The sequence below is a fragment of the Chanodichthys erythropterus genome, chromosome 23 (assembly GCF_024489055.1).
Source record: "Chanodichthys erythropterus isolate Z2021 chromosome 23, ASM2448905v1, whole genome shotgun sequence".
Lineage (NCBI taxonomy): Eukaryota > Metazoa > Chordata > Actinopteri > Cypriniformes > Xenocyprididae > Chanodichthys > Chanodichthys erythropterus.
In genome coordinates this window covers 23,132,791-23,276,969 of record NC_090243.1, presented here as the reverse complement: position 1 = coordinate 23,276,969, position 144,179 = coordinate 23,132,791, and the positions used below count along the sequence as shown (strand labels likewise).

Genomic DNA, 144,179 nt, shown 5'->3' with positions numbered 1-144,179 from the left:
TGTATGTGACAGTTGTTACCTAATTATTTACACTTTTATACTAACTAAATAAATGTATACAAGTATAGAGCTACAGAACACTGAAATTATTCAATATATTTATGTGAGTTTTAAATGCAGAGGGATGAAATAAGTATTTTAAGTTCATTTTAAAAAATAAGCAAAGTTTCAAGAACCTTTGCTGCCATGCTGAAAATTTAGTCTTAACCCTATTCCTAGCCCTAAACCTAACCCTACCCATAAGTTATCCCAAAAATCAGAGGGAAATGATAGATGAATAACACTGATGTAGAAGCACCAATTCACGATTTTAAGCCTAAACTTGTGATAATCTGTTAACTTGTCCCTGAAATCTGATTTGAATGTTGTCCCTGAAATCAACAAAGATGTTGACTCAGGAACATGTTGAACTCAGCAATATCAGGTTATCTCAGTCTTCTTTAAGAAGCCGTTTCTCGCTTCTGAATCAATAACTATTATCCATATCATCTTCATAGCTGTGTATCAAATAATTTTTATTAATATACTGATGCTGCAAACAAAAGTTAAAGAGAGCATTTTATTCCTTTACAAATGAACAGGATTCTTCCAAAGACTGAGATTATCCCTCAGCAGCTAATGGATATAGTTGTTGCTTTTATAGGAATTTGTTTCACCGAATTCTCTCGAACACTATGATCACTGTCTTCAGTAATAAGTGTTTTACAGGCTTTAACAAGGACATATTTCATAACCAGATTATGGACACTGTTAAACGACTATTACCACTGTTACCTACTATTAAACGACTCAGACTGGATCAAAAACATGATCGGGACAAATTATATTATGTGTGATTATTAATATTACAGTTTGTTACAGGTTTGCTTACAGGTGCTGTTTGTGTGTCTGCTTCATACACTGAACAAAATTATAAACACAACACTTTTGTTTTTGCCCCCATTTTTCTTCAGACTTTTTCTATGTACACAAAAGGCCTATTTCTCTCAAATATTGTTTAATCTGTCTAAATCTGTGTTAGTGAGCACTTCTCCTTTGCCGAGATCCTAGTTTACTCTTCAATGGCTGTGTGAAGTTGCTGGATATTGGCAGGAACTGGAACACGCTGTCGTATACGCCGATCCACAGGTATCTCTGTGCATTCAAAATGCCATCAGTAAAATGCCATCAGTAAAATGCCATCAGTAAAATGCACCTGTGTTTGTTGTTCATAACATATGCCTGCCCATACCATAACCCCACCGCCACCATTAGCCACTCGATCCACAACGCTGACATCAGCAAACCGCTCACCCACAGGACGCCATACACGCTGTCTGCCGTCTGCCCTGCACAGTGAAAACCGGGATTCATCCGTGCAGAGAACACCTCTCCAAACCCCGATGAGGACGACGAGCTTCCCTGAGACGGTTCCTGACAGTTTGTGCAGAAATTCTTTGGTTGTGCAAACCGATTGTTGCAGCAGCTGTCCGGGTGCTGGTCTCAGACGATCTTGGAGGGGAAGATGCTGGACGTGGAGGTCCTGGGCTGGTGTGGTTACACGGGGTCTGCGGTTGTGAGGCCGGTTGGAAGTACTGCCGAATTCTCTAAAACGCCTTTGGAGAGGGCTTATGGTAGAGAAATGAACATTCAATTCACGGGCCACAGCTCTGGTGGACACTCCTGCAGTCAGCATGACAATTGCACGACATCTGTGGCACTGAGTGTGATAAAACTGCTCATCTTAGAGTGGCCTTTTATTGTGGCACACCTGTGCAGTAATCATGCTGTCTGATCAGCATCTTGATATGCCACACCTGTGAGGTGGATGGATTATCTCGGCAAAGGAGAAGTGCTCACTAACACAGATTTGGACAGATTTGTGAACAATATTTGAGAGAAACAGGCCTTTTGTGCACATAGAAAAAGTCTTAGATATTTGAGTTCAGCTCATGAAAAATGGGGGCAAAAACAAAAGTGTTGCGTTTATAATTTTGTTCAGTGTATGTCTGTATTTGAGCAGATTCATGATCCTGCAGTTTTTGGAGGCTCAAATTGTTCATATGCAGCTGATCTTGGGGAGGATCACGTCACGTTCATCACATCATTTAAGGACTGGTGTTTGTGTAGTGTTCTCTAAAAATATCTAAAAATGGGTAAAATATAAAATATTTAAACAAAAAGTCTCAGAAAACCTGAAGCTGCATGATGGGCCTTTAAAGTTTGGCATGAAGAGGTTTCAAGAGAAAGGAGTGAACGAGTAAGAAATGTTTCAGGACTAATGTGTGGTGTGTAACAGTGTGTAACAGTGACGGCCACTAGAGGGCAGCAGTGTTATTATAGTGAACATCTGTAACACATCTGCATCCTTCACAGTCACTCAGCTCATTAACAATGCAACCATTAACTCATTATTTTCTTTCTTTCCTCTTTTGTTGCTTCTTTTTTTTTTGTAATAACTTATTTTATTGATTGTTATGAAAAATCAAACAAAACGCTCTGCAGCGATTAAACAGCGAGTGTTTGTGGAATAACAGAATGTAATAATCAGACCTAAACAAGGTGAAAATAACATGAGATTTAATTTAAACTGCATGTTTCATCTTTCATATTTTCCCATCTATAGTTCTACACTCCTGTAGTGGAAAAATATTGACTTTATTATTATTATTATTATTTTAGGACATGCAACAGATTTTATGATTTTACAGTGTAAACAATAAGTTTGTGAAATATCTGGATATCTGCATTGATTACTATGATAAAATGGTCTGATCTTAATTAGAGACACACAATCCGACCAAACGAATAACACACTTTTCACATTTTGATGGACTACACTATAGTCAGTACATTCTCTTTCACAGTGTAGTCGTTGAACCCTTGAAATCTGTTTCAGTTTTTCCATATTTCTGGGTCGTATGGATATTGCAGCCCTCTCTAGGATGATGACGTTGACCTTAAAGTCAGGAAAACACAAACTTTCCTCTTCAGCCATTCTGTAGCAGATGTACTCGTGCTGTGGGTCGTTGTCATGTTTCATCACTGCCTCTCTGAAGCTCGACGTCATTCTCCTGTAAAGTGACTTGATACACTTTTGAATTGATTGTTCCTTCAATGATTGTAAAGAGTCCCGAGAGCTCCCAGTACTCACGGTCACTCATCCACGGTGTTCCCTGGATCAGGATCATGAGTGTCTGGAGAATGGATGGATGTTACTTCACTCTGATTGAACTGGAAGATTAAGTTCAGCTCCATCCAGGATTGATCGGTAAAGGCATCTGGAAGCAGCAGCAGTTCAGACTGAAGAGATGATGTTGATCCTGATCAAAACATCGTCTGTGCTTACAAAGGTCATATGGCTATTTAACTCAGCTATTGATTAAGATTAACCTTTATTTAAACCTGAGTTAATAGTTACTTCAACATGAACTCATGATTAGTTAAGATATGAACTAATGATGAGTGATCCTTAACTACGACAGGAGTCATAAGGATTCATGCATGAAAACAGAAGCCTTAACTACGCGTTAATACATGTTTGTTAATTAATGCATTAATTAACATTTAGGGTAAACTAAATCAAACAGTCTCTATAAGAAGGAATAATACATATTTGGACTTTGAAATAAATTTAAACAATTTATTATTGTCAGAATTTAAACTACTGACATCAGCAGCTTCATTATAAACATCACTGAAAGGCACATGATTAGCTTGCCATTATTTTCACTTATCCTCCTTATCAAACATATAAAATACTAAATACACTATTTATCTTAAAAGGTCTTAATCTGTTTTGTGATATTCTTTCCTATCAAACTAAACTACTGTGACTTACATCAGTTCCTGAGGAATCGGTTCCCAAAAAAATAACCAAACAGGCAGGGGCGTAAATCGCGGGGGGGACAGGGGGGTCAGGACCCCCCCCATCTGACCAGGCGAACAGTCACCGCCGAAGACAAAGCATTTCACCTTACATCTGATTCTGAACCATTCAGATGCTAATCAGACAAGAAGATGGTTCTGAGGTTTCTGCAGAAATCATGTAATGAATTATTTGCCCGTGACGTCGATGTCAAGCTGATGTTGAGTTCGGCTGCTGTGATGACTTGTTTTTAGAGGTGGATATGGTTCGATTTCCCACTAAAACCAAAGTTCACCTTCCTGCTAAATGCCAAGGGTAATAAACCTGTGTTGCTTTCACATCCATTGGGATTTAAAATATATGCTCTAATTAAGAGGAAATGCCACCAACACCGAACAGCACAGTCATAGCTAATTAACCACTAAAGGCAATTCTGCCTTATTTATTTTTCACTTGAGTTTCTCAGTAACGGCACGTGAGCTGAACTGGAGTTCAGGACGGGTGTGTGTGGATTATCACCCCAGAGCAGAGCCTCTTAAACCCTGAATCTCTGTACGTCTCCCTCATCAATCACACCCGACTCACATCCTGCAGTCTAATGAGCTGAAGAGTGAATCAGGTGTAGATGAGACGCGCAGGACGGGCTTGAGAAGCACTAAAAATGTTTTTGCAGACGACAACGTTGTCAAAATTGCCATTCAGACGGATCTGCAGAAACGACTAAAAAAGCTGTGTTCTGCTGCCAGGCCAGTAAGTGGCGATGTCATTTTGTAAAGAAACACTATAACAATAACGGTCTGTTTTTCATAAGCTTGCACTTCGAAACTCATTTTCAAAAATTTGTGTTTTTCAGACCCTCAAAACATTGTTTTTGTGTAAATGAACGGCCAAAAGGCATAAAAAGTTTTCAGTACTTCATTGAAAATTGAACAGACATCAAATTCACCATGAAAAACAAAACAGACGAATGTTAGTGGTGGTTAATGGTGACCTCTGAACACAGCAGACACGGGGTTGCTATTTAAATTGGTTCAAGACTTCAAATGATCAAGAGATCTAAACTTTGAACCAAACAACCAGCTGTGAGATATGTGAAAACACGGAAACATGAGATGAAGCAAAAAGGGTATTTGAAACTCATTAAAAACAAGACGAGGTAAAGGTATTTACACAGCTGTGGGCCGTGAAGACGTCTCTGGTTCAGAAAAGTCTACTACAAAATGTCGGGGTCAAACTCCACCCCAAAAATCAAAGAAAAAAAAGTTTCTTGCGTAAAGAAAATGAAGCACTGCATCCTTGAGACCATTAAGTTTTTGTGTGTGATATTTTTCATTACAGTTAAGCACATCGAATGTTAATTATCATTATTTTCAATGGTGATTCTCATTTCTGTACAGTATTTACTGTATTGCAATAAAAATGATTGTGATTTATCTATTGTAGTACAACAACCATGATTTATGAATATTTATAATGTAAATAATCTAACATGCAGAGCACAAACCTCCAGGTCACCAACTTAGTGAAGTTCCTGAACGTAATTTTTAAATAAAGGTTAATAAATTTTCATTTTTAAATAAAGGTTAATAAATTTAGGGAGGAGCGAGCCCATCAACAGCAAGCCATATTAGCTAACCTAATACCCAAACGAACTCATTAAACTAGTTGAACCAGTCTTAACCTCAGAGAATAAGCAGTTTCTATGTCAGAAAATAATTTAGCAAGCTTCTGCTGATATTCATTCATGCTCATTAGCCTTCTAAAAGTACTTTAGCGCCATCAGAAAACTAAACACAATAAGCAGAGACTGAGCCCTGGAACAGCAAACAAACTTTGGCAACTCGTTTGCAAAGCTAGGTTAAGCTTATGCAAAACAGATGCATCTTCAGAGGCTCGGAAACGAACACTTCCCACCTTTTGACAGGCGACTGACAGCTATGTAAATGCGAGCTGTCATTAACAAACACAACCCTGGGCGACACCTGCTTTAATGACAGAAACAAAGGCGCAGGATGGCCGGTCCTCAGCCCTCGTGTCTGTGATGTTCAGATGATGGGAGGAGCAGCAGCGCACAACAACAACATCAAACGAGTCTGAAGCTCACGAGGACGGCAGTGCTCCGCCTGCCACGCGCCTTAATCACCGCAGCGGCCGCAAGATGCTGTCATGAAGGGAAGGATGGATCGCACACCATTGTCATGGAGAGGTGTGCTGAAGGGTCTCAACGCTGAAAGAGCTAAACTAATGTCTTACCGATGTGAAGCATATAATGGTTAAAGATTGTATTTTGTTCATGTAATGCCTGTGTTTGAGATGTGAATGGCTCCTCGGTGATGGGTTCCATTTGTTTAAAATGTTTATAAATGGATGATTCAAGTGATCATTGGAAAGTTTGTAATTAATTATCAAGCATATTTTAGTTATCAAGGAGGGGATATCTTTGGCTATGTAATCATCATCAGTAAAGATAAGTATAGTAGAGCCTTTGTTACAGTTTGCATATTTTCAATTATACACACACCTCTACAGAAATTTCCCTCAGAGACTGTCACTGATAAAGGCCCTGATATTCTCACAGTGAAGTTGTTTATTGTTCTTTGCTTTGGGGTAAATAAGTTTGAAACATCTTTTCAGTGATATACTGTTAGCGAACATCCCAGATGAATATGTAAAAATGTGCTGCACACTTTCCTCTCAGTAACAAAACAAACACAACAAACTAAGAGAAGAATCTGATCGCAGTGATTTGGATGTTTGTTCCAGCTCTGAGATTCAGACTCAGGTTTATTTCTACAACTTTATACAACAGATTGCTTTAAAACAGCAGCTTTACAGTTTTAAACATGAAAATCAGTGTCAGTGTCTCTTTAAATTAGAATTACGGCTTCAGTTTTTTACTATAAAGTGGCTCTCCTGTGTGTGCATGCATTACTCGCGTCTGACCTCGACCGACTGAACAGAAGAAATGAACTGTTAACCGGGAACACACTCTGGGTTGGCTGAACTTACTCCCAGACGCGTTTTTGGAACCAGCATACCTTGAGTAAGCAAGCTTTGGGTTAATCAACCGAGAGTTCAGGGTATATGTGATGGTAAGTTAACCTTGCTTTCTGGAATACCCCCCCAGAAAGATCACTTTGTTTTGAACTCTGTAAACGAACTTTGTTTTGGCCTGATTTTGTTGGAATTTATGTCGCACCAGATCGTTCTTTGATTTCGTATATCAGGGCCTTGAGACAGGGCAGTTCAGCTCTAACCCTAACCAAACACAAGCTGGTCACTGAATCACAGGTAAATCACAGGCAGGTGTGTTACACTGGGACTGAAGCGCCCTGGTCTCGGGTATCTCTGGATATTAATGTCTGAGTGACACAGAATATGAAAGTAAGATCGAAAGCACACCGATTATTGCACCGTGTGCTAATGGTGTTTAGTCAAACTGAACACAACAGTTGAGCCCTGGAAGTGTCATTTTCTAATGATAAAGTCATTAAAAAGGTTTTTAATGATAATATTATAGTACAATTTGAAGAATCTCTTTAATTAATGTGATGCACATTGTATTTGTCATTTAAGATGATATGGTTGTGTCAGTCAGTGTTTCTAGCAGGTTTCAGCCAGCTCCTGATCTCTATACTGGTAGTTACAGGAACACAGTATCTGAGGAGAAAACCTCTCGTCAGTTCTCAGATTGTGAAGCTGTAGCTAGTGTTTATGTGGCTTTATTTTCATACCGTCTCTGTTTTCTCCCGGGATTGATGTCATTAGCAACATTAACCGAACGGGGATTTCAGACACAGGTGGAGGATTACGACAACACTGGGATTCATATAACGGTGATTATGAAACATCTGTCTTGTGCCTCTGCGGAAATAAATCAAAATCCCTCAATAACATCTTTATCCTCTTTAATCACTAGGAGAAAAAAAAAAGATCAAATTCAATATACATCTTTTTGATGATGCATACTATACGCTGGCGAGCAGATGAGCCCAGAATATTAACGCAATGTGATAACTTGCTCGTTAAGCATTTTCAATATCTTCTATGGGAAACTGCTTAACGTGAAACTCTGAACTGCGTTCATATTCTGGTTCATCTTCCCTGTATTCACTGTATCATCAATAAGGTGTTTATTGAATTTGGTCTTATAATATCACTTTCTTACTTACAGTAGTCATTTTTACCAATTCTGGTAAAAAAAGACTGGTGGTCAGCAGAGGAAAGCCTTGTTTTGCCCTCCAGGTGGACATTCTTATGTGACGTCACATGAAAACTTGAATATGTACATGAACTAAAAATCACATTCTTCTTCTCCACAGAGAAACGTTTAAAAGTTCTGAGACCACAAGATCAGAGGTTATTAATCAATGTTATATGCTTCTGTTCAGGTCCACATATACTTTATTCTTGCTTCAAATCAAAAAAGTATAATGTTGTGATTCATCAAACTACCTATGATTTCTTGGTTGAAGAACTTTGAAAACCGAATTGAATGAGAATGAAACCATTAGTAAAGTGTGTTGTGCTGTATAGAGGCTTATTGTGTAACAAGGATCAGAAAAACATTTTCAGATTGACAAAGACAAAATCAGTCCTAAGAAAAACATCTTGCCACAGTCCAATAGAGGAAAAATAAAAGTGATGTATATGTATATATGGCCCAATACTTTTTCCAATATAGTGTGTATATATATATATATATCATCCATCCTCCAAATCATTGAATTCAGGTGCTCCAATCACTGTCATGGCCACAGGTGTATAAATCAATGCATGCAGACTGCTTCTACAAACATCAGTGAATTCAAGCGTGGTACTGTGATAGGTTGCCACCTGTGCAAAAAGTCCATTCGTGAAATTTCCTCACTACTAAATATTCCACAGTCAACTGTTAGTGGTATCATAACAAAGTGGAAGCAATTGAGAACAACAGCAGCTCAGCCATGAAGTGGTAGGACACGTAAAATCACAGTGCGCAGAAATCGCCAACTTTCTGCCCGTCAATTTCTACAGACCTCCAAACTTCATGTGTCCTTCAGATTAGCTCAAGAAGAGTGTGTAGAGATCTTCATGGAATGGGTTTCCATGGCCGAGCAGCTGCATCCAAGCCTTACATCACCAAGTGCAATGCAAAGTGTGGGATGCAGTGGTGTAAAGCACACCGTCACTGGACTCTAGAGCAGTGGAGACGTGTTCTCTGGAGTGACCAATCACGCTTCTCTGTCTGGCGACCGATGGACGAGTCTGGGTTTGGCGGTTCCAGGAGAACGGTACTTGCCTGACTGCATTGTGCCGAGTGTAAAGTTTGGTGGAGGGGGATTATGGTGTGGGGATGTTGTTCAGGGGTTGGGCTTGACCCCTTAGTTCCAGAGAAAGGAAGTCTTAATGCTTCAGCATACCAAGACATTTTGGACAATCTCATGCTCCTAACTTTGTGGGAACAGTTTGGGGATGATCCCTTCCTGCTCCAACATGACTGCGCACCAGTGCACAAACAAGGTCCATAAAGACATGGATGAGCGAGTTTGGTGTGGAGGAACTGGACTGGCCTGCACGGAGTCCTGACCTCAACCCGACAGAACACCTTTAGGATGAATTAGAGCGGAGACTGTGAGCCAGACCTTCACCAACATCACTGCCTGACCTCACAAATGCGCTTCTAGAAGAATGGTCAAAAATTCCCATAAACACACTCCTAAACCTTGTGGAAAGCCTTCCCACACACACACACACACACACACACACACACACATTTCATTCCTTAAGTAAAAAATGCATTAAGGCCTATTCAATCTGTGCGTTTATCACAAACAGAACCAGCTTCACTGTCTCCCGACAGTATGATTTTACTAACAGTTCCAGTGAAACAAGAATCCATCCATGTAAATCTGCTTTCATTTGCTTCATCTATACATCATCATGCGGTTCATACTTTCTTCTGTTTATAATAAGAAGTCTCTATAGCTTTTGTGATTCAGTGCGGTGAGCTGCAGCTTCAACATTCACACAGGTGCTATTATTAAGTTTATCACAAGCGTATGCTGAACAAACGCTTCTGAATTGTGTTTCTCTGTAATAAAAAAGCGAAAAGCGTGATTAAGGCTGAGGAGGCGCACACATTTGTGCCTGTGACGACGCTGCTCTCTTGCTAATTACATGGCAACAAATGAGCTGTCAATCATTTGAATGCATTGTTTGCGCTTATCAGAAGGACCCATCAAGTCGAGCCAATTAAAAGTCTGAAACGAGACAGGCGGTGGCGGGGAACATGTCCTCCCCCTTTTACTTAATTCATGATTGGCAATTAAAAGAAAACAGTTTGTTGTGCTGTAAAATCTACCAGGATGGATGAAATTGCCCTTTTTCATATTAGATCTGAATTGTTTGGTTCCTTTTCTCTTATCCTGTTTACAGTTTTTTAGGATTGCTTACACACTAAAATTTAAAATAACACACAGTTACTGAAACTCTACACTCAAGAAGCAAAACCTCAGCCCAGATCTGCACAACTATAAGCACATTCTCAGCCTCACACTTTTTGCAAAAAACTACACACATTGTTTTGCACAACACTAAACACACTTCTCTACATTAGACACAGAAATTTAACATAATGTCACTTCTTTGCCATTTCAAGATACTGATTTTCAAAATACCACCCCTATAAACCAATTGATCAAACACAGCCATCAGGTGTTCAGACACTAACTGTAAACTCAACAATCAGGTGCAAGTCCTATAAAAAGGCAAAAGGTGAGTTTATGTGTCTTCAACAAAATGGAAGGCAATGTTGCAGTAAGAGGAAGAGGGAGAAACATCATTGGCCACAGAGCAATTTTGAATGTCCCGGGACAACGCGGTGGTAACATCCCAATGTATGTTGCAATCACGTTGAATGTGGTCCTCCACCAGCATGCCAACTTACAACACGGCCCACATATTCACATTTTAGACAGACTACACAAAATCGTCACAGCAGAAGACCAAAGGGATGCAGAGCAGATGAGATACATTGTCATATGGGACAATCAAGCGACAACCTCCCCCTTTCTCTCGTGAAGCCAATACGGAAGTAACTTAAACTGCGATTCATCGACTGGACAGGCTCCAAAAGAGAGCAGAATCTCATAGAGTCCCATGTTAAATTGGCCAAGTTTATAGCAGAAAAAAACATGTTTACAAGTTGGTTCAAATTGTGGTTTTGGTCTATACTGCTATTTTTGCCCTTCGTGACAACTCTGAGGGGGGTGAATTTTTTTATAACTTATCTGTTTAAATTACATTAAGCCTTAAAGCTCTGCATAATTAAGGGCGTGGTCACTTGAGTGACAGGTAGATTGCGCTGCTGTCTGTGAGCCGTCACTTTACCTCAGCTGCCGCTGAATTTGGCATCTCAGCCGTTTTTTTTCTCGATCATTTTATACAGTTATTTAATATGGCTTGCTGCATAATATTCGAGACTGATATGTGTCTGTGTAGATGTGCATGCATGCGGAAGAAACAGAACACACGTTGTTGGATCGTGGCATTGGCTGAAAGTTTTGGTTGTGAGATTTACTACAATGACAATGGCGGGAGGATATCAAAATCCGACAGCACTGCTTGGATATTATAACTAAATCTGCTGCACTATTTTAAAAAAAATATACTTTGGACACGGGCTCATTTGTTTGTTATATACGATCGTATACAGTTTTACAAGATAAAGGCTGTTCAGATTGCATCCTTTCTTGAAGAACGATGACAGAGAGCAGATCATTCAGAAGAAATGTGACATGTTTTTTTGTTTTGCAATGGACACTCATATTTTACCCAAGTGCCACAGATTGGATTCATCTCGCGATCTCTATTTCATTATAAAGATATGAAGTCCCATTTGATTTTTCAATTTGTTATTTGCACACCCAACACAAATTACTGGTGTTGGAGGATCTATATCTTAAAAAACACTGTAGATTGACAGTAAACCTTTAGAACGATGATAAAACTTATCTTCATTAATATTTTATCTAAGATAGATAGATAGCTCCTTTGCCTGCTAACATGGTCACGTCAAGCTAGACGGGCGTGGTTTCAGCAACCAGTCATATCAGCTCAACCACCTCACAAATCAAATTGTGCTTAAGCAATCGTAAAAAACTGTAATTTAGAGGCAGTATGAATGACTAAAACGGTTTGGGATATTTAGTGGCAGCAATGAACCAATCAATGGAATCGATAGATTATTTTATTCTAGCACTTTAATTGTTTGAGCTCTTTTCATTTCTTACATAGAAAACATTTGTTTTCTTTCAGTAAATACGATGAAGAGGAAATATGACCAGCTTCTGACTGTTGATTTCAGCCTGATGTAGATGAAGATGAAATAGCGTCAGATGTGTGCGTTTTATCCGTCCGCCGTCTCTGAGAAACATGAGCTTCATCTTAACTGGGCACTGATGTTGCAGATTATAATTAATAGCTTATAATTGTTTGCATTTAAAGTTGTTTTGGGACCATATATTCTTTACTAAATCTAAAAACCTTAAATCTAAAAGTTTGATTATCATTTCTTGTTCAAATCTGTATGACTTTCTTTCATCTATGAAACATGAGAAAGTACAGTCTAGTGTCTGTGAGGTCGAGTCTCTCGCACCATTAGCTGCTTCTTTCTGCTATTGATGGCCTAATTAAAACAAGCCTGAATTGTGTCTCATTTTAATGGCAGGAAATTGATAGTCCACATTAATTTCCACTGTCGTCTCTGCTCTTTCTGATGTTTTTAGTGCTGTCGTAATCCATCACCAGCACAAATGACTAGCAAACCTGTTGAAAATCATGATGTTATATAGTTTACAGATTTTAAAACCACAGAAATTGTGCTGGATCGATCCGAAATTTGATTCAAAAGCACAAATGCAATATTATTTCACTGTTTTGAAAATGAAATGAAATATAAATTTTCATCTAGTTTGTCTCTGTGTTTATACACCTTGTTTCTTTTCCATTCAATTTTCTCCATCTGTTTTGCTAATCTCAAACAGGTGTTTCAGGCTAAAAAGATAAAAGCCTTTTTCTTCTGAAAGGCACAATGAGACAGTTAATGGATTCTTTAGTCTTAGCTGGACTAACCGTCTCCAGTTCTTCTCCTGGGGAATCAGTGCAGGAGGCCTTTTCAGATGAAATCTGTCACAAACCGAGGAGGACCGGATCAACCTCTTTGACTCTGCTGAACGTGGCCTTGAAGTTCCTGCCGATGGCAGTCCGGGGCGTCAAAGCCGAGCGTGTGCTTTCAGTCACGAGGGCCTTCAGTGTTCTCTCATTTATAAACTGTTCAGTCAGACAGAAGGTGAAGAGTCTGAGAGTATGCAGCGTATTTATTGATTGGCTTCTCCTGCAGATTGTGTGGCTTCTGACAGTGTCATTCATCAAATTTGGCCTCAATGTTCTTTTGTATCCCAAACATGCCTTTAGATGGAAGGGTGTTTGTTGAAGAGTTCCTGATGGCAGAGAGATGGATTGTTAACAGTCATATTCTGAGCCGAACTGCTGAATTATGAGCTCTGCTCCGTATGAGGAAGGATTTGTGTTGTGCGTTTCTCTGAACTCCAACAATGCTGATCTTTCCAATCTCAGTATAATGTTGTGTTAGCAGTCATCTATCAAATGAGTCAGGAAACATCATGCTTCACTAGACTCTCCAAAAATCCTGAGGATATAAAATGTGTTTCAAACCATATCAGTACATATATATGCAATACTTCAAGAAGACCCATCTGAAACTGACAAGCAAGAACATCTAGAAATGGACAAAAATATAGACAAAAGAGAGAAAAATGTATGTGAGAGAAAGTGTTGAAAAGAATGGCAAATGAACAGTTTCACAGCTTTTTTATACAACGAAATTGTATTTTAGAAGTTCAATGAACATTGTTGATTTTAAATGGAATAACTAATGCTCAAGAGCACTTGCGTATTTACAGACAGAGCTTTGTGAAATAGTTTCCATACGGTTTGTGATGCAGCTTCTGTCAGATCCAATACAGTCGGCTGCTTCATCTCTCCTTGTGAACTCTCCGTTACACTGTGCCTCATTCAAGTCAAGTCAAGTCGTGTCACCTTTATTTATATAATGCTTTTTACAATGTAGATGTCAAAGCAGCTTTACAGTGGTAACAGGTTAATGTACAGCAGCTCTTAAAGAAAATGTTGTCATCGAACAGCTCAAATAAATTCAGTACTGATTCATTCCATTGTAAAAATCAATAATTATTAATTCATCTATATATCAGCACTGGAGAAAACAGTGATGTCATCGTCCAGCTCAGTTCAGTTCGCATACTGTGGTGTCAGTGCAGGCCGATCAAAAACATTGTTGAATATCAAGTGTGCCCAACTAAGCAAGCCAAAGGCGACAGCAGCAAGGAACCCAAACTCCAACAGGTGACATCAGGTGACAAACAGGTGATAAAATGGAGAAAAAAACCTATAGGGAGAAACCAGGCTCAGTCTGGGGCCAGTTCTCCTCTGGCCGACAGCGAACAGTGTGTGATTATGATTCAGGCAGCGTCACAGGTCATACGTTTGATGGGATCGCAACAGTCAAAGTATTTATTCCAGTTCCATGTAGTTGAGGATCGTATTCATCACGCCGGTATGGACGGTTTGTTGAGGAGCTGTGCCACTGTCGGTTCGATGAGGCCTTCACAGTGGATGATCTAGTTGATCTCTGCTGATACTTCAGGGCTGCGTTGTGGTCGTGTCAGGGCACCGGTCCTCGGTCTCACCTGAATATGGCCTGGATCCGGTTGACTACGGCAAACCTCGGGATAAACAGAAAGACTAATATTAGCGTAGATGCCATTCTTCATCTGATGTATCAAGTATGTCTGGTGTTATAGGAAGTGTTCTGGGTTTATGTGCCAAATCTGAGATCGCAATAGACATGAAGGACTATAATGGACCTCACATCTCTTGCAAAATGAAGCTCTGCATTCAAAATATCCCAAACACATCTCAAAAGCAAACATTTTCTTACGTTGCAAACACCTTCGCCATAATATTCTATTTTTGGATATATCATATAAACACATTTATTCAAAACTTAAAAGCTCTTCTTTCATGAGCTCCATTTCTGTACAAGATTGAAAGTAAAATTCACGGTAAAACACAAGAGCAAAATTGAAACCGAACTATTTTTTTTATTGTAAGCATTTGTGGTTGTGAATACAGACAAAATGAAAGAAAAGAAATACATCAACCATGTGTAGTTGGACAGAAACAATGGTTGTGTCAAGGAAAAGAAGACTGGATACAAATGCAAGTTAATATCCCTTTAATAGAGCTTCACGCCAGGTAAGTAGACACCAAACACACAGCAGCAACACAGACAGCAGGAGAGGGGTAACACAGGGACTTCGATGGGCGATGAAGTGTCCGTGATGAATGATGGTCCTGAATGGTGAGTCCGTGTGTCCATGTGAGTGTCCGTGAATGAAATCCATAACGAGTAATCCAACGAGACAGACAGGTAACAGGGAACAGCGACGAGAATCCAATCCAGGAACAAGAAACACGAGAAACAACGGGACAACACCAGGATTTCAACAAACGATCTGACAAACATGAGACGAAAGACAAGGCGTTATATAGGCAGGTGTAATGATCCACAGCTGCCGCTGATCAGCAATCAGCAGCAACGCCCACACAGAACAATCAAGTGACACATCCCAAAACCTACACACAGACAACAGTATGAGACAGCGGATTAGTGAACCGTGACAGTACCCTCCCTCCTAGGAACGCCTCACGGCGTTCCCAGAACTCCTTACCTGTTGATTGTAATCATCAATAAGGGAGTGATCCAGAATGTCCCTAGCAGGTACCCAACTTCTCTCCTCCGGACCGTAACCTTCCCAGTCCACCAAGTACTGGAATCCGCGTCCCCTCCGCCTCGAGTCCAGAAAACGATTAAGCGAATAGGTTGGTTCCCCGTCTATGAGTCGCGGCGGAGGAGGAAGCGGAGTAGGCGGATTAAGATGAGAACGGAAAACAGGTTTAATTTTGGACACATGAAAGGCGGGATGAATCCTCCTGTATGCCGGAGGCAATTTGAGGCGGACTGCCACTGGACTAATAATTTTAGTGACAGTAAACGGGCCAATGAATTTGGGAGCAAGCTTATTGGCAACGGAGCGGAGCGGAGGGGACCGCGACCTCGGACTCCAGACTGGGAAACACAGGTGGCTGGTAACCTAGACTACATTCAAATGGAGAAAGGCCCGTAGAAGACACTGGCAGTGAATTGTGAGCGTACTCAATCATAGAGAGTTGTTGACTCCAGGAGGAAGGATTCTTGGACGCCAAACATCGCAACATTCGCTCTAAATCTTGGTTGGCCCTCTCAGTCTGACCATTGGTCTGGGGATGGAACCCAGAGGAAAGACTAACCGTCACCCCCAGTAACTTACAAAACTCCTGCCAGAATTTGGACACAAATTGGGGACCCCTGTCAGAAACCACATCCACCGGGAGGCCATGTAACGGGAAGATGTGATCAATGACCGCAACCGCTGTCTCCTTAGCAGAGGGTAATTTAGCTAAGGGTATAAAATGGGTCGCCTTCGAGAACCGGTCCACTACGGTCAAAACGACCGTGTACCCCTGGGAGGGTGGGAGGGCGGTGACAAAATCTAGCGCGATATGGGACCAGGGTCTCGAAGGGACAGACAGAGGTTGGAGTAACCCATCTGGAGGTCGGTTGGAAGTCTTACCAGTGGCACAAACTGAACAAGCCAAAACAAAACTGTGAATATCACGAGCCATAGCTTGCCACCAGAATCGTTGCTTGACTAAAAACCTAGTTCGATTAACCCCTGGATGGCAAGCCACGTTGGAACAATGACCCCACTTGATAACGCAGGACCTTAGCCCCTCCGGCACAAACAAACGGTTTGGTGGGCATCCGGGCGGAGGCGTTACCCCTTCTAAGGCCACTAGGACCTTCGATTTGACCTCCCATGTAAGAGTGGAGACCACTAACGTCTCGGGAAGAATACACTCGGGAGTGGACGGGCGTTCGGAAGGGTCAAAAATACGAGAAAGAGAATCTGGCTTGATGTTTTTGGAGCCCGGGCGGTACGATAGAGTAAAGTCAAAATGTCTGAAAAAAAGTGCCCACCAGCCTGCCTAGAGTTGAGCCTTTTAGCTGATCGTATATACTCTAAATTCTTGTGATCAGTCCAAACAATAAAGGGAACCCCTGATCCCTCTAACCAGTGACGCCATTCTTCCAACGCTAATTTGACTGCCAACAACTCTCTGTTACCAATGTCGTAATTGCGTTCGGCGGGAGACAAACGATGCGAAAAATACACACATGGATGCATCTTATCGTCTGAGGGAGATCGCTGGGAAAGAACTGCACCTACCCCCACCTCTGACGCATCGACCTCCACCACGAACTGACGCGAAGGATCAGGGGCAATCAAAATAGGAGCCGAAACGAAGCGGCTCTTCAGTTTGGCAAATGCAGCGTGGGCTGCATCTGACCACCTGAAGGTATTTCTGGGGGAGGTCAAGCGGTCAGAGGCGCGGCTAGTTGGCTGAAATTGCGAATAAAACGCCGGTAAAAATTAGCGAAACCCAGAAACCGCTGTAGGGCCTTACGGGAATCTGGGTTTGGCCAATCCACCACAGCCTTAACCTTGTCAGGATCCATGCAAATTCCCTCAGATGAGACGATGTACCCTAGAAAAGAAACAGACTGTGCATTTCTAAGCCTTGACAAAAAGCCCATTCTCTAGCAGACGCTGAAGCACTCGTCTGATGTGTTGAACGTGCTCCTGGAGAGACGATGAAAAAATCAATATGTCGTCCAGGTAGATATATATGAACTGGTCAACCATGTCTCTCAACACGTCATTGACGAGTGCCTGGAAGACCGCGGGCGTGTTGGACAGCCCGAAGGGCATGACCAAGTATTCAAATTGCCCTCTGGGGGTGTTAAAAGCGGTCTTCCACTCATCCCCTTTCCTGATGCGGACCAAATGATAAGCGTTCCTTAAGTCCAATTTAGTGAAAACGGACGCTCCTTGCAACCTCTCGAAGGATGAAGACATCAACGGCAAAGGGTAGGTATTCTTTACCGTGATGTTGTTCAGCCCCCGGTAATCAATACAAGGTCGCAAAGATCCGTCCTTCTTCCCCACAAAAAAGAACCCCGCCCCCGCTGGAGATGAGGAAGGGCGGATGAACTTAGCCGCTAGAGAATCAGAAATATATTTCTCCATGGCCTCCCTCTCGGGAACAGACAGAGAGTAAAGTTTGCCTTTAGGCGGAGACTTACCGGGAACCAAATCTATCGCACAGTCATAGGGATGATGAGGAGGAAGAGAAGCAGCCCAGGACTTACTGAACACTTCCTTCAGATCGATGTACTCCATGGGCACGTTAGACAAATACACCGCCTCCTCCTGCAAAACAGAAACAGACACCGTGGGACAAGCAGACAAAAGACAAGACTTGTGACACTGGGTGCTCCACTCAGTGATGGTTCCTTGTTGCCAGTCGATGCGGGGATTGTGTTTGGTGAGCCAGGGATGTCCAAGAACAACAGGTGCATGAGGTGAGTCCATGAGCAGAAATTGGGACTTGTCAGTGCGATTACCAGATGTGACGAGGGTGATGAAATCAGTAGTATGGGAGACACTGGGAAGAGACTGTCCTTTGAGAGCGTTGACTGATATGGAGTGCGTCAGAGGCGATGTGGGTAAACCGTGTTGTCGTGCGAAAGAAATGTCCATGAAGTTGCCCTCCGCCCCAGAGTCCAGAAGTGCGTCGCAGGTGATGTTATGCGTTGCCCATCTCAGTCTTACCGGGAGGAGGGTGGCTGGCGAGGACTTCTCGGCGGAGATCCCGCCCAATAGTAGCCTCGAGTTTACTATGAGGCTTAGTCTTTTACCGGGCAGGTCTCTCTTCTCCGGTGATGGCGGGGGAACAGGCGGCGGGGCGGGCGCAGTGGGAGCGCGAAGTTGTTGCAGCTGCTGGGAGAGCTCGGACACCTGTGTTACAAACGCCTGAACAGCGCGTCTGGTGGAAGAGATGCTCTCCTGCTGCTGATCCATGCGAGAAATACTGTGGTTGATGAACTCCGTGATAGCTGCTGAACTTGCTGCATCCATGGTTGGTCAGATCGTTCTGTCACGGAAAAGAAGACTGGATACAAATGCAAGTTAATATCTCTTTAATAGAGCTTCACGCCAGGTAAGTAGACACCAAACACACAGCAGCAACACAGACAGCAGGAGAGGGGTAACACAGGGACTTCGATGGGTGATGAAGTGTCCGTGATGAATGATGGTCCTGAATGGTGAGTCCGTGTGTCCATGTGAGTGTGAATGAAATCCATAACGAGTAATCCAACGAGACAGACAGGTAACAGGGAACAGCGACGAGAATCCAATCCAGGAACAAGAAACACGAGAAACAACGGGACAACACCAGGACTTCAACAAACGATCTGACAAACATGAGACGAAAGACAAGGCGTTATATAGGCAGGTGTAATGATCCACAGCTGCCGCTGATCAGCAATCAGCAGCGACGCCCACACAGAACAATCAAGTGACACATCCCAAAACCTACACACAGACAACAGTATGAGACAGCGGATTAGTGAACCGTGACAGGTTGTGCTTGTAAATGGAAATCAAGATACTTTCTGTTAGATTTTTGTGCGTTACATAGAGAATTGAGTGTTGTGTTTTACAAAAAGTGTTTTATGAAATTGCAAACTGAGTTGAAGGCCACAATTAGTGTATGGTTTTGCTTTTGCAGATTTGGTGTGTGTTTCTGGTGTTTGAGTGTCAGGTTTCAGAAATTGTGTGACAAATAAGGATTTTGTGTGTAAGCAGTTGAAAAAAAAACTGTAAATTTGTTTCTCAAAACATTGAGTTTTGATTTCTACTATCAAATAAACAACAGAATCCCATACGATACCAATAAACAGAAATGCATGAAGGTAAAAATAAATAATTCCTTTCTCAAAGCGTGTTTTGATTTCTAAGTGAACAAATTAAGTATAAGTGTTTCACACATGATGGGTGTAATTGGTAAATGAGTGTGCCACTTAAATGTCAGTGTTTCCCAAATGAAACACAAGAGCTGTTAATTTTGAATAATGTGTCTAATGCAGAGAACTGTGTTTAGCATTTTGTAAAATGTTTGTTTTACAGTTGCAAACTGAGTGTAAAGCTGACAGTGTGCTTGCAGTTTTGCAGACTTGGGGAGAGAGAGAGAGAGAGAGAGAGGCGCGTCTCCGCGCGCTCATTCACGCGTCTCGCAGCATCACGCGCACTAGAGGATTTGTCTCTCGTCCCTCTGACGTCTTTCCTTACTTGAGCTCGTTGGGTCGACACGATCATATTGAAGGAACTTCTGCGGATGTTTCTCTACAGTCACATTAGGTGAGTGTTCACGTGTGTCTGTGATGAATGAGTTGTTATAACGGTCCTGCTGACGGACATTTACATCCATAAACAACATAAAGAGAATAAATCACGTCTTCATGTTACACGATCTTTCCATCCACTCTCAAGAGTTTGAGATGCACTTATAGTTCAAAATTACTGTCAGACACTGAAAATATGCTTTATTCAGTATTTATGGGTTGGTTTAATTTCTCTGTTTCTCTGGGTGGGGAATTAATGCAATATTTTATGTGGGACACTTAATAATTAGCGTGTGTTTGTTTCAGAGTATATCACGAGTAATTTTATTCTAATTATATAGTAGCAAAATATAAGGCGTAGATTATTGTCATTTACAAACCCACATGGTCAGTAGTTCATGATATGAATACTAAAATTTGTAAATTGTAACTATATCTGTTATGTATTATACATGTACAGTAGTCTACACTAATCTTACTTTAAGGGACTGTCAATTAAGCTGTAAGGAACATTAATCAGAAGCTATTATATTATTAAATGATATATTTTATGTGAACCTATATCCAGACTGAGGCATGCATTTTGTACTAAATTGACTTTGAATAGAACTTACAAATTATAATTGAATGAATGCTTATCAAAGACTCAAATTTGCATGCAATAATTTCTTAGTCTGTTATAAAAAGTGCTTTCAAGTGTTTTTGTTTGCTAAATGGCACCACTGGTCTGAAACATCTTATATGTGCATAAAGAACTATTATATTGTTTGCTTCAAATCTTTTCTGCCAATAAAAATGCATGATGCCCCTGAAAGGATCTGCATTAGAATTTAGGAATTTTGTTTTATTCATTTAAATTGTAATAATATTTCACAATATTACTGTTTTTTACAGTATTTTTAATTAAATAAATGTAGCCTTGGTGAGCAGACGAAACTTCTTTTAAAAACATTAAAAATCTTAGTGGTTCCAAACTTTTGGACTGTACTGTATATTCAACATGGACAACCAATCCAGTAATGAATACCGACACAATCACTCAATCGACCCACTGCTGTCTGTGGAGTTTTTATGCTTCATATTTCTGTGGAAAACAGTGATTCATTTTATTTTTCATGTTTCTTTGAATATAAAGTTCAAAAGAGCAGCATTTATTTGAAATGTTTATATATATTAGCAATTAAAAACAGAAATCAGAAAAAAAAACTTCTTGAGGAAAATCACAGGCAAACTACTGTGAAATGGTAAAAGTGCTAATTGAATGAGACATCCACAGCTTGAGACGACTGTGACTCTTCAGAAGCATTTCGTGGATTTTAAAGTTTAAAGAATAAAGAAAAACCAAACGAGTGATATGATGATAAAAACAGCTGCAGCTCCACTGTGAAGTATGATGAATGCCCTTTATATCATGCTAGAGACGTCATAAATTGTTTAATTCTTACTTTCATCTTGTCTGTAGAAGTTTTGTTCTTTTATAGTAATTTCAAATGCATTTGCCGTGTCTCTCTCTCTCTCTCTCTGAGGTGATTGTTGTAATACATTTATTCATTTGTAATACCGAAGGCACAGGTGCTGATTCTCCCTTTATTATGCATGTGAAATATTGGAGCGGTGGATCCTATTGATGAAACAGAAGCGATAGAAATGAGTCAACCGAAAACTGAAACAGAAACAGAAAATTCAAGAAAAGACAAAATATTTTATTGGAAAATGAAATTGAGGGACATGTGGTAGAATTAGATTGTGTTTAAAATCAAGAAGGCTAATGACACTCATGGCTCATAAAACATCTGAGCGTGTTTTCTGCATGTGTGACCTGAAAATTAATCACTTTGTATTGAATTCCCCGCATAAATTCAGAAAGAGAAAGCTCAAACAGTTAAATAAATTATGTTTTTCTGTGAGTGTATTTAGCTGTTCTGGTAGGCTGGGTGATATATTATGACATGTTATCTTCTCCGCTAATGAATAGTTACCAAAGAAGCTATCAGGAACAGTATGTCGAGAGACTGCGACAATCACACCTGTCCAAATGTCTCAGTTAGTCTAACTCTTGGATTAAACATTTTGATTTAGAAATAAAGAACCCATTACAGAGCAAGTACATAAATATTGAGATATATCTAATATTGTCAAAAGGTTGAAAAACAGATTTACAATCACAAAGTGAATACTTTTCTACTAGAAAATATATACTAGAAAATATTTATTTCTACTAGAAAGAAGGCAGATATTGGGGATTTAATGGTCACTTCATTCAGACAGTACCTTTGCTTATCAGTGGCTGAACGAGTAAAGGAGGTCGAGTTCGGACACTCGGGAGGTTGTGAGGCTTTGCACATGATAACAGTCAGTTAACCTGATATTAACCTGATAATTGCGTGAAAGCAGCTGGTACACGGCACGACTGTACTGCAAACCGGCGGGACCATATGAGCTTCAACGCTGAACATGGAGACGGGAGCTTTCAGTGTTGCTGCTATAGCTTTGGATAGAAAAAAGAAAATAAAAAGACGAGTGTTCAAATGATTTGATGAAAAACCAGAGAAAAAGAGAAAAAGAAAAGCGTGTGTGTGTGTGTGTGTGTGCGTGTGAAAGATGTAGGCTTTATTTAGACATCGTGAACAACAAACACATAAAGAGCTAAAGGCACTCGCACAGCAGTTTCCTTCAGCATGATTTTATTATGAGGTGATGCAGAATGACACACCATCAGAGCCACTTTGTAACTTATTCTGGCCAAGAGGTTCCCAGCTAGACAGGAAATTACAGGTTCATGAGACGCAAATTATTTGAATTATGAATTTTACCATTTGAATGATGTTTTACCTGTTGGTTAGTGCATGGCCAATGCCGTATATGTAGAAGAACATCCTGCATCACAGTTTTTCAGCATTTTGCCACTATTTTAAGATGTTGTTTCCAGTTAAAATAGCTCAACTTTTAAAGACATCTCAAGAACCCTGTTAAATTCAGTTGCACTCTGTTTAGCTGTTTTTGCATCTACATTTAATCATTTAGCAGATGCTGCAAGTCAATGCGATTACAAACAGGGAATATCACAAGCCCTTTGGCATAGAGGGGTCAACAATTTTCTCAGTATCTCAGTATCTGGCTTGACGGAAGTTCAGCAAGTGATGTTGTTAATTAGACAGAGCACTCCCTGGTGGATTGGAGGTAGAGGTCTTCCAGTCATTATGCCTAAGGAAGGGCAGTTGACAGAGAAGTAGTGGGCTTTACCGCTATTGACGTCCTTTTCTTCACCTTTCCTCTGTCGGCGCTCTGCAGCTTTAGCAGTGGTAGTGTAGACTAGAAACAGCTGCATGTTTCCCCAGTGGTCCACTGGAAGGTTTTTCCCAGCTGGATCTCCTAAAAGTACTGGTACTGTTCTCCTCCAAGGAGGACTGAGAGTAGAACAGACAGTTATTAGAGCAAATGGTCGAACACTAGATGGCATCCCTCGCTCTCTCCTGCGGTCTTCCCAGTTTTTTCACTGGAAGAGTGTTGGGTTGCTTTGAAGGTGTTTTTCAGTTGCTGAGGCCTGGGGATGGCTGATGTGGTGGAACCATGGACCGCCCTCTCCAGAGGGGAAGTTTTAGGTGGACACAGCTGTAGCCTCGAACAGCTCTGTCCCGGTGCTGTTTTTCAGGGGCATTAGAGCTGCGGTAGGTTCCCTGCCTCTAGGTGCTAGAAGCTAGAAGCTCTTGGTGACTTGGTATGCGTCTTGCAACCCATGCAGTCCCTTCAGGTTGTGCTATGCTTGGTTTGCAGCTATTTATTCAAAGTCAACATGGCGAGCAGGCATTTGATCAGTATGGCATAGTTTGTATTAGGCATGCCTGTACGTCTTTCTTCAGACAAACCAGGTTGATGACGTTTCCCTTCTCAGGGAACCAATGTTACATACATAACCCTAAAACCCATTTCCTTTACATCATTTATGTGATAAATGTAGAAATACACATGCAAAAACAATTCTTGTCCCCACAATTCTTGCTTTCATACAGATAACTGGCCTACTCACACTAAACCAAGCAAGACCATTTTGGTCAACCAGCTTCACTAGAAAGACCATCTTCACCAGCTGCGCTTTGCTAAACCATCCTGGAAAAACATTCATACTGGTTTATTGAATTTTTTCTTTTTTTTTTTTCCAGCAGATAGGTTGTGACTGTGATATTCCACATGAGACACCATCATCAGCCTTTGCCAGAGTTGTTATTTCGCAATGGGAATCAGCACTAAGATGCTAAGCAGCTAATTGATATTCCACACACTCAGGTCTTCTGCCCTTTCCAACTCACAAGCAGTGTGTGTGTCCTACGTATCATCATGTTCCTCTCAAATCTAACCACAGTCTATATGTTTTGTCTTGATTGTGAATGTTATTAAAGTCAAGGACACTTTCTGTACTATTGTTTTGCAGTTGGCATCTTACACCTTTTCCAAAATCAAATTCAAGCACTTTTCAAGCATTTTCCAGAACCTTAGAACTGTGGTAAATGACGTTTATATATATAAAAAATATAATATTATATATATATATATATAAATATATATAATGTACTTATACATTCTTCATCACATTAAATTATATGTTACTGAGCTATTTTAATAAAAAAAAGTGTTTGTTATAGCATTCTACAGAAGGGTGACAAATGAAAGGGAAACACCTTTCATGGTTCAGACCTGGCATCCTATTGTAACGAAGCGGGACTCAACGTAAGATCCAAATGCAGCTTTATTAAAAGGTGAGCGTGGTCGTACAGGCAGGGTCAATCAGGAGCAAACAGGAACAGTGAAGGACAGGCAGAGTCGTAGTCAGGAAGCAGGCAAAGATCAGGACAGGCAGATATCACTCACAGGACGGTATACAAAGCACAGGTCAGGACAGGCAGCAACGGGTCAATAACAACAAACAGACAGGATATAAATGCTCAGAATTGTAACGGGAGTTAGCAAGACCTCGCAGTGAAATGGTGTGTGTATGAGTCCTTTATAGTCCAGGTAATGTGTGGCAGTTGGGTATGGTGATTAGTGTCGAGTGATTGTGAAGTGAGTGCAGGTGATAAGCAATGGAGGATCATGGGAAATGTAGTCCGGGATGTGACAGGAACAGACGTGATCGTGACACCTATAATACCTGGATGAGTCTATATAAATCTATCACTCTAATAATCATATAACTTTGCATAACTTTAATACAGTATGGATATAAATATAGTATAGCCTATAAAGTAATAAATAATAAAAATAAAAAAGTAATTCGTTACATGGTAGGGAAACCCTGAATGTGTTCAGCTAATTCAGCCAGCGAATCTCTGTCTGCACTCCCATTGGTACTGTCAGGATTATGTTGTATTTTATGTTAGTTTCATTCCTGTGTATTTGTTTCTCGTGCTTCGGTTTAGTTTAGTCTTGATTGCATTCTAGTTAGTCTCCTTGGCTACTGATTACATTCAGATGTCTGTTATTATGTCTCCCTGTGTATTTATACTCCCTGTCTGATTCGGTTCATTGTCAGTTCTCTTCTGTAATGTGAGTATTTTACGTTACGATTCTCTGTACCTTCTTCTATGTATTCGTGTTTATTAAAGAAAGATAGCATTTGATCCTCATCGTCATGATTCTGTTAACTACCACATCAGTTGTGACAGAAGAACCCACCAACAATATGGATTATGGGTGCTATGTTGTACAAAACAGCTGGTCGCTGGAGGGTTATGTGGAGGCTTACCTGGAACTCTATCATGAGGTGTGCTGGGATGATGAATCACTGAAACATCATTTCTGCAGCGGGATGGACAATTTACTCGGCCAGATGCTGCTGCTCATGCCCGCCACAGAGTCTGAACCCGAGCCAGCACCCGCCGCAGATCCCCCTCCATGCCCGAAGTTAGAGCCAGCCACAGAGTCCACCAGAGCCTGAGCAGGTCGCCATTCTCGTCCCGAGGCTGGAGCCGATCACCAGATCCAGCGAGAAGTCAGGTCCTGTGAGACAGTTCTCAGATGAGCCAGTTGAGGAGCGCTGGCTCATCAATTTCACCATGGAGCTTGTCCCTCTCCAACCCAATACTCTCTCTATCCTGGATGACCCGATCCCACCCAATATCCTGCCCACCCCATTGTCACCATCATCTCCGCTGATTCCTTCAAATTCCCCAGACTTACCTGGCCCACTGGTGTCTCATAGCTCCTCGACTCCGCCCTGGCCGCTGACCCCCCCTCCACCTCGGGCTCTTTCAACACCAGCGCGGTTCTGTGATGCGGATCCTCTGGCTACTCCTTAGGCCTCCAGTCCCAGTTCACCACCTCAAACTCTCAGCCCTTTGGATTCGCCTTGGCTCTGCGCTCCCTCAGCTCCGCAATGGTCCGCCATCACTAAGGCTCCAATGGGCTCCCTCGTCACCCTGGTTTCGGACTTCCGGGCCTCCGGCTGTGCCTCAACCCTCTGCCCATTCAGCTTCACTGGGATCCTCCTTCCCTCCGGTTCCACTGTGGTCCTCGCTCCCTCCGGTGTCACCCCGTTCTGCCCAGCCCCCACCTCCAAATCAGTCACTTGATGATGTCACCTCTCCCTTCCATGTCTGCGATGTCGCCCTGGGCTGTCGTCCTTGTGGCTTCGCTTAGGGTCTCAACCTTGTCCCGCTTCACCGCCATTGGTCGACGCCCAGGCTCAGTAAGAGTTTTAGGACTCCGCCTTGGCTCCTCCCTCCACCAGGTCTGCTGTGGTATTCCTCTCTGCTAACTCCTCCTGTCTCCTGTCCATCTCCAGCCACTCCTCACCTTCCTCCTTTTTGTGCTAACGTTTGGTGAACATTAATAAAGTTTGAACAAACAATTAAGTATTAATGTTACTGAAAGAATGTTTGTTCATAACCTTTGATAGAACCTTGCCTGAATGTTAGCCAAACTTCTGAGAATGTTCCCTGCTAGCTGGTTCATCTCCATTTAAAAACACATTTTTAAAACACTTCATTAAAAATTACTCTCCTCATCTCTCCTTATACAGATGAAGGAGACTAGGAATGTGCCGTAAGTCGTTCACAAAGATTTTGAACACTTGTGTAGTTTTTCTCAGAAGAGTTTGCTATGGCATTAAAGTGTTTAACTCTTTCCTACCATTTTTGCTACAGATATATCACAGTTGTGTAACTTGAACTGAGGTGTGCTATTACTTTTCAAATAAATCAGACTTATCCCATCAATTCACTCTTTTGATAGGTAGATCACCCTCACAATTGCATAGCAAGATGTACCAACTGCTTTTAACAACACCCTGCTATCCACCCAACACACAAGCATCGTAGTGGGGTTTGCTGGGACAACTCTTCTTCAGAAAGTCTACGATAGTTGAAGGCAGATCCTCTAACCCTTGTTTTATCTCTCTTTCTCTGATAGGTATCAGAAACTCCTCATGCAGAAGAACCATAAGAAGACTGTCCTTCAGAATGACATCACTGTAATCACATCAAGGATTTCTGGGTTTTGTGCACCAAAAACTTTGGAAAAACCACAAACTGCAAGGGTTTAATGTTTCATTCTCTGCATTTTTGGTAATATTTCAGAACATTTTCATACTGATCCGTATCTTGTGGTGATCCTTCACGTTGCCCCAGATGAGTTTTTGTGGGAGTCTCGCATGTTGTGCCGTCTGGCTCCTAGCTGTTCATAGCATGAGCTGCTGGGGACTGAAGTCTGCTGACGTGACCCCTGATCGACCCCAGAAAGACCCCAAACATTCACAGGATGCCCTGCAAAGACAGAAACGTAACTGGGTTTGGAATCAGTTCTTTGTGCTTGAGGAATACACTGGGACCGACCCGCTGTATGTGGGCAAGGTAAGAACTCTTCACTCATTTCTCACATAAAAGTCTTGTTTTTTAAAGTAATCACCACAAAAGTTTAGTGTTTAGAATAAGTTCTTTTTGTAAGTTGTTTTTGTTCTTTCTGGGCACGCACTAATGCAACATCAGCTGCGTAATAGTAGTACAGAGTAATGTAGTATTGGTTTTACGGACTAGACTTCACAGCACACAGAACGGGCATAAATCTTAGAATATTATTACGTCCTTTTTGCCCTTTTATTTCTGCTGCGGGGCTCTATATCTGGAACCTTTTGCCCTTTAGTAAACTGCAGCTCTTGAGGAAAGTGTATTAATTCTGGCCTTCTGCTCTTTCTCTGATACCGAGTCTCAGTGTTCAATGACAGCTGTTCACCGCCGTTACCATGATGTCAACCAGTGGCTCCATTAGAAAAGTTAGGGGAAAAAACTTCTCTTGCAGATTCTGAACAGATATCAATCAAATGTTTAGTGGCTTTTGTTTCCAAATATAATTAGTGGATTTTTAAAATGACGAGTCATCACCAGAGCTTCTCAAACCTGTCCTGTTTCCACTGCACATGCTGTGTCTCTCCATCATCAAACGCACCTGATTCAACTCATCAGCTCATCGTAGAGATGGCAGGACATGAACAAGATGTGAAGGATGAGGGGGGCACAGAATGTGCAGCGGTGGGTTTGAGAAGCTCTGCTCTCAATTAATAAATTAGTTCATTTCATTCATAAAGCAGATCTGCAGAAAAACAGTGATGTCATCGTCCAGCTCAGTTCAATTCTAATCCAATATTGTCAGTAGAGTAAAATCAATAATATTGTTGAATATTAGGTGTCCCCAACTAAGCAAGCCAAAGGCGACAGAGGGAAGAACCCTAACTCCATCATGTGACAGAATGGAGGAGACTTGGGAAAAAAAGGCGGCATCACTACTTGTCATTTAGCCTAAAACAAGGAGACCATCTTTAGAAATGCGCAAAAATGGGGTGACCTTTGAGCTTGATGGCAGCATAGTGTTTTAGCTCTGCTTTACCCTACTCATTTTCATTATATATAATGTTTTTTTTTTTTTTTTTGCCAAATACTAGACATTTTGTTTTACGTTTTGACACTGTGCATCGACAGTATGACTCCTCGTCAAGGTAAATCGGCTGCCAAACAAACACAGCACCATCAAGTATTTGAGGCGGACAAGATGGAAGAGCCCCTTGCCATCATGATCGCCCATGCAATGGAAAAACAGCAGCAGTTCATTGAAGCGCAGTTTAAAACTCTGCAAGACAGACTGGATAACATTCAGTCTGAGCTTTCCAGTTGTTCTAATGGGGTGAGAGAACTGCGTGATCGATACTTCAGTCTGAGCAGCCGGGTCGGCAAAGTGGAGAAAAATCAGGACAAATGTGCCGCCACACTCATCTATTTTTATTTATAGGGCTCCTCTTGCTGATTGAATAGATTATCTGAACATGCTCCTCCCAAACTTTGTTAATAAAACATCATTTGAACATTGTCAGGAGGGGTAAACCCAGAAAAAATGTTGTCAAACTTTTACATTTCAAAGAAAAACAGATAATGTCCTCAGCCAAGATGCTGAGGGGGAACAAATGTTCTTAAAGTTTTCTTTGTTTTGTCATTTCCAAGCAATTTGATCTCAGGCAGTATCAGTCGCAGTCTGCTTTAACTAAAAAGACAAAATTGCCCCCAAAAAAGAACTAGGATTGTATTACGTGGGTCATATACAATATTTATTTGTTAATAAAGCAGTAGTCTGGAGCATGTCATGAACTTGATGTAGATAATGCCTTGAAAATGTTTATGGATATAATAATGGACATAATGGATAAATATGCCCCACTTAGGAAAAATTAAGTAAATGTTTAAATGCACCCTGGCCTGATGATGAACTGAAGTCAATAATGATTCAAAGAGACAGTGCAATGTAAGTTACACATAAATCAGGAAATTAGCTGGACAAAATTGACAAAGTTTACAAAATTAAACTACATTAAAAAGCGGCAATATTTTAAGCAAAAAGAAAAGAAATGAAAGAAAAAAGAGGCTTAATTATGTCCATTGGTGGCCAAACGGACATGTGGAGCAAAACGCATGTCTTCAGGAAGAAATAAAAAGGATAATTTTCCAACCCATTCAAGCATTTATTTTAGGAAAAATCAAACAAGAGATCATCATTCCAGATTAACTTGTATAAATGGTTTCTTTGTAAGCCTAGCTAATATTTCATCATCACAAAATATGATAATTTCTGGTGGATTGTATGTTAGAGCTTGTGTTTAGAAGAGGATTGAAGGAAAGGCTGTCTGATAAATGTGTGTAACACACACACACACACACACACACACTCAGAATGCACATCTCATCACTCAGGCTGTCCATTTTACTAAAGGCCACTTTCAACAAATGTCAACTAGTAAACGCAGGTAAACAGTCTGAGCGCAGGCCAAATTTCAGAGAGGTGACATATGTGCAATGGATGCCAGTTCTACTTTTAAACCAGTTTCAAAGCTGGCCCTGTTTCTTCCATTGTAATTTCATTACTGTACATTTGTGCTTTAAAACACAGTAGTATCTGCAGTAATTGGCATTTTGCCACAAATCCTATCAAGCTTAACTTGTGATGTAGAAACGTAGAATCAATGTTGCCAAGTAACTCTTGTATAACATTGTGTATCTGAGGATGTCTGAGTGATTGTACAAAGACTGGATAATTCATTAAACAGTTTTGCCACTTTTGTGACTCATCTTATTACTGCGCAAACACCTGTCTTATACACTAACCACCTGCAAAATACCTGCTTTAAGACAAAATAGCATCATTTTTTTTTTATTAAGTCATTCCACACAAACATGCTTCTTTTCTATGAAAATTAGGCTGTTTAAAGATTGCACTTTACAAAACTTTGTGTTAATTTCCTTACTCAATTTACATTGTGCTATTAGCATCCAATGAAAGCAGGTGCTGAATGAACATTTATTTAAACAGGATGTTGGTGCACACTTGCTGGTGATCATTAGTAAATCAGCCGAAAATAATGGTTTCCACGGTCTGCTGCATCATCCATACTAGCAAGTTCTGAAGTGGGCCATGCAAATTGTGTTCAGCAATGTCCTCATGTTATGTAGCATTTTAATTTATGTATGTGTTGCTTAGTGCTGTGTTGTGCAGGTTTTGTTTTCTTCTCCTGTCTGTCTCTTTTAATAGCGCCTGTTATATCACACAGGTGCAGTGAGTTGCAGTCATTAGAGGAGGAGTGCTGGTGTTTCTGCGGAGCATATTCACTCCATGAGTTATCTGCAAGGATTTCAAGTCAGGATTTAGACGGTATCACAGTACTGAGACGGCTCTCATTAGAGTTACTAGTGATTTGCTCTTAACATCCGATCATGGTTGTATCTCTCTATTAGTGTTACTGGATCTTAGTGCTGCATTTAACACTATCGATCACAAGATTCTTTTGAACAGACTCGAAAATTATGTTGGCATTAGTGGAATTGCATTGTCATGGTTTAAATCAGACTTATCTGACCGTTATCAGATGGTAGTAAATGTAAAAACAAATTTGTTCAGTTTACTTAATTCAATTAAGGCAACTAGTTTTCTAAATTGAATTAAGTAATCTTTACTTAATTGTATTAAGTTGATCTTAATTTAACCATTTAAGTTTTGTCAACTTAATTCTATCTGTGATCTGAGGAAGTGTACTCCCAGAGTGCATTGCGGCACAAATAAAGTAATTGCTTTGTTTTACTGTTTGTGGCTTTATTTTACAATTTTATTTGCTGTCTTGTGTCAGTATTACACAAACAATGACAGCAAATGAAATTGTAATGGTCTTATTAATTAAAAAAAAACAAAAAACAAAAAAACAAAAACTTAACTGTTACCATTGTTGTGTTTTGCATGCTGAATGTTGATGTCTGTGTGTGACTTGAGCAAGGGTGATTGCAAGGCATTGGCTCAACTAGAGAGGAATCAACCCCCTTAAAAGTTTTATGTTTCACAATAGTATGGTGTTTATGACATACAGCTCTGGAAAAAATTAAGATACCACTCCAAGTTCAGAAATCAATGTTAAGTGGTCTCTTAATTTTTTCCAGAGCTGTACATGTAAGTGATATAATCAAATAAACCAAAATTCTACAGAAAGTCTAAATTAGTTATTGGTTTAGTGCCAAATTGTGTCACTTTTTAAAAGTGATCTATTTAATATATCTCTTCCTTTGTAATCTCTCATTTGGAAATAAATTGGAATCAACTGGAAGAGAGTCGTAATTATATAAGTGAAGTTCCAAGTGCACAACCAAAGGAAACGATAATCACTAAAATGGTGAGAAGAATTTTTAGGAAATCAACATGAATTTATGGTTATCCCAATTTTAGTTGTATTGATAATTTAACACTCAAGATCACTTTAAGAAAATGAGTGAATGCAACTAAAGAAAGATAACTGCAGAAATGGAGAAAATGAGTGAAAAGTCTAAGAATTGCCCTGCCATAAAAAACTTTTGCTCTGCCCTTTTTTCTTTTCTTTTTCGTTTTTGTTTTTGTTTTTGCTTGGCGAAATGGTACTCAAACCAGTCAATTAATTTTTACTTGGGTTTTCTGAGTAACAAAGCATAGCATGCAAACAGTAAAGATGACTAAATTGTTTTAAAGTTAGGGACAATACCTCCTACAAAATCCATAAATTCATCAGTATATTCTTTGTTAGTATTGGGACATGCCTGTTCCAGTAAAAAGAATTGCAGTTCAGATCTCCATCTGTATGAGAGAACAGCCAGGTTTAACTTCAGAAAGTGCCTCTCAAACATGTTAGCTCAGTTTCTTGAACAATGCGGTTTGTGTCAAAATATATCTGCGCGCTCTGAAGTTGTCTGTGGGTTGTCATTACATGTGTTTATCCAGGAAGGTATCTATCTGCTGCCTTTCATCTAATCTCAGTCATTGGCATGATGCCATTGCTAACAGGCTAGCCCGAGGGACGCCAGTGCCGAAAAATAATATAAATGCAAATGACACATTGTGCCACTATTCGCCTGTGGAAATATCCACTCTCAAACTGTACTCCCTCACCTTCCTTCTTTTCATGTTCAGTTTTTGTCTCTCGCTCTGCTTCTGTCTGAAGTGTTTCAGTTGTCAACTTTCAGCTCATCGTTTCACAGGAAAACGGGGAAAAAGGTCACAGATATTGCCACTGCAGGAGAGAGAATGGGAAAAGGGTATCAGAATTTTTTGAAGAAGCCTATTCATGTTCTCCATTTGTGATTTCACTTCAACAAACAATGCGCATCCCTGTATATATGACACAATGATGAAATTTGCCAGCTATAGTATGGTTTGTACCGCTGGCAATGGCAAACATTCATGATGCAAAGCGGTTTCAATTGAGTGAAGATGAGAAGAACAGGACAGAGGAATGAATGAGGATAATAAAACTTCCGGCAGGGTGAAACACACCAAATGAAGTGTCTTCAGATCAGTGTCATTCATGAAAGTGATGAAGAATGATGCTTTATACACAACTAGGTTTCCTGCAGCGATTCTTATAAGAGAAGCATGGCAATAATGTTTATCTGTACAATCATTGTGCTGTTTGTTCAACATGAATCTGTCTAGGATGATGGCCCACTGAAGACACCTTAACCTTTTAACTTCCAACTGAAAAAACATCCAACTGTTTATTGGACATAAACAACTCCTCTATACAATGATTGGGCAAGCCAGGAAATAAGTGGGAACATGACTGACAACACCTTCGATTCTTGCAGATAGTTGAAGTCGTAACACATTTAGTTTAGCATGAATAATCTCTTTCTTACTAGCATTTGTAAATAATACATTTCTGAGGTTGGTGAAAGTAATTTCACTGTTTAGTGGCAGCTTAAGAAGCAGCTTTAATACATTAATATCGAGTTCTTTACATACTTTTTGGATGTTAAACATACTGAACATACTGAAAAATAAACAACATAAATTGTGTAATGCTCTAAATACTAATTTTTCCAGTATACCTTTCTCAGGTTTAGAGAAAAGCCATAAACATCCAAACTTTCTAATAATAGCCATAGAAGAGAGCTCACTTCAGAGTCTGATGATATAAAATAAAACATCTTTATGCTAAAACTGAGCTATATTTTTAAAGATGAGCAGATATTCTTTATATTGCAACTGGTACTGAAACTGATAATAAAATTAAACGTGACAGTAACAGTCAGGAGGGAATCCACCAAGAATGAACTGCCATTTTGAATTGCATGCTATCTGTGCTGGTTTAGCCCTGATTCACTAAATGAATTATGTAGATCAGGCAGCGGCACAAACACGCCCACAAAATCTACATCTAGTCAAGTACCCTTAATTTATATAGTGCTTTATACAATACAGATTGATTTCAAAGCAGCTTTACAGCAATAGAGAGGAAAATAATGATTAAGTTCTGCAGAAAACAGTGATGTCAGTCTGGATTGGCTGTATGGTTCATAAGAGCAGGAAGAGCAGTGATAACCCCCTATAGGGTAAATAGAAAACCAACATAAATGTATTGCATATATCATTAATGTTCAATAATTTAATGTACAACATAATTCCAGAAATTACTGTGATTCAAAGGGGACTCAGAAGGCCAAATCCTGACGAGAGCTGCAGCTGGGGATGGAGGAGGGTAATCAGCTCCTGGTCAACACGATAGTTGCTGAAAATGCTGATGGACCTTATATAAGGATGCTGTGATAGGCATCATATTCAATTAGGTAGACGTGGATCAGCTGAGAGTCAGGTGATGCAAGTTTGACTGACTAAAACTAGATTTAGTTCATTTATCTGTACAGCAGCTCTGGAGAAAACAGTAATGTCATCGCTCACCTTAGTTCAGTTCTCATACAATGGTGTCAATGCAGTCAGATCAATAATATCGTTGAATATTAAGTGTTCCCGACTAAGCAAGCCAGAGGCGACAGTGGCAAGGAACCCAAACTCCATCAGGTGACAGTCAAGATATCTTCATCTATATAGTGCTTTTTACAACACAGATTGTTTCAAAGCAGCTTCACAGTGATAATAGCAAAATTAATGGACAGAGATTGTTTTTTCTTTACAGCACCTCTAGGAAAAAGTTGTTATCGAGCTAAAGTAAGTTTTTGATTGAATCACTTCCGTTTTAAAAATTGTTAATTATTAACTTAGGGGCCGCTTAAATTATACCTTTTTAACTGAAAACAGAAGACTTTTAATGCGTTCTTGCCGTTCATTTACGTGTTTATGTGTTAAATGTATGCTTGTATGAATGTGTATGTGTGCAGACGCTTAGTCTTCTTTACAAAATGACATCGCCAAATTATTTGTCTTATTTGTCTTGCATAATACAGAATTATTAATCATTTCTGCGGATGATATCATTTTGATAACGTTTTATCTATACATAGGGAAAAGAAAGGGAAGGAGGCCTTTGCAGGGGATAGTTTAGTTGACACCTCAGGGCTGCGTTTTCGTGGTGTCTAGGCGAAGGTCCTTCATCTCATCTGGATATGGCAAACCTCAGGATAAACAGAGAGACTAATATTAGCGTAGACGCCATTCTTCTGATGATGTAGCGAGTACATCGGGTGTTTGTTATGGGAAGTGTTCCCGGGTCCGGATGACCTAATCTATGCAGCCTAACAATTTAGCCTAACCCTAACCCTAACCCTATAGAAGTAGATAATGTGTTATGTGTATGCCAGGTTAAACGGATGTGTTTTTAGTCTAGATTTAAACTGACAAGAGTGTGTCTGCTTCCCGAACAGTGATAGGAAGACCATTCCAAAGTTTACGTGCTAAATAGGAGAAGGATCTTCCGCCTGCAGTTGATTTTGATATTCTAGGTGTTATCAGGTATTATCAGCTGGCCTAAATGATGAAATCGCAATAGTGTAAAGGATTATAATGTGTTAAAAGCTCACTCAAGTACTGGGGAGTTAAACCATTTAATGCTTTGTAAGTAATTAACAAGATTTTAAAATCTGTACAATGTTTAACAGGAAGCCAATGCAGTGTTGACAGAACCGGGCTAATATGGTTTAGGCATTCAGGGCAATTTAGATGTATTTTTAAGATGGAAGAATGCGGTTTTACAGATGCTAGTAACATGGCCTTCAAATGAAAGATTGGTATCAAAGAGCACACCCAGGTTCCTAGCTGACGACGAAGACGTAACAGAGCAGCCATCAAGTGTTAGACAGTATTCTAGATTATTGCGTGAAGAAGTTTTTGGTCCAACAATTAGAATCTCTGTTTTTTTCTGAATTTAGTAGTAGGAAATTACTAGTCATCCAATTTTTTATATCAGCTATACATCCTGTAAATTTTTTGGTAAGTTTCGTCATTTCCGTTAAATTGGTAAGTTTCGACAGGGCGCGAAGAAATATAGAGCTGAGTATCATCAGCGTAACAGTGAAAACCAACGCCATGCTTCCTAATGATATCTCCCAAGGGTAGCATGTACAGAGTGAAAAGCAACGGTCCTAGTACTGAGCCTTGCGGTACTCCATATTTAACTTGTGACTGATATGACATCTCTACACTGTAAAACCTAACAGTTGTTCTAACAAACCTTTTTCAGTAAACTTTATTTAATGTCCAAGAATTTGTTGAACTTACTTAATATCCACATATACTGTGCAATGCTTAAAGAATTTTAAAATATTAAAGCTTTTGGGTAAACCCAAGTCAGTCCCATGGTTAAATGATATTCGGCACATAAATGGAAGAATGCCGTGTTATGAAATCCTCTTATCAAAGTTTCAAAAATCTGTGTAAGCAGCAAGGGCAAAATATATTATTCAATTTAAAAAAAAAAAAAAGCTCTATTTTTTCAACCAAAACTGGTTGAAAAACAGGTCTCTTGATGCATTGAGAATTCTCAGGTCCAGATCCAATATGAAAAAAACGGTGAGTGTCTCTCCATTATACTTGGCTACTTTATCAGGTTTTCAAGCCATCACTTTTAAGGAGACTGTTTAACATTTGAAACAAACTACTTCACCGCAAGATATTATTCCAATGTGCTTCTTGAGACAAATTATTGACACTGTTGGTCCTGGTTTGTTGTCCATAATAAAAGAGTCTGTTCAGGGTATATTGAACATGCAGTTCCCTTTCGTGGGAACTGTCGACGCAGCGTGGAGACGCATTGGGAACCTTCTGCGTGATGTCGTCACTGATGCACTCATGTATCTAACCAATCGCGTAGCAAGACATCAGAGATGGGTGACGTCATGGACCAGGAAACTATAAAGCATACCCGGATGCTAGCTTCTGTGTCTTCAGCAAGCACTCTATGTTATCTTGTGTGTCTTATTTGGTGTTGTTTGTCTCCCTCAATTATATTAGAAAGACAAGATCTCTTTGTCTGAGGACAAGAGTTTCATTCCACAACGATATATATATATATATATATATATATATATATATATATATATATATATATATATATATATATATATGGCACTGATAATGGCGGAAAAGCGATTCAGAAAGTGTGTTCACCCATGCACCAGATTCATTCCTGATGGTGACACACATGATATGTGTGTTATGTGCCTGGGGGTTGAGCATGCACAGGCGGCTCTCGAGGGAGCTGTCTGTGTACACTGTGAGAAGCTCACCCTCAGGGTTCTGAGATCGTGCTGGGCACTCTTCGAGGAGGGTGCCTCGGCAAGCGTTCCCCGCGGGCCGGGTCCTGCTGCTGCTGAGGCACAGCGCCAACTACTTTCGTGGGGATCGCAGATGGATCAGGCAGAGGGGGTTCAGACGGGCCCAGCCTTATCTCGCCCCTCACCTGCCAGGTCCGGTGCCTCTTCTCAGGCGGTGGAAGCACGCGCTGCGGTTTCTTCCCCCCAGAGAGAGGCACCGGCGCTTCACCTCTCTTCCTCCGAGGAGGTTGATGTGGTGAGCGGCGAGACTGGGGAAGAGGACCCGCCATCCTCCGCCCCAGCATATGAGGAGCTCCTGGAGGTAGTGACCAGGGCTGTGGCCAAATTAAAGATCGATTGGCCAGCAGAGCGGGCAGAGTCAAAACCTAAGAGCAAATTGGATGAGCACTTTCTGCCTGTCGCTACCCCAGCGTCCGGGCTTGCCTTTTGTTCCCGACCTCCACACCGAGGCGACAAGATCGTGGAGGAGGCCCGTGCAGTACAGGGTATTCAGCCCCAGACTTCGGTCTATAGTAACGTCGCGGGGCTGAAACAGCACGGTTATGCGGCGATGCCCCGGGTTGAGGAGACGATTGCGGTCTATCTCTCACCCGAGTCGGCGTCGTCGCTAAAAGCCCCGACATTGCCCACCAAGCCCCTAAGAACAACATCCAGCCTGGTGTGGCAAAGCTTACGCGGCGGCAGGTCTGGCGGCATGTCTTCACACCATGTCGCTGCTACAGGCTTACCAAGCAGACCTGCTGGGCGAAATTGATGAAAGCGGGGATGCCACATTTGACTGTATACAAGAGATTAGAGGGGCATCTGACCTCACTCTCCGGGCCACCAAAGAGGCGGCCAAAGAAATTTGGCCGGTCTATGGCAGCCTTGGTGGCCACGGAGAGGCACCTGTGGCTGAACCTATCTGACATAAGGGAGCAAGATAATGCTTCCCTTATGGATGCGCCGCTGTCTCCTGCGGGCCTCTTCGGCGACGCTGTTACATCAGTCAGAGAGGTTCCAGGAGGCTAAAAAGCAATCTGCGGCGTTTCAGAGGTTCCTCCCCCACCGTTCATAACCCCCCGAGGCTGCTGAGCGGGAGCAGCCTTGGCTGTCTACGAGCTCCTCGGCGCACCACAGAGCACAACAAAAAGTGAGCGTGGCCACCCGTGATCCCCGCAGAGTGCTTGGGGATCGGGTCGGTCCGCTCAAAAGAAGCCTTCTAAGGGTAAGATGGACCTGCGGGGCATAATTATCGCGAGGAAGGCTTCAAAGCGGTCCTGACGTCTGTGGGTCAGGAACCGCTGAGGGCGGCCCCCTCCGAAGGGGGCCGGGGAAAATTATATCTATCCCCCGCTCCCCTTCGGCGCCCTCAGGGGACCGGTCTGTTAACCCTGCCACCCAGTGTGCGTCAGGGCACAGTGGTCTCCGCTGACCCTCCCTGATTCGTCTCTCTGCCGGCGCGCCGCTTCAGAGCAGCGAGTCAAGTGCTCAAAAAACACCAGAGGCCAGTCGCAAGAGACTGGTTCCCTTAGTAGATTTTATGGCAGAATGGAAACTTCTACTGAATATATCGAAGTGGGTGCTGCTCATCATAGAAAAGGTTTACAGAATTCAATTCGGGTCTCGCCCGCCCAAGTTCAACGGGGTCCTCCCCACAGTGGTGACCCCCGAGCAGTCTCTGGTTATGGAACAAGAGGTTATGACACTTTTGCGAAAAGGAGCTATAGAAAGGGTTCCTCCTCCCAGCAAGTGGTCAGGCTTTTACAGCCGCTATTTCATTGTTCCAAAGAAGGATGGAGGTCTACGACCTATCATAGATTTACGTGTACTAAATCGCTCAATTCAAAATCTCAAGTTCAAGATGTTTACACTTAGACAAATTATTCTACAAATCAGGTCCGAGGACTGGTTTGTGGCCATAGATCTGAAAGATGCATACTTTCATGTGTCCATCCATCCTTCACACAGGAAGTTCCTCAGGTTTGCTTTCGGGGGCGAAGCATACCAGTACAAGGATCTTCCGTTTGGCCTATCATTATCACCCCGCACATTCACGAAGTTCATCGACGATTGGTTGATCCTAGCTCAATCAGAGCAATTAGCAGTTCAGCATTGAGATGCTGTTCTGTGTCACATGGAACGGCTTGGGCTGAGGCTCAATGCCAAAAAGAGTGTGCTAGTTCCGGCTCAGACTACCACTTATCTGGGTGTAGTCTGGGACTCCACCACGATGCGGGCACATTGGGGGTGGAATTAGGCCAGTCACTCACTGTAAAACAGTTTCAGAAACTGCTGGGTCTGATGGCAGCTGCGTCCAACGTCATACCTTTTGGCGTTCTGCACATGAGACCCTTACAGTGGTGGCTCAGGACCAGGGGGTTTTCTCCGAGGGGAAATCCCTTTCGCATGATCAAAGTCACGCGGCGATGCCGTCGTGCTCTGGCCATGTGGAAAGATCCCTGGTTCCTGTTCCAGGGACCCGTGTTGGGGACTTCTGTTCGTCGTGTAATGCTTACGACAGATGCTTCCCTCACGGGCTGGGGGGCGATCATGAGTGGTCGTTCGGCTCAGGGTCTATGGGAGGACCATCAGCTCTCCTGGCACATAAATCGGCTGGAGATGATGGCGGTGTTTCTGGCTTTGAAACACTTTCTCCCGGACCTGAGAGATCACCATGTGTTGGTTTGCACGGACAACACAGCGGTGATCGCATATATAAACCATCAGGTGGGTCTGCGGTCTCGCCAACTGTATTACTTGGTCCGTCGGATCCTCCTGTGGTCCCATGGGAAACTGCTCTCTCTGAAGGCAGCATATATCCCAGGGTATCAAAATGTGGGAGCAGACGCCCTGTCGAGGCAGGGGCTGAGGCCTGTGACCTCCTGTGGAAAAATTTCGGTCGTGCAGAAGTCGACCTGTTTGCTTCGGGAGAGTCAACCCAATGTCCGCTCTGGTACTCCCTCACACATCCAGCACCCTTGGGGCTGGATCCCATGGTACAGACGTGGCCGAGGCTCTGAGGGGGCCAGTCTCATAGATGTTGGTCTCCCAACTGAGGTTGTGGAGACCATTCTTAACCCTCTGGAGTCTGAGGCTGATTTGGGGCTTGGAGAAGTTTTGACATGCCCTGACATTTGTGCTTTTTTCAGTTGTTCATACATATTAATAACATATTAATGACAAAAGTGTCATTACACTGTATTCAGCACAAACTAGGCTACAATAATATGTGAGGAACATGTATGTACATGTTTGTGTTTTTGAAGGAATAACATTTATGCGTGGTTATTGAAAAAACAAAAAACTTAAGTCACTGAAATAAGGCCAAAAAAAGTATAGTAAATCTGTGTTCACAAGACTTCTGGGTCTTGGAGGTTGTAGACTAGAGTTTTTGCTTCAAAATTATGTAAACATTATGCTGCCTATTCCTTCATATAAAACAATATATTGATTTAGTTTTTGTAAGACACTTTTTGCCAAGAAACACAGTATGCGAGGAGGCGTGAATCACCACTGAAAATGGGCCATTCTCACCTGAGAAGACAAAAGAATTGGATAGTAATGAGCTGAAATGACTTGCATATCAATGAGGCATTTCAGTCAGGTAGGCTGTGAAAAAAACCTTCTGTGATGTCTCAAGCTCATCATGATATATTAAACATACAGAAAAATATTATTACAATATAAAGTAATGGTTTTATATTGTACTTTAAAATATAATGTATTTCTGTGATGCAAAGAGTCTGAATATAGGCTTTTAGTTTAAAAGCATGCACATTTGGAGAAATATTGGATTCTGATATGTTTATGTCAATTTTCTATACAGAGGAGTTATTTTTATTTAATATTCACATATTACTATGAGCGCTGGTGTTTTCAATTCATCCTTGAAGTCGGAGGGCGCTCTGTGCTTTTTTAGTCCACAAATTCATCTAAAAGAAGAAGAGGCTATTCCATGAATGGAGTTTCCAATTCATACAGCAGCAGGAGGGCGCTAAAGAAACAAAAACTCATCTAAAATTCATCTATAGAAGAAAAGAAAACAGGAACTAACTGCATGTCTTCTAGAGCTCGCTAACCATGACTTTTACATCCAGATAAGCACTTTTCAAGACAATAAATACACGATTGAGACGATGAATGCATGTATTGCCTCTGAATTTGCGTCTGAATAGCGCTGGCTCCGTGGGCGTGGCCGCATTAGCAGAAAATGAGCTCTTTTCATACAGATTACATAAACACAGAAGGTTTGTTTTCGATTTGACTTACATGATTTAAAACCTGACATCTTAACGTTTTTTTAGACATAAGTGTAATTTTTCTGTGATTAGTATTCACTAAGTTACAGTTAATTTTCTGAGAACTATCAGATTGGACTTCGTTCAGAGGGAGAGGAGAAATCACGCATCATGTTAGTTTTCTTTATTTTACAAAAAACACAACATTTTGTTTTTACTCTGAGTGTACACAAATAAAAGAGGATATTCTATAGTTTAAATTGATATATTACTTATGTCTCTATGACAAAAAATGACGGAGTATTTTAAGTCTGTTTTGCTGCAATGTGAAAAAAAACCTGCAAAACGCGTCGGCGCGTTTTCAGACCTCAGAGTGTTAACTCCAGAGCTCCTGCCACGAGGAAGCTATATTCCTATAAATGGAATTTATTTGCTACTTGGAGTAGACAAAATAATGTGGACCCAGTCCATTCCTCTGTTAGCACTGTGCTAAGGTTTCTCCAAGAAAAATTCTCGGAGGGTTTATCTCACTCAACCTTGAAGGTTTATGTGGCGGCCATATCGGCCTATCATGCTCCTCTTGAGGGGGGTTCCTCGGTAGGACGAGACCCCCTTGTTACACGCTTCCTTCGTGGCACACTGAGGTTGAGGCCTCCAGTGCGCACAAGGGTTCTGGCCTGGGACTTGGCCGTGGTTTTACAAGGGTTAGCTGAGGCTCCCTTTGAACCACTGGAGGAGGTTCCTGAGAAGTTCCTCACCTTAAAGCTGTTTTGCTGCTGGCTATCACATCTTTAAAAAGAATAGAAGATCTTCAAGCACTTTCTGTTGCTCCTTCATATCTCGAATTTGCTCCAGGAATGGTAAAAGCATTCCTATATCCTAGACCTGGTTATGTTCTTTCATCCTCCTCCCTTTCAATCCTCGGATCAGGAAAAACTAAATCTGCTTTGCCCAGTAAGGGCCTTGGATGCTTACGTGCACAAAGCTGCCCTGTGGTGTAAGTCAGCTGTTTGTCTGTTATGGGTCCCCTAGGAAAGGGGGCCCAGCATCCAAGCAGAGGATGAGCAAGTAGGTGGTCGAGGCCATCTCACTTGTCTATGAAGCAACCGGTCAGCCTTCTCCATTAAATATCCAGGCGCATTCTACCAGGGGTATGGCTGCATCTAAAGCTTTGATGTCAAGTGTTTCCATCAATGACATCTGTGATGCAGCTGGATGGTCATGCCAGCACACATTTGTCAGGATTTATAACCTTGATGTTGGCCCCACTCCGGGGTCCTCTGTCCTGTAAAGGTAACTTTGACAAGTATTTGAAGCTATGGCACAGTTGGGATAGCGTTCCCAATGCGTCTCCATGCAGAGTCGACAGTTCCCATGAAAGGGAACGTCTCAGGTTACAGATGTAACCCTGGTTCCCTGAGTAGGGAACGAGACGCTGCATCTCTTGTCGTACCCCCTGCATACTTGCGAGTGCTTGCTTCAGACTTTTCCAGAAGCTAGCGTTCTCTGCATCCGGGTATGCTTTATAGTTTCCTGGTCCTTGACATCACCCGTCTCTCACGTCTCGCTACGCGATTGGTTAGATACATGAGTGCTTCAGTGACGACATCACGCAGAAGGTTCCCAATGTGTCTCCACGCAGCGTTTCGTTCCCTACTCAAGGAACCAGGGTTACATCTGTAAACTGAGATGTTATGCAGCCTCTTCTTTAAAAAAATAAAGAAAAATAAATAAATAAAAAACAATCTTGATGGTATTTGCTGTTAGTGGTTCGACGGATCACAAAACTCACGGTTCGGATCACATCACGGTTATGAAGTCACGGATCATTTTTCGGATCAGCAAAAAAAAAAAATAATAATAATAATATTAATTAGGGGTTGGTGGTAACTTAACTTTGCATTTATTACTTAGCTCACTTTAACTACAGCAGAAACTACAAGCCTAACTAATACATTATTAAAGGCAAGTGAACAGACTGTAAAAAGAAAAAACACCAATTACAAGCATAGATAAATACAACATAAAGTTACAAATAAAATATAAGTTCTAACTGTAGTATGAATTTTCGTGTACAGAAATGTAATAATTAAATATAAAAAGAAACTGTTCACTGTGTAAATGTAATATAGGTTAATCTTTGTTAAAGCTGTGTTTTGTTGTGTGATGTACATTATAGACAACAGCAGGTATTTATAGGTTGCTGTCACTTTAAGAATAAGACCCCATGCAGGCGCACATCCGATAGATACACATCCGATTCCGAATTCTTTCCCACCTCGTTCAATTAAGACATAACCGAAAGTGTTTTCGCGAATACATGCCGAGAGGGGTATTTTGACTGAAATAATGCGTGTATGTGACCATCCAAGTGCATTGAGGACGCAAAAGAGAAATGAATTTAGAGTTTAAGAGCTATCTGGAACGCGCCTCTCTCTCGCTCTTTGTGCGCGCGAGCCTTGTATGCGCTTCTGTGCGTACCGATAACAGCGCTGCGTGCGATTAAATCCTCTTTTGCCTCTTCTAGCGCTGGAATGGTTTTATATCTATTTAATGTGTGAAATAGCAAGACAAAACACGTTCAAATTATAACCTGTTCACTCTATTGTGGTGAAACTTGATCCGTGAATCATCATGCGTTCCGAACTGTGGGGCTTGATCCGAACGTATCACGGATCAACAATGATCCGTTAACCACTGTGACGAGCAGGGCGGGCGAGAGCCGTGAGGGAACGGCGCGAGGCGTGCCGGCCTCGAGTCTCTCACGGAGGAGCTCCGGAGGCATAAAAGGAGGAGCGACATCAGTGAAGGACGAGAGAGGACCAGGCCTGGACTTTATTTTATGTTTTGTTATGTTTGTGTGGCCGGCAGACGTCCGCGAGGGTCTGCCGGCATTACTTTCGTTTTGTTCTTTGTTTATTTTATATTAAAGTTTCGTTGAATGTTCGCCGGTTCCCGCCTCCTTCTTCCCATATCTACTAACCTTGTTACATTGGTGCCGAAACCCGGGAGGAAGGAGGGACATGCTGTCGGAGAGCCCTCGCTGCTGAGGGGGATCGCGGTGCTGCGGAGTTCGGGCAGCGCGGAAGTGAAGACCGCGAAAGGCTGCCCGAGGCGGTGGTGCTGGAGCCTTGTGAAAGGTGGGACGGAGACCCGGATGCCGTGCTCCTGGGACGAGGTGGGGTGGCTGCCGTCCTGGACCTGGAGGGAGCGGAGGAGTCGCCGCCGTCTGCCGTGGGCCGGAGCCTGCTGCCGTCCGCCATGAAGGGGAGGAGCAGGGGACGGGGGACTCGCTGCCGGCTGCCCTCAGTCGGAGGAGCCATCGCCGGCCGCCAGGAGGCGGTCGAGGATCGGGCCGTCCACCGAGCGTCCAGTGCCACCGCATGGCACCGCGAAGAAGAGCCTCTTGGCAGGCTGAGGACCGAGCGGCAGTGTGTCTGGGAGCCGGACCCAGCATTTTTTTTTCTTTCTTTTTCCTCTCTCCCCTCTCTCGTCCTGTCGCTCCCCTTGCTTCCGTCTCCTTTCTCTCGTCTCGTCTGTCCTTACCCCCAGGTGCTGCGGCCGCCGAGACAGGCCCCGGGGGGAGTAAAGCGCAGTCTCGGAGGTACCCCCCGGCCTGCGAGGGGCGTTGGGGGTATGTGACGAGCAGGGCGGGCGAGAGCCGTGAGGGAACGGCGCGAGGCCGGTGACGCGAGTGATAATGAGCGTCACCTGCGAGGCGTGCCGGCCTCGAGTCTCTCACGGAGGAGCTCCGGAGGCATAAAAGGAGGAGCGACATCAGTGAAGGACGAGAGAGGACCAGGCCTGGACTTTATTTTATGTTTTGTTATGTTTGTGTGGCCGGCAGACGTCCGCGAGGGTCTGCCGGCATTACTTTCGTTTTGTTCTTTGTTTATTTTACATTAAAAGTTACGTTCAATGTTCGCCGGTTCCCGCCTCCTTCTTCCCATATCTACTAACCTTGTTACAACCACTATTTGCTGTTGTATTTAAAATGGTTTCCCTTAGAAAGTGTGTTTAAGAACTTACCTGAAAACACATGACAGGCATTGGACGCCCCGAGGGCTTGTTTCACGAGTTCGCCTGCCCATTCAGTCTGAATGGTTAATGGTAAAACTAACTTGGCTTGCTGTCCTCGAAGGAAGCTCGAACCCGAGGCTCAGCTTGAGCTCAGAGTTAAACCCCCCTATAACAGTATTGCGTAGAGAGAGAATAAGAGAAATAGAGGAGGAGATGGGGAGGAATACTGACTGCTGCTTATATACGCTTGTAATGATGATTGACAGGAATGAATGTTTAGGCTCCTCCCAAACCTACGTTTGGAACTACATTTAAATAATGTGAAAGCACGAATGACATTTAAGTCTCAATGACATGAAAAAAAATGTGTTTGGTCTTTCTGAGAGAACTGGTTTTGTAAATGTTGACTTGGGATATTTGAACCTCATCCTTAAAACAGTAAAGATCTGGGCTTTGTGACAGTGGACTCAAGTTTGATAAACATATTAAAGAAGTCATTAAAACGAGTTTATTTGATTGAGATTTTATATATCCTTTCCTGTCTGTTAAGGATTCTAAGAAGGTTATCTTGCCTTTATCTCTGCTGAGCTGTAATTCACTCTAAAGATAAATTAAGGGTCTCTTACTAGATTGCATATGTTCTGAACGCTGCAGCTAGACTGTCAGTGCGACCAGATCACTGCTGTTCTTCCTTCCCTTCAGTGGCTGTCAGTTGCTTTCGTAATTATGAAATACTAATTACTTTTTGTTTTTAAATCGTTAAAGCCTCTCGTCCAGTCACAAACTTTTGATAAGTCTCTAGGACTACATTGAAATCAAGGGGTGACCCTAACTTTTGAAAATCACTTTGGTCCGCATCTGCTTTTAATTGGGGCTTTATTAATTTAAAAAAAAAAAAATAGCTTGTTTACACTTGAGGTTTAAATGTTTGCTGGACATTTGCCAGAAACAACACAACGCCTCAGATGTTATACACTCAGCTGGCCTTTCATATCTAAAAATATGCCAAGAACGCTTTCTCTGCATGTGGCAAACTTTTCTGAAAAGAAATCAGAAGGAATATCCTGAAATTATTCTTATACCCATTCCTCCTGCAATAACTAGATATCCCTGGATCACAGTTACATTAGGAAACATCGGTAGGTGACAACTGTCCTTCAAATAAGCAAAGTATTTTTCTATTGAAGTGGGTTCATTGGTTTACATGGCAATTATTTTTCTATTTAACAGATTAGGATCCTTTTTAATTTAGAAATTTAATTCAGATTGTCACACAGATCTGTCATCACAATCATGTCTTTTTTACTCTCTTTTGTAGTTAAATACTAAGTTAAGTTCAATATTTTACATATAAATGTCTAGTTTTATTAGCTGTATTTAGTGTAAATGAATCTATTCACACAAATTAAGATCTTCAGTATCATCTAATCAAATGTATTGCTCTCTACCTTAGAAACTAATCTCTTCAAATGTCAACACATCTTTCTCGCCCCCATATACACTATATGCTGCACTTTTATGTCTTTTTAAATTTAAATGGCTATATTAATGGCTCTTTTTTTACATCACACTTTTAGCTTTTGCTTATACCTCACTTCCTTCTATCCGTATTCTCAGTGATCGGATGCAGATATGAAGTCTTCCCGCGCTCCAGAAAATGTATAATCAGAAATGTAAGAATCACTTGTGACTTTGATGGAAAGCTGATTGGTCTGTGAGCACTGAAGCTTGTCTTATTCTCAGCAAAGCTGTCTGAAGCTCTTTTCACATTTGCATTTGTAAAGGGCCCATCTCTAGATGCTTCAGAGCTGCTGTCAGTCTATGATGCACATGGCTGACTGTGCCGAGCTGACTGATGCTCCCAGAGCTGTTAACCTACCTTAACCTAACTTACCTTCAATTGATTTTAGCACACAGCAAACAAGAGCTTTCACTCAGACCCATGGAAATGGCCATGTATCGTTTACTGACCATCTGATGTATATCGCACACAAAAATTGCAAAAGCTCCAATCTGATTGGCTGATTTTCAACTCCCAAAAGTCAGAGTGCAGTGTTTGTGTTTGTAAATTGTATTTTGGAGATTAATTAAACTCAGATCATCACTACCAATATTTTTCTCTGGACTGTCAGATCGAATCATACTTTTTTTTTCTTTCTCATCATTTCAGTAGCACTGTTTTTCATGTTAGGGTCAGATGCATTTATAATCATAAAAATGACTTGACCTGCTGATTTATTCTTTTTTTTTTTTTGAGCTGCAATATGGATATTGACTTCAAATGATGCTTTTAGAAGTTATATAATGCAATATTTATGTGACGTGATGTGTATGGTGTCCCATACTTGAAATTTGCGCTCTGCATTTCACCCATCCAAGTGTGCGCAACACACACGCACACACACACACACACACACACACACACACACACACACACACACACACACACACACACACACACACACACACACACACACACACACACACACACACACACACACACACCTACACACACACAGCAGTGAGTATTAAACACACACCCACACCGTGAACACACACCCGGAGCAGTGGGCAGCTGTTTTTGCTGCGGCACCCGGGGAATGATTGGCTCAAGGGCACCTCAGTTGTGGGTAATGAGAGAGGAAGAGCGCTGTTCAGTCACTCCCACACCTTCATTTCCTGCCAATACTGAGACTCAAACACGCAAACTTCGGGCTACAATTCCAACTCTCTAACCATTAGGCCACAACTGCCCCCAAACAATTGAGATGACATTGCCTACATGCAGGACTAGAAGAAACAGAAAACATCATTAACCTGTTCTTTTTTTTCTTTTTTTTTTTCTTTTTTTGAAGAGGCTGCAGTGGCATCCATTTTCATTTAGTGCCTTTGTTGTGTTAATTCTTTCCCTGCCAGCATAAAAAAACAAAAAACAAAACAAACAAAAAAAATCATGTTGAACAAAAAGCTGAGAAAATACCGTTTTGTCAAAGACTTTGTCCAGATCAGATTTGAAACGACGATCAAAACACAGTTTGGGTCCATCAACACCACCAACACTTTTCAGTTGTTTGCTCTTCATGGGTTCAACATTTCATTCAGTAACGTTAGGCAGTTTTGATTTATACTGTATGTTGAATGTTTGATCACATTAGTGTGTGTGTGCGTAAGCAATGCTTCCATCCCTCCTTCTGGTTTACACAAATCTACCTTGCTTGTGTTTTGCTTGTGCCAGATTGAACACAGCATCTGGGGTTGTGGTAGGAAGAAATAAGCCAGAGCAGAGGGTAGTGAGACATTTACTTACAAGGTTGATAGCATTGGGATGAGTGAGATTCCTTTTTTGTAGACCTGTTATAAGGAGAGAGATCTGAAGGTTTGTGAGAGCGGGGCACTGATGACCATGGATGAGTTTGCTCCTTGGTAAAGATTAGGATGTAATGTGGAAACAGAAGGGCAAAAAGAGTAGAATGAGGTGAGAGTTTTGTCTTATGCCTGGAAAGTGAATGGAGATGTAGATGAATTACTGAGGGCTGGATTGCTAGTGGCTGCTGTAGTTTGTTGGGAGAAGTCAGGTCACATTTGTTTATTAGGTGCTTTATACAACACAGATTGTTTCAAAGCAGCTTCACATAATTCAAAACAAGTGATAATGTTGTAAAATTCATCAGTTATGAAAAATTCAATTTCAGCTGTAAAGCAGCTCTCCATAAGACAATAGTGTCATTATTCAGCTCAATTTAGTTCAGTGTAGTTTTAATTCACTTCAATAGCTGTGTCAATGCTGGATAATGATGCTTACTTTCATTATCCAGCTCAATTCAGTTCAAATTTTGTTCTCATCAGTGCAGTTAAATCAATAATATTATTAAATATGAATTGTCCTTTCAAACCTGAACTGAGCGAATCACTGGGAGAAACCAGGTTGGAGTAGGTTGGGTGGCCAGTTCTTCTCTTCAGCAGGCTGAAACATGAAAGTAGAGCTGGCAGTTAGCCGACAGTGTGCGAATGGTCATTGACAGACCAATCAACTAATGAACTATAGAGGTCTATGGAAGAAATGGATTCATTTATGCACATCTAAATGCATAAAACAGCTGTAATGTGAGTTTTCGTCATCTATAAGTCTTTGTTGTGTATGTTTTTTCACAGCTGCATTCAGATGTGGATAAAGGTGATGGAAATGTCAGGTATGTGTTGACTGGGGAGGGAGCATCTTCAATCTTCACTATCGATGAGAATACAGGGGACATCCATGCCACCAAACGTCTGGACAGAGAGGAACAGGGTTATTACACTCTGCGTGCTCAAGCGGTGGACCGCGGAACCAACCTTCCGGTGGAGGACGAGTCTGAATTTATTGTGAAGGTCCAGGACATCAATGACAATGAGCCTAAGTTTCTGGATGGGCCGTACGTCTCAGGAGTCCCCGAAATGTCTCCTCTTGGTATGTTAATTGATCTTTGCTCATCTTCAAAATCTTATGATTACTTTCTTAGAAGGCCTCTTATAAAAATACATTTAAAAAATAGCCAAGAACTGCCATTCAAAAGTTTGGGGTCAGTAAGATTTTTTTAATGTTTTTGAAAGAAGTCTCTTCTGCTCACCAAGGCTGCATTTATTTGATAAAAAAAATGCAGTAAAAACAGTAAAAATATTACAGTGTAAATCATCTGTTTTCTGTGTGAATATATAGTAAGGTGTAATTTATTTCTGTGATCAAAGCTGAATTTTCAGCATCATTACTCCAGTCTTCAGTGTCACATGATCCTTCACATGAGAAATATGATGATTTGCTGCTCAACATTTATGATTATTATCAATGTTGAAAACAGTTGTACTGCTTTATATATTTTTGGAAAACGTAATACTTTTTGTCTCTTAAAGAAGACATTTTTATTCTCCATCAAAAATTTCCTCCACAGTAGGGGAAAAAAACAAGGGCTGTACAAAAAACCTTTTGTGTGTGTGAAATCACTTCATAGATTCAGTATCTGCCATTGCTATTTAAAACAATTCTATGCCTTTGTTAATAAATTGAAAACATGTTAGAACTAGTAAAGATGAATTGGGCTGTTTCTTGAAGTAACGTGATAGCCTCCATCATAGCTGTATTTCTCTGCATTGTGTTATTGAAGAATATAATGTCTGAAAACTGACCAGACACCAACTAAAGAAATTGATTCACAGAATGAGACTATTACAAGACTCCTGTGTGTTTAGAAGAGGATAACTTTTGCCTTTTTTAAGGCACAGAATTGTGTGCTTTTTCTCCCAAGATGCACTGTGAGCCACTCAATGTGAGTGTCATCTTAGAATTGGTCTGTCCTACAACTATCCCTCAAACTACCAATTGAAATAATCAAGAGCTTTCAGAAGCACAAGAACATGGCAAGAGAGAAAGGCACAGTCACTAAAATGAAACATGGAGGCAGAGGCTGCCACAAAGCCAAAGGTTCACAGAGCTGATGCCTGAAATCCCAGAAGATCTTCTAAAGGATTCTGAAGCTTAATGCTCCTCGCCTGAGGACGCTGTCAGAAAGGGATTCGTAGATTAAACTTCCAGGTTATGTTGGAGTGACGTTGTGCCAGGGACAGTGTCAGAAGCTGCGACAGCGAACAGCAGCTCAGTGTGTCTGGATCAGTCACATGTCAGGCATATATTGCACTGAGGGCACATGCAAGTCCTGCACTGAAGCATAAATGCATGACAGAAACCTCTTGTTGCAATAACTGTGATATTGGATATCAATAATATCAGTAACTAAAAGTGAATCTGAGGGGAAATCACTGTCTCTATGAAAATCTCAGGAGTACTACCTGATGAGCAACACGCAACTAGACAGAGGGATATATCACACTTTTTGTCAAAATGTCACTTTTCTGTTGATTCTTGTGCACAGCAAACCGAAAACAAACTAGTGATCTTAAGAAAACGAGATCTAGTGACCATAACGGTCAAATTTCAGCTCTTGTTCGGGGGAGGAATATGAAAAAGTGCCATCTCCTGAAATTAGTCGAGGTATATTTATTTTCATTACTGTCAGATGACAGTCGGCTGCCTGGAGCACAGAATTGATTACAAACCCCAGAGATGCATTTCTAGTACACAGAAAATGAATGGAAACCCGAGAATGTGATCATTCACTGGAATGAAGATGGACAAATGAGAGATGACAGAGAGAGAGACAGTGATTAGACATTCAGCTGCTGAGGCTTCGACTCAAGCCAACAGAAAGACATTCCAGGTGAATTTATAACACGCTGGACAGAATCAAACAACACTTCAAATTGTTGCAAGCATGCCAATGCTGATGGATAAATAAAAGTTTATGTGTGTGTGTGTGGTTTACATGCACGCTGTATTTGGATTTATTGTGCATTCCTAAAGCATCTTAAAAGTTTGTTTTTATGATTTGCTTTATGTAGTAATCAGGTTAAAAGCATCAGTACTTCCCTCTGCAGCAATTTTATGACTCTAAGCTCACAGTTCAGGCAGTGTAATATGATACATTAAGGCCAAATCGATATGGAACAATACTTCTAAAATCTTTTCTCTGTGACGTTTTAATACTGTTTAATTCCATGTGAATGTCATTTACTTTGACCCATGCAATGTGTTTGGTTCGAGATTGCATGAGGGTGAAAATGACCAAACAAACTGAATATTAGCTTACTCTAATTATGAGTCCGCTTTGGCTCAGAGTACTGATGCAGGTTGTTCATGTTCAACAAACGCTTCCAGTTTTTAGCACATCTTGCTTGAAGTGGCTTTTGTTTATTGTGCAAAATGGATACAGAATAGCCCAGATATCTGCTTATCTCTGCCAAGATAAGCCCAATTATTTTTCTAGATAGTTAAAGCTTTGCATCTTGTGTTTTCTTTTCATGCTCAATTAATTTAGTAAAATACAATCCATACAAGACAACTTTTTTATTTCATGTGGCAATTCTACCTACTACTGCCAAAAAACACTCCCTTTGGTGGAACTCTCTCTTTGGTGCTTCAGTTGGATGCTATTAAATATGACATATGCCAACAAAATAACAAATAAATAACACACACAGATTATGTAGGGCTCCATTTAAACAAGCAACCATTGTTCTTTTTACTTCCATGCAAACAGGGGCATGAGGGAACATATGAAGCAGTGTTTCAGACACACCTGAATCAACTGATTATTAGTAATCAGTTAAGGGCAAATCAGACTTAATCAGACTTCCAGACCTGAAATTGATGGATCAGATAAGGCAACCATACAAAATGCGTAGTGTGTGCCTCCAGGAAAAGGGATGGGAAACACTGAACTAGAGACACTAAATCAGACGCATCAGCACATATTCAGCTTGCTTCAGGTTGGCGATGGGATTTATTCTGTGCTATAGGTTGAGCTCTGTGGGCATGAGTTTGTTCAATGCCGCTTTCACTCAAGACAGAGCTGACACACAGTATTGCCATAGTAACTCGCATCACATCCTGTTCACTTCAGCTCGCTGCAGTGCAGTTCTGCTGTCCGCTACATTCTTTTCTAATGCTCACTAGTGTTTTGTTTGCATATTTTCTGGATGCTCAGGCACCACGGTGGTTCAGGTGACGGCGACTGATGCAGACGACCCCACTTATGGCAACAGCGCCAGAGTTGTGTACACCATCATACATGGACACCCTTACTTCTCTGTGGAGCCCAAGACAGGTAACTTTTATTTCGTGAATATATCTGAACAGTTCCCTAGTGAAAAAATGGTATTTGATAGTGTTAAAGATGGTGTCATGTGGATGTGAATATGCATGGAAATGATATGCAGTTGAGGTTATGCATAATAAAACTGGGCGTTGTAAACTCCATATATAGTGATTTCGGAGAGGAGACGGGGTGGAGATGCACATACGCACAATCTTCCGATGACTGGGATTTATAAAGGGTTATTTGCGCAGGTTCTGGCGTACGAATGGTTTTATAAATCTGAAAACTTTTGTACGTATGTACACTTTTAGGATGAAATCTACAGAAAGTTTTATAAATGAGGCCCCTGGTGTGCTTGAGCATTCTGTCCTTTTTAGGCTTGCATCTTGTGACATCATCCTGTTTTTGGTTTGTTTAGATGTCTTTGGTTCGTGTTGCATGCATATTTCAGTCGAGCCACACCAGAGTTCGTTTGAAAGCAGACCGAGACCCATCTTTTCAGATGGCAGCATTCACACTCATTCAAATGAACCGCACCACCAGAGCAATCGCACCAAAGATCGTTCTGTTTTAATCAAACCAAACCTGTCAAGTGTGAACACATCCTTAGGTTTAATCATTTTGAGGGAGCAAATGACTCAATTTGCATTGGTATAACCTTGTGTTTTGCACATGAATGGAGGAGCTCACGCAAAATACAGATTCATCTAGGGAAATCCACAAAAAAAGAACAGGACACACTGTTTTGCGCAATCCTTTCATACAGACAAGACTTTAGTAAATCAGGGCAATAGTCTTTGTGGACGATTGGAAAGAAAATCTCTGATTCATCTTGAGGCTACCATTAACTCTTAAATCAATTAGTCTCTGCAAGAAAAATGTGTATCTACACTGTAATAAAAGCTGAGCTAAAATCAATAAACAGAATTCTAGTTTAATGTGCACTGCAGACTGCTGAATATATTCAGCATCTCTGTCTAACCTTAAACATGAACCAAAGTAATAGTGATGCTTGCCTTAACAAACACTAAATTACATCAGTAGACATGGCAGAAACACTGACTGTTGAGGGAGGTTTATTCTCTCTGCGTGTGTGTGTGCGCGTATGTGTGTGTTTGTGTGTGTGTGTGTGTGTGTGTGTGTGTGTTTGTGTGTGTGTTCATACCTGCAGCAGTCTCATTACCCAGCATCCTACTGTGCTCGAGCTGCCACCTGCAAAGCACTCTTGGTGTGAATCTCAGACAAGAGGCTCAAGGTCTGCTTGTTATTTGTTCTCTTTCCTGAGGGGAGAGGAGTGTCGACCCGTCTCATTATTCTGTGATGCCTGTGGTGTTAACCAACACGTGTGCATGTCATTTGCTGCTGTACCTGATGCATTGTTCATCTGTCATGGACTTTTTTATTTTTGATTCAACTGAGGTTCCAAATATGAGGAGTTTTATAATGTTCCTGATGCATGGATAGATGTGACACAAACACTGCATATGAGTAGTGAATGCTTTTTAGTTAATTGGACTGTGACCTTTTCCCTCTTTTAAGCTATCCATGGCCATATGAGCTTCATCTTAGGCCAGGTGTATATGGTGGTGTTCTGACAGTCGAGAGGCTGTGAGCCACACAATTATTTTGCACTGTTAGCTGTTAAAGGGGACCTATTATGCCCTTTTACACAGTCTTGTAGTTTTTGTGCTCGACTAGAACAGGTTTTCCTGCTTGAATGTTGATTATTCTCCTCATATTCTCCATTGTTGCAGCTCCTCTCTTCCCAGACAGTCAGTAACGCTCTGTTTAGTTCCTGTCTCTATGAAGCTCCTCCTTCTGAAAAGCACAATGTGCTCTGATTGGCCGGCTGGAACAGTGTGTTGTGAAATCTAATTCCACAGAATTTTCCAAAATTCCATCAGAAAGCTACTTGTTTTATAAGTGTCTTCTGTGTTAATGGCCAATGAACCTTTTTTGCCAGCCAAATTTCGGTAATGTGACTATGTCTTAATAGCTGTGTTGGAAACTAAACTAAACCAGCATTAAAAAATAAAACACTGTTTTCACATGTTAATCAAGAGGGGTGCTAATTCCTTTTACCAGGCATTTAGATGTGAAACACAATTTTCTAAAAAAAGGACACAGTGGTGAAATAAGTACATGTACAATGTCGTATAGACATTATCGTTGAAACATTTAATATTTATCTATTTGGTGTATTTATGTGCACAGTTTCCTGTGATGGTTAGGTTTAGGTGTAGGGTTGGTGTAGGGCGATAGACAGCAGAAAAACCATTACGCCAATGGAATGTCCCCACAATTCACAAAAACAAATGTGTTTGTTTGTGTGTGTGTGTGTGTGTGTGTGTGTGTGTGTGTGTGTGTGTGTGTGTGTGTGTGTGTGTGTGTGTGTTTGTGTATGTGTGTGTGTTCACTACTTACTGCTCCTAATGTGTGTGCACTTGGATGGGTTAAATGCAGAGGACAAATTCTGAGTATGGGTTACTATACTTGGCCTTCACGTCACATCACTGTCACTAATTTATGTAATCAAGATATGTTTTTAGATTTAAATACATGTCTTTCTTTGCATAAAGTCTATGTTTTCCTCAGGCATTATACGGACAGCCCTGCCCAACATGGACAGAGAGACGCGTGACCAGTACCTTCTGATCATTCAGGCCAAGGACATGGTGGGTCAGATGGGAGGACTGTCAGGCAGCACCTCTGTGACGGTCACACTCACCGACGTCAATGATAACCCTCCACGCTTCTCTCGCAGTAAGAGCAAAACATCTTTCATGTGTTTGCCTCACATCCTGACCTCTGATCACTGAGGACAATTGGTGATTGTGGAAAGTGAATATGATGTCATTTTCTTCAGTGTAAAACATATTCATGTACCATACACAGTTCATCTTAACCAGGCACCAAATGCCCATTACTTATTAAACTCCTACAACACTATAAATGTGACACCCTCCCCCAAAAATCAATAAATATCTGAAAATGCAACAGAAATACTTGATAAGCTGGTCGTCGAGAAGTTCTACCCTAGTGAAAAATAAATATACTAAAATCTATTTGAAATACATTTATTTTATGCTAAGTGTACTATAATTGCATTAACATTTGCATGTACTTAAAATAAATACCCTGCAATTGTACTTTTAGCATACTAAATTGGTATACTTAAAGTCTGCTAAACTGGAACAAGTATTTTTGTGTTGAGGTCCAACTAAAGATATGGGTTAGGGTTAGGGTTTTCCCTCAACCAAATCTATATTTAAGTAGATTTGATTATGATAAAGTGGAACTATTGCAAATATACTTTAGGTACACTTTATATATCTTGCATTCAAATTATACATTGATCATACTATTCTTACTAATAGTGATATTAAACACATTTTAGACTTAATATTTAGAAATATGCATTGTGCATTGTGCAATAAAGAAGAACGGCAAATAAAGTGTAATTAAAATATTTATGTCAGTATGTCTGTAAAAACATTTGAAGCGGATCAAAACCCGTCATCAAAGTTGTCCTAAAACCTTCTTCTAAGGACAACTTTTTTGATCCACTTCAAATGCTGACTACTGTATATTAATGGGTTTTTAGTTAGTGTGAAATGAATGTAGGTCTATTTTAAATACATTTTAGTAGGTTATTTTCACTAGGCAGACTTTGCATCCATTGCCTCTGACATGTTTTCTCACCATCAGGTACTTAACTCAGAAACTCTTAAGGAAATCCAGAGTTACCTAAACTCATAATTATGAGTTGTGCTGATGTTCATGTGCATTTTAAATGCATTATTTCTGACGTGACTTGAAAACCCTGTAACTGCTGAAGCTAAACCTTGACCCCCATTGGCCTGCCCCAACGTCCTACTATTGGTTGAACCACAATGATTGATGTGTTTTGAACACGCCATAAAGCCAATGCCATCACACTCACTGACAATCGGTTTGCCGTACTTTTGCTAAACAGCCGAACTCGCTGGAGTGCACACTATTGAGAATCTGTGTTGCAGATTTTGGCACATTTGTCACATGGAAACTTTAGAGTCTAGAAGGTCATTGTAGCTAAAGACACAAGTCTCACCATGTATTTCAAATACGAGAATGATCAAATTATTTTTAGATGATGCTATATAATTTTTTTAGATGAGACTTTCTTTTTGTGCAAACCGCAGAAAACATGAGGTATGAACTGAAACATCTAGTTTGTTTCTGCTAATTGGTTGTAAGGGCAGAATTTTCAAACCCAACCTTTGCCTACAACTCAGACGTAACCATGAGAAATTTGCAAATGAAATGATTTCATTTGTAAAATTTTTACTTCAGTAATTTATTTTTGTTGAATACTATATTGACCTGTTATGATTAAATGTCCAATTCAGTGAACAGTATTTGAGTTCTACTTGTTTAGTATATAAAAAATAGTTATTGGCCTAGATAAAAGTTTACAGGAAATGTGTTTTGAGTTGCAAAAAATAATAAAAAATTAAGTTTTAGTAATTATGACCTTTACCTTTTTCAATAATTTGCTCACACTTTGAATATCAGGTAGACTATTGTTTAATTTATTCAATAGCACTTTTCACAATTTTGCATGGTTGCAAACAGATATACATACATATAGAAAGTAGCTACATAAGTAAATATTTGTAATTATGACAGATAAAGAAAACAACATATAGTCAGTTTGAAATGGTGAAAGAAATTCACGTACCTGATCAGAAGCTTTATTACATTAGTGTATTTCTAATGCACTTCAATGCACCTTCTGTAATACACTTTTCCCATTAATGCTACTTTAATGTCCGTTATTTGCACTTTGAAATATGGATGGATCCATCTAGGGCTTTTTCTTTTTTGCTTCTCATCGCCAGACAGCAGTTGTTTTTTCCCGGGAATATTTGTCACAAGTTTTCAGTCAGCAGCAAACACGAGGTGGGATGTGGCGCGCGCGTTCAGTAATGAAAAATATTATGAATTATGGGATGATGCAACAAAAAAAAAAACAAAAAAAACACAGAAAGTTAAAAATGTCAAATAAATCCAGAAACGTTTACTGCATGAAAAGTAAATAATTTAAATGTATGCATCACATATAAATCCGCAGCTTAATGCAAGACCACCAAATCATTTAATTGTGTTTTTGTCAGGAGCAGTTGTGGTGCATTGAGAGTTGAAGTGCGCGGAGACAATCGGCAGAGGAATGTTACGGATGATTATATTTCATTCGCACACACAGAAACACAAGCAGTTCTGTGTGTTCACATTTTTTCCAACAATGAATGGAACTGTCTGTGTTTTAGTGCGTGCACAAGAATAAAACTAATGTGCTGGTTATACAATTGCTTCATGTTATGTTAATGACAGGTAATGTCAGGTAAAAGGGAAGCAAAACATTATTGATATTTAATGTTGCGTCTAATGGTTTTATTTCTTCAAAAGCTTAAAGTTTAATGCACGTTGGTGTTGTATAGCAACAGGCCGTTTCACATTTATTTTCATGCACCACTTACTGTGTTTATATTAATAATTTTGTTGGCGATTCACAGTCTTTTAATCCATATAATTATTGCTGTAATTAATAGTTGTCATTAATAAAGTCTGCGCGCTTATAGCTGTACTTGTAACAGTATAGAGAAAGTATACAAAGTAACACCAGTTTAGCGTAGTATCTACAGTATATATGTGTGGTGGCGCAACAGGTAAGCTCTTGTGCGACAGCGGCCCGCGTGACCCGGGTTCGATTCCAGCCCGTACTGGTTCCTTCATTCAATAAACATATAAATCTGTTCCCATTGTCTCACTGATGTTCACTGGATCAGTAAATTACTGGTGTAATGGGGCTGTCTGTAAAAGGCATATTCTAAAGCTGTAACTTTATCCATAAAGATTACTTTATTGTAGTCTGTTTGAAGCACAGCTATAATGATGCCATTAGCACATTGCAATGTGTTTTAAAATCACTAAAAGTTTGTTATCAGTATAATATTAATGCATGTTCAACACTATTATAATGTAATTGAATTGCAATTCTAATGTCACCAAAATACATTTTAAAGTTTATGCTTTATGAGTGAATTCTGCATTTCAAAACTTAAACACAAGAGTATATTTAAAGTGTACTTAAGTATACTTGGAATAGTTCCACTTTAGCACAAACAAGTATATTTAATACAACTTTAGTTAAACTTAAACACTGCTTTTGGACAACTATAATGCATTTAGTACAAAATTAGTTGTTCCAATTTAGCAGACTTTAAGTATACCAATTTATAGCGTGCCACATGTACATTTAGTTATACTAAAGTACATACGAATAAATTGTGCTTAAGTATACTATTTTTTCACTAGGGTAGTGCTTTGGAAAAAGTGCTCTGTGTTTATACTGAAAGCGAGTGTGATGCAACAATAGGATAAACTCTCCTATTATAAAAACAAAGCTGTCTACATTGCAAGCATGTCATTGTGGTGCCTAGTTCATATTATGAAGTATGTTTACTACATTAGAGGAATTTATTCTTTAAATGTTTTTCTAGTACAAAATATTATTCTCTATGCATCAACTAAGTACCAAAATAACAACTGAAATTAAGTCAGTAATTGTAATCTGATTACATACAATTGCTTTGTAACATGCTACTCCAAACACTGGACATTTATCATTCATTTCTGGGAAGACACTCCTTCTTTGTTTGCAATTATGGCTCATTGTCGCATACGCTAGATTAATAAGCATCGGTTAAAATGCACTTTTACCACCAAGAGTAGACAAACGTTGCATTGAGAGCATTAAAACTGTGCTCAAAGGTTCAGTGCAGTCAAGCACATTTAATAGAGCTTAGTGAAGTGATTGGGTTGCAGTGCAGGCTTTATCAAGCATTCCAGATCCTGACAGTCTGCTGTGTCGTCCTACTGTACTGTATTTCCCCCATAACATTTGTTTAGTGATACTGACACACACATTCAAGTAATAGTAACAAATCTTTTGATCTCGACACACAATTTCATACTTCAGATCACAGTTTTTGTTTGCAAGTGTTTGTTGCATGTTCTGCTATTCAGATGCCTCATTGAATACTACACCGATTGTTTCAGACATTAGCTAATGTTTTGTTGGGTTGGTGAGGAGTGTCTGAAATGATAATTTTGTGCTGCCTGTAATCTTTTTAAATGGCTCTTAGTCAGGGACGTGCACAGACATTTTGGGGGGCAGGGGGCTCAAGTGGAAAAAAGGGCACTTGTCATAATTATTTATTTAAAAAAAATAATAAACCCTTCAATATATTAAGACAACTCTGACTTCCTTACCAATTTATTTTGATTCCCTCACACTCACCAATTGTTTTATTTCTACAAAATAATCAGTTTAAATAATCAAAATAATCACAGAGACCATGTTCTCCTTTAGTATTGACTAGGTTTATCACAAGAGCAGGCAACACAGCAAAGGAAATTATGCCTTAATGTGAAAAAGCCTGATGATTTTTGTTGTTACACAGCACAGCACAATCAAATCCATGATTAAAGCCCACCATCATAATAAAAAAAACAACAAAAAAAAAACAAATATATATATATATATATATATATATATATATATATATATATATATATATATATATATATATATATATATATATATATTAGTTAAATAATAATATTCAGCCACTTTTTTTTGTTGATAGAAATGCTACAGCCACTTTTATTGATGTATTCTCCTGTGTAAGCATAGATTTAAGAATAGCATTATGTAATGCTGTATTATGATTTTTAAATAGGTTTAATAAATCGTGCATCCTTAGAAAACTGTCTAATAATGCGGTTCATGGATGCTCCTCTAATGGTATTGAGAGCCCAAAAGATATCTTTACCATGGTTAAAAACGCAATGCATAGCACATTAAAATAATTGAAATTATAATATGACATAAATTACATTAGTATCAAAGCAGACAGATGCGTTGCTGGTGGTCAAACTATTAACGTGGCATTAAACGTATAAATACTCTCACCCTTAAATAGTTTTACATAGTTTCATAATAATTTCACATGTTTGTGAGCATATATAGGCTACCTGAAAGAAAGAAATGCACGGGATGGATTCATCTAGGGCTTTTTCTTTTTTGCTTCTCATCGCCAGACAGCAGTTGTATTTTCCCGGGAATATTAGTCACAAGTTTTCAGCCAGCAGCAAACACGCGGTAATGAATGGCGTGTCACGGAGGGAGGGCTGCTGAACTCCACAAAGCCGACCTGATATATAGTATTTAGTATTATTATTATTTTTTATTCAGTAAATATATTTTTGACAGGGAAGCTGTGCGCAAACAGGAATATTTATTCATTTATTTAAAAAAAAAAAAAAAAAGTACCCCAGAAAAAAGGGCACTTTCTCTTGAGGAAGAAAAAGGGCAGGTGCTAAAGCCCCCTTTTATGTCCATGTGTGCACGTGCCTGCTCTTAGTACATGCGTCTCTAAACTCTAGTCCGTTTAGTTGAGCTACAATTGAAATGCAGGAGAGTGAACAATGTTACCACACGTCTGTGCAAATTAAACCCTTTGTGATGGGAAGAAAGTTTACTGCTCACGAGTCTAGTCACAATCAATAGATCATTCCTGACTTCTCAAGACTGCAGCAAGTCAAACAAACTGAATTAGCCAGGTTTTTGGGGTAGATCTGTCCTGTTGAAGCGACTCAGTGTTTAGTAATTCGGCCAGGGCAGGACTGACCTCATATTGTGACAGAATAAATTAATTTATAATTAAAAATAATTATAAAAATAATAAGCCCAATTTTTGGGCTCCCCAAACCATGCACCGTATTGAATACAGTATTAGCTGTGGCTCAACAACAAAAGCTAGACTAAGGCACACGTCTCTGCTCCTCAAATACATAAAACATTAGCCTCTATATAAATATGATATATATAGTGTTTCTCGAGTCAACCAGGTCTTCTTAAATTACCTTTGCATTGCAAACAAGCAGAGATGTTCCAAAATGTGTGCAGCACTTCATTCACGATAGAGACGGGCAGAGTCATGAGTTTTTATTGATAGTTTGAGGATCCAGTAGAGTTACAAGGTTCAGTCACAAGCTCTTTTTTTTTTTTTTTTTTTTTTTCATTGTTTATTTAATAAGCACATTTAAAAACAACCCAAGGTTGACCAAAGCGCTGTACAGATCATTATACTCAAATAAAAACAAAAATAATAAAGTAATTGTTTTGCAGAGTTTTAGCATTAAAGCGAAATAATTATTTAATAAAATAATAAAATAAAGAATGACTGGCCTATTATAAAAGGCTAATAAATTTGACTTGACTCGATTACTTAACTTCAGAGCTCATGGTAAGTCTCTCTTCATAGAAAGGCTAACATGTTAACACTAAAAATTATTTCCTCTACGAAGAAAATGAATGGGCTTTTTACTGTCTAACCAGGCCAGAGAGAAGACAAACAAACTTGGAATAAGAAGAGCAATGTTTGTGAGACAATGTGAAAAAGAGAGGACTGAGAAAAAAAAAGGAATGTGATGAAGAAAAAAAAAACATGTAAGGAATAAAAATAAAGACAGTTTAAGACAGGAAAGAGAGAATAATGGATGACAAAGAAATTAAAAAGAAAAGGATAGGTAGATGGATGGAGGGATACGCAATCACAGGGAGAAAAAGAGGAGTAAAACCAAGGCGAAGGTGACGGACAAGGTTTGGTCTGCTAGAAGCTTCTATTCCACGGCAAATTAAAAAGTCATTACAGAGATTTACACGGCAGTTCTCCATGAGGGTGACACGAGTGCTGAAGAGACATGATAACACAGACACCCAAAGATCTAATGACGCTCATCATCTCACCCTCCAGCTCTCATGAGTCTCAAAATCAGCATTTAGTAATAGATCTGAGGTAAACCTGAGATAGAGTGATTATACTGACCCCCAGATATTCTTGCCCTTATTGAAAATTAAAATTAAAAAATGCATTGACGGTGATACTGAAAAGAGAAAATTGGTTGGTAAAACTTAACAGATATTCTTATGGATAAGTCAGCTAAATGAATGGCTGTGTAATAACGCCAATATGTTGTTTTTCAGTCTTCTTTTTATTTTGGGTCAGTCTTACAAAAACTGACACACATTTCACCCTGAAACAAAATAAGAAATCATATTTTGGATGAAAAAGATATGCCTACTGGGATGATTAAGATTTTTTTCATTTTATCCCTAAATTCTCATTACTGCATACTTTAGATTTTTTTTTTTTTTTTTTTTTTTTTTTAAGATAATCAAATAATAAAGACAAACCAGGGCAATAAATAACTTTACAGTAACAGTAAATTTTGTAGTATTACATTATTACTAATATTGTAGTACTACAAATATTACAAAGATCATTAGCTAAACATATAGTTAATGTCCAGAATTGTCATTGAAAAATACAAAATCTTAATGATCCTAAAATTGTTACAGATTAATTATTTTCTTAATTTTCATCAAGCAAAATTACATTTCTAATTCTTTTTCTTTGATTTATGACCAGGACATTGACAGGTTCGTAACAGGTTTGGTGAAATCCATCCTTAAATGAGTTTAGTGTGTTAATGTTAAACATCTCTCTGCCTCTAGAACTGTATCAGTACTCAGTGCTGGAATCTTTGCCGGTGTCATCAGTGGTGGCCAAACTGAAAGCCGCAGATGCTGATATCGGCTCCAATGCAGAGATGGACTACCGCATAATAGATGGAGATGCACCCGGTGTGTTCAACGTTACCACAGACGAGGAGACACAAGAGGGAATCATCTTTCTACAGAGGGTGAGATCATAGTGGCCATCATAGGGAAAGACAGGCCATTTGGAGTAAACATTAAATTAGATTGTTGTTCTTTGTTAATATATCTGTAGTCAACTGATTTTGGTGGTATGCAGGGTTCCTCACTTCTGGGTCTGGAGAAACTAAAAAAAAACAACAAAACAAAACAACTGAACTACCATCCTGCAGAGTTCAGCTCCAACCCTCAACAAACATACCTGAAGCAGCTAATCAAGGTCTTCAGGATTACTTGAAAACAACAGCCATGTGTGTTGGAGCAGGTTGGGACTGAAATCTGCAGGCACAGGAATGGACACCCCTGTTCCAGGGCATTCTAGGAGCCAATATTATGCCATTTTCCCTCTCTGACTGCATTTCAATTGTATCTTGGTGGGAAAAATATTTTCACTCAAATCATTTGACTCCTGGTTCTGAGTCTCTGGCCTGGAAGAGGAGAGCCATAATGACCACATTCTGCATATTTACTGGCAAGATGACAAAAGATACTACATCACGTCCTGAGTCTCCATCCATGATAGACAAAAGCAGATTGACCAAGTTCTGTATCTCTGGCCCAGTGAGGCAGAAAACAGTACAGACACATCTGCAACCAGGTTGTTCCAGATTGTTAAGGACCTTCTGTACCTACTTCAAGACTTTGTCTGCATGTTCCCTCTTTGTCTGCAAGGACCTTCTTGGCTCTCCAGGTGATCCATATCCTAAAACACTTCATGTTCAAGACTGTCATAATGGATTCTAGCTCTATTCCCACTTCACTGACACACAGCACATAACGCACACAAAATGAGCTCATCAAATATGGTAAGAGGAAGCTCAACTGTACTTGCTTGATATGCAAGCACAAACCTCATTAGTTCTCATGTCATTCAAGCATGTTTGAGCTTCCATTTAGCATATTTTATGTACTTGGATTTGCGTTGGTCCATTTCTATATTTGAGTAAAAATCCAAATTTTGGATAAATATATTTGCTTTCAAAATGTCTGGGAGGAAGAATTTACAGAGGCTAAATAATTTGAACTGGATGGTTTAAATTCAGTTCAGTCAGGACCACTTCATCTAGTATATAATTTATTACATTATAGCATACAGTTAGTGTATATTAATATATACAGTGAGTATAACAATTAAGTATGTATGCATAATAAACCATATAACGGGAAACGTCACACCATGCTGAGCAACGAGGATGAGCTGCTTAAGGCAAATGAACTTAAAGGGTGAAGCATACACCCCTAGCAGCAGCAAATTAAATACAAAAAGCATGTTGAATATTGCTTACTTAGAATATGAGAGGCAACCGGCAGGGGAAGCATACACCCTGCGGAAAACTTGAATGCTGTTTGCATTTAGTGAATATTCCGATGCAATAACGATAATAATATAACAACATTGAAAAAAAAAAATCATAGTGGGGAGAAGCCTTTAACTAGATTAAACAGATCCCATAGATTTTTGAGCATCTAAAATGTCCAGGACGAACGCAACGTTTGTATGCCGCAGAAGACCATCGACATGATATAATTCCAACAGTGCAGTTGATAGTGTGTTGGTAGGAAGAGACAACAATTCTTTTGGCCAAGCGCTAGTAAACCAATGATTATTGAAAAAAACTCTGAATCCAATAGAAGGAGCGGCATCAGTAAGAAAACTGAGGTCGATAGAAGTCTGTACTAAATCGTTATAGAAAAAAGAAATCTCATTCCACCCTTCACATAGGAGAAACCAAAAATGCAGCTCGGATTTGCAGCCTGAATCTAATTTGATAAAATCATGTAATTTCTGAACTGTTTTTTATAAATCGATGAGTCTAAAAATGAAAGAACGACCTTGCAGAATGATCCGCATAGCAAAATTTAAATGCCCTAAAAGAGAGAGTAATTCTTTCTTTGTAATGGAATCATGTTTTATAACATTTATAACTTCATTACCTGCAAGGATCTGAGTGCGCATCTGGGGAGAGATAGCAGCAGCTGGTGGAAAAAAGGGAGCTCTGGTGGTGGACGCTGGGAGAGCCGTGGCTAGAGACCTGCGTGGTAGAAGGTCAGTAGGACCCGTGGTGGACCTTGTGGAGAGAGCAGCAGCTGCAGCAGCCACAGGAGCCAAAGGAGCAGGTGTAGACGAAGTTGTGTGGGAAGACGAAGAGGGATTTTCCAGTGCTTGGATCCTAGCTGTAACGATCATCATCTGTTCCTGCTCACTCCGGACTCCATTTCCCATAATCCTCCCTTGCCTATCACATGCACTCAGTCCACCAATCACCTGCGGCCACATACAGCCTAGCACTCCACACTGATCACCACACCCAGCTGCACATCATTACCAGGACTATAAAGGACTTTCACACACACCACGTCACCGCGAAGTCTTGATTACCATTGTGTCATTTCTGAGCGTCTCTATCCCGTCTGCCGGCCTGTTATCGTTCCTGCCTGTTTCTTGTTTTTGACCCGTTGCTGCCTGTCCTGATCTTTGCTGCACTTGGATCTCCCGCCTGAGTCTCCATTCATAACAGAAGACTTCGCCAACTACGATCCAGCAGCTTCTACGAGTGTGTCCAGCCTCAGCATGGACCCAGCCATATGTCTTGTCAGCCTTCGTCAAGGTAACTGTACCCTGGAGGCACTGTGCCCTCATTGACTTTTTTATTCATGGATTAAACAAACCACTTAAGGACCATGTATTCACCAATGGTCCACGAGGGTCGTTCGCGGAGTTCTTGGACTTTGCCCTGCTCACAGCTGGTTCAACTTTTACTGTGGGGGTCGCGGAGGAACGCGACACCACGCTGAACCACATAATGGCAGCTGCTACAGACCGCGCACACAAAATGGCGGATGCTACAACACCCCGTCACGCCTTCGATGACCGCCCAGAGTCACGTCACGTCTCCGCTGATCGCCCAGAGTCACGTCACGTCTCCGCTGATCGCCCAGAGTCACGTCAGGTCTCCGCTGATCGCCCAGAGTCACGTCACGTCTCCGCTGATCGCCCAGAGTCACGTCACGTCTCCGCTGATCGCCCAGAGTCACGTCACGTCTCCGCCGATCGCCCAGAGCCACGTCATGTCTCTGGATCTGTCCAAGGGTGCAGAGGACTACGTTCCAGTGTGACTGATCCACCGCTGATTTCAGCCCGAGTCTGGCGGTCGCTTCGCTCTCAAGCCCACCGACCGCTACACTCTCAAGCCCGGTGGCCGCTTCGCTCTCAAGCCCACCGACCGCTACGCTCTCAAGCCCGGTGGCCGCTTCGCACTCAAGCCCGGTGGCCGCTTCGCTCACAAGTCTGTCGGCCGCTACCCTCTCAAGCCCGGTGGCCGCTTCGCTCTCAAGTTCGCCGGCTGCAACGCTCTCAAGTTCGCCGGCTGCAACGCTCTCAAGTTTGCCGGCTGCAACGCTCTCAAGCTCTCCGGTTGCCATGGACTCAAGCGCCCTGGATGCGATGGACAAGATAGCTGCTTTGCCAGTGCCCACGGGCAAGATGTCTGCCCCCTAGGAGCTTAAGGATATAGGGAGCGTTCCAGCCATTGAGTCTGCTCCAGAGACCGCTCCAGTCGGTGAACCATCGCCTCACTCTCGGAGGAAGAGGAGGAGGAGGAATAAGGCGTCCTCCTCTCCTCAAGACACAGACGCCCTTCAAGAGGCCGCTGTGGGCCTGGAGACCATTCCAGAGGTCTCTCCTACTCCGCCCAAGCGCTTTGCCCTGCCGGCGCCTCCCGTGCTCCTCACCCTGCCGGCGCCTCCCGAGCTCCTCGCCCTGCCGGCACCACCCGAGCTCCTCGCCCTGCCGGCGCCACCCGAGCTCCTCGCCCTGCCGGCGCCACCCGAGCTCCTCGCCCTGCCGGCGCCACCCGAGCTCCTCACCCTGCTGGCGCCACCCGAGCTCCTCGCCCTGCAGGCGCCGCCCGACCACTTTGCTCTGTGACTTTGGTCACCTATAAATTCTGACCCACTGGGGTCACCTATGGACTCTGACCCCCGGGGGTCACTTATGGACTCTGTCTTGCCGTGGCCGCTTGAGCCACCTGACCTGCCGTGGTTACCCAAACCACCTGACCTGCTGTGGCTGCCCGAGCCACCTGACCCGCCTGATCTGCCGTGGTTGCTCAAGTCACCTGACCTGCCGAGGTTACCCAAGCCACCTAACCTGCCATGGCTGCCCGAGCCACCTGACCTGCCGTGGTTGCCCGAGCCACCTGACCTGCTGTGGCCACCCGAGCCACATGACCCGCCGTGGCCGCCCGTGGCTCTTGATCTTCCGTGGCTGCCCATGGCTCCTGACCCTTCATGGCTGCCCGAGTGCATGGACCTGCATTGGGGACCCTGTTCTTGTCTGCATGCAGGTCCCCAATGCACCCACCCCCCCTCCCTAGCTGTTCCTTTCCCATAATCCTCCCTTGCCTATCACATGCACTCACTCCACCAATCACCTGCGGGCACATACAGCCTAGCACTCCACACTGATCACCACACCCAGCTGCACATCATTACCAGGACTATAAAGGACTTTCACAAGAAAAGAGTCGGTGGGTTTCACAAAAAAAAAACTCCACACACAAAACAAGACAGATGCCGAATATCGTAACAGATGTTAAGGCTCTACAGCATCATGAGAATTTTCTCAGCTGGCCAGTCTGCTATAAGCTTCTGCGCACAGTTGGAGCATTGTCCGGATAGAAATTTTCAATGGCGTTTTCTAAGAAAAGCTGAACCTGTTCTTCGTCTGAATCCAGATCAGACATGGAGAGTAATAATATGATTACTTGTGCTAAGAATAGCAGATTTCTCATTGCCAATGTTAAATTAGCCTGCAGCCATACAAATGTTATAAGTTCAGTAATGACATTTTAGTTTAATTTGCGAGCAGCAAAGCAATTGAATTTAAATGGCCCGCTACGATAGGTGTTCAAACTAGATTGGTATACGTCAGCAACAGCTGACTATCGGGCGACGCAAGCTTGCCTGACGTGGCCTGCCTGAACTAACGCGATGCTTGATTTATTTTGTCTTGTGGACTATATGTATATGTATAGGACCGGGGTTCTCAACTCTGGCCCTCGAGATTCACTTTCCTGTGGAGTTTACATCCAACCCTATTCAAACACACCTGCCTATAACTTTCTAGTAATCCGAAAGACCTCAATTAGTTTGTTCAGGTGTGTTTGACCCAACCCTGGCCGTGAGACCCCCAACACTGCACATCTTAGGAGTGAGAATGTGTTGTGATTAACCCTCTGGAGTCTGAGGCTGATTTGGGGCCTGGAGAAGTTTTGACATGCCCTGACATTTGTGCTTTTTTCAGTTGTTCATAAACATATTAATGGAAAAAGTGTCATTACACTGTATTCAGCACAAACTAAGCTACCATATTATGTGAGGAACATGTATGTACATGTTTGTGTTTTTGAAGGAATAACGTTTATGCGTGGTTATTCAAAAAACAAAAAACTTAAGTCACTGAAATAAGGCCAAAAAATTATATTTTATATGTGTTCACAAGACTTCTGGGTATTGGAGGTTGTAGACTATAGTTTTTGCTTCAGAATGATGTAAAAAATTATGCTGCCTGCTTGTTCATATGAAACAATAGATTTAAATTTAAAATTTTCTAAAACATCTTTGGTCAAGAAACACAGTATGCGTGGAGGAGTGAATCATCATGAATAATGCTGTGTTTCACACCTGAGAAGACAAAAGAATCGCGTAATGAGTTGTAATGACCTGCATAAATAATGAGGCCTTTCAGTCAGGTAGGCTGTGAAAAAACCCTCTATGATCATGTCTCAAGCTCATCATGGTGTAAATCAAACATACAGAAAAAACAGCAATACTGTGAAATATTATTACAATTTAAAATAATGGTATTCTATTATATTCTTTTAAATATAATGTATTTCTGTGATGCAAAGTGTCTGAACAATTATGTTACCTCTATGGCATTTCATATAGGCTTTTAGCTTAAAAGCATGCACATTTGGAGAAATATTGATGGATTCTCATATGTTTGTCAATTTTCTATACAGAGGAGTAATATTTATTCAATATTTATTGTCACACTATGAGCGCTGGATACTGTGTTTTCAATTCATACTTGCAGCCGGAGGGCGCTCTGTGCACATATTTAGTCCACAAATTAATCTAAAGAAGAACAACCATGTGACTCTCCAGAAACTGAACTAACAGAGGCTTCCAGCAATCGCTAACTATGGCTATTCAAAACACTTTTCAAGACAATAAATACACGATTGAGACGATGTATGCATGTATTGCCTCAGAATTTGCATCTGAATAGTGCTGGCTTCATGGGCGTGGCCACATTAGCGGATAATGAGCTGAATCATGGACTTCTGACATGGCTCTCTTTTCATACAGATTACATTAACAGAGAATATTTGTTTTCAGTTTGACTTACAAGATTTAAAACCTTGTTTGTGCCTCACATCAGAATGTGCAGTGTTGTGCTATTTATGGACACAATAATCAATACAGAAATGAATGCAGTAATTTTCATTCAGGTCATCATTGCAATAGGGGTCTGGGTTGAGTGGGACAGGGAACACACTGTTATGTACAATATTGTGAAGAGCTGCCCATATGCACCCACAGTGCAGCACATCTGCATGCAAAACACTTCTGTGTCAGACTTATCCTGACACTTGTTCACACATTCCCAGTGACCAGTGGCTCTTTGACTATCTGAGCAGCATCTTATCTTATTCAGAGTAAGAATGCCAGATAGTAAGAATGCAAGGGATTTAGATACTGCTTTGGATGCGACTAGCTTAGTGAAATATGTACATTGTTTGGCTCCGGCTGTAGAGCCCGTGCAGCAGGGCAACTGGGTGACTGTGCGATGGCATAGTCGCAGGGCAAAACACCACTCTTCCGTTCTGATTAGGACATCAAACAGGTTCTCCCCACTCAGTTATGCACCCACTGAGAATCCTGTTGAAAGTGCCCTAGTTATTGGTGATTCTATTACATGGAACATGAAAATAGAGACACCAGCCACCATAGTCACATGTTTGCCAGGAGACAGAGCGCCTGACATCAAATTTAAAAGTCCTGTCTAATGCTAATCATAAATTTTCTAGGATTATTATTATTGATGTTTGACTTCGCCAAACGGAAATCACTAAAATTAACATTAAAGAATGTGTGTGAACTCACAATAATGATGTCAGACATTGTAATTTGCTCTGGCCCCCTTTCTGTTCATCGGAGTGATGATATACTTAGCAGATTATCCTCACTCAATGGCTGGCTATCTAAGTGGTGTCCGCAGAATAATATAGGGTACATAGACAATTGGAAAAGTTTTTGGGGCTGACCTGACCTGTTGAAAAGAGATGGTATTCATCCCTCCTAGGTTGTTGCTGCTCTTCTCTCTAGTAATGGCACATAGTCTTAGAGATGAACCTTGACTAACTGGGGCCCAGGTCAGGAAGTCACAGAAATCAGATAAATCCCAACACATTGAGACATTGTCACATTGTTTCACCTAAAGACTGTCTCTGTTCCCCAAATTATTAACACTAGAAGTCCCAGAGAGCAGCCATTTGGCTTTTCTACCTATAAAACCCGCAGGACAGCCGATGGGCTGGAAGGCTTTAGGCTAATATCCCTAATCAGCTGTGAACAGTTGCTTTTGTTATGTAAACAATGTGGGGCCATGCTGAGCCACTTCAAGGAAACTTGTGTTTCACTTTACCATCTTAGGGAGAAATCAACACACATGTTTTTTTTTTCCTTTGTTGCTGATATCTATTGATAAAAATAGTACAAAATAAAATAAAGAAACCAACCATTTGTACACATATTTACAAATAATATTAAAAAGTGAGTGAGTACATTTCAGCAATCACTCACAATCCTGGCACTGCCTGGCAATATATTATAAATACATTTTGTATATATTCATTATATATTAATCTTATATTTGAAATACATCATAAGTCCATTTTTAAAAGTGTTTGAAAGATGGGTTCAAGTGTACTACAAGTGGTAACTAAATACATTTTTCTATACAGAGATAGTATGTTAAAAGCACATTTTAGTTCAAATTCATGGTGTCTCAAAATAGTACACTTAGATGTTCTTAAGATTATCTTAAGAAGTACTAAAGAAGAGCTTTTAGTATATTAAGTACAAAATAAGTGCATGGAAATAGAGCACTGTACATTATGGAAGTGTAAAAGTGTACTAAAATAAAGTGTATTTTACTGCACTTTTTTTTCACCTGGGTAGACACTCCAACACTTTCCGTTTGCATTAAGATTATTTTTATTACCACACTGGCAGATATTGATCATTTTACTTAAGTAAAATGCACTTAATTTAGATCCCCCCAGGAAACAAGACTAAATATCATATATAATTTTCTCATATAGAAAATCCATCTTGATTTAAGATTTTTTTTTTAAATTTACTTGAAATAGGATAAAAAATACTTAGTATGAAAAGCATTTTTGCAGTGTGAATGAGTGAGTTAACTTTTTAAACATCACTTGCACTCCCTCATTTCAGGGTTAACATACTCAGAGTTTTCACTTAACCTCCTTTCTGAAACCGGCCCATGGTCAATCAAGTTCTCTGCTTTTAGCAGCCCTCCCTCCCCCACACATACAAACAAGCCACCAGCAACAATTCACACACACACCCCCAACCCCCCTGCAGATTGCTCAGGTAATGACCATATTTACACATGAATTGATGCTAATGATAGCCAAAAGACTAGCCAGTTAGCATCCACTTGGCTAAAGGAGGGTTACAAATCTCTGGAACTTCTAGTGTTAAATACAAAAAACTTTCAAACCAGTTTAAGGGTAAAAATTATTTGATGTTCAACAAATAAAAACAAATATGATACAGATGAAAAAAATTATAAAGCTCAGTTTGCTTAATATTAGACCCATTTCTACAAAATACCCATTTCTACACCCTTTGTAAATGATATGATTACAGATCATAACCTAGATGTGCTATGTTTGACAGAAACCTGACTAAAACCAGACGATTACATTACTTTATAACAGTAATCTTGAGGGCTAGACTCATTTAAACATGAGCCTCGTCTGAAAGGCAAAGGGGGAAGTGTTGCTGTAATTTATAGCAATATCTTCAGTATTACTCAGAGGTCTAGTTTCATATTTAATTATTTTGAAGTGATGGTCCTTTATGTAACATCAATTAATGTACGTGATGAATCCCACTTGACATTTGTGCTGGCTACTGTATGTGTGTGTTTGTCTGTGAGTCTAAGGCTGCATCTGAAATCGCATATTCTCTGAGTAGGTACTTCACAAAAGTATGTTCTATTATAAAATGTAATCGGGATGTTCCACATTTCTCATGTTGTCATTACACCTCTTCACTGCCTTTCACAACTCCTCTCCAGTGACCTCATGGAAGAGTCACATGTCCATTGAATGTGTTCTTCAGTATCTCACTGGAAGTAGTTTGTCATCTGGGTCCTTTTTTAAGTTATATTTTTGCCATTGTATGCCTGTATTTTTATAGGACAGTGTAGATGAGACATGAAAAAACAGGAGGCAGGAGAGACAGAGGAACAGGACAGGCAAAGGCCTCGATCACTGCGCTGCCCACATGACTTTTGCTCTGACATACTGGTACTTTTTGCCTACTGTTTTATGAGTGCTGTGAATTCAGACAGACTACTCTTTTTACATACTGTGTTTCACCCACTATATAAGTAGGGAAGTATGAACATTCAGACATAGCCCATCTGTCATTTGAGAGTGGAAGTGAAGTAGTGAACTTTGAAAACAATCAGGTTGACAATCATCAATGGCCTGGATTGAGGAATACACTCTTGGTGATTCTTTCCTTTCCAGGATGTCACCTTCAGTCTTATAATTACACCACATTGAATTCATTTTATATAGATGGGTGGAAACACAGAAATGTTTTTATGCTACTGAACCACTGGATTAACTGCTTGAAATACCACTCTTTGTGTACTTAGTGATCATTTTACTTTAATATTTGTATGTTATATTTATATACACTGTGTGTTTAAAAACTAATTAATTAGATGAGAACCCTTTTATGTTTTGTAGACTCTGTTGTTTGGGCAGAGTGTTACATTCTTGTTTTAAGAATTTACATTTACATTTACATTTATGTAAATGAATGTCTTGATATTTTTATATGAAAAGACACGATCACAGATTAAGAATTTATTTTCGCTATGTTTGTTGCTTTTCTCCTTTTCTCCTTCCCTGCATGTCCTCTGTCTTTTTAAATGTACTTGCCTTTCTCTCTTCCTCTCTCTCTCTCTCTCTCTCTCTCTCTACTACAGACTTTGGACTATGAAACTAAACATAGTTTTTCTCTGAAGATTGAAGCCACTAATCGGAATATTGACCCTCAATTTCTGACCTTTGGCCCCTTCAGTGATACAACGGTTGTAAAGGTCATTGTAGAAGATGTAAATGAGCCGCCTGTCTTCTCAGCCCTGATCAGTAAGATGATGGTGTCGGAGGCAGCGAAGGTTGGCACTGTCATTGGAACGGTTTCAGCTCGTGATCCAGACTCTTCCAGCAGTGCCATCAGGTAAACGCTTCATTTATTTGTGTGCTATGTAATATGCTAAAGTGATTCATATCAGTTTATTTTTATTTTTCCTCTTAGGCATGTATGTTACAGTTCTGAACAGAACACTGAATGGGGGCCAAAAACCACACTTGAGTCTATACTAGTGCACTGCTTCTCTGAAAAGAAAATCCAACTTACATTTTTTTGTCAGACAAAACATTGATTTATCAAATGTATAAAACTTTGAAATGTGTATATATATATATATATATATATATATATATATATATATATATATATATATATATATATATATATATATATATATATATATATATATATTTGTCACAGACATGTCAGGCTCCACCGCTCACCAATCACAGCGCACCCAATCACCAGAATACTGATCACCGGCACCTACACCTCATCAGCACCTCATCACAGCCTGCATAAAGAGCACTCACACACAGCACTCGATGTCCGGTCTTGTTTGCATTAACTTACCTGTATGCTTACCTTAAGGACTCCCTGCGATCTACTTACCTGTCTCCAAGAATCTCCTTGTGTATTCTCTCCTCTCTGTGTGAGTGCTCCTAACCTCCAGTGTCTCCAGCGTCTCCAGTGTCTCCAGCATCTCCAGTTCCAAGGTCTCCGGTATCTGTAAACCACAAAAAAACTCTATTATCATCCTCCATCTCAAGAACCTGCTTAACTTCACTGCTCACTCACCTGCACTTGTACCACTGCTCATACTGGTTCTCCATAAAGCTCATTTACCTGTTAAAGTCGATCTCTGTCCCTTCTGTACTGTAACAGAAGACCGGACCATAACAGCGCGAGGCCAGTATGAGCTCCCCGGATCTTCAACGAACACTCACCGCCAGCGCACCTCCACCATCACCTGTCAGCACTTCCGCAAACACCGTCACCTCTTCCTCTCCGCCAGCACCTGCCAGTCCCATGGCCAGACCAGCGCCCTACTCAGGATCGGCGGTGGACTGCAGCGGCTTCCTCCTGCAGTGTGCTCTGGTCCTGGAGATGCAACCGCACCTCTACCCCAGAGACGTATCTAAGGTAGCGTTCATCATCTCCCAGTTGCAAGGCAAGGCGTTACAGTGGGCAGAATCCATCTGGTCTCAAAATGGTCCCGTCACTCAATCATATGCTTCCTTCGTGTCCCACTTCCGGGAGGTGTTCGGTAAACCCTCCTACGACTCCTCTATTGGTGATAAATTGTGTAATCTCAAACAAGGTTCCATGAATATTAACGATTATGCCTTGCAGTTCAGAACGCTAGCCGCATCCAGTGGATGGAATGATTATAACCACCTACCATCAAGGGTTGGATCCTCGGGTGCGGTTGCATCTCGCTGCATACGAGGATTCCATCGGCCTCGAGCGCTTCATCCAACTGTCCATCCACTTTGCCTCTCGTATGCAGTTATGTATAGAAAAACACCAGGACCAGTAACTCCTTCACCACCTCCTCCGCCGGCCTGAACCCGTCAGCCCTCCAGAACCAGCCCACGAACCCATGAACATTGAGAATTCTCACTCCTTCCGAGCACCAAAGACGGCTGACCCTGAACCTCTGTCTCTATTGCCTTTAAGCCTATATTTGACTGCTTAGACAAATTGAAACTCTGGCTTGCTAGTAATTTCTTAAGTCTTAACGAGAGCAAGACTGAAATGATCTTGTTTGGTTCAAATGATTGCAGCATTCATGATGTTGATCTCGATACTTTGTTACCTTACAGTACCACCTGTGTTCGGAATCTGGGGGTTTTGCTTGATTACAGTCTTAAACTTGATAAGCAGATAGGTTCTGTGGTTAGGTCTTGTTTCTATCATCTTCGTCTTTTAGCAAAGGTTAAGCCCTTTTTGTCTGGTAAGAATCTTGAAACTGTCATGCATGCATTTGTGACGTCTCGCCTAGACTATTGTAATTCCTTGTATATTGGTGCCTCTCAGTCTTGTGTCACACGCTTACAGTTAGTCCAAAATGCCGCAGCCCGGCTCCTCAAAGGGAAGTGTAAAAATGATCACATTACACCAGTTCTGATTTCGCTTCACTGGTTACCGGTCAAATACAGAATTGACTTGTCTTGTTATTTGTTTTTAAGTCTTTGCGGAACCAAGCGCCACAGTACCTATCTGAATTACTGCTTCCTTCTTCTCAGTCTAGATCACTTAGATCTAGGAACTCTGAATTATTATATGTTCCTAGAACCAGACTTAAAAACAGGGGTGATCGCACATTTGCGGCCATCGGCCCCAAGTTATGGAATAGCCTTCCAGCCTACATCAGATCTGCCCAAACCTTGTCAACTTTTAAATCTGCCCTGAAAACTTACTTTTTTTCCATGGCTTTCAATATCCCGTGACTCATATTGGCCTAAATTTCTTTTGTAACTAGCTGTTCTCCTTTATTTTTATTCTTTTTACTTTTATTGTTTCTCTAGTGCTTAAATTTTGTCGTTATTGTCGACTTCTTTTGCCTTGTAAAGCACTTTGGTCAACACCAGTTGTTTTTAAATGTGCTATATAAATAAACTTGTATTGTATTGTATTGTATTGTATTATTGTGGTTTACCTGGGCACATCATCTCGGCGTGCCCAACTCGTCCCCCACGACCGATGGTGAGTGCCATTATTCCTTCACACAATAAGATGAAACCACTCACCACTGCTGTCAACCTTACTGCTGCCGGTATTTCCCTTCCAGTGGTGGCGCTCCTCGATTCAGGGTCAGCCGCCAACTTCATCTCCGGTGCCCTCTGCCGGCAGCTCAAACTCAAGACCACACCCTCTCCGACTGTCTATCAGATCAACACAATCACAGGAAAACCTCTGAGCCGAAGATGTGTGCGCCGATGTGTGGGTCCCATTCAATTACGTGTCGGCATTCTTCATCTGGAAAACGTCCATCTGCTGGTTCTGGAGGAATCCACCTCTGACGTGGTTCTAGGGCATCCCTGGTTGGAACAGTACAACCCTACCATCTCTTGGAGAACTGGCGAGATCCTGAAGTGGGGGCGACGCCTGTTTCTCAAGCTGTTTCTCTGACCTTCCAGTTCCTCGAGTATCATCCTCTCATGAGCTAACCATCTGTGCCACCTCCATCGAGAGTCCAGTTGAGAAACGTTCCACCTAGATTCCAGAGTGCTCCGCCCCCTTCAGTGACGTCTTCTGCCCACAGAAAGCCTCCAAGCTGCCTCCACACCGGCCATGGGACTGTGTCATCGATCTGCTTCCGGGTGAGCCAGTGCCAAGGGGTAAGATCTATCCCCTTTCCATTCCCGGAGGAGAAGGCCATGGAGGAATACATCAAAGAGGCCCTTGCTCAAGGATACATCCGCCCGTCTACTTCCCCTGCTGCTTTGAGCTTCTTCTTTGTGGCAAAAAAGGATGGAGGCTTGAGGCCCTGCATCGACTACCGCTCCCTGAACAAAATCACCGCCAAGTTCCGATATCCCCTTCCTCTCGTCCCAGCGGCCCTGGAACATCTCCGTGGTGCCACTGTGTTCACAAAGTTGGACCTCTGCAACGCGTACAACCTCATCCGGATACGCGAGGGGGACGAGTGGAAGACCGCCTTCATCACGCCCACCGGCCACTATGAATATCTTGTCATGCCGTATGGCCTGGTCAACAACCCTCTCCGTATTCCAGGATTTCATACATGAGGTGCTCCGGAAGTTCCTACACAGTTTCGTGCTGGTTTATATCGAAGACATCTTGATATACTCCCGGAGCCTGGCCGAACATCGCCACCACGTTGCAGAGGTCCTCCAACAACTTCGCCCATTCCATCTCTTCCTCAAGGCAGAAAAGTGCTCATTCCACCAGTCTTCAGTTCACTTCCTTGGGTACATCATTGATCACAGTGGCATCCGGATGGACAAGGGGAAGGTGGATGCCATCAAGACCTGGCCAGTTCCAACATCCATAAAAGAACTCCAACGTTTCCTAGGTTTTGCTAATTTCTATCGACGATTTATCAAGAATTACAGCTCCATAACCCATCCACTCACCAACCTGCTCCGAAACCAGCCCAAGTCTCTGTCCTGGACACCAGCTGCCACCAACGCCTTCGAAAGCCTCAAAGAAGCCTTCACCACCTCTCCCCTCCTCGTCCACCCTAACCCAGACCTCCCTTTCGTCGTGGAGGTGGCCGCTTCCACCACAGGAGTTGGAGCCGTCTTGTCTCAGCAGCAGGGGACACCAAGTAGACTCCATCCATGCGCTTTCTTCTCCCGCAAGCTAAACCCGGCGGAGGTCAACTACGACATAGGAAACAGAGAACTCCTAGCCGTGAAGTTGGCTCTAGAAGAGTGGAGGCATTGGTTGGAGGGAGCTAAACATCAGTTCCTTGTGCTGACAGACCATAAGAACCTGGAATATTTACGAGCCGCCAAAAGATTAAATCCTAGACAAGCACGCTGGGCCTTATTCTTCTCCCGATTTGACTTCACCATTTCCTATCGTCCCATTCCTAACCGACCCTGGTCATACCTAGGAGTGGACTTTGTAACGGATCTACCCGCATCAGAGGGCTGCACCTGCATTCTAGAATCATCGATTGATCCTCCAAGTCATGTCGTTTAGTTCCACTGAGAGGGTTACCCACTGCCATGGAGACAGCCGAACTTATGTTCAATCACGTGTTTAGGTACTTCGGAATACCAGAGGATATCGTCTCAGACAGAGGACCTCAGTTTATCTCCCGAGTGTGGAAAGCCTTCCACTCGTTCCTAGGTGTGACCGTAAGTCTATCATCCGGCTACCATCCACAGTCGAACGGGCAGACGGAGAGGAAGATCCAGGAAATAGGCCGCTTCCTCCGTACCTTCTGCCACGACCACCAGGACTTTTGGAACCAGTATTTGGGTTGGGCCGAGTACGCACAGAACTCCCTGCGTCAACCTGCCACCCGACTCACTCCATTCCAATGCGTGCTCGGTTACCAACCCCCACTGTTCCCGTGGACCGGGGAACCATTGGACGTCCCAGCTGTGGATTACTGGTTCAGAGAGAGCGAAAGGGTCTGGGACTCAGCACACCACCATCTGCAGAGAGCCCTGCGCAGATGCAGGATGGCGGCCGACCTTCGTCGCTCTCACGCTCCCACCTACCAACCCGGACAGAAAGTATGGCTATCGACAAGAGACATCTGCCTGCGTCTGCCCTGCAAGAAGCTGAGTCCCAGGTTCATTGGTCCGTTCAAGATCCTCAAGCAGATCAACCCGGTGACATACCAGCTACAACTCCCCTCACAGTATCATATACATCCCACCTCTCCTCAAGCCTCACCATCCCTCTGTTCCTCTCTCCACAGGGCCTGACGTGGCAGCCGCCAAACCCCCCCTTCCACTCATCGTGGAAGACGGAGCCACCTATGAAGTACGGGACATCTTAGACTCCTGGCGCCGTGGTGGCCAGTTGGAATACCTGGTGGACTGGGAGGAATATGGCCCTGAAGAGCGCTTTTGGGTCCCCAGGAGCGACATCCTTGATCCCAATCTGCTACTTACCTTCCACGCAAATCACCCTGACAGACCTGCCCCATGTGCAAGAGGACGGCCACCTCGACGCCGGGGTCCTCGGCCCTCAGGAGTGGGCCGTGGAGGGGGGGGTACTGTCACAGACATGTCAGGCTCTACCGCTCACCAATCACAGCGCACCCAATCACCAGAATACTGATCACCTGCACCTCATCAGCACCTCATCACAGCCTGCATAAAGAGCACTCACACACACCACTCAATGTCCGGTCTCGTTTGCATTAACTTACCTGTATGCTTACCTTAAGGACTCCCCGCGATCTATTTACCTGTCTCCAAGAATCTCCTCGTGTATTCTCTCCTCTCTGTGTGAGTGCTCCTAACTTCCAGTGTCTCCAGCGTCTCCAGTTCCAAGGTCTCTGGTATCTGTAAACCACAAAAGAACTCTATTATCATTCTTCATCTCAAGAACCTGCTTAACTTCACTGCTCACTCACCTACACTTCTGCCACTGTTCATACTGGTTCTCAATAAAGCTCATTTACCTGTTAAAGTCGATCTCTGTCCCTTCTGTACTGTAACATATATATATATATATATATATATATATATATATATATAAAATATATAGTATATAAAATAAATAAACTTTTTAGTTTTAGCTAAAATTAAAGGATTACAGATAACTGGCTGTCACGTATTGTGTGGTAACGGCGCACAATGAAGATGAAGGAGGTAACAATAACAGCCTTTATTAAACTTTACAAACTCAGAACAAACACTAGAATAATCTCAGGATCAAAAATGACACCATACATTTATGAGAACCGACCAGGAGTAACTGAGGGGCTGGTTACACAATGATTTTCAACTGAAAACAGAAAATTTATGTTTTTTGGCCATTCATTTACATTACAACTGCATTTTGGGGGCCTGAAACGCAAGCTTTGGAAAACGGGTTTCAAAATGCACGTTTTTGAAAACGATACCGTTATTGTCCCTGTGTAAACAACAAAACAGCAAATTTGTGAAAACGGTGATGTCATGTGCGTTTCGTGTTCAGTCTATAGGCAAATATTGTTTCTTTACAAAGTGATACTGGCCTGGCAGCAGAATATAGAGTTCCCTTTCGTGGGAACTATCGACGCTGCGTGAAACGCATTGGGAACCTTCTGCGTGATATCGTCATTGAAGCACTCCTGTATCCAACCAATCGTGTAACGAGACGTCAGAGACGGGTGACGTCACGGACCAGGAAACTATAAAGCATGCCCGGCTGCAGAGAACACTAGCTTCTGCTATCTTCAGCAAGCGCTCCATGTTATCCCGTGTGTCTTATTTAGTGTTTGTCTGTCTTATTATCATCCCTGATTTCACTCTTTGTCTGAGGACAAGAGTTTCAGCAACACTTGTGTATATTGTTACCGCTGTCTGTGCGTCTTATTTAGTGTTTGTTTGTCGTCTCTTTGTCTGAGGACAAGAGTTCCACAACACTGTATATATACACAAAGAAAGACACAATATATATAAATAATGGCGGAAGGCAAACAGTTCAGGAAGTGTGCATCTCCCTGCACTCGATTTATTCCTGACGGGGACACTCACGATATGTGTGTAGTTTGCCTGGGGGTTGAGCACGCGCAGGCAGCTCTCGAGGGAGCTGTCTGCGTGCACTGTGAGAAGCTCACCCTTAGAGTGTTGAGATCTCGCCGGGCACTCTTTGACAAGAGAGAGGGTGCCTCGGTCGGTGTTCCCCGCGGATCGGGTCCCGCTGCTGCTGAGGCGGAGCGGAGACTCCATTCGTGGGGTTCACAGATGGATCTGGCAGCGGGGGTTGAGACGGGCTCCGCCCTATCTCTCCCTTTAGCTGCCAGACCCAATGTCTCTCCTGCCGTGGTGGAAGCACGCCCTGCGGTTTCTTCCCCTCGGGGAGAGACATCGGCGCTTCATCTATCTTCATCTGAGGATGTTGATGTGATGAGCGTCGACGCAGGGGAAGAGGGACCGCCATCCTCTTCCCCCGCATATGAGGAGCTCTTAGGGGTAGTGACCAGAGCTGTAGACAAGTTAAATATCAGTTGGCCTGAAACAGAGCGGGGAGACTTAAAACAGAAAAGTAAGCTTGATGAACGCTTTCTCCCCGCGCATTCACTACCCCAGCGTCGGTGCTTACCGTTCTTCCCGGATCTACACACTGAGGTGTCTAGGTCCTGGAATAGACCAGTACAACATCGAGTGTTCAGCCCCCAGACTTCACTCTATAGTAACATCGTGGGGTTGAAACAGCATGGTTACGCGGCAATGCCCCGGGTTGAAGAGACGCTCGCGGGCTATCTCTCGCCTGAGTCGGCATCGTCCCTGAAAGCACCGACGCTGCCCACCAAGCCCCTTAAAACTACATCCAACTTGGTGGGCAAAGCATATGCGGCGGCAGGTCAGGCAGCAGCGTGTCTCCATACTATGGCGCTGCTGCAGGCTTACCAAGCCGACCTGCTGGGGGAAATTGATACCAGCGGGGAGGCCACATTTGAGTGCATCCAGGAACTGCGTATGGCAACAGACCTGGCTCTCCGTGCCACTAAGGAGACGGCCAAAGAGGTGGGCCGTTCTATGGCAGCCCTGGTGGCCACGGAGAGGCACTTGTGGCTGAACCTCTCAGACATAAGGGACAGAGACAAAGCTGCCCTTATGGATGCGCCGCTGTCTCCTGCGGGCCTCTTCGGCGACGCAGTTACAACTGTCGTCGAGAGGTTCCAGGAGACCAAGAAACAATCTGCGGCGTTTCAGAGGTTCTTCCCCCGCCGGTCTAAAGTCCCCGCCGAGACTGTTGAACGGGAGCAGTTTCGGCCCGCAACGAGCTCCTCAGCGCACCACAGAGCGCAACAAAAAATAAGTGTGGCCGCCTGTGCTCCCCCACGTAGATTCTGGGGACAGGGGCGAGCCGCACAACAGAAGCCTTCCCACGCCAAGACGGACCTGCGGGCCGTCATTGTGGCACGGAAGGCTTCTAAAAAGCGGTCCTGATATCTGTGGGTCAGGACCCAAGAGGGTGGCCCCCGTCTGGAGGAAGCCTGGTGTTAACACATCTGACACCCGCTTCCCTCCAGCGCCCTCCGGGGACCTCGCCATATCTATCATCCAGTGTGCGTCAGGTCCCCGCCGACTTTCCGAGGAAGGTCGGCCCTCACTTGATTCGGCTGACCTCTGCCGGCGTGCCGTTTCAGAGCGCCGAGCCAAGTGCTCAAAAAACACCAGAGACCAGTCTCGAGAGGCTGGTTCCCTTAGTAGATTTTCTAGAAGAATGGAAAACTCTACCGAATATATCAAATTGGGTGCTGCTCATGATAGAAAAGGGTTACAAAATACAGTTCGGGTCTCACCCGCCCAGATTCAACGGGGTCCTTCCCACAGTGGTGACCCCCGAGCAGTCTCTGGTTATGGAACAGGAAGTCATGACACTTTTGCAGAAAGGAGCTATAGAAAGGGTTCCTCCTCCCAGCAAGCTGTCGGGTTTTTACAGCCGTTACTTCATAGTTCCAAAGAAGGATGGAGGACTTCGTCCTATCATAGATTTACGTGTGTTAAATCGATCTGTACAAAAATTAAAATTCAAGATGCTTACACTCAAACAGATCATTTCCCAAATCAGGTCCGAGGACTGGTTTGTGACGATAGACTTGAAAGATGCATACTTTCATGTGTCCATCCATCCTTCTCACTGGAAGTTCCTCAGGTTTGCTTTCGGGGGCGAAGCTTACCAATACAAGGTTCTTCCGTTTGGCCTATCTTTATCACCCCGCACATTCACGAAGTGCGTGGATGCAGCCCTGGCTCCCTTGAGACTCCAGGGCATTCGCATACTGAATTACATCGACGATTGGTTGATTCTAGCTCATTCAGAGCAACAAGCAGTTCAACATCGAGATGCTGTTCTGGCTCACATGAAAAGGCTTGGGCTGAGGCTCAATGCCAAGAAGAGTGTACTGATACCAGCTCAGATCACCAACTATCTAGGTGTTATGTGGGACTCCACAACAATGCGGGCACGTCTGACTCCTGCCCGTGTGAGCTCTGTTCTGTCAACCGTAAAAGGGGTGAAGTTAGGCCAGTCTCTCACTGTGAAACAGTTTCAGAAACTGTTGGGTCTAATGGCAGCTGCGTCCAACATAATTCCGTTTGGCCTCCTGCACATGAGACCCCTACAGTGGTGGCTCAGGACCAGGGGGTTCTCCCCGAGGGGGAACCCTTTTCGAATGATCAAAGTCACACGGCGATGCCTTCGTGCCCTAACTATGTGGAAAGACCCCTGGTTCCTGTCCCAGGGTCCCGTGTTGGGAACCTCTGGTTGTCGTACAATGCTTACAACAGACGCTTCCCTCACGGGCTGGGGAGCGATCATGAACGGTCGCTCAGCCCAAGGTCTTTGGGAAGACCATCATCTCTCCTGGCACATAAATCGGCTGGAGATGATGGCGGTGTTTCTAGCACTAAAACACTTCCTCCCAGACCTGAGAGACTACCATGTGCTGGTCCGCACAGACAATATGTCAGTGGTCTCTTATATAAATCATCAGGGGGGCCTACGGTCTCGCCAACTAAATTACTTGGCCCGTCGGATCCTCCTGTGGTCTCAGGGGAAGCTGTTTTGGTTTGGATGCCATGGTACAGACGTGGCCGAGGCTACGTCTGTATGCTTTTCCCCCGTTCGCTCTGCTCCCACGAGTCCTGGAGAAAGTACGCCAAGAAGGGGTCAGCCTAATACTGGTGGCCCCGCACTGGCCGACCCGAATATGGTTCTCGGACTTGGTGTCCATGATAGATGGCTCTCCAATGGAGCTTCCCTTAAGGCCAGATCTCCTATCTCAGGCGGGCGGCACGATAGTACATCCCCGCCCAGAACTATGGAAACTGTGGGCCTGGCCTCTGAGGGGGCCAGGTTCATAGAGGCTGGTCTCTCAACTGAGGTTGTTGAGACCATACTTAGCTCCAGGGCTCCCTCCACGAGGAAGCTTTATTCCTATAAATGGAATCTATTCTCTACTTGGTGTAGACGACATGAAATAGACCCTTTTCATGCTCCAATAAGCTCTGTGCTATGCTTTCTCCAAGAAAAATTCTCGGAAGGCCTATCTTACTCAACCTTGAAGGTTTATGTTGCGGCTATATCAGCCTACCATGTTGGGGGGGATACCTCGGTGGGTCGAGACCCCCTCGTGTCACGCTTCCTCCGTGGTACACTGAGGTTGAGGCCTCCAGTGCGCACAAGGACCCCGGCTTGGGACTTATCAGTGGTTCTACAAGGGTTAGCCGAGGCTCCCTTTGAACCACTGGAGGAGGTGTCTATAAAGTTCCTAACTTTAAAGACTATATTTTTGCTTGCTATTACTTCTCTGAGAAGAATTGGAGATCTTCAGGCCCTTTCAGTGGCCCCCTCGTATCTGGAGTTCGCTCCTGGAATGGTGAGAGCATTTCTTCATGCTAGACCAGGCTATGTGCCAAAGGTCCCCACCAATGTCCCGGGTCCTATTGTGCTTCAAGCTTTCCACCCTCCTCCATTTACATCCTCGGATCAGGAAAAACTGAATCTGCTCTGCCCAGTTAGGGCTTTGGATGCATACGTCCACAGAGCTGCCCTGTGGCGGAAAACAGAGCAACTGTTCGTCTGTTACGGCTCCCCTAATAAAGGGGGACCGGCGTCCAAGCAGAGAATGAGTAAGTGGGTGGTCGAGGCCATCTCACTAGCATACAAAGCGGCCGGACAGGCCTCTCCATTTAATGTCCGTGCTCATTCCACAAGGGGTATGGCGGCGTCAAGAGCTTTGATGTCGGGCGTCTCTATGAGTGACGTTTGTGACGCAGCTGGATGGTCAAGCCAGCATACGTTTATCAGATATTACAACCTTGATGTAGGCTCCACTCCGGGCTCCTCCGTACTCTCGAGCTAACATGAACAAGCACTTGAAGTACGGCACAGTTGGGATTGCGTTCCCAATGCGTTTCACGCAGCGTCGATAGTTCCCACGAAAGGGAACGTCTCGGGTTACAGATGTAACCCTGGTTCCCTGAGTAAGGGAACGAGACGCTGCGTCTCTTGCCGTACCCCTGCATGCTTGCGAGTGCTTGCTTCAGATTTGCCACAGAAGCTAGTGTTCTCTGCAGCCGGGCATGCTTTATAGTTTCCTGGTCCGTGACGTCACCCGTCTCTGACGTCTCGTTACACGATTGGTTGGATACAGGAGTGCTTCAATGACGATATCACGCAGAAGGTTCCCAATGCGTTTCACGCAGCGTCTCGTTCCCTTACTCAGGGAACCAGGGTTACATCTGTAACCCGAGACGTTTTTAATTGTTTTCGTGGATCTGTGTGAACGGGATCATTTTGACAACGTTGTCAATTATGCAAAAAAAATTCAAGAATGCAAAGAAAAAACTTTTCCATTTTTTAGTACATCATTGTTATGTAAACGTACCCTAAAACACAATGAAACAAACATAGTCCTGCCACTGGCTGCTGTGCATCAATTTAATCACTTCCTTCTGTGTTCAGTGCACATAGAAACAGAGAGGCCAACGAGGAGAACTATCTCTGGTTCAACAGTCTGACAGTCTGATGACTCGAATTTGTGTTTTTGGTCAAAGCATTTGACCAAAATTGTTGTATGTACATACATACATACATACATACATACATACATACATTTATTTATTGTTTGTTTGTTTGTAAAAGTGTTGTGTTTGAAGTCACCATTAGAGTGACTGGTGTTTTCTTTGGTGACTTTGACGAAGTCTTTTCATTTCACTATATACAATTTGTTTTGGAAACTTTGTTTAGTGGAAAGTTTTATTTAATGATCAGCTGAACACAGACAATTAATATCAATTATTACAATCAATTAAGTTGATACAACACATTTTTCCATAAGATGAGTAAACCCAAAAAATTCCTGAAGATTTTGAAGAGTTTTCTTAACTTCAGTATTGGCAGATACACCAATGAAGTATATCACTTGGTGATTTATTTTTTAATTTTTTATAATTAACATGTATAATTAATAATTATTACATGTGCATCGCATCAACGTGCCATTTTTTTAGAGCTTCATTGGAGGGAAAGTTTAGTAGTGAATAATGACATTTGTTTTGTTCCTCAAATAGATTTGTCATTTGGGGTCTCAATGTTAAAACTATTTAACTAAGATTAATGTCATGCCAACAGTTTCTGTAGTAAAGGATTACAAGCTTATTTTATTCATGAAGATTTCAAACAGGAATGAATAAGATTGAGTACTTAACCAATAGATTTAAAATATCTTTGATCAAATTTCCTTTAAAATATCTATATGTAGATTGAAAGGGTAATAATTCTTGAACCATGTGGCTTGCAGGGACAGTGTAACTCATTCATCTGAGCAGAACATGCCAAAACTACAGAATCCATTCTGACATGCACACTGTTTCTGTTATCCTTTACATTTATTTGCTAATTGAAGAATTATTGTGAGGCATTGGGGCTTGGACGTTATGATTATCTGTCATTTCAATCAAAAAATTAAATTACTCGCTTATTTAATTTTTTTGAGAATAGCCTCTCTGTGACTGAAGGAAACTGAGTTAGATCAGTGATTGGGCTTTGGATTTAATATCTGTACTTGTTTAATAACAACATAGGAGGATATGTTTCTTGTTTAAATTTAAATTTATGGAACAAAAGCATCTGTTAATTTATTTTAGTCATGCTACAGTTAATCAGGTGAATTATTTTCCAGGTTAGAGCCAATGATGATAAATAAGAAAAGAAGAAAGCCAATAAAGAAGAGTTTATTTTCCTTGTTATGATTGAAAGACTCATTACTGGTGTGTCCAGGTACTCCATAGACCGTAACACGGACCTGGAGCGGTTCTTCAATGTGGATGCCCTGTCTGGTGTCATCAGCACAGCCAAACCTCTAGACAGGGAAATCAACTCTGTCCACAATATCACCATATTTGCCACTGAGAACCGTAAGTATAATATAACTTATATCTGAGGGGGGAAATCTGCTGAAATAAACATTACAGATTCTTTTTCTGCGAAACGCTGGTTAATGCTTCTCAAGTAAATTAACATCAAAATCATGATATGATCTTATGCAATAATAAGACAATAAAAAGCTTTGAATTAATTACTAAAAGTGTAACTTCTTTGTATTGGTTCCCTGTGTTACATGGACCAAGAAATTCCCATTTATTTGTTAGCAAAACTCTTTTGACAGCTCCAGGGCTTTCATGAAAATGCGAATGGTACTTTTGCATTTTTTGTATACAGTCGGATAGACAATCGGATAGACAGAGGGTTAATACAAAACAGTTATTGTAAAGGTAAAATTGTTCAAATAGTTTTTCACTTTGTCTAATTTATAAACAGTATTATGGTAAAAATGTAACACTGTTGTAATAGTTTGTAATAGTTTTCCTCCCTGTATGTGACGGCAGAACTGAGATAATGGAAATTTCTTTCAGTTTTATTCCCTCTGTTTGGCCTAAAACACTGTTTTCATATTCATCCTGTTTGAAATGTTGAACAGATTCTCTGTCGCAGTGTTCTCTCCATATCTACGATCCTTTACTGGAAACCCAAAGTAACTCAGTAAACATTTACTCTTTGAATTCTTGCATCCGGGAACAATACAAGTCCACACCATTATGACTAAAAGTTGCTTGGCAAATGTGATTCCTGAGGAAGCTATGGCACAGTTTACATGCCCTTCCTCTAATCACACGTGCCCTCTGAGCAGGACAATAGAGCACTTGAATGTGAATGTGTTCTTCTGGGACTGATTGTGACCTATAGCTCAGGGTCACAGCTGTGACTATGAGCTGAGCTGCTGACTAAGGCATGTATACACAATTGTTCTGCATTTAATTATGCAAATGTCATGCCGCGAGGTGACACGCATGCATAATAACACTTTCAAGGAGAAAGACTCCACAGAATCTTGGTGTGTTTTCATCCACACTCACTAAACGTCATTAATAACATAATTCCTTATTACAGATCAGACAGGAAAGTTGCTCTAATTCTCCAAAAGTTAATTCACACATTATCGAGATAAAGTTGTGTAAGGATAAACTGTTTTCACTATTGGACTATGCAGGAGGATGAATAGTCAACCATACAAAACTACAAAAGTACAATTCTGATTTCAAAAAGTCTTTATTTGTCAGAAAATCATCACAGTCTAGACCAGGGGTGTCCAAACCTGCTCCTGAAGAGCCACTGTCCTGCAGAGTTCAGCTCCAACCCCATTTAAACACATCTGAACCAGCTAATCAAGCTCTTTAGACTCACTAGAAGTCTCCAGGCAAGTGTGTTGGAGCAGGCTGAGCCTAAAGTGTTCAGGAAAATGGCCCTCCAGGAGCAGGATTGGACATAACCAGTGTTGGGTACGTTACTTCAAAAAAGTAATTAATCACTAATTACTAATTACATCATCAATGTTGTATTTAAAATACTTTTCTAATTACTCTGTCTGAAAAGTAATTTAATTACTCAATAAGTAATTCAACTCGTTACTAATTACTTCTTAAAATCCCTATAAACCTTGACCATAGACAACAGAAAGGAAACTCTTATAATAATTTAAATATGATTCAAAGATGGAATAGTATAGCCTTTTATAGCTTTTTAAAACATTTTAGCTTTATTAAAACATTCTGTAATACTTAAAACTTTTTAGTAATAAATAGGGATGTCACAATACCAAAAATCTAGTAGTCGGTACCAATACCACCAAAAGTGCACAATACTCGATACCAAAGTCAATACCATGGTAAAAATATTTAAAGATACAAATTAAACAATGCTATAGGCCTATATTTTTCAGGTAGATCTAATAGTAGTAAGTAAAAATATCCCAGAACTTGAATAATCAAATATAAAATAACTCTGCATAGTCATAACTGTTTAATTTAAACATAGATTAACCCTTATTAAAGCTTTTCTTTTGTTGTTTGATTATCATTTATAATCAGTGCCACCAAATCCCAGGGGGATTTTTATTTAAAAAATTCTAAATATATAAATAAACTAATATTCTGTAGGTAATATAGTAATATTACGGTTGTATAGTAATATTAACTTAAAAATAAATGTAAACAGAAAAATAGATATTAAAAAGAGTTAACTTAAGCACACGCAACACACTATTTCCACTTCGCCCCGCCCCCACCTCATACTGACAGCACTCTGGCGCTGAGAAGCGAAAAAGAAAAGAAAACAAGGTTAATCACATGCATCATTTTTAGGTATGTTCACAAACATGTGGAACTTTATATTTTTGACTATTGTAGTTAATTGTGAGATTAATTAAACATGATTTGATACTAATGCAATGTTTTCATAGCTATAATTTCAATATTTTAATGTGCTATGCATTGGATTTTGAACCATGGTAAAGATATTTGTAGCCAGATTTCACGATTCCTCAATTAATTTTGAGTGCTTGATTTCGCCAAAATATTAAATAAAAAGTAAAATCATAATTACACCACATAGGCAGTACCATCATCCAGGATGAGTGGAAGGGGGGGCTCGACGGCTGCCACGTCAGGTTCTGTGGAAGGAAGAACAGAAGGGTGGTGAGGCTTTAATAGTGAGACATGAAACGTGGGATGAATTCTTTTGTCCGGTGCAGGGAGTTGGAGGCGATACGTGACTGGGTTGATCTGTCGAAGGATGGTGAACGGGCCAATAAAGCGGGGACTCAGCTTCTTGCAGGGCAGACACATCCTGATGTCTCTGGTGGACAGCCAGACCTTCTGCCCTGGTTGGTAGGTAGGGGCGGAGCGCCGAAGGTCGGCTGTCATCTTGCGTCTGCGCAGGGCTCTCTGCAGTTGGTGGTGTGCTGAGTCCCAAACCCTCTCGCTCTCCCGGAACCAGTAGTCGACTGCCGGAACGTTGTAGGGTTCCCCGTCCCAGGGGAACAGTGGGGGTTGGTAACCGAGTACGCACTGAAAAGGTGTCAGTCCAGTTGTGGCTTGTCGGAGGGAGTTTTGTGCGTACTCGGCCCAACCCAGGTACTGGTTCCAGGAGTCCTGGTGGCCGTGAAAGAAGGTACGCAGGAAGCGGCCTATCTCCTGGATCTTCCGTTCCGTCTGCCCATTCGACTGAGGATGGTATCCGGACGACAGGCTGACGGTCACACCCAGGAGGGAGAAGAACGCCTTCCAGACACGGGAGATAAATTGGGGCCCTCTGTCAGAGACTATGTCCTCTGGGATTCCATAATGATGAAAGACATGGCTGAACATCAATTCTGCAGTAGTCATGGCGGTAGGTAGCCCTTCCAGGGGAATCAGACGGCAGGCTTTGGAGAAGCGGTCTACAACTACCAAGATGCAAGTGTGACCATCAGACTCGGGGAGATCGATGACGAAGTCCACTCCCAGGTGTGACCAGGGTCTCTCAGGAACGGGCAGAGTATTGAACTTCCCGGTGGGAAGATGGCGTGGGCTCTTGGAGATGGCACACTCCCTGCAGCACGGCACGTACCTCCTGACGTCGTTGGCCATGTTGGGCCACCAGAAGCGTTGTTTGAGCAGCGAGAGGGTCTCATTGACCCCCGGGTGGCCAGTGCCAAGTGAAGAGTGAACGGTGTGCAGAAGTGGAGTGCGACGTACCCGTGTGATGTACTGCAAGCCCTGGGGGCAACCCGGCAGAGTGCGTGAGGAGGCATTGGAGGAGGGTAAGGTCTCTTCCGACCACTGGATAGGGCTCACGAAGATTGATTCAGGCAGGATAGTTTCTGGAGTTTCATTTTTTTCCTCTGGAGCATGGAGACGAGACAGAGCATCTGCTTTTATATTCTTGGAACCTGGACGATAGGATATGGAGAAATTGAACCATGAAAAGAACATGGCCCAGCGAGCTTGGCGAGGGTTGAGTCTTTTAGCAGCCTTCAGATACTCTAGGTTTTTATGATCAGTGAGAACTTGAAAGGGATGGTTAGCCCCCTCCAACCAATGCCTCCATTCTTCCAGGGCAAGCTTGACTGCCATGAGCTCACGGTCACTGATGTCATAGTTGACCTCCGCCGGGTTGAGCTTGCGGGAGAAGAAGGCACATGGATGGGGTCTACTTGGTGTCCCCTGCTGCTGCGATAGGACCGCTCCCACTCCGGTGGTGGAGGCGTCCACCTCCACGACGAAAGGTAAGTCCGGGTTAGGGTGGACGAGGAGGGGAGCGGTGGTGAAGGCTTTCTTGAGGGTCTCAAACGCGTTGGTGGCAGGTTGGGACAAGGACAGAGACTTGGGCTGCTTACGTAACAGGTTGGTGAGTGGGCTGACTATGGTACTGTAGTTCTTGATGAAGCGACGGTAGAAATTGGAGAATCCGAGGAAGCGTTGAAGTTCTTTTATGGTGGTTGGAGTGGGCCAGGTCTGGATAGCAAAGAATTTCCCCTCGTCCATCCGGATGCCACTGTGATCAATTACGTAACCCAGGAAGTGGACAGAGGGCTGGTGGAATGAGCACTTCTCTGCTTTGAGGAACAGATGGAATTGCCGTAAGCGTTGGAGGACCTCCGCAACGTGGTGGCGATGTTCGGCAAAAAAAAAAAAAATTTAAAAAAAAAAAAAATTTCTCTCGGCCCATGAAAGTGGTAGGCCTAGATCGGCGGCCCAATGCTTTAGTGTGATCATGGAGAAGAAACGCAAAGGAGGTGCAGAGAAGCTGCGTGAGAGAAAAAAAAAAAAACGCTGCCAAATGTGTCAAATTGACAAAAATGTTTTCGGCAGTAGCAGCAGGAGCGTAAATCGCGGGTGGGACAGGACCCCCCCTATCTGACTGCTGTCCCCCCAAACAAATATAATTAATAACCACGCTAAGTATTGTGCATAAATTATATAAACTTAAAATAATTATGTAAGTAGTAAAGCACAAACGGGCGTTTTAAGTTTAGAAACATTCTGAGTCACCCCTCCTATGCCTCACAGTGCTTTGGTCCACCGCACACGTCACACTCGCGTGTGTGTAGATTCTGTAGAAGTCCGGCGGCGCCGGCGGGAGAGAGCAGTACAGACAGATGAGTTCCAGTAAGTCGGCTGTCAAGGCTATTTTATTCAAAAACATCGGATGAAGTGATTATTTTCTCTTCAACGCTGACGGTGCTGAGTAATAAGTCATAACAACAACAACAAAAAAGATAACTGATGATTTTTTCCTGTGAGTCCGCTATTTTAGCGATTATAATGTTACCTAGCTTGTTTACCATAGCTTGTTGGATATAAATCACTCACAACAACAACAACAATTAACATTGTGATAAGAATATGTAAACTGTATTAAGGCTAATGGATTTACTGTTGTGTGTTGAGTTATGCTCAGTGTGCATTCATCGTATTGTGGTGACTTGGTTGGAAACAACTTTAAAAAAAAATAAAATGTGTGTGTGTGTATATATATATATATATATATATATATATATATATATATATATATATATATATATATATATATAAAATGAAATTACATAATTAGTAATATATTATATAATTAGTAATATATAATTATATAGTCATGAAATTATTACGCTTATATAATATAAGCGTAATAACATTATATTATATAATTATATAATATAAAGCGGAAGGACGGGTGGTATTTGTGATCTTATGTGGTGGTGGGCCGGTCTGGGCCAAAATGCCAGGGCCGATTTTTGGTCCCAGTCCATCCCTGCCTGGTCTTCAAGGAGACACGACTGCATACGAGAACCCACGCGGATGGCGAGTTGGATGAAGCGTTCAAGTCCTATGGATTCCTCGTATGCAGCGAGATGCAACCGCACGTTAGGCTCCAATCCCTGACGAAAGGTGGTGATGAGGGCTTGTTCATTCCATCCGCTGGTGGCGGCTAGCGTTCTGAACTGCAAGGCATAATCATTAACAGTGTTATTTCCCTGTTTGAGATTGTAAAGTTTCTCACCAGTTGGAGAATCAGTCAGAGGTTTCCTGAAGACCTCACGGAAGTGAGAGACGAACGCCGAGTAAGACTTTACAACTGAGCCTTTCTGAGTCCAGAGTGAATCCGCCCATTGAAGGGCCTTACCTTGCAGTTGGGAGATTATGAACGCGATTTTAGCCGTGTCGGTGGGGTAGAGGTGCGGTTGCATCTCCAGGACCAACTCACATTGAAGGAGGAATCCGCTGCAGTCCTCCGCCGATCCTGAGTAGGGCGCCGGTTTGGCCATGGGACTGGCGGTGAACGCTGGAGAAGGAGCAGTGACGGTGGATGCGGAAGCGGCAGAGTGCTCGGCGCAGTGCGTCCACGAGCTCCTGAAAGGGATCGGTGAAGCTCATGCTGATAGATGTTGTTAAGGTCCGGTCTTCTGTTATGATAGAGACACCAGAGGCAGAGATAAAAGCAGTAATGGTAGTTTATTGTCGTTATCAGCTGAGCAACAGGTAAGTGGATGAAGAGAATGCAGTTCTTGGAGATAAATGAGAAGGTAATACTGTCCTTTTGTTGTATAGCAGGTGAAGATGGAGGCAGACGTTGGAGACAGGTGACTGAGACACTCACACACACAGGCAGGTAGGAACACGAGGAGTAATGGAGACGATGGAGACGATGGAGACGATGGAGACGATGGAGACGATGGAGACGATGGAGACGATGGAGACGATGGAGACGATGGAGACGATGGAGACGATGGAGACGATGGAGACGATGGAGACGATGGAGACGGGTAAGTATAGCGTTTGGAGTCCTTGAGGTAAGCATACAAAGAGCTGTAGTGCAAACGAGACCGGACAGTGAGTGTGCGTGAGTGTGGGGCTTAAGTGCTGGTGGTAATGACGGTGCTGATGATCTTCAGGTGGCGGTGATTAGTATGCTGGTGATTGAGTGCGTGGGTAAGGGAGTGAGGTGGAACCTGACGTGTCTGTGACAGGTACTGTCGATATACATTTGGCTTTATGTATATGATATTTCCCTAATAGAATAAAAAGTTTATCCATTTCCAATAAACCAGTATCACAATCCATAAACAAGACCATTACATCAGTTATAGTGACAAACTTTAAATAATAAATAATTTGGTATAATTACAACTGAAAAATAAGTGTGCGACTGTTTCTCTTTCTTCTTTACAAAAACTGCATAATGGCAAAAACCTTACATGGATAGTATCTGTTTATTATTTCAAAATGAGTTTCTTTGACTTTATTAGGAATTACATATTTATTTATATCTGACCACAAATTCTGAAAAACAAGGGAGTGATAATCATGTTTCCACTTCACCATTGCCTTAGGTGAAGCACTTTTTTCTCTGGTTAATATTTTTCTGATATACATATTATTAATTTTTTTTAGCCCTAATGGAAAGGCCCCCAACAGTCAGAGCAGAAAGAGAACCAATTACAGGATTATACATCTTTTCGGTTTTTATAAGATAGAGTAGTTTTGGGGAGATGCAATGAATGAGTTTTAAATATTCTTTAGAAGATACATTTGTTCCAAAATAATTAACAAATTCATTATAATTATATAATTCACCCGACTGATTTATCAAGTCTGTAACAAAAATTAAACCATTGTTAAACTAATTGTTCCAAAAAAATGCTTTTGTTTTTGAATAATATATATTGATTATTTCAAATTACACAGGAATGGGGAGAGAAATTGTGCTTGTAGACTAATTTCCACACATTCAAAGCTTGTTTCTGAAAATTAGACAACTTAATTGGGAGTTTAGTGCATTTAAAACCATATGCAAGTAGAAAATTAAGACCACCACATTCTTTGAAGATTAGATTGGGAATAAAGAACCATGGAAGGTTATTTTCACAAAGACAGTGCTTGATCCAATTAATTTTAAATATATTATTGATAGTGTCAAAATGTAAAGCATTTAGACAATAGCAAGAAGTGTAACAACAACAATCACCTAGCCGCTGGCGCCCTCTGCAGGCATTTGATATAATACATAATGTATGCAAGTTGATTGTTTACATTATGTATTACATTATGTATGTAAATATGTATTACAATATTTTCACAACAAAATAACTTGCTTTTGTTACTTTCGTTGAAAGATTTATTACTGCCTCATTGTTATTATATAGCCTATGTATTTTAAATCATTTTAAAGACTGTTGTTCACTTCTATTTTTATAACCACAAAGAAAAAAAATGGTAATGCGTTTGTGGAGTGGGTTGGAATTAGTACAAGTAACAAGTAAAGTAATGTAATTACAGTAATGCATTACTTAGTAACACTGGACATAACGTCATATTATTGACCCGTCTTAGAACACAAATCAATATTCACTTTCTATGTGGTGATAGCTGTTGATGCTAACTGTGTTTTTGTGTGTGTCAGAGGACCCGTCTCTGGTCGGCAAAGGAATAGCTCTGATCACAGTCATGGACATCAATGACAACGCTCCAGTGTTTGCTATTGAGTACGAGACGCTCCTCTGTGAAAATGCTGCACCTGGACAGGTATGTGTAGCTCTGTGCATTTTTATTAGGGGTTCCAAAATAAAAAAAAATACCTCATTACGGTCCTAAAAATGAAATGCATTGAAGATTGAATTTAATTACGATGGTTATAGTAATACCCGATCTGTCAAGGTTGTGGTGAAGGATAAGTGAGCACTCAAAAATGCAGAGTGTAATGGTCTTATATTTTTAATAAAAAATAAAACAAAAACAAGCAGCTGGACAACAAACTAGTGCAGGAAAGAGAACATAAGGAGAATAAATAGGAGAGGAAATTAGAGGGGTATCCCAGGTGGGGCAAATAAACCAATAATCAGGTAACAAGAGGGGCGGTCTAAAGACAATAGACAGGAGAGCACATGACACATAGAAACAAACATGACAGGCCATGTGCTCACACCGAACATGACAATAGTCTTGTGCGACTTCATACAGCGCTGCGCAGACCAATCGTCTTGAGACTGCGCCAACGCCATGTGACTGTGACACATGACATCAAAATACCATAAGAACGATTCGGCTGAGTCAGCCTGCACAGCTTCTCCAGAGATCTGATGACGGCACATCTGTTCCACAATTGGCCGGATTCGCCGCATGACAACGATCACCTGTGTTTTGTGTTGATTCTGAAACATTCAGTTCCACTAATGCTCACAAATCTGTATATTTATATAACAGTATAAGCTCTTTTCATGTAGTTGCAATGTTTAATTGCGTCATGTTTATCAAAATAAAACTGATAAAAAATGTAGACCCCACTTCTTTGGTATTTAAATATGCTTATGTTGAACTTTATTCTTGTACATGCAGATGCTATATTAAGCAGTACAGAAAATGATAAAAGTATGCAAACTCAGCACGATCTTCTCTATGGGAAGCAGAAAGTGTCCGACTTCATGTCTCCGTTTTCAGATCCTCCCCGACTGTAAGCGACAACTCTTGCATCCAGCTGCAGCCGATGTCGAACACACCTATTTAGAGCACATGGCCAGCAAACACAATCACAAGACGTGCTCAAACAAAACATGACACGAACATGCAGCCAATGAGAGCTCTCACTGATGAAAAAACACAAGCTGTGTGCTACACAGAACACAACAACACACACGGACAGAAGAAGGTACAGCCCGTGCGAAACTCAAAATCGCACGCTTACAGAGACCAGAGCACATGAAGAATGAGTGAATGCCCAAATTTTGGACAAATCTATTACACATATTCAACCGTCAACTTAACATGTGTCTTAGTTTTGTAAAATAATTTTTTTGTCTTTTTTTTTTTTTTTTTTTTGTAAAATTGTCTTTTGTAAAAGAGGAAATAATTATAAATTGTTGCAGAATAATAAAGTGAATTCAGATTTCACAATATCAGAATATTTATATATGCATTAATGAAACAAATAAAACACATTCCTCTTATGTATTTGCGTCGATTAGTCTTCTAGTTTAAGTTTAAAATATTTTAAGTAAAAATTTGTTAGCAACACAGTCAATCATAATATGAGATTATTTATAAAATGCATGTAACGTGTCTGTATCACTGTTTCACATGCACCTCATGTGGCTTGGAAGATGCAGTGAAAGTGAAAGAAGAATGAATGACACTGAATAAAGGTCAGAGGAGGCACACAATTCATGCATTACACAGCAAATATTATAGCAAAAGGGTTTTGTGGAGCTAAATATCTGAACTGGGTGCTCTTGGCATTTAAAAATATAATCAGCAAGAGAGAAAAACCACAAAGACATGAAAAAGTATCATAGATCAAAATGATACTAATAAGGAAATGGTCATTAGGCTTCTTTAATGTGGATTTGCATTGGCTCTTGCTACTCATACAATCAAATAAAGCAATAAAGGCTTTCTTTTGAATCTGCTATATATCATATCAGTTTTGTGAATGGTTTCCTTTCTGTTGTGTCAGTCATTCAGCTTTGAGTTTACAATTAAAAGAATCGGAAAATGGAGGCTGTGTAGGAGCAGAGGTGAGCACTATTGAGTAACGTACAGTATTTCACAACATCTGTAGAATATGGATCTCATTTAAACTCATATAAATGACTACACAACTATGAAGCCTTGTCTTTCACTGTGTCTGTTTAATGTGACATTTCTTGCCGCGTACATTCTAACCGTTTGCTAATTTAACTGAAGCTGCTGACAAACTTGAACATTAAGCTTGTAGGTAAACTAGCCGATTGTGTTAAACTATCTCTTTTGTCACTGAACTCATACAAATGTGTGATTTCAGCATATATACGAGGCTGTGTTTTGTCTTTCGTTTAATCAAATCATGTGCATCATGCCATTATGAAAAGAAACAAAAGTGGAGTTTTTTTGATAGAACTATAAATTCTGCTCCGTATCAGAAAATTTTTCTGAACAATGTTACACCGTCTGTTATTTGAAGCACAGTTGGTTCATGCTTATGTTTGAGATCATTATCTTGCTGCAGTTCTACCTTAGAATGGTTGAAAAACAGGAAGGGTTTTGGAGTGGCACAGTCAAAGTCCAGACTCAAACCCCATGAACTAAAGCAGCTAAACACTGATCAGACACTGTTTCTTACAGAATTACGTAAGTTGTTTAATTTATTTACCTCTCCATTTTCAAACACTTTGTGTGAAAGTTCATTGTTCACACATTCTATTTGACAGTTATTATATATATGTTTGGAAAGCTATTTTTTATTTATTTTTATTGTATACTGTCCAGTTACTCAAAATGTACAGAGAATACAGAATTAGGAATCCATTAGAATTTGGTCACCAAATATATTCTGCCAAAAATGCAGTTACAAAAATTCATACTTTACGGTTTTCAGATGAAAGAGTTGAAAAAAGAAGTCAGTTGAAAATATGAATAGATAATGAAACTTTATCATACAAAATAGAATGCTGATTATTTGTAGATGGAAAAAAATGTTTACAGTCAATTAAACGTGATGACAAGGAAATTCAACAACATTCGGACAACAAGCATTACAGCACAAAAATCTTGCAATTAAGTCTGGGCGAGTCATCTCTAGTTGCCTAAAGTCAGAGGCAGTCTGTAGGTCAGAGTTCATCGATTTCACAGAAAAGTGTGTAAAAAATGGATGTTTCTGCCTGAGTTTGTTTAGAATGACTTAAGTTTGGTTGTGTTGTTTAGTGTGAGATAATGCCCCTCAAATACAATTTAAGGAAACTGATTTTGAAACATCATACAACTTTCTAAATTGTAACCCAATTTAGAAAGTTGTATGATGTTTCAAAATCGTTTTCCTTAAATTGTATTTGAGGACTGGGGAGGAAGTTCTAAAAGTTAAAGTTTGTGTTCATTGTACATCAAGCTCTTTTATCTTAGATCTCAATAAACATTTTATTGTCCATGACATGATCTTACCAGCCTTAGCCTCTTTATTCAATTAATAAACCTTTGCAAGTTCAAGTTTTGCTATTCAAATGAAGCTTTTAAAAGCACAATACTTGCACATAATTGTTTGTATATTCATGTCATCTACCTCTTTTTTTACTTTCCTGCCATCCAAAAGTCTCGTCCTGTGTGTTATAATTTGTACAGCCTTAGATCAATGCCACGTTGGCTGAATCATGTATCCTCTTTGTTAAAGGACAATGTCCTCATAAGTTAATTACACAGTATTGATCCTTGTCTTAGACATAAAGATTTAGATCTGCTTAAAAAGATTCTCCCACTGAGATCAGCCTCAAACTTCCTGCCAAATAACCACTTACTTTGAGTTTGAACGATAAATGATGTCACAAATCCAAAAAAAACTGGAACTGTCCAGCCTCAACAAGCAACATGGGTCATAACATATATTAAGTAGCACTTTTCATGAAAGCATATTTCATACTAAGGCCCAATCCCAATTCTATTTTTATACCCCTTCCCCTTCCCCTTCCCTCTATGCCTACCCCTTCTCCTTGCCCCTTGAAACAGAGTGTCAACGGGTAGGGCTGAAAATCTTCCCCTAAGAAATGGGACACCACTACTAGACCGTTACACGTCATCATAAGTCGTCGCTAGCTCCTACGTCATAGATGCGCCGATGTTTATCACACACTTCTAAAGGCCAATTCACACCGCACCGACAACACTCGTCTGTTGGAGTTTGTTGGATCGGTGTGATACCCCTGTTGGCATCTGTTGGAGTCGGTTTCCACTCGACTGAACATGTTTAATCTGCGTTTGTTGGGTCATGGAATGTCTGCGCGGTGTGAACAGTTTTCCAACAGACGGCAACTAAAGATGCGTTCACGCGGCCTCGTAATTCCTGTAGTTACAAGATTCTAGCTTGTAAAAAGCGTTCATGTCCTCGTAGAGCTTGTAATTACAGCTTGTAAGCTGGGAGTTTTCTGAAAGCTCCCAGATGTACCACATGGCCGCTGTACCACCTGACTGCTGTAGATTGATTTATTAGGCGTTGATAGTGGTGCCATGGAAATGCATAATTCCCAGTCCAAGGACCAAAAGGATGTGAACAGCTCCGAATATAACGTCACGTGTAGTCATTTCAAGATTCCGGAAATATGAAGTGACGTGAATGCAGCTAAACTCTGACGTAATCTGACCTGTCCACGAACCGTTGCCATGACGATGAGGCAAGTCCCCTGCAAAGACAGCTGTTTGATCGTGCCAGCGCCTCACACACAACACAACAAAGCAGTGGAAACCTGACATCGCAGCTTGTTCATTATAAAAAATAAAATACTGTTAAAACAATAAAATATCCAAAAGGTACAATAGTCCATAGTGCAATCCGTGCCATTCAGCAAGAGCAGCTGCACCACTTCACCAAAAGAGAGAGGTAACGTTAACCACTATGAGAGCAACGCGTTCAGTTCTGTAACTGAATGGTCACATGCAGAATATAATTTTTTTTTTTAATATTATTTAGTCTATTTGTTTGATTTTTAATGATTTCATTATAATTTAATTAATTGCTTGCCATCAACTTGCAATTCCCTCGCAAAGTTTTTTTAGAACATTATTTTAAAATTCGTTACTTGGCGACGCATCATGCAGCCAAACTACAGGTAGGCTATCGCGTTTATTTTGTTTTTTCTTTTTTCTTTAAAATATTCCAAAACTTGTTAATTAGGCTATATCATGAATTATATGATATTTTCCGATTGTCAAATATGTGGAAGTGAATGTGTTTTGTTAAAACACCTTTACTAATCATGTTAGTTGATAAAACAGGGGATCTGTCGGATTTACATTAAATTCATCCATTTTTCCCGAAATAAACGTAAGTGGCTGGTGAACTGGGATGAGAGAGTAAACTTTGTTTCATACGCATTGTATCTGATATGAATAAACAACTTCGTCAAATTATATTTTAAAGGATTATCGCAGCTTCCATATGACTGTATGGAATCTGCATTTAACAAACTATAAATGTCTTTTTTATATATAGCCTAGACCTCATTCAAACGTCTGAAACCTCAAATAAACATGGTTGAAAACTGAATAGTTGTGAAATATGAAAACACAGAGCGCGTCAATTTCTGGCTCAGCGCCAGCAGCGGGAAAGCAGGTTTGAATTTAGCGTAGGCCTATTGAACGTTCTCATCACACCGGTGTTATCGTACACGTTAAAAAGTTAAAATCGATCGGGTGAATGGGGACAAATTTAAACTGAGGGGGCACAAATCAGATCTGAGGGGGCAATGCCCCCTTTTGCCCCCTCGTGGTGCCGGGCCTGCCCTGGTTGATACAGAACATACAATACTGATGAATAAGCATGCAAACTGAATGCACTTTTTGTTTATATCATGTAACATAACGTATTTATGGACGTAACCACAACAAAACAATACATTAATCAGGCATGCGGCAAAAAGACAAGTTAGCTGCCACTGGATTTGAATTTATGTTGTGAAATCAACGTGGGTTTCAATAAAATATAAAAAAAAATATGTTGTGGAACTATCATAAAGTAAGAAACATTAGCGAACTGTTTTCATAGCGATTTTTAACAAATCTTTTTCCAGAGAACATAACCGTATACATGAACACAAGATTAAAGGCAACATAAAACAAGTGATTATTTATTACTAAAATACTGTTTACCGTAAAAAAATACTTACATTTATGGGTCTCTCTGCTCGCTTGGTCGGCCATGTTGGAAATGTATCATACCCCTTCATCTGAAGTGTGGTCCCGAAAAATCTTCGTTTGAAGGGCTACCTGGACCTTCCCCCTACCCCTTCCCCTCCAACCAAATGAGAATTGGGACACCCCTACCCCTTCACGTGAACGCGCGAAACAAAGGGGAAGGGGAAATGGGAAGGGGTAAGGGGTAGAATTGGGATTGGGCCTAAGTTTATTACAAAAAGCTGAAGAAAATTTAAATTAACAGTATCAGATATATTAATAAATAACATCAGTCAGATAAAAAAAATACATCATTTTAAGACTTTGCAAAACTAATCAATTAAGTCCACAATACTACTGTCAAAAAATTAGAGTCTTTAATGCTGTGATTATAAATATGTTTATTTTCTATACGTTAACTAACACAACTGAAAACGTCTCGGGTTACTTGTGTAACCCTGGTTCCCTGAATAAGGGAACGAGACGCTACATCATATGATGTTATGGGAACGCAGAGGGTTCCCATAATATCATATGACTTAGCGTTGACAGTTCCCATGAAAGGGAATCCAGGTTTTCCGTTTTTCAGATTTTCAAATCTGATTTTTTTTTTCTTTTTTTCTTTTTTTAAATTTGGCTAGTTAACAACGGACTTCAACGAGTGAAATGACTTACCAGGTGAAGGGTCGGTTCACACAGAACATGTTTTTGTGTTCCATTAATCTGCTTTACAACTGTTTTTATTTGTGAGCATAAAACCAACGTCATTAACTCTTGACTTATGCCTTGCACATGAACGGTGCATTTCTAAGACATTGTGTTAAAATAAAAAAAAGTTAAAAACCAAACATCTATTCTCAGGACTTAATTCCCTGGAGTGGAATCATCTCCAAACTTTCCAATGTCATTTCAGTGCCACAAGATTTCAAACAACAGTTGCAGAAAAAAAGTATGTAAACCATTGGATTTCTGTAAAAATTGGTAATAAATTTAATCTTTAACTCATTGCCCTTGACAACAATAACCTCTACCAAACAATTCCTGTAACTGGATATCAGACTATAATTACAGGAAACCAAATGCTGTTCATTGCAAACAATATTTTGAATAAATTGGCTTAGATTTTATAAAAATAAAAAAACCTCAGCAGACTTAAAGGATTAGTCCACTTTTAAATAAACTTTTCCTGATAATTTACTCACCCGCATGTCATCCAAGATGTCCATGTCTTTCTTTCTTCAGTCAAAAAGAAATTAAAGCTTTTGATGAATACATTCCAGGATTTTTCTCCTTATAGTGGACTTCAATGGGCACCAAACAGTTGAAGGTCATAATTAGTTTCACTGCAGCTTCAAATTCTTCAACACGATCCCAGATGAGAAATAAGGGTCTTATCTAGTGAAACAATCGCTCATTTTCTGAAAAAAAATGAAAGTTTTAACCAGAAATGCTCATCTTGAACTAGCTCTCTTCTTCTTCTCCTCTATTAGAATTCCAGCAGTGTAGACGCTCCTAAGCGTATTACTGCCCTCCACAGGTCAAATTTTGAACTAATTTTTATATGCAATATGCTAGTTCAATAGTATTTAACAATTAGTTCAAACTTTGACCTGTGGAGGGCAGTAATACGCTTAGCAGTGTCTACACAGCTGGAATTCAAATAGAGAAGAAGAAGAGAGCTAGTTAAAGATGAGCATTTCTGGTTGAAACTCAGAAAATGAGCGATGGTTTCACTAGATAAGACTCTTATTTCTCTTCTGGGATCGTGTTGAACAATTTGAAGCTGCAGTCAAACGAATTATGACCTTCGACTGTTTGGTGCCCATTGAAGTCCACTATAAGGAGAAAAATCCTGGAATGTTTTCATCAAAAGCTTTAATTTCTTTTCGACTGAAGAAAGAAAGACATGGACATCTTGGATGACATGGGAGTGAGTAAATTGTCAGGAAAAGTTTATTTAAAAGTGGACTAATCCTTTAAAGGTGCCCAAGAACGTTCTTTCACAAGATGTAATATAAGTCTAAGGTGTCTCCTGAATGTGTCTGTGAAGTTTCAGCTCAAAATACCCCATGGATTTTTTTTAATTAATTTTTTTAACTGCCTATTTTGGGGCATCATTAACAATGCACTGATTTACACTCGGCGCCGCCCCTTTAAGACGCATGCTTCCTGCCACACGAGCTGTCGACTATATTACAGTGCATTTACAAAGTTCACACAGCTAATATAACTCTCAAATGGATCTTTACAAGATGTTCGTCATGCATGCTGCATGCATGCTTCGAATTATGTGAGTAAAGTATTTATTTGGATGTTAAAAGTTTTATTCTGAGTGAATTTAGCATAGCATAACGGCTAATGCTACACTGTTGGAGAGATTTATAAAGAATGAAGTTGTGTTTATGAATTATACAGACTGCAAGTGTTTAATAATGAAAATAATGACGGCTCTTGTCTCCGTGAATACAGTAAGAAACGATGGTAACTTTAACCACATTTAACAGTACACTAGCAACATGCTAACGAAACTTTTAGAAAGACAATTTACAAATATCACTAAAAATATCATGATATCATGGATCATGTCAGTTATTATTGCTCCATCTGCCATTTTTCGCTGTTGTTCTTGCTTACCTAGTCTGATGATTCGGCTGTGTGCAGCTCAAGACGATAACTGGCTGCCCTTGTCTAATGCCTTTTATAATGTTGGGAACATCATGGGCTGGCATTATGCAAATATTGGCGCGTACACCGTACGTAACAGTCGGTGTTATGTTGAGATTCGCCTGTTCTTCGGAGGTCGTTTAAACAAATAAGATTTATATAAGAAGGAGGAAACAATGGCGTTTGAGACTCCTTTAAACATAGTTGTTTGTACACTCAGCAGTGAGTTATGGAGAAGTCATCAAATATGCTTATCTATATGCCAATAAAAATGTCTACATAGAATTACTGTAATTAAATTGATGTGCAAGATTACATTATAATTTGATTTTCAGAAACCTGAAAACAACATTAAGTTTCTTAGTTGTTTTTTTAACATAAATAATAAATATATTAATTTAAATGCTCAACCTTGGAATGTGGCAACCCCGCTGTAGATTTGACAAGCTCTTTTTGTCTTCTTGTGGCTGGTGATAGGTAATTCAGACGATCAGTGCTGTGGATAAAGACGAGCCTCCCAGCGGCCATCCTTTCTATTTCTCTCTCGCTTTCTCTGCTGCCAATAATAACAACTTCACCCTCAGAGATAATAAAGGTAAATTCTGCAAACCCCAAGAGAGAATTGCAGGTATGCAGCACTGTAGCATTTGTGAGCATTAAATGAAATATTTTAAATGTTTTCATGCTACAGGTGAAGTGTGAAGTGGTGTTTGTTTGACAAAATGAAACTATTTGCAATTTTGTTTGCTTGCACAGAAAATAAAAAAATAAATATTTAATACAGATTTATATGAACTGTGTTTTAGTTCATACCTTAAATATCAACACATTTTTAATCCATTCTAGATTTTACAGTTCAGATTTCTTTCTTGTATATATTTACTGTAATCTGCAGTCAGATAATGTATGAAACTTTAGTTAATTTAAGAACTGAGGCCAATTTAATGTAATGCTGAATCTCTTTTTGCAGCCCTACCAACATGCCTGCTAATAACAAAGCCAAATTAGATTTTGAGTAATTATTTGAAAAGTGTATTTGCCACTCTTTTCTGTGTAAGTACAATCACATCCATAGAAAAGAAAATGGAAGCTTTAAAGCTGTTTAAAATGCAAAACACTATAAATGTTTGCTAAAAATATCATAAAAGTAATCCATACAACTTGTGTCATATTTCACATTTTCTGTAGCCAAGAGAGCATAGGAGAATATGATCTGTAATTATAGGAACAAACGAGGGCCTAATCATAAACCATGGAAATCAAAACTAAACAGATCAGGGAAACAGGAACATAAGGAAACTGAACAGAATATCAAAATAAGAGCCCACAAAACTGAACATAACCATGAAATGCTGTAACTTTATCAGCGAGATAATTAAATTAACTCTGTAATTGGAGAAATCCGTAGACAAATCTGGATCTACCTATGGAAAAGATTCATTGGAATATAACACATATGAATGTTTTATGATATTTTATGGTGCCTTCAAAGCTTGACACTCCAAGTCCTCAATCATTTTAATTATATGGAAGAGTCTGGCGAGGATATTCAGTCTATTGATGGTGAAGTTAGATAAACAGGTGCTAAAAGATGCTTTTGGCATCTGTATAGTGGAGTGAGAATGTCTTATGATTGCTTATATGTGAAGTTAATAAACGTAATTTCGGGAGGAGTACGCCCATCTAATCTTCCAATTAATACCAAGGTATAAAACCAGCATCTTACCTCTTCCTGTAGTTAGTTCTTTTGGCATCCCTCCTCCTCCCCTTCTCCTCCTTTTGTACTTATTTTGCCTGTTATAGGGGGGCAATCTGAGCTCGAGTAGTATATTCTTTCCGAGCTCCTCTATAGCAGACAGCAAGCCAAATCTGTTTACTACTTAAGCTAAGATTATATGGGCACACAAACTCGTGAAACTATATTGGCAAAAGTATTGGGACACCCCTCCAAATCATTGAATTCAGGTGCTCCAATCACTTCCATGACCACAGGTGTATAAATCAATGCATGCAGACTGCTTCTACAAACATCAGTGAATTCAAGCGTGGTACTGTGATAGGTTGCCACCTGTGCAAAAAGTCCATTCGTGAAATTTCCTCACTACTAAATATTCCACAGTCAACTGTTAGTGGTATCATAACAAAGTGGAAGCAATTGAGAACAACAGCAACTCAGCCATGAAGTGGTAGGACACGTAAAATCACAGTGCGCAGAAATCGCCAACTTTCTGCCCGTCAATTTCTACAGACCTCCAAACTTCATGTGGCCTTCAGATTAGCTCAAGAAGAGTGTGTAGAGATCTTCATGGAATGGGTTTCCATGGCCGAGCAGCTGCATCCAAGCCTTACATCACCATGTGCAATGCAAAGCGTGGGATGCAGTGGTGTAAAGCACACCGTCACTGGACTCTAGAGCAGTGGAGACGTGTTCTCTGGAGTGACCAATCACGCTTCTCTGTCTGGCGACCGATGGACGAGTCTGGGTTTGGCGGTTCCAGGAGAACGGTACTTGCCTGACTGCATTGTGCCGAGTGTAAAGTTTGGTGGAGGGGGATTATGGTGTGGGGTTGTTGTTCAGGGGTTGGGCTTGAACCCTTAGTTCCAGTGAAAGGAACTCTTAATGCTTCAGCATACCAAGACATTTTGGACAATTTCATGCTCCTAACTTTGTGGGAACAGTTTGGGGATGATCCCTTCCTGCTCCAACATGACTGCGCACCAGTGCACAAAGCAAGATCCATAAAGACATGGATGAGCGAGTTTGGTGTGGAGAACCTTGACTGGCCTGACCAGTTCTCGCCAACATCACTGCCTGACCTCACAAATGGGCTTCTAGAAGAATGGTCAAAAATTACCATAAACACACTCCTAAACATTGTGGAAAGCCTTCCCAGAAGGGTTGAAGCTGTTATAGCTGCAAAGGGTGGGCCAAGTCCATATTAAACCCTACGGATTAATGAATGGGATGTCATTAAAGTTCATGTGCACGTAAAGGCAGGCATCCCAAAACTTTTGGCAATATAATGTATTTTGTATATACATATTCTCATCTCTTTCACGTGAAGTGATTGTGTTTTCCCATCTTCCAACTCTTCATCCATCCATCCTTTCATTCAGAGGTTCATTTAACTCTCAATCCTCGGTTTGGTGTCAAGTGACCAGTCTTGATCCAGTCTAACACTTCTGACATGTTAATGAGTCTATCAGCTAATTTCACATTCTTACCCTTGACATTTGCCTGTCCCTCTCAGATAACACCGCATCAGTGCTGACCAAGCGTACTGGTTTTCATCGACAAGAGCAGTCACTGTACCTGTTACCAGTGCTGATTGTGGACAGCGGCAGTCCAGCCTTGAGCAGCACTAACACGCTTTCCGTGCGGGTGTGTGACTGTGATATGGATGGGGTTCCTCGGGCGTGTGGCGCTGTGGCCTTCTCCCTCCCCGCAGGTCTCAGCACTGGAGCTGTGCTTTCTGTACTGGGCTGCATCATCATACTGCTGGGTAAGACTGTGATAGCACAACAGCAAGCAGTGTTTCAGCTCTGTTGTCTTCTCCTGTGGTGTTGATTGCACTGCTTTCTCTCTGTATAGAAAGTTTTCACACATGTGTATTATAGAGCTAGGATGGAAGGCAAACAATCTTATTGTTTTAGAAGTCTTAAAGTACACTACCAGTCAAAAGTTTGCAAACTCCTACTATAATACTACAATACTATTTACTATTTTTTTTTTTTTTTACATTTTAGAATAAAAGACATCAAAACTATGAAATAACACAAATTTATAGTGTAGCAATTATGTAGTGACCAATAAATTAATAAATCCAAAAGTACCTTCTATCAAAGTAACCAGCCTTTGTATAATAATAACTTATACAGTAGAGTTTCCATGCTGAGTTCTTGTTGGCTTCATTTCCTTTTTCATCTACTAAATAAATAACAGAGTGTCTATTTACACTAATTGTAAATAGCCTGTCTTGGAGTTATTTACACTAACTCCGCCCACCAGTGTCTGGTTGAGCCACACAAGATTAAATAAGACACGCAGTTTTTGACTCAGACTCGATGTCTGCAGTAGTGTAGGCTGTAGGGAGTATGGCACACTGAAGTATCTTTTGAAGTAATTGACACAAGTTCAAATACGCCTTTGCTAAATTCGCTCTTCTCCCTTTTCCTATTAGATTGGAAAGGCATTTATTTTCAAAAAAGAAGAAGAAAATATTTGAAAAGTGGAAATAAAGTGCCTAATGAGTGTTTAATAATAAAGTGTTTATCGGATAGGGGTAGATGTAAGGAGGGCTTTATTGTCTCAATAAGGTGGTATCCATTTAATAATTTTAATAAATATAGTCATTTACACTCTGTTATTATTGCATCCTGTTAATGTACAACTGAGGTGCAGATAGTATTTGTAAGTATATTTTATAGTCTTACAACTATTTGCATTTATTGCAAACAGCTGCTACTTTTATATAGTGTAAATAGAATATTTAGCACTATTTTTACTTAAGATCATAAGAAACACATTCAGTCAAGTGCGTCATAACTTTTGTCTGCTAGTGCGTAGCCCTCAGCAGTTTGTCCACTTCAGAGTTTGGTAGCCCTAGTTTCTTGTGTTGTATGTAAAAGAAGAACCTTCTGCAAAATTACTGTTGCATTAAAAAACAAACACACAAACGAACAACAACAACAAAAAAACATATGAGAGGGTAAATAATGATAAAAACGTATTTTTTGGGTGACCTGTTTTTTAATGTCTGCAGTCTTCCCTCAGTAACTGCTCATTGTTCAACTGTGCCCTGAGCCTGATGGATCATTTGCAAACTTAATTACATAAATTCCTCAGTATATATATATATATAAAAAAGGACCATGGATGCAAATAAAGATGACAAGGAAATCCTCAAGTTCAATGGAAAGGGAGAAATTAAAAAAAAAGGACTTTAATGAAGGTAATAATTAACTCTACAAAGAGAACTGATGTGTACAGTTAAAGTTAGACCATAGTTTTTATCTCCATAGTCTCCATACTTGATCTCATATGTGCTATTATGTATCTCAAACCTTCGACCTGCTCAAGCCTGTATGAATGCATCACATTCCTGCTTCACAGATTCCACTAAAAATCACAGTGAAATATTGCTTTTACTGAGCAATATTTCACTATCCCTGCTGGAACATTGATGGATGGTGCATCATTAGGCATTTGCTGGTTGACATTTGGTTGTAGATTATTTTCGGTTGTAATATATGAGAGGGGATGTGGCAAAATGAGTGAGATATCATGGAATGTTTCTATAAAGAAAATCCATAAGAGATGTCTAATTATTCACTAATGTCTCTAAAGTGCAATTAGATGGTCATTTCCACTGAGAATAAAAGGTTCAAAAATTATCATGGATATTTATGCTTTAGCACTGTTTGAATTTCCTTTACATGTCAATCAAACCATCTCTCCCTGTGTGCGTGGGTTGATCTTGATCAGAATCAGATGTGGAACAAACTTCATGTTGCAAGTCAAAACTCTGTACTTGTTCCTGATGCTGGAGTTCTTCTGAAGTCTGTCCAGAGAATGAGCTATTTAAACAGAACTCGTCAAAGTAAACATTCTTCTTCCATTTCTCCCGTTGTCAGAAGTACATCAGAAACTGAATGGGAAGCCATATACTGTATGCAGTGTAGACATCGTCAGTGATTATAATGGGTACTATTTGCTGTTGATGCTCGTGTCTGGTGTTGACAGCTGTAAGCCATTACGTAACTGATCGCCAGTGGACAGGGCTTATTGTGCGATAATTTAAAACTATTTGGCGCAAACAGACTGAATCACACTGTTAATGACTGAATGTAATTGTTAAATAACAGTTTAACAAGTGATATAATAATGTATCATTACGGAAGTTCACAATCTCAACTGTTAAAACATGAAAGAAGGAATAAGTGAATTTGAGTTTAATGTGGGTATATTATCAGTAATAAGGTAATCATTAAAAAAATAATTATATATATATAATTTATTATCAAGATGAAGGCCTTAATACTAATGTTGTCCATCAGAGGAAGCCACAGGATAGCAAATCCTTTAAGACCTCAGTTTTAAAGACTGTGAAAATAGTTAAATAAATTGACTTGTGTTAACAAAATGCATATAAATTCATTATAGTTTCATAAAGTTATAAGTGAATGTAATAAGTTGTAAGTTCATAAATAAAGTTCATAAATGTAATACGTTTGCAAAAACTGTGGTCTCCAAAATACTTATAAACCATTATTTGGACCCACTTTATATTAAGTGGCCTTAAACACTGTGTACTTACATTTAAATTAATCATTTGTCACAATGCACTTATAAGTACAATGTAAAAACATGTATGTACACAATATTTTAAAAACACCTGCATGTAATTACATCTGTAATTAATATCTGTAATAACATTTATAATTACACTGTTGACCCATCCCTTAACCCTTACCCCTACCCTTAAACCTAACCATACCACCAAAGCTTTCCCTAACCTTACCCGTATCCCACCTCAATAGCAGAAAAGTGTTTTGCAATTCAATATGAACCCAATAAGTACATTGTACTTAGTTTTTGATTTAAGTACATAGTAGTTAAGGCCACTTAATATAAAGTGGGACCCATTATTTTATTTTATTTGTTTTTTAATATTTGTTGAGTTTCCAGACATTACTGAATGAATGTCCAGTTGAAGAAGAGACACTATATTATTTGTCTATTATAATATAATACATATAATAACCCTTCTATAAAGACACACTTAAACGCTTATGTTTTATTTGAAAAGAGACATGTCCATTGTATAACTATATCATCTACACAAGCCATTGTGCTTGGACGCCGATGATCGCCTTAAGTTAAACTGCATTGTTTAATTTACTTTCTGTGTCATTGCCCACAATGCTTCGGTGACAGGACTTTGAAATACCAAACAGGGAAAACAATAAAAGGCATGACTTGCATCGCATCAAACTAGCCAACTCAATCCAAGCTTCATGATCTTTATTCATTTGAGTGCATTGTGAAAGGACTTTTTGTGAAGATAAAACCAAATTTACTGTCATCTCTGAAGAGATTGCACCTAGCTGAAAGTCAAGAACAGTCCAGTCACATGAGGCCAAAATATGTAAAAACAATATTGATTTGCTAAAATCAAAAGTGAGAGAGTCTGGGGCGCAGTGCTCTGTGTCCCGAGGACAATCTGAAAAAAGCCAAACCGAGTTCACCGCACACACAAAACGAATGTTACAGTTTTGAAAACACATCGAATTCGTGCTGTGTGTAAAGACATGCCAAGGAATATGACGAGTTCATCAAAGCTAAAGAGGAGGCTGCTTCAGCTAAAAAAGCTAAATGCCAAACAAAGGCTAACGTGACTCCGTCTATCACGTAAGCATTTGCCACCACCAGAAAAGTCAAATCCGACAGCACAAAAGCTTGAGATATTACTCAGAAAATAATGGAGTTTATGGCACTTGATGATCAACCATTCTCAGTAGTGGAAGATACAGGATTTTAGCGACTGGTAAGACACCTTGAGCCTCGCTATACTTTACCAAGTCGCCGTCATTTCGCAGAAGTCTGCTTACCGGAGATATATGACCGTGTGGCAGATCATGTTCACGAGCTTCTTCATAACGACTCCGCGATAAGCTTCACCACAGATATTTGGTCTTCAGATGTGAGCCCAACAAGTATGCTTAGTCTCACTGCTCAATGGATCGATTGTGATTTTAAACTTAACAAAGTCTTGCTCAAGAATTTACCGGTTGTGTCCGCTGCTGACGTTATCCCCCTGTTTGAGACTCTAAAAAGGTTACTGAGCAAAGAAGCCGACAGTGACCAAGGAGTTAAAACAACAACAACAACAAAAAAAAAACATTACTAGAGGCAGTACAAAAACACTTCAGGAACATCACTTCCAAACTACTGTATTGCTATGGCCATTGATTTGCACTATAAAGAACTATAAAAAACTATGAAAAACTATAAGAACTAAAAACTATAAAAGTTTTTTGATGCTGACATGAAATGCCAAAGGCACGATATGCTAGTTGCGAAGGTAAAGACACCCTGGAGACAGATATGTGCAGAATCTAGAAGATACGTTTCTATCTAAAGATATGTAATATTCAATATAATAGGCCACTGAATAATTCAGAAATCTATTTTTAATCCTTATAAAAACACGTAGGCCTAATAGTTCTTATGTTATGCTTTATTTTTTAGATATCGTACAACAACAAAAGAAGGCTTGCATAGACCCAAGTGAATCAACAACAGCATATCTCTCTCTGCCATGTTCAACAAAATTGTTCAAGAAACCGGGACTGTGACAGAGAGTGCGAGTGTGTCAATGCAAGTTGCAAGTTATCTTGCGTACTGGGCTGTTAATCAAAGCCGTCTGCCTGTGTTTGCACAAGTTGCGAGAAAATACTTGTCTGTGCCTTGTACGAGCGTAGATAGCAAAATGACCTTTAGCTCTGCATCAAATGTAATGAACGAGAAAAGAAATCGACTAAGCAGTGAGAAAGCAGAGATGCTTTTATTTATGAAGAAGAATTTACCCATTACTCTTAAATAAGGGAATTGAATAATGAGTGATTGGGAGCCTAGGTTAGAGCCTAATGTTAATATAATTTAAGAGCATTCAAAAAAGTTAAAAAATTACCAGTTTGATGTTCAACTGTAAAGCAGAAATGCTTGTTTGAGAAGCTTTACACTTATTTAAGGAAAATGCTTTGTGGACAGAACATGATGCTTTTTTTTAAAGTTTATATCATAAGAGTTAATATCATCAAAAAAGTTTATATTAGGCTATATATTATCAGTTTGATATTCAATGATAAAGTAAGAATGGTTTTGTTTGTGGTGAGTGAATATGAATTAATAACATTCAGTGAGTTGAGAAATATTAATTTAATCATCAGACTTTAGTTAATGTGTTAAATGTTATAAAATGTTATCAAATTAAATGTTAATTTGGGTAATGTGATTTTTGTTTACGAGACCAGTTACTGTGAGACAACTTGTTAAAATGGAGAGAATAAAGTTTTTATTTGCATTTCTTTCAGAATTGTGGAATTAATTATTTATAATTTAAAAAAGGCATAAAAGGCAGAACCACCAAACCATCGGTATCGGTATCGGCCGATATCACTCGGAAAAATCGGCTATCGGTATCGGCTGAATTTAGTATCGGTGCATCTCTATGCAAAAGTCTTAGGCAACCATTAGATGTTGTTTTAGCAATGGTGTAATGACCATATCTAATTATCTCTTTTATCTATATTGAAGTAGCCTTCTTCTCTGGCTAACTTGAAGGGGTGGTGCCACAGCACCCCCTATTGACCGTCCTGGTCATATGCAAACTAATTTGTCAGTGTGAAGTCACAGATCCCATAATATTCAAACAAACAATTTTTGCAGCTTGGTTAAAGAAATGCTTTGTTTTCTAATGAGAAGGATGTTTCATGCTAGGTACAAAGACCTCTTATATGACAAAAGATCAAGGAAAATTGGATTCATGATGACCCTTTTAAAGCCGGCATACACAATACAACTTCTGCTGTTGTACAAGCTCACAGGCCTTTTTCTTTACGTGGAAGCTTGTTAATGCGACTTGCATTGTGTGAAATGAATAACGAGCCGAGCTGAGTATGTACAAGCACCTCCCAACCTCTTAAACATTTTGAAACATGTTAAAAAAAAATGTGGGGATTCGGACAGATATTGACCAGTGTATACAGGGCTCTACAGTGCAACCATTTCAGTCCATTTGCGACTAAAAATAACTGCGTGCGACTGTGGAAAAATATTTAGGCGCACCGGTGCGAGTGACCCGATCGATTCTCATTAACAGATCTTTAATGCAATCAGAATGTAACAATGTTTGATGAACCACGCCCCTCCTGCCACATACCCCCACCACCCGACTCATACACCCCCCCCAAGGATACCAACGGGTGATCAGCGCGTTGCACATAAAAGCACACACATTTGGTGAAATATTGATGGATACTTATATATTTATATCAGTTTTCTATACTGAGAAGTAATATTTATTGTCATCATTATGAGTGCTGGATACTGTGTTTTTAATTCATACTTGCAGGCGGAGGGCAAGATGTATGTATGTATTGCCTCTGAATGCTACATATGCCGCTGCCAATCATTACTTAATATAATGATATCATCCAGATAGGCAGCAGCATACGCAGCATGGGGCCGTAACACCCGGTCCATCAGCCGCTGAAAGGTAGCCGGTGCCCCAAGCAGCCCAAACGGAAGTGTAACAAATTGGTGTAATCCAAACGGCGTCGTGAAAGCTATTTTTTCTCGGGATAATGGAGACAAGGGCATCTGCCAATAACCCCTTGTTAAGTCCAATGTCGGATAAAAACGAGCCGTACCAAGCCGGTCAAGCAATTCATCAACCCATGGCATTGGATATGCGTCGAATTTCAACACAGCTTTCACCTTGCGATAATCCACACAGAACCGCACCGAGCCGTCCGTCTTAGGAAACAAAACTATCGGGCTCGCCCAGTTACTGTTGGATTTTTCTATTACTCCCATTTCAAGCATCGCCCCTAATTCTTCCTGAACTACTTTTTTCTTGTGTTCAGGTAAGCGATATGGCCGGCCTCGAACCACCACGCCCGGCTCTGTCTTGATATGGTGCTGAATGAGATTTGTATGGCCAGGTAGGGGAGAAAACATGTCAGCAAACTCTGCCTGTAATTTGGTTAAATCAATGAGCTGTGAGGGTGAGAGATGATCTCCTCCTGGGGCCAGTGCGAGAGATTGTTGTTTTATATTCGCCTCTGGCCCAAGATCATCCTCTCTGCTAATCACTGTCGCTAGCATCACTGATTCTCCCTCATTCCATTTTTTAAGGAGATTGAGGTGATAAATTTGACGTGCTCCCCTCCTATCCGAGCGTATTACCTCATAATCGAGCTCTCCAACTTGCCGTGTGACCTCAAACGGTCCTTGCCACTTTGCAAGTAATTTTGAACTTGATGTTGGGAGCAATACAAGCACTTTCTCTCCCGGTGCAAATTTACGCAAATTGGTTCCCTTGTTATACAGCTGGCTCTGTTTGTCCTGGGCCTGTAACAAATTCTCAGTAGAGAGCCGCCCTAAAGTGTGGAGTGTTGTTCTCAGGTCCAGCACATACTGAATTTCGTGTTTTGATTGAGAAGGTCTGTCCTCCCAAGCTTCCCTTATGATGTCTAACACCCCCCTGGGCTGACGACCATAAAGTAACTCGAAGGGGGAAAACCCTGTGGAGGCTTGCGGGACCTCTCGCAAAGCGAACAACAGGGGTTCCAACCATCTGTCCCAATTTTTGGCGTCTTCCTGTACGAATTTACGAATCATTGTTTTAAGCGTGTGATAAAACGTTCGACCAGCCTGTCTGTTTGTGGGTGAAAGACACTGGTACGAATCGATTTAATGCCCAATAATTCGTAAGGTTCGCGTAACGTCCGTGACATAAACGCCGTGCCCTGATCAGTGAGGATTTCCTTGGGAATCCCCACTCGGGATATTAAAGCAAACAGTGCGTCAGCAACCCTCTTAGTGAAAACAGGGCACCTATCCACAAAATTATCCGGGTCCCCGCAACACCAGCAGGCCGGCCCAGACCTCCCCGCCGTTCCCGTGGCAGCAAGTGGGCCAAGTGGTTGACGTGGAGAGAGCGGAGAAACAGGAGCGGGGTCCAACCCGGCCGATGACTCTTGGAGCCGAAAAGGGAACCGGGCCATTCCCGCCCCGCCCCCGGGGTGGGGCAGGATGCGACATGGGGCGGTGGCACTGGACACACTCGGCCGTTCTTCGTGGGAGCTGAGTGATGAACTGCTCCAGTACCACTCAATCGATGATTCCCTCCATGTCGCTTCCCTCAGCCAGCAGCCATTTGCGGCAGGAGTCCCATCACGGGCCATCACGAAGGGACTTGCTTAGCTCCAGAGACCGGAAGCGCTGGCGGTGTTGTTCAGGGCTCCGACCGACCCGGATGATGGCCCTCTTCCGGTCGTCAAAGACTAGGAGATTCTGGACCGGAAGCTGCTGTACCGCAACCTGGGACTCCCCGGAGAGCAGCGGGACCAGGCGCATGGGCCACTGGTCCCTCGGCCACTCGCAGACTTCTGCCGTCTTCTCAAATAAATCGAGGAATACCTCCGGGTCATCCGCAGGGCCCATTTTTTTGAGAGGCAGGTGGGCTGGCACAGCTTGATGTTCCGTGGCTTCCATCTAGCTCCGGAACCTCTCGCGGTCCTCCTGCTGGGCTTGTATGATCGCGTGGAACCTCCTCTCCTGGTCTTGGCGCAAGTCCAGCAGGGCCTGATGTTGATCCTGTTGTAGGACCGCGAGGGACTGGATTAACTTGCATGGCGGCGGCCTCCGTCTTCCTTCCCGGGTTTCAGCACCAGTGTAACAATGTTCGATGTAAGGAAGGAAGAGGACAGGGTCGGTTTGACTTCTGACTGCTTTTATTATAATTCAAAACAACAACAAAAAGGTGTGCAGACAGGCACAGTGCGGTCAAAAAGGCATAAACAATAAACTCCGTTGTCATCCGGTAGTGCAGCAGTCAGTAGTCCTTCTCTCTCTCACACGCTCCTGCTTCTCCTGGCATTAAATACTCTCTCCACGCCAATTACTGAAACAAGAGAGAGGTTTTCGTTATTTGCGCTTAACCCACTCACGCACCGCGGCTCTCCTACCTCTCTCTCCCACTGCAGACTCCGCTGAACCACAACCCTCCTGCCACAACAGTTGTTTCGTACTGCAGTCGGCCTCTTTTCATACCTTCATTCAAAGACTTTGCTTCAGTCAGCAGAACAAGTGCAAAAGACGTGTGTGAAGGACTACCCTTCAAAGATTGTATAAAGATGAAACAAGACCATCTCATGCTGCAGATGTTTCAGAAAAATTTACTGGAAATACTACATTTAAATGATCATAATACTACATTTAAATGATCATAAGCAAGGTTGGAAATTAATGGGGGCTTGGGGCAAAAATGCTTCCAAAAATAATAATAAAAAAAAAACCCTCACTGTTATGAATGCCTGTGCACATACTATCACTTTTGAAGTAGCAGCAGTTGTTTGAATGGTGGGTGGATTCATTATAAATCTTAATGAAAAACAACAACAACAAAACAGTACAAGACAAAGTCGCTTAAATATGCACGTTTACATTTCACTTTGCAATCAAATTTTCATCCGTCGTCTTGTCATTCAGAAAAGTGACTCGCAACATTGAGATGTACCGCCACCTACTGGCGGGTTTATTTTCATATTTACACTTTACATAGACTGTTTTTACTTAAATATCCAACTTTTAAAGTTTCATTTTTACATATTTCTAAATTCAAAACAATGATATTTGTCAATGATGTTGTCCCACCTCGACTATTTAAGGAGGTTTTTCCCACTATAGGACCACCTGTTGTTGCAGTTATTAATAGTAGTCTGACCTCGGGTGTGGTTCCTGAAATCTTAAAACATGCAGTAGTTCAACCTCTGCTTAAAAAAACCTGCTCTAGATCCGTCAGTTCTTGCTAATTTCAGGCCTATTTCTAAATTGCCTTTCCTTTCAAAAATCCTGGAGAAGATTGTGTACAGTCAATTATTGGCCTTTCTGGAAGAACATAAGATATTAGAGGTTTTTCAATCGGGCTTTAAAACCTTGCACAGCACAGAAACTGCTCTTTAAAGAGTTTTTAACAACATCTTTTTAGCTACTGACTCTGGTGACTGTGTTATCCTTGTGCTTTTAGATCTAACCGCTGCATTTGACACAGTTGATCATGAAATATTGATTTCACGTTTAAGGCAGTGGGTTAGGGTTGTTACAGATCCCTTGTTTCCCTGGACTCCATTTCCCAGAATCCTCCTGTTCTCCACACCTGCACTCACTTCCCTCGTCAGCTCCTCATCGTCACTCATCACCTGCACCTGGACTCTATTGTCAGCACTCCCCATATATTGCACTCACTCCCTTCACTCCTCGTCCGTTCTCTGTTTTGTTAAGATGTATGTTTGGTGTTCCCTGCTTTCTGTTGAATAAACATATCATTCGTATTGTGGAAATCCGTATCAGCCTCATCTCTACCAGCATCCGTAACAGAAGAACGGACCTTAAACGACCGGATTTTCCACAAAAAAAAAAATGGAGACTTCCACCAGCTCCCTGGCTCCTGCTCCTCCAACGCCTCTCACTCATCTGACAACCGGCGATCGCCTCATCGGGCTCCTACAGGTGGGTCGTTCGCTGGAGAGGTATGTGGAGGAGTTCGTGGAGCTTGCTTTCTTGTCTGACTGGCCTGATGCTCAGTTGATCTCCTTGTTTTTGGATGGATTGGATGACGACACTATCCGTTTTGATGAACCTGTTTTTTGTTTCTCCTTAAGCGATACTATCAATTTAATTTTGTGGTTGAATGGCTCCAAATTCTTAGTAGAAGAGGTTCAGGATCAGTGTTGTCGTCCGGTCCATCCAGAAACACGGTTGGCCGGGCCAGTCAGTCAACCTCCGGCTTCCTCCGCATACCCCTCCAGCGAACTCCCTGCCTGCCCCAGGCTGGACCCATATTCCGCTACTGGGCCCAGTAAGCGGAGGAGGAGGAAGAAAGCCGCTCCAGTGTCTCCAGAGCCCGCTCCAATGTCTCCAGAGCCCGCTCCAGTATCTCCAGAGCCCGCTCCAGTATCTCCAGAGCCCGCTCCAGTATCTCCAGAGCCCGCTCCAGTGTCTCCAGAGCCCGCTCCAGTGTCTCCAGAGCCCGCTCCAGTGTCTCCAGAGCCCGCTCCAGTGTCTCCAGAGCCCGCTCCAGTATCTCCAGAGCCCGCTCCAGTATCTCCAGAGCCCGCTCCAGTATCTCCAGAGCCCGCTCCAGTATCTCCAGAGCCCGCTCCAGTATCTCCAGATCCAGCTCCAGTATCCCCAGAGCCAGCTCCAGTATCCCCAGAGCCAGCTCCAGTATCTCCAGAGCCAGCTCCAGTATCTCCAGAGCCAGCTCCAGTCCCCACAGAGCCAGCTCCAGTGCCTGTGGGGATTTTAATTGTATATGAGGGGATGGATAGTACCCATCTTCCAGCCTCACACAAGCCGCCCAGTCATGCGGCCTGGCTTATAGACTTTTGGGCCGAGCCAAGTTCTCCAGTCTCCGCCGCCGAGCAAAGTTCTCCAGTCTCCGCCGCCGAGCAAAGTTCTCCAGTCTCCGCCGCCGAGCAAAGTTCTCCAGTCTCCGCCGCCGAGCAAAGTTCTCCAGTCTCCGCCGCCGAGCAAAGTTCTCCAGTCTCCGCCGCCGAGCAAAGTTCTCCAGTCTCCGCCGCCGAGCAAAGTTCTCCAGTCTCCGCCGCCGAGCAAAGTTCTCCAGTCTCCGCCGCCGAGCAAAGTTCTCCAGTCTCCGCCGCCGAGCAAAGTTCTCCAGTCTCCGCCGCCGAGCAAAGTTCTCCAGTCTCCGCCGCCGAGCAAAGTTCTCCAGTCTCCGCCGCCGAGCAAAGTTCTCCAGTCTCCGCCGCCGAGCAAAGTTCTCCAGTCTCCGCCGCCGAGCAAAGTTCTCCAGTCTCCGCCGCCGAGCAAAGTTCTCCAGTCTCCGCCGCCGAGCAAAGTTCTCCAGTCTCCGCCGCCGAGCAAAGTTCTCCAGTCTCCGCCGCCGAGCAAAGTTCTCCAGTCTCCGACGCCGCCGAGCAAAGTTCTCCAGTCTCCGACGCCTACGAGCCCTCAGCTCCAGCCGCCGCCTACGAGCCCTCAGCTCCAGCCGCCGCCTACGAGCCCTCAGCTCCAGCCGCCGCCTACGAGCCCTCAGCTCCAGCCGCCGCCTACGAGCCCTCAGCTCCAGCCGCCGCCTACGAGCCCTCAGCTCCAGCCGCCGCCTACGAGCCCTCAGCTCCAGCCGCCGCCTACGAGCCCTCAGCTCCAGCCGCCGCCTACGAGCCCTCAGCTCCAGCCGCCGCCTACGAGCCCTCAGCTCCAGCCGCCGCCTACGAGCCCTCAGCTCCAGCCGCCGCGTTAGAGCCCTCAGCTCCAGCCGCCGCCTACGAGCCCTCAGCTCCAGCCGCCGCCTACGAGCCCTCAGCTCCAGCCGCTCCAGCCGCCGCCGCCGAGCCAGCCGCCGCCGCCGAGCCAGCCGCTCCAGCCGCCGCCGCCGAGCCAGCCGCTCCAGCCGCCGCCGCCGAGCCAGCCGCTCCAGCCGCCGCCGCCGAGCCAGCCGCTCCAGCCGCCGCCGCCGAGCCAGCCGCTCCAGCCGCCGCCGCCGCCGAACCTACTGCTCCTATGAACTGTGTTTTTGAACCCTCCAGCCCAAAGACTGTTTTCCCTCCCTGCCTCCCTCTCCCACCTCCATCCAGTTATGTTTACACGGAACCTTCACCTCAAGCCCCCTCGCCCAGATCTCCACCTCGGACCTCTGGGCGATTACCTACACCCCGGCTCCAACCTCCCTCTGTTCCACCGTTACCCATCAGTCCACCAGCGTCACCAGTATCCATCCTGCCTCCACTCACACCTTGTGCACTCGTCAGCCTGCCCTTCCCTCTGGACTACACTCCTCCGTCTCCGCTCCGTCACTCCGTCCCTCAGTTTCAGTTGGCTTCCTCACTCCCCCCGGTGTTCTTTTTGTTGGCTGTCCTACTGCTTCTACTGCGGCCTTCTGGAGTCCCGGCTGCGCTTCGGTCGGCGGAGCCTTCGGTTCCGCCATCTCCCGCCGGTCCTTCAGCGCCGCCTGGGCTCAACGCCTCGAAGGCTTCGGCTCCTGACCCGCCATGGCTGCCCGCTGCACCTGACCCGCCATGGCTGCCCGCTGCACCTGACCCGCCATGGCTGCCCGCTGCACCTGACCCGCCATGTATGCCCGCTGCATGTCTGCCCGCTGCACCTGACCCGCCATGGCTGCCCGCTGCACCTGACCCGCCATGGCTGCCCACGGCCCCTGACCCTCCATGGCCGCCTTCGGCCCCTGACCCTCCATGGCAGCCTGCTGCACCTGACCCTCCATGGCTGCCTTCGGCCCCTGACCCTCCATGGCTGCCTTCGGCCCCTGACCCGCCATGGCTTTTGAGCCCGCCCTGGAGACCTCCACTCCAGTCTACTCATCCCCCTGCTCCGGTTTGAGGTCTCCAGGGCGCCCGCCCCCCTCCCGGTTGTTACATCTACGGCGCGAGGACGCGCCTACCGGGAGGGGGAGGTACTGTTACAGATCCCTTGTTTCCCTGGACTCCATTTCCCAGAATCCTCCTGTTCTCCACACCTGCACTCACTTCCCTCGTCAGCTCCTCATCGTCACTCATCACCTGCACCTGGACTCTATTGTCAGCACTCCCCATATATTGCACTCACTCCCTTCACTCCTCGTCCGTTCTCTGTTTTGTTAAGATGTATGTTTGGTGTTCCCTGCTTTCTGTTGAATAAACATATCATTCGTATTGTGGAAATCCGTATCAGCCTCATCTCTACCAGCATCCGTAACAAGGGTTAGGTTTTGTGTTAGTTTAGGTGACTCTGTATCCTCCTCTGCTCCTCTTTTGTGTGGGGTCCCACAGGGCTCAGTCCTCGGCCCCCTGCTTTTTTCTTTGTATTTGCTTCCACTTGGTTTCATACTTAGAAAGTATGGTATTTCGTTCCACTGTTATGCTGACGACAGTCAGATTTATGTACCTCTGAGAAAGAAATCTGAAAACCCTGTTGGACAACTACTCAATTGTCTCAAAGATATAAAGGCCTGGATGGCTCTGAACTTCTTAAATTTTAATGATAGAAAAAACAGAAGTGATGGTTTTTGGAGGGACCTCTGGGACCCCGCCTGTAGAGTTGGGCACTTTGGCTCCTTATATTAAATCTAGTGTCACAAATCTAGGAGTTAAAGTGGACCCTGAGCTTAAATTTAACAGTCAGATCACAGCTGTTGTCAAATCAGGCTTCTTTCATTTGAGGCAGCTTGCCAAAATAAAGCCAATCTTGTCAAGACAACACTTTGAAACTGTAGTCCATGCCTTTGTAACTACATGGCTGGACTACTGTAATTCTCTTTATGTGGGGGTTTGTGGGTCCTCCATCACTCGTCTCCAGAGGGTACAAAATGCAGCAGCACGTCTTTTAACAGGCACACGTAAACATGAGCACATTTCTCCTATCTTAGCTTCTCTGCATTGGTTGCCCATTCAATTTAGGATTCATTTTAAAATCCTGCTATTTGCTTTTAAATCACTACATGATCTTGCACCGCCATACCTTGCTGAGCTTCTTCGCCCTTATAAACCTGCTCGCTATCTCAGATCAGATGAACAGCTGTTTCTGACTGTGCCGAAAATGAAGCGTAAGCACGGAGGGGACCGTGCCTTTGCTGTGTGTGCCCCTAAATTATGGAATGCTCTGCCTTTGTATATTAGGCAGGCCACCTCTTTACCTGTTTTTAAAACCCTTCTCAAACCCATCTGTTTTCTTTGGCTTTTTATACCTAGCAAGTTGTAAGCAATTTTTATGTATTTATTTGACTTATTTTGTTATTTAAATGCTTTTATTGTGTGGTTATTACTTATGTTGTTTTTCTGTACAGCACTATGGTCAACCTTGGTTGTTGTAAAGTGCTTAATAAATAAAGTTGGTATGGTATGGTATGGTATGGTATATTTACCATTGAGCTGCATGAAGCAGTCTATGTAAATGTGTCTAAATAACCACTTCAGATGGAGCTTCTGTGTCACTTCTGCAGTGCAAAGATGTTTTTTTTTTTTGATGATTTCTTTTGATTGGTAACAGTCTCATTGGGTGTTATTGTTTTAACTGAATATGTTGTTTAACATTTAAAAATAAATTTTATATTTTAATTTAAGAAATTGACGAACTATGATGCATACATTTAATACGTTTAGAAAAAAAAAGTTCTTATAATGGTAAAAATGCCTCTGGAAATTATTTTAAAGGGGAAAATATCGCCCTGTAATGGGAAAGTTAATGTCTGTTATTGATCAGAAAGTGCTGCTAAATTTTTGACTTTGCTCCTAAATTTTTAGTGCTCCTAAAGAAAAATGTTAGCATAGAGCCTTGGAATAGGCTGTCCCCTATTGCCTATTGCCAAATCATACATAACCATGCCACATAGAGTAGATCTATGAATATTATTATAGCCCAGTGTATGTATGTATAGATAGATAGATAAAATACCAGTAAATAAAGCGCAATGTTTACAACGGTTATAAATACAACTATTGGCTATTTTAGTTCCCCTCACTTGACAACAAATCAATTTCAATTTAACAGTATTCAGAACAGAACAAGAATTAAAAATAAAGGTAGAAACGTCAAGCCAACACTAATTTATTTAAAGCGAAACTGAAACTGAAACAGAAACCGGTGTTGGGCTTGCATAGCCCTACCTCTCTCATTCGGCCTAAATCCAAAAGTTTTCCATATTTGCGATGTATTTGGATGCTAAACTGTTATTTATTATGTAAACTATAGGCTTTATACTTGACTCTCATTCTAATATCCACGTAAAACATCATCATTCACATGCGCAAATGCATAACACCACAGTGGGCCGGTGGTCATGCTGAACAGCACAGATTGTACTATTTTATATGTCCACTATCAAGTACCACTGTGCAGTATAGTCTTGCCATGTACCAGCTGCTTTCACACGATTATCAGGTTAACTGACTCATAACGTGTGAAGTGGGTTACAGCCTCCCGAATGTCCGAAGGGGCAGACACACTAGATTTTCAGCTCACAAAATTTCTTTGGACACTGCAACAGTTGTGATGTGATGTTACACTGGATCTGTGGTTGAATTTATGTTTTGTTTAAAGACATAAATATATATATATAAATATATATATATATATATATACATATATATATATATATATATATATATATATATATATATATGTATGTATATATGTTTTTGATTTATATTAAAAATTAGTGATTGGGATGTTCTTCAAAAAATCTTCCACAGAAAAAAGTCATATGGATTTGTATTGTATTAAATTGTACTAAATTGTATTAAATTTGTATTGGTGCAACCACTGAACCTTCATGTCCAACATGCATGTCTGTCTCTCCTCTAGTTTTGATGCTGCTGATCGTGGCAATGCAACGCAGACGAAAAGTGCCTCTTTTCCTTGAGGATGAGCGTGATGTGCGGGAGAACATTGTTCAGTATGATGATGAAGGAGGAGGTGAAGAAGATACAGAAGCTTTCGATATGGCTGCACTGCGTAATCTTAAAGTTATATGTGATTCAAAGGTCCAAAATGTCACTCCAGAAACACCCTCTGTCAACCCATACTCAGCTTCAGCTAGGACATCTTACAAAACACTTCCTGACAACATTGTCTTTCAAGAGTTTATCTGGGACAGACTGAAAGTAACTGATGCGGATCCCTCAGCACCACCGTACGATTCACTGCAGACCTATGCATTTGAGGGAAATGGCTCGGTGGCGGGGTCTCTAAGCTCGCTGGAATCACCCAGTTCAGATTCAGAGCAGAGTTATGACTACCTCAGCAACTGTGGGCCGCGCTTCAAAAAGCTGGCAGACTTGTACGGCAATCTTGAAGGAAGCAGTGTTTTCTCCTAGCCTTAAAGATCATGGTGAACTTTGGCCTATAAACATTCGACAACACAACAATTATTGTTCTACAGGTGTAAAGGCAATGTGTAAGGTCTGTATTTCTTTTGTTGGCTTTAACTGTTTTGTCGAATCACTCCAAGGAAACAAAGGTGTGGTACCAGGGTTTGATTTGGTAGGTGTACTGTAGTGTCCCTCCAATCTGGCCACTGCCCTGCATAGTTTAGTTTCAGCCTTAATCAAAGAAACCTGAGAAAGTTAATCAAGAGGTGCCTTCGAATTCATGCAGTGCTTGTTTAGACTGATCTGCATCTGACAGTATTTGATATGACACAACTTAAGCTGATTTCTGTAAAATTACATCTGGGTGAGTTTGATGAGGGTTTGAGTTAAACTCTGCAGGGCAGTGATCGTCCAGGGATGGATCTGAGGAACCTTGTGCACTGTATATAAGACTGTGTATAGAATACATTTTGCACTTAAAAGAGTTTGTCCCATGTCCAGAGGGTTTTTGAGGAAAATTGAGGATATGTTCATAATGAAGTGATCAACAAGAACTGTAATTTTCAGAACAGTCCAGAAATATCTACTTTTTATCATTCAACCTGGTTAAAGGACAAATAATTTTTAACTTCAAATAATTAAGAGTGTTGGTGATCTAGATTGTTTGCTTGATTCTTTCTATGAAAGTCTCAAAAAAATAATTTTTGGAAGTTTTTTTGTAAACTTCAGATTGTCCGTGTTTATATATAGATCTTGAGCATTCACTTTGTGACCTACAGTTTCAGCCTGAAATTAAAAAAAAAAGAAGAAAAAAAATGGTTCAGCGGTCTGTTTTTTAATGAATAACAAACGTTTTGTAGCCAGACATCAAAGAGGTCTCAAAGCTGAAAGCCATCAGTATAATAAAGTGAAAGCTTGCACGAATATGTGTAGTTGGACAATGCTGAGGATTTTATAATTGTTGAAAATGCTAGGCTTACAGGTACAAAGCATTGCAGTTAATATGTTTTTCACTGGAGATAATTATCACAATTAAAGTTGAGAAAACAAACATCAAGTCAAGTCACCTTTATTTATATAGTGCTTTTAACAATGCAGATTGTGTCAAAGCGGCTTTACAGTGATAACTGGTATATAATTTTGGCTGCACAGCAGCTCTTAAAGAATAGTGTCGATGCAGGCAGATCAAAGCATTGTTGAATATCAAATGTCAAGTCAAATGTCAAGTGTCCCCAACAAAGCAAGCCAAAGGCGACAGCGGCAAGGAACCCAAACTCCATCAGGTGATATCAGGTGACAAACAAGTGGCACATAGGTGTTAAAATGGAGACAAAAAAAAAACCCATTGTGGTCGTGTCTAGGCGCAGGTCCTTGGTCTCACCTGGAGACGGCCCGGATCCAGTTGACTACGGTAAACCTCGGGATAAACAGAAAGACTAATATTATCGTAGATACCATTCTTCTTCTGATGTACATCTAGTGTTATAGGAAGTGTTCCCGGTTCTGGCTGACCTCATTTATGCAGCCTAATAATCGTTTAACGGATGTGAAATATAAATTGATAATGTGTTATGTGTGTGTTATGTGTATGCCAGGTTAAAGAGATGCGTTTTTACTCTAGATTTAAACTGACAGAGTGTGTCTGCTTCCCGAACAATGCTAGGAAGATTATTCCAGAGTTTAGGTGCCAAATAGGAGAAGGATCTGCCGCCTGCAGTTGATTTTGATATTCTAGGTATTATCAGCTGGCCTGAATTCTGAGATTGCAATAGACGTGAAGGACTATAATGCTTTAAGAGCTCGCTCAGGTACTGGGGAGCTAAACCATTTAGTGCTTTGTAAGTAATTAGCAAGATTTTAAAATCTATACGCTGTTTAACAGGAAGCCAATGCAGTGTTGACAGAACTGGGCTAATATGGTCACACTTCCTAGTTCTAGTAAGAACTCTAGCTGCTGCATTTTGGACCAGCTGGAGTTTGTTCATCAGGCGAGCAGAACAACCGTTACAGTAATCTAGCCTTGAGGTCATGAACGCATGAACTAACTGTTCTGCATTTGTCATTGAGAGCATATGTTGTAGTTTAGATATATTTTTAAGATGGAAGAATGCGGTTTTACAGATGCTAGAAACATGGCCTTCAAATGAAAGATTGGTATCAAAGAGCACACCCAGGTTCCTAGCTGTTAGACAGTTTTCTAGATTATTGCGTGAAGAAGTTTTCGGTCCAAAAATTAGAATCTCTGTTTTTTCTGAATTTAGTAGTAGGAAATTACTGGTCATCCAATTTTTTATATCAGCTATGCATTCTGTTAATGTTGTGAATTGGTAAGTTTCGTCAGGGCGCAAAGAAATAGAGAGCTGAGTATCATCAGCGTAACAATGAAAATGAACGCCATGCTTCCTAATGATATCTCCTAAGGGTAGCATGTACACAGTGAAAAGCAACGGTCCTAGTACTGAGCCTTGCGGTACTCCATACTGAACTTGTGATCGATATGACGTCTCTTCGTTTACTACTACAAACTGATAACGGTCAGATAAGTAAGATTTGAACCATGACAATGCAATTCCACTAATGCCAACATAATTCTATTTAAAGAATATTGTGATCAATAGTGTCAAATGCAGCAACTGAGTCTAATGTGCTGGAAAAGACAGAGGCAATAGTTTCTGTTGCAGCATCAAGGTCTTCTAAGCTGTCTGGTATGCTAATGCAATGAAACTGATCAGGAAGATTATTTATAAAGCAATCTTTAGTGGCAGAAGTGATGGTTTTACCATATTTATGGCAGGGAGGCAGTTTAGCCTCTTTAACTAAATGTAGTATACACGAGACTAGATAATGATCTGAGATGTCGTCACTCTGCTGCAGAATTTCAATGGCATCAATATCGATTCCATGTGACAATATGAGATCTAAAGTATGATTATGACAATGAGTGGGTCCTGACATGTGTTATCTAACACCAATAGAGTTTAGAATGTCTGTAAATGCCAATCCCAATGAGTCTTTTTTATTATCTACATGGATATTAAAATCACCAACAACAAGGACTTTATCTGCAGCCAGTACTAACTCTGATAGAAAATCATCAAATTATTTGATAAAGTCTGTATGGTGTCCTGGTGGCCTGTATACAGTAGCCAGCACAAATGTCAATTTACATAATGTTACCTAAAGTACCATCACTTCGAAGAAATTATATTGGAAAGACTTCTGACTAATACTGTAAATATTACTATAAATTACAGCAACACCTCCCCCTTTGTCTTTCTGATGAGGATTGTGTCGATAATCATAACCTTGAGGGCTAGATTCATTTAAAGTAACATAATCATCCGGTTTTAGCCATGTTTATGTCAAACACAGCTCATCTAGATTATTGTCTGTGATAATATCATTTACAATAAGTGATTTTGAAGAAAGGGATCTAATATTTAACATCCCAAGCTTTATTATTTGTTTATCATTATTATCTTGATTTTTTTATTTGTTGAACATCAATTAAATTTTTACCATTAAATGGGTTTGAAAGTTTTTTGTTTTTACTAATTTGGGGTACAGACACAGTCTCTATGTGATAATATCTAGGTGTAAGGCAAGACAAGGCAAGGCAATTTTACTTGTATAGCACATTTCATACAGTGCTTTACATAAAGAAGAAGAATAAAAATAGAACATAAGGAATAGAAATAACAGTAAAAACAGATAATTTTACTATTTGGATTTAAAATGCATTAAAAGTCAGAATCATGATGATACATAAAATATATAAAAATACATTAAAAATTAAATAAAAACAGAAAAAGAATTTAAAGAATAAAAAGATAATACATATAAAATAAAGTGCAAACAGTTCGGACATAGCACAGTGCTCAATCAGCAAATGCATAGGTAAAAAGATGTGTTTTGAGTCTGGATTTGAATGTGGCTACTGTTGGAGCACACCTGATCTCTTCTGGAAGCTGGTTCCAGCTGCGGCTGGTGTAACAGCTAAAAGCAGACTCTCCCTGCTTTGAGTGAGCCCTTGGTATTTTTAAGTGAGTTGATCCTGATAATCTGAGTGATCTATTAGGTTTATATTCTATGAGCATATCTGCAATGTATTGAGGTCCTAGGCCATTGAGTTATTTATAAACAAGCAACAGTACTTTAAAATCAATTCTAAATGCAACTGGAAGCCAGTGCAAGGACCTGAGGACTGGTGTGATATGTTCATGTTTTCTGGTTCTGCTCAGCGTTCTGTACGAGCTGCAGTTGTCTTATGGTCTTTTTGGGAAGACCAGTGAGGAGCCCATTACAATAATCCACCCTGCTGGTGATGAAAGCATGAACAAGTTTCTCTAAGTCTTGACTGGAGACAAAGCATCTAATTCTTGCAATATTTTTGAGATGATAATATGCTGATTTAGTTATTGTCTTTACATGGCTACTGAAACTCAGGTCTGACTCCAAAATCACACCAAGATTCCTGACTTGATTTTTAGTTGTTTGACCGCTAGAGTGAAGGTACATGTTCACTTTGAGAACTTCATCTTTGTTTCCAAACACAATTACTTCAGTTTTGTCTTTGTTTAACTGAAGGAAGTTTAGGCACATCCAATTTTTAATTTCATCAATGCATTGACACAGGGAGTCAATGGGGCTGTAGTTGTTGGGTGATAGGCCTAGGTAAATCTGGGTGTCATCTGCATAGCTGTGATATGCAATTTGGTTCTTTCTCATTGTTTGGCTCAGTGGCAGCATATATAGGTTGAACAGGAGGGGTGCAAGTATTGAACCTTGAGGGACTCCGCATGTCATGGATGTCCACTCAGACTTATGGTCACCGATACTCACATAATAAACTCTCCCTTCTAAGTATGACCTGAACCATTTAAGGACCATCCCAGAAAGCCCAACCCAGTTTTCGAGCCTGTCAAGAAGAATGTTGTGATCGACAGTGTCAAACGCAGCACTGAGGTCAAGTAGAACCAGCACTGATAATTTACCTGAATCTGTGTTTAGGCGAATATCATTTATTATCTTTATGAGTGCTGTCTCTGTGCTGTGATGCGGTCGGAAACCAGATTGAAAGTTGTCAAAGTATCCATTCAAGCTTAAGAACTTGTTCAGCTGATTGAAAACAACTTTTTCAATGATCTTGCCTATGAAAGGAAGATTTGAGATTGGCCTGTAGTTGCTCAATATGGTGTTATCCAGATTGCTCTTTTTCAGGAGGGGCTTAACAACTGCAGTTTTCAGGGATTTTGGAAAAGTCCCAGAGAGAAGTGAGGCATTTACCACTTCTAAGAGATCTGCTTCTAAACAGTTTAACACTCTTTTGAAAAAAGATGTGGGAAGTGTGTCAAGGGCGCAGGTTGATGTTTTAAGGTGCTGTACTGTTTCTTCCAAAATTTTACCATCAATTGCTTCGAAATCAGACATAATAGCTACTTTCTGAGGTTGTGATCTGATCTGTTTTACCCCAGTGCAGCTCAAGGATGTGCTGATCGCCTTTCTGATATTATTAATTTTCTCAGAGAAGAAGGAAGAAAACTCACTACATTTGCTGTCTGAGAACATTTCACTGGGAATCTGACTTGGGGGGTTTGTTAGTCTCTCTACTGTAGCAAAAAGAGTGTGGGTGTTGTTTAAGTTTCTGTTTATAATATTTGAGAAGAAGGTCTGTCTAGCTTTGCCCAATTCCACATTGAAAGCATGAAGAATATCTTTATAGATGTTATAATGAATTTCAAGTTTTGTCTTTCGCCACATGCGCTCAACTTTTCTGCATTGTCTTTTCATATTTTGCACTGCTGTTGAGTTTCTCCACAGTGCTTTTTGCCTGCCACTTTTCTTCCTGACTTTCACAGGAGCAATGTTATCAATAACATTCTGTACTTTTGAGTTAAAAGAATCAAGGAGAAAATCAACAGAGTCTGCAGATATGCTTGGTGTCAAAGATATAGCCATAAACAGTGCACTAATATTCTCATTTAAGCATCACTTTTTGACCGAGACAGATCTAGCTTCAACAGTCGGACAGATCAATATTTCAAAGAAAATACAGAAATGATCAGATAGCGCTACATCCTTAATGACAATGGATGAAATGTTTAGACCCTTACTGATAATTAAATCTAGAGTGTGTCCACGATTGTGTGTGGGTCCATGTACATGCTGAGTCAGATCAAAAGTATTCAAAACAGTTATGATTTCTTTTGCCATATTGGATTCTGCATTTTCTATGTGGATGTTAAAGTCCCCAGTGATAGCAAAACAGTCAAACTCTGAGGAAATTGCTGATAACAGTTCTGTAAAGTCCTCGACAAAGGCTGGAGAGTATTTTGGAGGCCTGTAGATAACTATAAGTAGAATGCGAGGAGCACCTTTTTATACAATACCCAAGTATTCGAAAGACAAGTAGTCACCAAATGACACTTGCTTGCATTGATAGACATCTTTAAATAGAGCAGCAACACCTCCACCTCTCCTAACAGCTCTGCAGACACTCATAAAAGTAAAGTTAGGAGGGGCTGTTTCATTCAGGATTGTTGCACTGCAGCTGTCTTCAAGCCATGTTTCATTTAGAAGCATAAAATCTAGGTTGTTTGTGGTTATTAAGTCATTGACTAGAAGTGATTTATTTTTAAGTGAGCGTATGTTTAGAAGTGCTAACTTAACAGTCTTACTTTCTGTCTCTACAGTAATCTTAGTTTGACGTGTAATAGGCAGCAGATTAAATGGGTTTGCCAAACGGTTTGAAAAGGCCTTAGGCTTTCTATAACGTAATAAAACAGAAATAGAGAAAGCTACAGGCACACTGGGTTCCCGCTTGTTCTGTAAACATTTGATAAAGTCACTGTTATCATAGCTGGGACCCAACACACATCACTGAGAGCTGTTATCGGTTGTTTTTGATTCACCTAGAACAGATGGAGGGTGAGGGCCCTGGCGTTGTGGCAGGGGCCAAAGAGCTCTCGCAGGAGGAGGGGGAGGTCGAGCTTGGCCCACAGGCTTTGGTGGTTTCGGGGCTTGACGCTTTTTTGTTGATATCTGGGGGCTCGCAGCAAAAGAGTGGGAGAGTTTGGTTGCAGCATAGACCAGTTCCTCCATTTTCTCTGAGAAACACAGATGGCATCACATAACACATAACACATTATCAATACATTAACATTTTTGAAATCCGTTAAAGGATTGTTACGCTGCAATAATTAGGGCGGCCAGAACCGAGAACATTTCCTATAACACTAGATATACCTGTACATCAGAATAAGAATGGCATCTCCGCTAATATCTGTCTCTCTGCTTATCCTGAGGTTTGCCGGGTGCTGGATTCGGGCCGTATCCAGATCAGATGGAGAACCTGTGTCTGGACCTGACTACAACGTAGCCCAGGAGACAATGGGCCTACAGACCCAGTTCTGGCTGCATCTATAATTCAGATTTTTAATCCCCGTATCCGCTTACATATATTTATATATAATCTATTTTTAATCTCTATAATAAAAATGTATAATTCAGATTTTGATCTCCATATCCATTTACATATATTATATATATATCTTCCAAGGGGTTTTTTCCCTCCTAGGACTTTTTTCCCAGTGCTAGCACGCTGGGTTTTTCTCCTAGGTTTTTTTTTCCACCCCTGGGAGTCAGCCGACATTGGCTTAATGTAGCACCATCTTGTATATGTTACATATTACCACGCTTGGTTGTACAGCTTATTTTTAACCACTAAGTCGTCCTTGGGTGCTGAATCTTGGAGCAGTTCTAATACATCACTGTCTCTCGGTTAGCTCTGTGGGCAGGGCTCAGTCAAGATTGTGTCCGTGAGCAGTGGATTGTTGTGGCTGCGTGGTGTTATCATTGACCTTGTGGGAAGTGTCAACCGCATGTCCATTCAGCTGCTGAAATGAAGTCCTGTGGTCAGTTGAACTCTGTCCAGGTGTGTTTGTGCCATTCAGGTTGAGTGGATTTGCACACACTGCTGAAGGATGATGGAGGCAGAAGTAGATATTGTCCTTTAGCACTCTTGAGCCCAGTTTGTTTGGGTGCAGGCCATCATGAGTGAACAGTTGTCTCTGACTCCAGAACAGATTGAAGTTGTCGATGAAATTCAGTCCTTTTAAGTTGCAGGTTTTTTGCAGCCATGTGTTAAGACCAAGCAACTGTGTAAATCTATTTGTTCCTCTTGCTGGGGGTGGTCCACTGATGAACGACTGAACTTTTAGTCTTTTAAGCATTTCAAAAAGTTCATTGAAATCCCTCTTAAGGAGTTCTGACTGCTCCTTCCGAATATCATTCTTCCCCACATGAATGATTAGTCGATTTGCAGTCTTATATTTCATCAGAATGATCTTAAGTTCCCTGTTTACATCAGAAACTGTTGCTTGTGGAAGGCAGCATGTAGTTGTATCCCTGCTGCTAATGTTTCTGATAATAGAGTCACCCACTATCAGAGTCCTGGGCTCGGTTGCTCTAAGAGCTGAGTGCCGCTGACTGTTCAAACTTGAGCAGCAGTTAGCATCGGTGTTAGCTGCTGGCTGATTTGATCTGTGTCCGATCATGTTTGGGGATTCCTCACCCACATTAGATTCCTCACCCACATTCATTAACACTTCAAATCTGTTCTCCAGATGTATTGGCAGTGGTAGGGAGCTAGTGTTTGGGGTACAGGATGCTACTGCATTAATATGTGATACTCGTGACAATCTGATGTCTCGAGTGCCTTTGGGTCTCGCTCCCTGTGTGTGCCATCGATTAATATGCTGATCAGTTCCGGCACTGAGTACGGTCTGTTTAGGGGCATTTGATTCATGGGACTCACCGACTGTGGGCTGAGGACGTCCATGACGAAGCTCTGTTGTGTGTTCCTTCTGGTTCGGTAGTCCCCCAAGTAACTTTGTTTCAAGAACTGCAATCCTTTGTAGAAGTCTGTGGCAGTTTGTGCAGCAGGTAGATTCTTCAACCAGAGGAGGCATATTATTTCTAATCCTTTTGGATGTAGGCAGCTGTGTTTTCCCTTCTCCGGAATGTAAGCTGATGGCTGCCATCAGTGGGAGGCTGGTTGGATAAAAAGTCCCCTTTTTTGTAGCAATTCTTCCAGTTAAAAAGATTGTTGTTGCCAAGATTTGTCGTTTGAGCACTGTGTTGATTTGATTAAGTTAAAATTAGGAGATAAAATATAAAAGCAATAGAGCAAAGCGCGGAGCTGTAAGCAAGAGCGTCCGAACAGTAGCGATGCGGAAGAAAAATTATGAGTGTAAGAGTTTCTATGTGTTGGGAATTATCTGACCTCTGTAACGTGAGGCAGCTAACAGACGGTCGGTTTAGCCAGTATGTCTGCTTCCTGACCAGGACCCCAGTTTGTCAAGTTTCAGTTCTAAGACGATGTGCCATATAACTAGAGAGAAGAGCAGCACCATCCCAAGAGGGATGAATACCATCTCTTTTCAACAGGTCAGGTCTGCCCCAAAAACCTTTCCAATTGTTTATGAAACCTATATTATTCTGCGGACACCACTTAGACAGCCAGCCATTGAGTGATGATAATCTGCTAACTATCTCATCACTCCAACGAAAAGGAAGGGGACCAGAGCAAATTACTTCTCCTGACATTGTACTTGCGAGTTCACACACCTCTTTAATGTTAATTTTAGTGATCTCTGACCAGTGAAGTCAAACATCATTAGTGTCAACGGGAATAATAATTTTAGAGTATTTACGATTAGCATTAGCCAGCACTTTTAAATTTGCTTTGATGTCAGGTGCTCTGGCTCCCGGCAAACATGTGACTATGGTGGCTGGTGTCTCTATTTTCACGTTTCATGTGTAATAGAATCGCCAATTACTAAGGCACTTTCAACAGGATTCTCAGTGGGTGCGTCACTGAGTGGGGAGAACCTGATTGATGTTCTTATTAGAACGGAACAGTGGTATAACCCTAAACCTCTACAGCCGGAACCGAACAATGTGCAGAATTCACTAAGCTTTCCAATTCGCATCCAAAACAGTATCTGAAGTCCCTGCATTCTTACTATCCTTGATTAAAGTTTGGATGCGTGTCTCTAATTCTGAGATTCTCTCTGTCAGCCTGACTATTTCCCTACATTTATGACATGTAAATCCCTCGTTGCTGACAGAGAGAGCTATACTGAACATGTGGCAAATGGAACACGACACGATACTCGGAGAGGATGACATGACTCACCGTGTTTGTAGACTGATCCGAGTTACCACCGCTGTTTGATGAACGCGTTGAAAAAGGAGCGTGCAAGAGACTGATGACAAGTTAACAAGATAGTGAGATGCAAACGCATTGTAACAGTGATTTAGATTCAAAGATTACAAGCTAGCGACGTCAGATTAATGTGGTAGGCAATATTATATGTAAGTTAATAATAATATAAGCAACAATTAAAGTAAGAGATTCAAAACAAAGCTATACAGAGTTAAAGACGCAAACCACTCTGAGCAGAGAGGCAGACAAGAGCAATCGAGCCAAACGTGCACTCTTTTTAGTTCTAAATTTTGCAGAAATAAGAAAGGAAAATGTTTAATGTTTTTTGTTTTGTTTTGTTTTAAATCCTGTTTAGTGAACAATAAAAAAGGACATTGGATTTTTCAAAACCCTATTGAATGCCTGTTGTTCTTTTGATTAATGGAAGAGAATAGAAGTCTTTGGTCATTTTCTGTTATCAAGGTAAGGAAGATTATTCTTGATTGGGAAGGTGAAATCTTTTTTTCTTGGTGAATATAAGACTGCCTGTCCCAGCTAATGAAATCCAAGAAAGGACGAATTTCTAATGCAACATGTCTGCTAGGAGAGAGAATGTATGAATTTCCAGTGTTTCTTGTCTCCTCTTAGTAAGGCTTTGAAGTTGAAAGGCAGGCAGGAGTGAAAGCTGTGGGACTTTGAGCCTGCAGAGAGAGTTATGATAGGCTGCACAAATGAGTCCCTGATACTGACACTTTTATTCATATGCAGTGTTCTTCTTCTTGTATTATATCATTAAATGTAATGTGTGTGTGTGTGTGTGTGTGTATGTATATATATATATATATATATATATATATATATATATATATATATATATATATATATATATATATATATATATATATATATATATATATATATATATATATATATATATATATATATATATATATATATATATATATATATATATATATATATATATATATATATATATATATATATATATATATATATATATATATATATATATATATATATATATATATATATATATATATATATATATATATATATATATATATATATATATATATATATATATATATATATATATATATATATATATATATATATATATATATATATATATATATATATATATATATATAATGGCATGGCTAGGACACCGGATCCCCTATTTATTTGAACACTTTCCACCTTTTGTCATATTTTATGTTTATGTTAAATAAAAGTGTCTCAGAAGCCTGACACCCCACCCACTGTCTATGTCTTTGCCCATCCCACCATACTTGTTCTCCTTGGATAACTTTGCCCATACAGTCATTCATGTTTGGATCATCCACAGAAGCAGTCCAGTGCTGATGTGCTGTGGCTTCTTTATTGCATCACCATCCTGTTTGTCAGGGTTAACATTACAGGGCAGCTTCTCCTTAATTGTATGCCATATGCACAACTGGCTTATGTGTAGTGATGCAATACCCGGTGGAAGATTTGATTGTATAAGCATCATGTCAGTGAAATCAGCAAGGTGTTTAATTTATCGTGATGCAACCAAATGCAATGAGGATGTATCCCATCTCTGCTTGCTGGTAAACAGAATCCATCCTTAGGGGTATTGACACCACACACTTTGAAGATAGGCATACTGTACAGAGAGGAAAGAAGTTTGGAAACATCAGAGGAGTCTGGGAGAAAGAGGCTTGTCTGTAACATTAGGGTTACATAAAGATTTATGAAATGCATCTGCAATTCTAGAAACCTAGTTTGTGAGTTTCTTGAACTGATTTAATACTCTTCCCTGCATTCCAGCTTCCACTCTAATTTCTGTTTTCCGTGATTAAGTTTTAGACTTGGATTGGGTTGACTTGGTTATGGTAAATTTTTTGAAAATACATAATAGTTACATGGATCACAATTTATCTCCCAGAGTCTGTATCTCAAATTCAATAATGCCCTGTTTGTCCTGATGCAGTGTGCCATGTGATTTAGGTTCATACATAAATTGCGGATATAAGATAAAGAAGATGAAATCCAATGCTTTGACCCATTAATTATAGATACCTTTAACTATGAATTTTACTAATCAAAACTCATTTGTAAATTTCAGAAAATATTTAGTAAAATAAGTATGTCAATGGAAGTATCAAATCACCTTTATTTATATAGTGCTTCATACAATAGAGATTGTTTCAAAGCAGCTTTATAGTGACAACAGGAAAATTATGCATTTTGGCTGTTAGGGTTAGGAAAACAGTGATGTCATCGTCCAGCTCTGTTCAGTTCTCATACAACAGCATCAGTACAGTCGAACCAATAAAACTGTTAAATATTAAGTGTCTCCAACTAAGCAAGCCAGGTGCAACAGCGGCAAGGAACACAAACTCCATCAGGTGACAGAATGGAGGAAAAAAACCCTTGGAGAAACCAGGCTCAGTCGGGGGGCCAGTTCTCCTCCGACCAACGATTGAACACAGTGTGATTATGATTCAGGCAGTGTCACAAATCAGAATTCAGATCGGGAGCGGTAGCATTCAATATTCATCCAGTTCCTTTTTATTGAAGATCGGATTCATCACACCGGTATGGAGCCGAAAAAAAATTGCATGATATCTGAAATTGGACAGGAGAATTTAATGTTATAACAACTTGCCATACATCTGCATTGTTCTAACATTCAAAATTAGAGTATTGTTGTTCCTTAATTGCTCTTCATGTTTCAGAGCTTCAGGTCTTTAGGGAGATTCAATTTTCTGAATGATCAATTGCCAAAAGAGATATGTTAATGTCGAGCAAGACCTGAGGGAGAGTTTGTCATCTCAGTGGACAGAAATACAGACGTCTAGGGATTCACCGCATAAATAGATTCTGACACATCAGTCCTCAAATATGTATGCGTGTGTGATTTTAATATAGTCTCAGTGGTAGCATTTATGTCATGCCAGAGAGAGACACAGAAAGAGGGAGCAAATGCAGCTAAACTGAGACTGAAGTCTGGAGACTGAAATCCTTTTTATTCAGCGCAGGGTTTCAAAGATGTGGCCCATGGAGGTCAACATGCAGTCTGCATAATAAATACATTCTTTTTTTTTTTTCTTTTTTTTTACCATTATACTACAAATATTCTATTTTTAGCTCTATCAAGACAATTAAACTTGTGCCATACTAACAAAAGTATTTTTACATTTGTAGATCTAAACTATATAAGATATTAAGCATAATTTAATGAGAACCAAATTTACAGTGTCCAAGTTGACAACAGAAAAAAAAAATCTAATACATATCTGTATGTAACCCTCCTTACAGGTACAGTAATACTTCAGTGATAGACTGCAGTTACACTCAGCCAGTGCTGTTGAAATATGGAAGTTAATTAACAACAAAAAGAAAGTTCTGTCATGAAACGCTAGATGGCGCAGGCTAATAGGTCCTTAACTCAACCTGCATGCAATCACATCATTCTCTATAGGGCACAGCTGATTGGTATCAGTAGCCAATGAGTTTGCGTGCTCAACCTTCAAATACATTGTTAGCATTTGCCTTAGCAGTGCAGAGCACTTTTAGAAACCCTCTACCTTCCCCAGCTTGACCTGTATAGATCTGCTATGGGTAATTCATGTATGTTATATTGTACAGCAGCAGCATGTCTTACTTGCTCACAGCAGTGTGTCGTGTCTGTATTGGCAGTAGCACGTCCTGTACTTGCTCTGCAGCAGTAACAGCATAGCAGATATATTCCACCAAGACCAAATATCAACATTGTCATACCCATTATCATACCAACACGCTGAGATTTGTCATGATATTAATGTATTAATATGAATTGTATTAATTGAACAAAATGCATTGCATTAACAGTGCTTGCATTTTGCATTTACATTTACATTTATGCATTTGGCAGACGCTTTTATCCAAAGCGACTTACATTGCATTATACTATACATTTGTATCTGAGTATGTGCAATCCCTGGGATCGAACCCATGACCTTGGCATTGCTAGTGCCACGCTCTAACCACTGAGCTACAGGAAAGCTATTTTGGTGCTGAAATTCAACATGGATTTATATTTAAGATGTAAATATTTCAATTGGGGAAATCATTTAAAAAAATAACTAATTAATATTCACCTTCCAGAGTTAATTTCCAAAAAATTCAGTTTGTTTAAAAATACCACCTAATCAGCATTGGGAAAGTTTTAAAATGTATTTCACTATAGATTACAAAATATATGCTGTAAAATGTAATCTGTAACTATTTTTGTTAGATTACTCAAAGTTAGTAATATTATCTAAATACATTGAAATACTTCATTTAACAAGAATAAACATTGGAAGAAAATTGACCAGTGTTGCTTATCAAGCAAGTTAGTCTCACGTAGCCAGAGCTTCAGACTGACAGCAGAAGGTCTGGAATCTATCGCAGCTTTCATTGGCCAAGGACCGCCCAAGGGGATGTTTGAATGACATGTATCGCAACCAGTCACAGTTCATTTTGTACCGCGTCATGTTTAGAGACGTGAAAATGTAAAATCGACGTCGCTACAATGACAGACCGGCGTGTAATCTAATAAATTATTCATTCAAGAATGTTATGCAAGTTTATTGCAACAATGGAGCTGCAGACTTCACATACTTTTGAAAATCCAGTGTTTAGTTGATCTTGTAAATGCTCATTGTCACAGTTGTAAAATCACAGTGGCTTTCTTCTTGCATGAGGGGCTTTGGTGTCACAGCATTTGTTTCCAGGCGGACCGTTAAAGAGAGTGACACACACATCTCCCAGACATCATGTAGAATTCAAGCAACCAGATGATGACTTCAAAAATCCAGTAAAGTGTACCTCAAACACCATTGCTTCCTCTTTATGTAAATCTCATTTGTTTAAAAGACCTCTGAAGAACAGGCAAATCTCAACTGTGATGCAACATTTGGGATCATTAATATGCACACCCCCAACTTTTGCATATGCCAGCCCATTGTTCAAGGCAACACAGGTTAACAAGACCTCGCAATGATGTGTGGTGAATGAGAGACTTTTATAGTCCGGTTAATGTTTTGCAGCTGGGTGTGGTGATTAGTGATTAGTGTGGAGTGTGTGCAGGTGACTGGCAGGGAGGATTATGGGAATTGGAGTCCGGGAAGTGACAGGAATCGTGACAAAGGTAGTTGTGTGTTCATTAGTCATGTTTAATTAATCAAAGCATTTCAATCTTCTGTTTATTCAGCTACAGCAAAATGATGCATGTTGTCTTCTTCTGCTGCAGGGCATATTTTGAGTTTTTGCGCAAGTGCGCCCTCTGGCTTTCAGATGGAGAAGCATTTACTACTGATCACAGAGCCGTACAGCTCTGACAAGCCACGCATTAAATAATCACAGCCTTTGCCATATTGTGTGCGATTTTATCATGATAAATCTTGCAGCCCTAATTTATTGTGATATTTGTAAATTGTCTTTCTATATGTTTTGTTAGCCCCAAAATTACATTACATAGTTAAACCATACATATTTTGGTCCAGTGTCCCGTCATCGCTGGCAGTGAAGTATGTCAAAACCCAACAGAAATCATAAAACTTTAAAATAACACACAAACATCAACTGTCAGCATCAACTGTGAGCTTGTGCTCCACTCACATGTTCTTACACACACACACACACACACACACACACACACACACACACACACACACACACACACACACACACACACACACACACACACACACACAGAGCCTTCATCGTACATTATTATCACTTTAAAATTATATTTGTGTAAGACCAACCTATACCTTTTTCTTTACAACAAAACACTTTGCAGGTCGATCAAGTCGATCAACTAGATAGACTACTCAGATGAAAACCTCTTCAGTGCTCAATTATAGTAATGCAGCATTTTTTTGGCCGTAATGGTAATGGTGTTGTAACAGGAGAAAAAGTAATTTGTTTGATTACTCGTTACTGAAGAAAGTAACGCCTTTTATTTATAACGCCATTATTCCCATCACTGGCCATATCCATGAGACGCTCAGCCAAAATGTTGTGCTTTTGTATATGCTCCAGAAAGAGTGTCACAAAAATGAACCGAAACTCAAAAACAAATATTCTCTGATTATGTAGTCCATTTTAAAACCAACTTGAGGTACAATGTTTCCCGTCTGAGCTCATTGTCTGTTATATCTGTAATGTGGGTGCACACACATGCAGATCGGGCTTTTCATATGGTGATCTGTGCGAGGCACGCAAACATATAAATCCAACCCATCACCTCAATAAATCGGCGCATCAATCTTCATCAGATTAATCTACTTTTCATAGAAATAATAAAAATATAAAAATAATGTTATTCTCAGTTACTGCTTTTTTTCTTTTTCTTTTTGGGTAAAAACATGGTTAAAGAGGCCTTGCTGACCTGTTGCTGTAATATTTCTTATTTAGCCATCCTATATGCCATAATGCCGGTCTTGCTTCATCAGAGCTCTTAATTCCTCCCTGATTTCCTGGAGCCCTACTATATATTTCTTCTCAGACTGAAGCAGTTTCTCACTGCAGTTACAATGTACCCTGTTTCTTAACAATTGGTGTTCTGGAATATGTAGGGAACAGCACATTCTAGGGCCCAGTTTTATGGTAGGCACCTCTCTGACTGCAATAGTAGAGAAAGGTTTCGATTGGATCTTGGTGGAATAGCACAAACAAATATCCAACACGATCAGATAAGGATGCTAGGACAACTGATAGACACCTCAAGTGTAGGAAGGAAAGGACTTCTCATTGGTCCATTCAAATATTTCATCCAGTTGTTGTGTTTAGGTGCAGGTCCACCATCTGATCTGGAAATGTAACCTTGGGATAAACAAATTGACTAATATTAGCATGGATGCAATTCTTCTTACGTTGTAACAAGTATATCGGGTGTTATGGGAAGTGTTCCTGGATTTTAGTTTTTTGTTGTTGTTGTTTTTTTGCAGTTCATGCAGCATAACAATCCTTTTATCAGATTTGAATTATAGAAATGTTATATGTTATGTGTATGCCAGGTTAAAGAGATGTGTTTTTAGCCTAGATTTAAACTGACAGAATGTGTCTGCTTCCTAAACAAGGCTAGGAAGACTATTCCAGAGTTTGTGTGCAAAATAGTAAAAAGGAAAATAATCTATTTTTGTTCTAAATGATTGCAGAATCATCATTGTATGGATCAAGGGTAATGGTTTATATATATTGATATAATGGTTTATTATATATTGTTTTTGTTTTTGTTTTGCTTTTTCATCTGCAAAAAGAGCCAAAACAAACACACTGATGGCCCCGGACTTCAACGTGATCTTGGACATTTATGAAAATGGAATAGTGTTTTGAAGAAGAAATAATGTCATACCGGTTTAGATCGACATGAGAGTAAGTGCATGTTGACAGAAATTTATTTTTTGGGTGAACTATCTAACATTTAA

General features: G+C 41.2%; 1 protein-coding gene across 1 annotated transcript; it reads left to right on the top strand.

The window, feature by feature from the left end:
* Positions 1-28,045: 28,045 nt before the first annotated feature.
* Positions 28,046-126,512, top strand: LOC137013463 (cadherin-7-like). Its single transcript, XM_067377236.1, has 10 exons — positions 28,046-28,123; positions 50,221-50,515; positions 56,349-56,516; positions 64,378-64,565; positions 74,903-75,156; positions 88,507-88,643; positions 97,003-97,124; positions 106,368-106,485; positions 109,142-109,393; positions 126,001-126,512. Exons 2-10 carry the CDS (start codon positions 50,503-50,505, stop codon positions 126,510-126,512), a joined length of 1,764 nt encoding a protein of 587 aa, XP_067233337.1. The 5' UTR covers positions 28,046-28,123; positions 50,221-50,502.
* The last annotated feature ends 17,667 nt before the right edge of the window (positions 126,513-144,179 follow it).

Excerpts from the sequence above, each read along its gene's own strand:
- LOC137013463 (XM_067377236.1), top strand. Across the intron at positions 64,566-74,902 it reads GAATCATCTTTCTACAGAGG|ACTTTGGACTATGAAACTAA; the intron begins GTGAGATCATAG and ends TCTCTACTACAG. Across the intron at positions 106,486-109,141 it reads CACCCTCAGAGATAATAAAG|ATAACACCGCATCAGTGCTG; the intron begins GTAAATTCTGCA and ends TGTCCCTCTCAG.